We start from the raw sequence: 136856 nt of genomic DNA, 5'->3' as shown, positions 1-136856 counted from the left end.
TGCAGACACCATACTGCTGTCAGCAGACGGTGCAGTAGGACTGCTAACCATCGTCGTCATCTACCGCTTCCGCTGCAACTCTTCTCTCCTGCTCTCCTGGTGCCATGAATCCACCTCTCAGGTCCTCTCGTCGTTCTGTATAAACATCTATTCTCGTGGCATCTGTCGTCATCCTCCGCTTCCGCTGCAACTCTGCTCTCCTGCAGACGCCATACCACAGCAAGCATGGAGCCCGCTCAGCTCATCACTATTGTTGTGAGCATTGCAAACACCTCACGCATTATCTTGCAGTATGTGCAGAACCTGCAAAAGCAGGCGAGGAGGTGACAATAGCGTGATCACAGTAGTGATGAGGACATGGACACAGACTTCTCTCAAAGCCCGGGCCATCATGGTGGTAATGGGGCAGGTTCATGCCATGGAACGTCGATTCTGGGCCCGGGAAACAAGCATAGACTGGTGGGATCGCATAGTGTTGCAGATCTGGGATGATTCCCAGTGGCTGCAAAACTTTCACATGCGTAAGGGCACTTTCATGGAGCTTTGTGACTTGCTTTCCCCTTCCCTGAAGCACAAGAATACCAAGATGAGAGCAGCCCTCACAGTTGAGAAGCGAGTGGCGATAGCCCTCTGGAAGTTTGCAACACCAGACAGCTACCTGTCAGTTGGGAATCAATTTGGAGTGGGTAAATCTACTATGGGGGCTGCTGTGATCCAAGTACCCAAGGCAATCACTGAGCTGCTGCTATCAAGGGCAGTGACTCTTGGAAATGTGCAGGTCATAGTGGATGGCTTTGCTGCAACGGGGTTCCCTAACTGTGGTGGGGCGATAGATGGAACGCATATCCCTATCTTGGGACCGGACCACCTTGGCAGCCGGTACGTAAACCACAAGGCGTACTTTTCAGTGGTGCTGCAAGCAATGGTGGGTCACAAGGGATGTTTCACCAACATCAACGTGGGATGGCCGGGAAAGGTGCATGACACTCGCATTTTCAGGAACTCTGGTCTGTTTGAACAGCTGCAGGAAGGAACTTACTTCCCAGACCAGAAAATTACCATTGGGGATGTTGAAATGCCTTTAGTTATCCTTGGGGACCCAGCCTATCCCTTAATGCCATGGCTCATGAAGCCATACACAGGCACCCTAGACAGTAGTAAGAAGCAGTTCAACTATAGGCTGAGCAAGTGCATTTGGACATTTAAAAGCTCGCTGGCACAGTTTACTGACTAGGTTAGACCTCAGCGAAACCAATATTCCCATTGTTATTCCTGGTTGCTGTGTGCTCCACAATATCTGTGAGAGTAAGGGGGAGACGTTTATGGCGGGGTGGGAGGTTGAGTCAAATAGCCTGGCAGCCGATTACGCACAGCCAGACACCAGGGCGATTAGAAGAGCACAGCTGGGTGCCCTGCGCATCAGAGAAGCTTTGAAAACCAGTTTCATGACTGGCCAGGCTATGGTGTGACAGTTCTGTTTGTTTCTCCTTGATGAAAACCTGCCTCCTTGGTTGACTCTACTTCCCTGTAAGCCAACCGACCTCCCCCCTTCGATCACCGCTTTCAGAGGCAATAAAGTCATTATTGTTTCAAAATCATGCATTCTTTATTAATTCATCACACAAATAGGGGGAAAACTCAAAAGGTAGCCCAGGAGGGGTGGGTGAGGAGGGAAGCACCGGGTGAGGTGGTGGATGAGGGGAGGAGGGAAGGTCAAGGCCACTCTACAGTTCAAAACTTATTGAATGCCAGCCTTCTGTTGCTTGGGCAGTCCTCTGGGGTGGAGTGGCTGGGTGCCCGTAGCCTCCCCCCCCCCGGCGTTCTTGGGCATCTGGATGAGGAGGTTATGGAACTTGGGGAGGAGGACAGGCGGTTATACAGGGGCTGCAGCAACGGTGTGTGCTCCTGCTGCCTTTCCTGAAGCTCCACCAGACGCCTGAGCATGTCAGTTTGCTCCCCCATTAGACTCAGCATTGCATCCTGCCTCCTTTCATCGTGCTCCTCCCTCCTCTCATCGCGTTCATTTAATGCTTTCCTGGTCTCTGCCATTGTTTGCCTCCACGCATTCTGCGGAGCTCTTTCAGTGCGGGAGGACTGCATGAGCTCTGAGAACATTTCATCACGAGTGCATTTTTTTCGCCTTCTACTCTGTGCTAGCCTCTGGGACGGAGATGATAGGGGGAGCATAGAAACATTTGCAGCTGTGGGAGAAAAAAAAGGGAGAGTAGTATTTAAAAAGATACATTTTAGAGAACAAAGGGAAGACTATTTCACACTGAATCAAGCGATTCACATTACATAGCACATGTGCTTTTGGTACAAGGTCGCATTTTACCTCTTTATATTGAGTGCCTGCCAGTTTGGTATGAGACATCACACATGCTCGGCTGGGCAACAGAATTCAGCTTGCAGGTAGCCATGGTAAGGCAAAGGGTTTTGGCTTCTTCAACCTTCATAACATGTGGGAACGGTTTCAAACAGCAGCCCCCTCCTTTCCCATACCAAGCAAAGCCCGTTGGGTTGGCCATTTAAAAGGAGCGGCTGTGGTTTTAGGGTGAATGTGCAGCACAACCCAACCTCACCGCCCCCATTCTCTGGGATGATCGCTTCACACACACACCGCGTGGCTAGTATCACGGAAGATCCCTGTCAGCCAAATGCAAACAGCTCAGCATGAACAGGCCTCCCTGCACAGCCTGGCTAACAGCGGGGATGATTTCTTTTCAGCCAAAGGCAAAGCCCAGGAGGAACGGGCACCTCTGAATGTCCCCTTAAACAAATTTCCCGTGTTTGAACCAGGTGACCATGAAGGATATCAATGAATTCCTGAGGCTAACACAAAGAGATAAAGAATGGATGTTGCTTGAATGCCACCAAAGCCCAGGCCCATTCGCTGCAATACTTTGTTCTGCAATGATTCCAGACTACATGCTACTGGCTTGGCATGGTAAAAGTGTCCTACCATGGAGGACGGAATAAGGCTGATCTCCCCAGAAACCTTCTGAAACGGCTTTTAGAGTACCTCCAGGAGAGCTTCATGGAGATGTCCCTGGAGGATTTCTGCTCCATCTCAGACACGTTAACAGCCTTTTCCAGTAGCTATACTGGCCACAAACGCATCCCAAGTCTTCAGGGCAAATTAATCATAAACATGCTTGCTTTTAAACCCTGTATTATATTTACAAAGGTACACTCACCAGAGGTGCCTTCTCCGGCTTCATGGTCCAGGAGCCTGCCTTGGAAGGGTTAGGAGGGTAGTGGCTCCAGGGTGATGAAGAGTTCCTGGCTGCAAGGGATAAGGGATTCTCCGCTTGCCTGCTGTGCACTATCCTCAACCTCCTCCTCTTCCTCATCCACAAAATCCTCCTCCCTGTTGCGTGAGACTCCCCCCATGCAGGTGTCCACGGACAGTGGTGCAGTAATGGTAGGGGAGATCCCTAGAATTGCATTCAGCTCATCATAGAAGCAGCATGTATGGGGCTCTGACCTGGAGCAACCATTTGCATCCTTTGTTTTTTGGTAGGCTTGCCTCAGCTCCTTAACTTTCATGTGGCACTGCTGTGTGTCCCTGTTGTAGCCTCTGTCCATCATGCCCTTGGAGATTTTGGTAAATATATTGGCATTTCATCTTTTGGAACGGAGTTCTGCCTGCACGGATTCTTCTCCCCATACAGCAATCAGATCCAGTGTCTCCTGTTCGCTCCATGCTGGAGCTTGTTTGCGATTCTGGGACTGCATGGTCACCTGTGCTGATGAGCTCTGCATGGTCACCTGTGCTGATCAGCTCGCCACACTGGCCAAACAGGAAATGAAATTCAAAAGTTCCCGGGGCTTTTCCTGTCTACTTGGCCAGTGCATCTGAGTTGACAGTGTCTCCAGAGCAGTCACAATGGATCACTCTGGGATAGCTCCCGGAGGCCAATATCGGGGGAGGAATTGCGTCCACACTACCCCAAATTCGACCCAGCGAGGTCGATTTTAGCACTACTCCCCTCTCCGGGGAGGAGTACAGAAATCGATTTTAAGAGCCCTTTAAGTCAACAAAACAGGCTTGGTTGTGTGGATGGGTGAAGGGTTAAATCGACCTAACGCTGCTAAATTCGACCTAAACTCGTAGTGTAGACCAGGCTAAGTTTGCAGAGTAAAAACTGCTATGTTAACTGAAGGAAACAGCTCAGATTTTCAACAGAGGTTAGTGATTTTAAGTGTGCACATTAAACTACTTTGAGATACTTATTTGTTTAGTTGCAGGGCCCCCAAATGTGTCTGCTTTCAGCAACCAGCCTGCTACAGGCCTGCTTGTTCAATTCACAATATGTTCACTAATGTCCAATTCAGTACAGTACAACATCAGGAAAACAATTACCACTTCACGTTCCCATGAGCCTGCTTTTGTCACGCAATATATCTTCAACTTCCATCATTGACAGGCAGTTTGTAACCCAAGAAAATACATCATAAATAGTCACTTTAGTAAACCAGGGCACATTTACTTAGTAAATGTAATATCAGTTTTCAAAAGAAAGCAAAAAGAACAATGCTGACCATTAGGGTCATAAGAAGTCTAACTTCTACACCTGGTAAAATAATACAGCTATCATTGAGAGATAATCACTCAACACCTTGATGATAGTGGAAGCATGAGCAATAAGCACTATGAATTTATGAAGAATAAATCTTGTCACACAAACTTGTTTGCTCTTTTTTGACAGATTTATAAACATGATGGATGAAGGGAAGGCTGTAGATGTAATATACTAGGGTTTTGGAAAGGATTCACACTATTTCTCATGAAAACTGGCTTTACAGGAATACTATAACTGCCCCCACTGCAGGGTGTTGCAGTGGTACACCGGTCCCCTAAATGTCTGGCAGTGTGCTCCATGTCCCAGAGGCAAACGCTGTACGTGCATTAAGCACTAGGCTCTAGCCCGCCATGGGTCAACATTAACATTGGTCAGAGTCTGGGGAAGTAACAGGATTATTTTACTGGAGTTGACAGAAATAAATGGGCCAATTATTGTAGACACGTTAATCAACCCAGTGGTAGCTAACCCAGTCCTTGGCGCAACCCAGTAGTGGGGTATAGAAGTAACCAGTGGGTCCTGCAAACGACACATGGAATTGTGTCATGTATCCTACTTCCAAGTATCCTCCTGCTGCTACTAATAGTGCTCTGCCAGCAAACTATTTCGCTGCCCGCAAGCCAGCCTTCCTTACACTGTCAACTCCCAGACTGCTGCTTCTGTTTACACATGGCCTCGCTCTCTCTCTGGCCTTGTCTACACTACGGGGGGTAAGTCGACCTAAATTACGCAACTCCAGCTATGTGAATAATGTAGCTGGAGTCAATGTAACTTAGGTCGACTCATTGCAGTGTCTACGCGGCATTGGGTCAACGGGAGACACTCTTCTATCAACTAGACTCTTCACTAGATCCACTAAATCGACCACCAGTGCATCGATCCCCACAGCATCGATCCCCATAAGTGTAGACATGCCCTCTCTCTCTCTCTGACTGGCCCCTCTGAGCTCAGGAGGCTGTTACTTCCTTTTCCTATACTCTCTAAAGGCAGTATATTGAATGGAGTAACATAGTGCCATCTAATGGCTAGATCCCTAGTTCTGCCAGCGTAGGGGAGAGATACCCAGTAATGAACTAGCACTGCAGGTTCATTACAACTCCCTAATATACATTGAAAACTGGCTGAAAGACTGTAAACAAATGCACTGAGTTAGGAGAGGTATTTAATAGGGTACTGCAGGATTTGGTGGCAGGTCTGTTTGTTTGTTTGTTAACATCTTCATCAATAATCTGGAAGGGGGAGTAAATTGCATCAGGTCACTGACCTTTATAGATAACAGTAAATTGCAAAGAGCTGCAAATGATAGTGAGGACAGAGAAATTTTAAATGGGATTTAAAGAGTTTACTAAAATATACAGAAAATAACAAAATGAGAGTTAATATAGAATTATGCAAATTGATAAATCTAAAGACTAATAATCCAAAGCAGTTAGTTAATGCAAGGGAGTAACCTGGAAAGCAGTAATGCCAAAAGAGACCTAGGCGTGAAAGAGACAGCAGGCCAGACATGAGTTTGCAATATGATATGGCTGGGGGAAAAGGCCAAAGCAGTTTAGCTCTGTATATGGAAAGGTATCACAGCATGGAGTAGGAAGGTCAAAATCCTTTTCTTTGTGACCCTGGATTTAAGCATTCAACTGTGGTCACCATATTTTCAGAAGGACATTGACAAATGGAAGGAAATTCAAAGAGCCAAAAAAATAATCAGCAGGCTGGATGGATTGATTTATAAGGAAAATGTTAAAAAGTTAAATTCATATAACTACCCATTTACATATAGACCTTTCCCCTTTCTTAGCCCAGGCTCTGAGAATAAGAGAGTGGGCACCCAAGGGACTTACATTCTGCTCACTGAAAAGGAAGACACCTTTGCTTATTCCTTGTGCCAAAACATAGTCTTTACTCACGCTTATGTTTGAGCAAAATATCCTTGCACTCCTTGCTGAGCACTACACAGGAATTTGCAGGGTCCAAGCCAATAACTGTCTACAGATATTTCACGGGTGTGTAAACCAGGCATCAAGTGGAATTATTTAGGATGGGACTAGGGGATGTAAATTAGAAGTAAACAGTTAAATTAAAAGTAAAATTCAGATTGAATATCAAGAGAAATTTCCTGACAGTGAGATCCTTTATAGGCTGTGGAACAAGGGAAGCAGATAAAACCCCATCACTTTAGACGCAGAAAACTAGACTAGACAAAACATTAGGGGAAAAGCACAGACATGGAGATGGCTGGGCCTGGATGACTTAACAGGGATTTTTTTTTTTATCTCTGACTGATTATTGATACCCCTGTACAGGATACAGAGGTATCAATAATCAGGGGGTTGCAATACACTTTAAACATGCTGATCAATGCTTGGGTAGCAGAACAGTTAAAATACATTAGAGGGAGGTGTAATGACCGGGGCCTGGGCACTCAGAACAGAGGGTCAAAACCAGGGATAGGGATAGCTCAGTGGTTTGAGCACTGGCCTGCTAAACCCAGGGTTGTGAGTTCAATCCTTGAGGGGGCCATTTCAGAATCTGGGGTAAGAGTTGGGGATTGGTCCTGCTTTGCACAGGGGGTTGGACTAGATGACCTCCTGAGGTCCCTTCCAACCCTGATATTCCAGGATTCCTTGAGACAAAGCCAGCATCAGGTTCCAAGCCGAAGGTCAGAGCCAGAAGGAGGGGGAGAAGAATCAGGTGCCAAGCCAGGGACAACATCAAGTACTAAACCAGGGGTCAGAGCCAGAGACAAAGTCAGGGGTAAGGTGAAGAAGCAGGGGCCTGGAGGAGGGAAGGACAGCAAAGACTGGGAGTAGACAGGAGTATGGAATGAGAGGACAGGAACCAGGAGCAGGCAGGGAAGGAAGTCTCAGGAGTCTGGGAAGCAAGAGGGGTCCATACTAGCAGTCAGCCAAAGATTCCTCTAGCTGCTCAGACAACTTCCTGTTGTTACTTCCTGGTTTACTTCCTGTAGTACTCCTTAGCCAATTGGGAGTCTGAATGGTTCCCCCAGTTGGGAGCTTTGGAGGCGGGGCCCTCTGAAAGCTAAATGTTACTCAGGTGAGCTGTTGGGTGGCAGTCATGGCCCAAGTGCTACCTGAGGACCTGTGGATCTGGGTTCAAGGCCTGTGAGCCCTCACAGGAGGAGGGATAGACATATGTTGTATTCCCACACCATGAAGACACCAGAAGGAAATTCTCATAAATGAAGAGCTGCTGGTCATGTTAGCAGCCATACCCCCAGCGCCTCCACCCTCGCCAGCAGCCCTGCTGATCAACTTCTCCCCCTCCTGCCTGCTGCAGATCAGCTGTTCCGCAGCATGCAGGAGGCGCTGGAAGGGAGGAGGAGAAGTGGGGACGGGGAGAGGGTGGGGAAGAGATGTGGTGGGAATAGGTGGGGCAGGGGGCTTGGAGGAAGGGGTGGACTGAGGGCGGAGCTTGTCAAGCACCCTCCCAGGTAGAGAGGAAGTTGGAGCCTATGGCAGCCATATCCTCTTCTTTCTCCTAATAGGTCAAATAAGAAACAGCATGGGTTTTCCTGCTTGTTGTGCAATCTTTTCATGATTTGGGGCGAATATGGGGTAGGGAAGTTTAGGAAGAAGCTAAGGAGGGGTGATGAATATATAGTAGATAATCTGACACACATACACACATTTATTTAAGCACCTGTGGCACCCTCGGATACTTGAATAGGAGAAGTGTTCCAGCACATGCTTTGTCTTGTGTCTGATATCAGCGAATGAAAGGCCACAATTACCTTGACAACAGGACCATATTGTTGCTGCTCCCCCCGCCCTCCCCACACACCATTTGTATGCTCTGTGCAAAGTCCAGGAATAATCGCAGTCTCTGGGCTAATGCAGAAACTAGTCTCTCTCCGAGTCCCTGGGAGCACTCATCACCCCCAAATGGACTGGGAAGGGCAGGCAGAGTTTGGGTCAGGATACCTATGCTATAATTGGATTTAAATTCCTAAAGGACAGCAGTGCAACTCAATACCATATTGAGCATGGATTTGTGACTACTAGGCATGTGCTAGCCCCCAAACTGTTGTATAATATTTTTCCTTACAGATATATAACTTCTTGAGTCATAAGGTGCACTAGTCTAGGAGACATGGCTAAATATTTTAAAGATGTTTCCTATATAGTCAGTAAATTGCCGATTGAGCACCACTGGGGAGGGGGAAGGAGAGGGTTGGTGCAAACAGCCAATAAGCACAGTGGAGAGAGAAAGTGCAGAGAGACTAACATTAATGTGGATTAAGGTATAGTGTAAATTTAAATAAAGCACAATCGCTATTTCTGAATAACTCTCTATGTAGATACTCTTATTTGAAAATAAGAGTGCCTTGTTCCTGTTTAGCTTAATCCACTTTCAGAGTGGGTTAAACTAAACAGGAACAAGGCATGCTTATTCTGGAATAAGTGTCTAAACGCACAGAGTTATTCAGGATTAGAACTATTCCACGTGTAGACAATCAGGTCATAAATCCTCAAATATACTGATGCTGTCTAATATATGCCCTAGGTCACCTGAAGTAAAACACGAATTAGGATTCCAGTCAGGTAAAGAGTGCAGATTAGATCATTTATTACCTGCAGATGCCAGGACATTAAAACACTCAAGCATTTCCTCAGAAAGCAGTGAATGAGGCAGTTCCTTAATACAATTACCTCTGTATAATTGGAAACTAAATCAATGATGACTGTATGATTGGAATATTACTTTAAATAATTTCATTTTTATTACACTATTTTGTTGGTACATTCTACCACCAAATAGGTTATTCATTTTCCTGTTGATTTTGATTTGTGTGTGCATATTAAAAAAAAACACAAATTTTCAACCTTTCTAATTTTCTAGAGTACATTGTGCATTGCTGTAATTACTTAATCTGAATTATATTAAAACAAAAGATACTTGCTGCATAACTGTGTGGACAGCAGAGCTCCTCGGCAGCTAAGAGGCAAACAAGAACTTTCTCCCCATCTCTAGACTGCAATGTTATCAGGGGAGCCTTGCTCCTCCTTCCAGAGATGGGGAGGCTGCCAGTGGCCTCCTTCACCTTCTCCTGAAAACAGCAGTTTCAATGTTGTGCCTGGGTAGAAATACAAAAATGGTGAAAGTGAATACAGCAAATTTGACATGACTTGTTTTTTAAACTCAGCATGATTTTGTGCTTTGTGGAAGTCAGGGACAGTTCAATAACAGAGAAACAAACACCCTTTTACTTATTACAATGTTATCAAGTTAACTCCTTGGCAGCAGGAGCAGAATTTTTCTTGTATAATGTCCACTGCTGGCAAAAACTGCATGGAAAAGGCAGTTTAAAAGAATTACAAGCAAATTCTTTTCAAAACGAAAACTAGTCCATTGAGCAGAAGAGTTTGCTTGTGCCAGGGACAATCACAGCCGATGGATATAGCCATAGCACCAGTCATTTTCCAGTGTGAATACAGAAGGGGACAGTGCAGTGTTCCTCTTGTGGCTTCTAAAATTCTATCACAAAGCAGCTGAATTGTCCTCACAAATCCTTTTAGTGATTTCAAATATGCTAGCCTCAAGAAAGACAATTCTTGTCTTGAAGGGGTTTTAAAATCTAAGGTTTAAAGTACGCAACATTTAAATAAGAAAGAAATCCTGAGGGTCACAAATCCAAAAAATCCCAGTCCTGGTCCCTGGGCTACAAAGTGGGTGGGACCAGCTAGGAAGGGCCTGGGCCCAGGGCCTGTAAAAAATGGATTGTTTCTGACTCTGCTGGGCAGAATTTAAAGCTGCTCTCCCCGATGGAGAATGGCAGCAGCTACATGCTCCTGTGGGAGAGTAGGAATGGCCCACCATCATACTGATAGGTGTGAATAAAGTCCTACCTCTTTTCTGTTATAAAATTAGTGCCATCATGGTGCCACACTTTGTAAGAAATCCTGTCCTGTGCTAACAAATTAGGAGAAAGAGAGATCACATGGATATGCTTGCTCTCCCATTAATAGTAGAATACAGTTTTTCTCAAGAGGTTAAGAAAAGGAAGTACCTAGTGCATCTTGGCCTCATGAGGGCATGGTCTGTCAGCTATGGAGCACATCAAGCTACATTGTGGTCAGCAGCTCATTTGCCACATCTGTGTGATCCTGCCTTGACACAGCAAGGTGGCTTTTGTGTCATATATGTGGTTGGCCTCATTCTCCCAACCTCCTGTCTTGTCCAGATCCCTCAATTAAAGATAGAACTTTGCCTCATAGTGGAGTTTATATAAATCTTTTTACATTGAACCCCTTTCTCCCCACCAATATTTTCCCAGTGGTGTTATGGTGATCAATTTGAAAGTTAAGAGTTGTTAAAAATACAACATCAGTAAGCATTTCCAACACAAAATCACAGATCTCAAATTAACCAAGGGCAAAAGTGCTCAGTCAGTTCTCAGGCAAGACTCTCATTAACTTCAATTAGAGTTTTACCCCAGTAAGGATTTCAGAATCTCTCTCAAGCATCTTTCAGTAGCTTGAAAGAATTTTAAGCAAAGTTAATTTCTTCTATTATTTTTTTATTTGAAAATATACAAACTTGCAAGTCTTTTTTAGTTGTATGTTTTAAGCAGTAGGTGGCACTGGTGGTTTCTACCTTCACAATAATATTGTTTCTATATTGTAATAATTGTGAATGGTTACACAGGCCCTTTAGAAAACAGAGTTTCTCCAAAGCCCTCTTATGCTATAACTTTAACCCAGAAATATCCCAAAACAAATGTTTCCATTTTATAATTGCTAATCTTGTCTTTAAAAAATCAGTGACAATATCTGCAAACACATTCCAATCAACAGAATAAAGTATTTTATTTAAAACAATGCTGCTCAAATTGAAAAAAAAATCATTTTTTTAATTGAAACTCTACATGGTTGGGAAAGATTTAATGCCAGAACAAAAATATAGAGAATGACTAAAAGGAGACAATGGAGAAAATGTAATTTTTTAATATATTATGTATTTTTTATAAATACTTGATAAAAAAAACCCTGCATATGCTATCATACATTTAGTGGGCCTGATTCTTCCGTAGGGCATCAACTTACATGGCCCTTGTGCACATGCTCGTTAGTACACAAACACATCTGCTGCAAATTTTCTAGCAGTAACATCTATTTACTGATCTGCGTTTTTAGAAGCTCATCACTGTGGTATAAGAACTAGGTGTACAGCTCAAAAATGAATATCAGCATGTGTAGGTAATGGAATTTATACACGCAGATTGTATTAGCTACATGCATAGCTACGCATCGAAATGTGAGGGGTGGAAAAGTGCATGTACATTCGTGTGCATCAACAAAATTTAATATCTAGAAGTGGAGGCCAAAAGTCTTATATTCAGGCCCTGTATGTATCTGCCTCTATAGAGATATGTTATTTTATCACAAAAAAGGCTGAATGCTCCTCAAGGATTCTTTCTGGGATTGAAGAAGTATTGCGTAGAAACACTTTCTTTAAAAAGTTTTAATTTGAAGAACAGAAAAATGCTAAGGGTTAAGTAACAAGCAAATCAGTAGAACTTCATGTCAAAATGCCTCAGACTATTTAGTCTAATCAAATGAAAATAACAGCAATAATTTTAATAAAGTTATAGCTCACATTTCATACAGTTTCTTTCACTGAGAAAGATCCTAATATACTTTCCCATGGTATAGGGAGAATAGTGTAGTGTGATATGACAGTTAAATTAAAATGAGATTGGGATGGTTGCATTTCTTGTAAGTGGTGAAGGCCAAAGGGTTCCTGCGCTGAGGGTGTGAAGACAAGGAGAGGAAGAAAAAATAAATTAACAAGGAACACAAACTAAAATATATATTCAATGTTCCTTTATCTGGCCTGGCCAGAAAGTATGCTTCCGCTTTTATCCTTCCCACACTCGCCAAGCAAACTGTTTGCCATGGTATTTCTATACTGTGATACAATATATATACCCACTCTAATGGCTCATATTTGCTTCTTTTCACTATTTGTACAACTTTCCATTCGATGGATCATATGGAAAGGACATCTATGCAATTTTTCATGCACAGACACTTTGTGTTATTTGTTTTGTGCTAATGTTCCGTGTCTTCCTAGTGCTGTTCTTTTATGATACTGAAAAACTCAATAAATGGTATTCAATAAAACTATCATGTTCAAGGAGACAGTCTGGAACTAGGAGCACTTGGAATCAAAGGTTTTTTAACTACTGACAGGCCTTTTCCCTTTTTAAAGCTCTGTTTCTCCAGGGTTTCCAACATTCAATCTGGTTTCAGCGGCCAGTGGGGTCATTCTTGGATCAGAGCAAACTGGAATTGACCAGTGAAAGAAAAAAAAGTGACATAACTTTTTTGCTCCTGGTCCTCCATCACAATTGCTGTGGTGCTGTCATGCAATATTTCTCCTTGAAATCAAGGACATAGCATAACCAGAATGCTTTGTGTATTCTGCTCGAAAGCTTGTCTTTCTCACCACGTACAGTTGGTCCAATAAAAGATATACATTGTCTCACATACATTGTCTCTCTAATACCCTGGCACTGACACGGCTACCATAACACTGCATAGACATACCCAGTACATTCAGTGATAGAACATATGTATTCTCCTTATACATACCGAATATGTCCAGTGACACTGCAGCATGTTCTACCTGAATTACAAGAGCCGAGCAGGTGTATTCTAGATAAAGGTACCTGGTATATTTAACAAAGGAGAGTCATGTAATTAAGGCATTCTGATTATAGTTTGCATTCTTCAACTGGATGTATATAACTACATTGAAGGCTTTCTATTTTTGTAATAAACACATATCAGAGACATGCTAGTGAAAGAAACAAGGGAAACATGAAATTCTATTTTCTGGAGTGATTACAGTGACAAATGTGTGATGATGATGATAATGACAGGAGTGGTGTAAATACACCAAGCACTATAATATTAAAGAGACATAAGATCAAATTCCTGCAGTTTATATAAGCCTCATATTAAACAATGGGAATATTCAGGTTTGTGATGAGAAACTTTAAACTTTCCACTGGTGTGGCTCACCCTGGTTTTTCAAACCAGTGAAGCTGCATCAGTATACTGGGACAGCACATCTGTGTTAGACATTTGCACAGCTGCAAATCCTCCAGTTAGAAGAAGACCTTAGTTAATGCTTGTAAAGTACTTTGCAGACGAAATTAACTATATAAATGCTATATATAATTCACGTAGAATCTTATTTTAAAATATAAAATAGGATATTTTCAGTTGTTCCAGATTTAAATGACAAACAGGAAATTCAATCTCTTTTCTCTGTCCATGGTCTCAAATCTATAAACCTGACACTATGTACATTCGTTTGTATGTTTTGTCCCAACAGAGCAACATTCTTTATTAGACATGAGAGGATTAAATAACACAGTGACCTGTATCACTTAGAACAGGTATATGCACAGTAGTGAAGCCACATTTTCAGCAGTGGCAGAACAAGGATGGGTGATGGGTCATTAGTGGTGCCACCTTCAATTATATTTACTGGCTTTAAAAGGAACCACACATACACCTAAAGGCCGCCATTAGGTCCACCACCGTGTATGCATTATGGATACTGATCTTGAACTGTTATAACTTTCTAACAAATAACAATAGCTTGCATTCTTATAGTGACTTTCACCCCCAAAAGATCACAAATTTAACAAGATTTACTTTCACCCACTACTGAAATGCACAAACTTCTAGTGATACACATCAGCTGTTTAACAGAATACAGCAACATTTGAGGTCAAGAAGTGAAGAATACTGTCTCAGATTTAAATTTCAGGAGGAATTAAAGCAGGAAGAATGTAATTACCTTTGTTGGAAATTAGCCAGTGTACCAGGATTAATGCTCCTATTCTTCTGAAAAGTGCTGTGGGATCTTGAATTATCAAAAGTGGTCAGGACCTCATTTGAAAGATGGCACCTGTGCCAAAACAGCTTCCTGTGCTGGGGCACTGCTTTAGGACTAGTAACAGTGCTACCTACTAAATCTACAAATACTTTCAGAACTCTGGGGTTTCTCCTAGAGGCCTCTCTTCCAAGAACTGAACGTGCATAAACTGTGAGACCTGGTTGTACAACTGCAGGGCCAGCATAACAGAACATCTCCCAGGGTAATGTCCTCAAACCCAAAGCTATGGATTTAACTCAGACTGAGTTTACCTTTACCTTCCAATACCTTCTGTGAAAACAGGCAGCAAAATTGCACCATGCACACTTCTTCATGGACGTAGATCCATACATGCCTTGATGTACAGCTTCATATTGCAAGCTACAGCACTGTTCCACAGCTAAACAGCACAGGATTTCTAGGAGTAGGAATAAAATAACATTGTAAAGTAATAATCCTTTGGTGGGTTGCAAGGAACTAAGCAAAGTTACTTAGAGCTGTGGGGAAGGATCTAGGAGAGTCATTCGGAGCACTCCTCTCCTATGAGTGTCTCAGGAGTTCCCATGATGGTTACAAGTTTATTTTAAGAGTTTTGAGAAATGTGTTGGAATTTCTATAGATCCCTGCTCTCCTATTATCATGCCTGGTGCTTCCATGGCAGCTGCCATATTAGTTAACAACTGTGGGGTGAGATCTGGTGGGAGTGACAGATTCCTTTTCCTCTCCAATTCTATTAGATACTCCTGTGAGGGTTGCTAAATTAGCTCAGAGATGTGGGGACGGATCTGATGGGACATGGAAGGATCTAGTGGGGTGTGATGGTGAAGAGATCTGGTGGGATGGGTGGGGAAGGATCTAGTATGATCTGCTAAGGAGCTGATCAGTTGGGGTGTGGCAGGATCAGTTGGGAAGGTATCCAGTGAATCTGCTGGGTTGTGATATATTGGGATGGGGGAAATGGATCTGGTACATCGGAATCTGCTGAGATTAGGCAGGCAAGGATCTGTCAGATCTGGTGGAAATGGGATGAGTTAAGGTAAACTGGGAAAGGTTTGATAAATTGTGGCAGGATCTGGTAGGGATAGGTTTATAAAGGATCTGGATGGGGAAGCAATGTCGTAGACATGGAGAGGGACCTGGTGAGTTGAAATACGTTGAGGAGAGATATGTTGGAATGGGGAGGGATCTGGGAATCACTTGATGTTTGTGTCAGGGATGGGATCTGATGGGGGTGGGTGGTTCTGGGGAGAGATGTGAGAGGATGGGGGCCAGGTGTGTGTGTGTGTGTGGTAGTGATGGGAGGAGAGAGGAGGGGCCCGGACGCGCTGCTTTGTAGCAGTGCTCTGGGTGGAGAGGCAGGTTTAGGGCAGGGAGGGACTCGGACGGGGTCAGGGTGGTTTGTGACAGGGCAGGGATGTGAGGATGGGCGGGGCGCGGCCAGGCCGAGTCAGCATGGCCTGCCACCCCCGCGCTGCTCCGTGTGGCCGCTGTTGCCGGGATAAGGGCCGCCTCTCCGGCTCCCGCGCCCGTGAGTGGCTGGGGTGAAGGCAGGGCGGAACGGGAGGCGGCTCGCTGTCCCAGCCGCCCGCGTCCGGGGCCGCCCGCTTCACTCCCCCCAGCAGCGTCGGAGCGAGCAGCGGGACAGTGAGCGAGGGTCGCCGCGCCGGGGGTGGCTGTGCCCGCTGCCGCCACCATGATGGAGCTCGAGGTGTCGCCCGCCACGCAGGTGAGAGCCGGGGTGTGGACCCCGGGCCCCTTTGCCGGGAAGGAAATGCTCCCGGGCGGGAGTCCGGGGGTGCCGCTGGCGCGTGCCGCCTCAACGCAGCCCCCGCTGACCTGAACTGGGGGGCGGTCCCGGCCGGGTGGCGACACGCCGGGTCACGGGGGGCTGCTGGATGTCAGGCGAAGGGGGGTGGTGCAAGAGCGGCGGCCCCGCCCCTGCACACAGGGCCTGTCCGGTTTCCACCGGCTCCGGGAACGTGATGAGTCACTGGGGCCGGCTAGGGGGCAGGCTGGTGCCCGCTGGGTCCTGGGCAAGGCGGGCGGGCAGAGCACGGTACCTTCTGGGCCCAGGGCCAAGGGAGCAGCCTGGCGCGGAGTCCCCTGTGCTCCTGGGAAACTGGCGCGTCAGGGCGGTGGGCGCCCAAAACTAGCAGCCGCTTCTTATCTTGTGAGAGCTTGGAACTTACCCTTTTGTGACTCAGTTTCCTCATCTGCACCATGTTTCCCCTTGGAAGAGGCCTGAAATGTGGGTCAGGCAACGCCAGTAACAGCCACCTGTGGTGCCGACAAATCTTATACAGGGGCCGCCCCTCCGTGCAAGGAGCCGTGGGAGGGTCAAAAGTGGACCCTCCGCACCCTCCCATTTCTAGTCAGCCTCGCCTCCCAGAGATGTAGATCAGATCCTCTTGGTTTCCTGAAAAATCTATCGACTGAGGAAGCTAGGGTGAGATCAAAATGCCCTGTGAGTGAAAACAGGTTGCAGAGCTTTCAGTTCTAGCTATAAGGGATAGAAGCCATAGCAAGCATTATTTTCAAAGAAAGTTTCTTTACCCGCAACAGATTTAACTAAATCTAAAAGATTATTTCTTTTACTATGTCCTCACTTCCCCCAGCATGCACTGTAACAGCTGACTCCTTTCCAAATTTTACTACAGCCTTGAAAATCTTAACTACATCACTTTAGTACCTGGTAACATTCAGGATAGCTAGTATGGGTAAGAGAGATTGTAATGCTGATTCTGGGCAGTGGCCTTCCGAGATGCTGGAACTGGCTTGAAGTCGTTTCCATCATATACAGGGTTTACAGTTTGGTTCAATAGCTCTCAGCATCTCCATTACACAAATTGTTCCGGCACCCTGGTGGCCCTCAAGACTCCATGGATCTGTGTGATATTTAGTCTGCATAAAATATAAAACATATGTCATTGCACTTGAATTTCGAAGGCCCTGCATCTCTTATGCCTTATTTAGGTGAATTATCTTAGTGTGGGTGGCTTTTGGCTTTAGTTGAAAGTTGATTGTCGTCTGTCACAATTTCCCTAAACGGGCCCTTAGCGTGCGATCTTTAGTGCGCTGAGCCAGGAACAAGTTGGAGCTGTTGCACAATCATTTAGTTCCCCAGGGCTGTTATGTTTTTGGAATTAGCCTTTCAAGTGCAGCTTCAAAATGTGCAAACCAGCATATATAGTTCTGTGTTGCCTTAGCTAATTTAAAGGGTGGTGGGTATAATCTCTGTTGTGTTATCTGAACATAAGTTTTAAATATTGAAAATTGTCTTTCAACTATTTTATGCTAGCTTCTTTATCTCATGTTTGTGCATAAAATAAATGTAGAGTTGAGTAGTTTCACTCCATAACAAGTTTCTTCAGGGGCATAAAATGACATTCTGTTTCATAATATTGTGCTACCAAATGTATCAATTGTCTAAATGCAGAAAAAATTAATCGAAGTTATTTCACTCCTTTGTGGAAAACTAGTTTTTAAAGGGTGGAGAGAATAGTTGAAAAGTAAACCAATTTATTCTCCAGTTTCAGTTTACAGATGTCTTGTGTTCATTTTTTCCCCTCTTGTTTATAGGGAAACATGTGGAATAAATTCAGGAGTAAAAAGTGTGTATTCTAAATTTTATGTCCTGTGTTTAGGTTCATTCTAATCTTGGTCACGTGAACTGTGCTTGTACAAACATATAGATAACACAGTGGTGAGCATATATATATTTCTCAGGGGCTAGGTATCCTACACGCTTTCTTTAGGGCAGTGGTTCTCAACCAGGGATATGTGTACCTCCTGGGGGTACACAGAGGTCTTACAGCCCGGTACATCAACTCATCTAGATACAGTATTTGCCTAGTTTTACAACCGGCTACATGAAAAGCACGAAGTCAGTACAAACTAAAATTTCATACAATTACTTGTTCATATTGCTCTATATACAAAACACTGAAATGTAAGTACAAGATTTATATTCCAATTGATTTATAATGTAAAAATGAGAAAGTAAGCAATTTTTCAGTAATAGTGTGCTGTGACACATCTGTATTTTTATATCTGATTTTGTAGGCAAGTCTTTTTTAAGTGAGGTGAAACTTGTGGGTATGCAAGACAAATAAGACTCCTAAAAGGGGTACGGTAGTCTGGAAAGGTTGAGAGCCACTGTTTTAGGGGATAGCATCCATTCACAAAGTTTCAGCTACACCTTTATGCCACCTTAAAGACTAACAAATTTATTAGAGCATAAGCTCTCATGGGCTACCGCCCACTTCATCGGATTCATAGAATGGAACATATAGTAAGAGATATATACACGCACACACACATATACAGAGAAGGTGGAAGTTGCCATACAAACTGTAAGGCTAATTAATGAAGATGAGCTATTATCAGCAGGAGAAAAAAACTTTTGTAGTGATAATCAAGATGGCCCATTTAGACAGTTGACAAGAAGGTGTGAGGATACTTAACATAGGAAAATAGATTCAATACGTGTAATGACCCAGCCACGCCCAGTCCCTATTCAAACCCAAGATAATATTATCTAGTTTGCATATTAATTCAAGCTCAGCAGTTTCTCATTGGAGTCTGTTTTTGAAGCTTTTCTGTTGCAAAATTGCCACAGAATAGAGACTCTTACAGTTTGTATGGCAACTTCCGCCTTCTCTGTATGTATGTGTGTGTGTATATGTGTGTATGTATATATCTTCTTACTATATGTTCCATTCTATGCATCCGATGCAGTGGGCTGTAGCCCACGAAAGCTTATGCTCTAATAAATTTGTTAGCCTCTAAGGTGCCACAAGTACTCCTGTTCTTTTTGCGTATACGGACTAACACAGCTGCTACTCTGAAACCTTTATGCCAGTATCACACAAATCTACCTCCCCACTCTTGACCTGTCTCCTTCTATCCAACACTGCTTCTTTTCTCTCTGTTCATATCATTAAAAGTTCCACCTGAACAGGCCTTCATCATCTCTTAACTTCGCTACTACAATTGCCTTGTGTCTGGCCTCGTTCTTGGTTGACACCTATCAGTTCCTTGCAAAATGTTGCTGCTAAGGTCATTTTCTTGGCTTATTTTGACTGTCAGGCCCCCTCTGAATGCCTCCTGGTCCCACCTTCTGTACTGCATCAAATTCAAGTTTTTTTTTGTTCTCCTCTTTAAGGCCTTTAGCAACTATAGGGCTTGTCTACACTTACAGCAGTGCAGTGGCACAGCTACCTATGCCAATGGGAGAGCTTGTCCCATTGGCGTAGGACTCTACCTCCCCAAGAGGAGGTAGCTGTGTTGACAGGAGAAGCTCTCTGGTCAACATAACGCTGTCTACATCAGGAGTTAAATTGGTGTAACTATGTTGCTCCAGGAGTGGATTTTCCATAACCCTGAGCAACAGTTATATCGACGTAAGTTTGTAGTGTAGACCAGGGCTATGCCTCCCCCTACTTATCTACTCTTTTTTATCTTTTTTGCTCTGTCAGTAATGCTAGGTTTCATTGCCTGCTTGCCCACTTATATAAGTGACTTCATCCTTTGTTCCATGCAGCCCCTTAAACATGTAATACCTTTCCCGAGCTGGTCCGCAGACCCACAAATCCTCTCTTCCTGAACACCCACTCTTTGTTTAGCTATTCTAATACATTGTCATATTTTATGGTGTAATAAAACTAATGCTTAAATTTATTACATGGAAAATTCTAATCTTCTATAAAATATTTAAATTTATGACGAGGGATGGGGAAGGTATATTAAAACACTGTTAGTTTAACCCCTTGATTTCTGTGAGCCAGCAGAACCTGAGGTGTGGGCCCTCAAAGCAATATGCCCACTTGTTTGGGGAGGGACAGGGCAGATGTCCAAGCAGCCAGCAATCCCTGCTCCATAAAGGGTCTGACATAGCTCTAAAAAGTGAATGTGAGAGACCCAGGAGGGAATGGGACCAGGATGGAGCCCCAAATTAAATTTTAAGTTGCTTTCTTCTGATAAAAACCCCAGGAGAGGGAATGACAGAAGCCCTCTCTGCATGGTTCTTGGGGTAAATTTTACTTGTGTGTAGGAAGGTGAAAATGGCTTTTTTTTTCCTATTAAACACTAACAGGTGATTGATAATGCTTACTGTAGATAAGCGCTACTAGGATGATCTGAGCAATGGAAAACTTGTCTTATGAAAGGAGACTCAAGGAGCTTGGCTTCTTTAGCCTAACTAAAAGAAGGTTGAGGGGAGATATGATTGATCTCTATAAATATATCAGAGGGATAAATACCGGAGAGGAATTATTTAAGCTCAGTACCAATGTGGACACAAGAACAAATAGATATAAACTGGCCACCAGGAAGTTTAGACTTGAAATTAGACGAAGGTTTCTAACCATCAGAGGAGTGAAGTTTTGGAATAGCCTTCCAAGGGAAGCAGTGGGGGCAAAAGATCTATCTGGCTTTAAGATTAAACTCGATAAGTTTATGGAGGAGATGGTATGACGGGATAACATGATTTTGGTAATTAATTGATCTTTAAATATTCATGGTAAATGGGCCCAATGGCCTGTGATGGGATGTTAGATGGGGTGGGATCTGAGTTACTACAGAAAATTCTTTCCTGGATATCTGGCTGGTGAATCTTGCCCATATGCTCAGGGTTTAGCTGATCACCATATTTGGGGTCAGGAAGGAATTTTCCTCCAGGGCAGATTGGAAGAGGCCCTGGAGGTTTTTCGCCTTCCTCTGTAGCATGGGGCACGGGTCACTTGCTGGAGGATTCTCTGCTCCTTGAAGTCTTTAAACCACGATTTGAGGACTTCAATAGCTCAGACACAGGTGAGGTTTTTCACAGGAGTGGGTGGGTGAGATTCTGTGGCCTGCGTTGTGCAGGAGGTTAGACTAGGTTATCATAATGGTCCCTTCAGACCTTAGCATCTATGAATCTAAGAATACAATGAAATAAGTGTTAAGTGCTTCACTTCTGAAAGGTAAGATAAAGGAAGATTATAAGATTTGTGATGGGCCTCATTTAAAGGTCTTGTTGGATGACAGATAACATTGAATTAAATGGAGAGATAGTGGTGTATACCTCTTGTAGCTTTGTAAGGTATCCAGGTGAACTTAACAAATGTTACTGACTTGTAAGTTTTGAGCATCATGATGGGAAGAGTGGAAAATGAGTATCTTCCCAATATGATTAAAGTTGTGAGGAAGGGAGAGCTATGTAGTTAACAGTTTAGACTGGAGTGAGACCAATAGTAAAAACTGGTAAATTGGCTCATAAAATATTAGAGTATCTGCATAGGGGAATCTGTTAGGTTTTTTCCCCTGACAAAGTATCCTGAAAAATATGAATCTGCTGTCATGCTATCTGTAGTACAGAAAGTGTTTACCAAGTTTTTACTAAGCAAATTACTTGTTAAACTGTTGGATTTTAACTAAATTGCCAACTAAATGAATTTATTTCTGTCTCATATCTTCATGCTAGATCACCTTCCTATAAGTAGGGCCCTACCAAATTCGTGGTCCATTTTGGTCAATTTCACAGTCATAGGATTTTAAAAATAGTAAATTTCAAATTTAAATAGCTGAAATAATTAAATTTCACAGTGTTATAATTGTAGGGGTCCTGACCCGAAAAGGAGTTGGAGTGGGGAGAGGGTTTTGCAAGGTTATTATGCGGGGGTTGTGGTACTGCTACCTTTACTTCTGCACTCTGCTGGCAGCAGCTCTGCCTTCAAAGCTGGGCAGCTGGAGAGAGGCAGCTGCTGGCTGGGCCCAGCTCTGAAGACAGTGCCACCGCCAGCACAGTGCAGAAGTAAGGATGGCGTGGTATGGTATTGCCACCCTTACTTCTGTGCTGCTGTCTGCAGAGCTGGGCCTTTAGTCAGCAGCTGCCACTGTCTGGCCACCCAGCTCTTAAGGCAGCAGTGTAGAAGTAAGGGTGGAATGGTATGGTATTGTGTGCTGCCTTCAGAGCTGGGTGCCCAGCCAACTGCTGATGCTCTCTGGCCGCCCAGTTCTGAAAGCAGCGTCGATGTAAGGGTGGCAATACCATGACCCCCTAAAGTAACCTTGTAACCCCCTTGCAACTCCCTTTTGGGTCAGGATCACCAATTTGAGAAACGCTGGTCTCCCCCATGAAATCTGTATAGTATTGGGCAAAAGCACACAAAAGACCAGATTTCATGGCCCGTGACATGTTTTTCATGGCCGGGAATTTGGTAGGGCCTTACATATAAGAGAGGGACTTCAGGAGAAGACAAAAAAATATATCCTGCAGCCATTTATGACATTCATCAACAGATGCTAGTGAGCTCTCCTTCCTGGCCATCCAGTAGGATCGCTATGAGGGGAATCCAAGCTTCTGTGCTCTGGATCCCCACAGTGTTTCAGGCTCCTGAAATCCAAATGGAGTCCAGCCACTGCCCCAATATCTGGGTACCTGGGTGCACACTCAAGGTGCAGACCTTCTCTGGCACCCGCCTCCGAGTGTCAGAACCTGCTATCCAGCTACTGTGTTCCTCTGGACACAGTACTGGCCCTTCAGACTCCCCAGTATTTAAACACACCCTTCTGCCAGAATTTCACCCATAAGGTGTGAAGCTTCTGGTTTATAATTTAACACTCAGCAGCATGCAGCAGTTGTGAAGCAGTCTGTACACTCATTTTGTTCAGTCTTATATTTATGCTCTTTATATTTAATTATGAAAAGCACAAGAAAGTATAGATCATACCCAAAACAATAAAACATTCTAAATGCAATGTCCCTCGCTAGCTCACCCTTCCCTTGAAAGTCCTGGGGAGATTATCTGTGTTCGTTAGGCAGGATCCTTCACCCCTCTGCTTTCCTTGCCCCTGCAGCAGCCTCTGTCGTCATAATCTGGTGCAAAGTGGCTCTACCCCAGCTCCACAGCCTGCATCTGTGCTGGCCCTCAGAGCAAGGCCCTAGGGAGCTGGGGACTTGCTGTCTCAAACTGAGCCACTCAACTTCTTTCTTTCTCTTATCTCAGAAAGACCACTTCTACCCCTCTGACCCTTTTCTGCCCTTGCCATCCCCTTGCTTCCCTTTCAGTCACCCACTCCTTGACCATCATCCTCCCAACTGCCTCTTTTCTGTCATCTGCAGTGGCAGATGAGTGCCATGCCCAGCCTGTTACCATGGGGTGGGTGCTCCTGGCAGGCAGCTCTGATTCCCCGGTCAGCTCACTGTGTACTCTGTCCTTCATATTTGTTTGGAACAAAAGGGGAGCAGGAACTTATCACGTAAATGTGTTTTCCCATCCAATGCCTTCCCCTCCCTTGGCATGCCTGGGCTGCATTGTGATTATGGGGTTGCTCAGCAGTGCTGGGCTGTGCAGGCTATCCACACTGGTTTGTTATTGTAGGGTTACTTGTACTCAATGGTTTATTATTGTAGGGATGCTCAGGAGTGTTCAGTTCCTGGCAATTTTATTTTTCTTTAAATAGAGAAAAGAAAAGGATTAAAGCCTTTGATTTGGGGAAAAACTGACCCAGATTCCCAGGGGCAGTGGTTTTGGAGGAAAAGATGGAGAGACTCCATGCTGGTGCTATGTACAGAGGTGGATCCAGGCCCTGCCCAGGAGGCACAGAGCAGATCATGTGCAGAACACCCCAAATCCTCGAGCAGGTGCTACTATCTCCAAGAACTGGCTTGCTGGATGCTGTGCCCCTAAGCTGGTGCCCCTTAGAGGGAAAAGGCCTCATGTCCCATTCCCCATCTTGGGGCTGTATTGGATCTGATGTTCCCTAGTGTGGGAAGCCATTTGTCCCATTCTTTGTGCCTTCCCCTCTTCCCCCAACTTCACAGTAATGGGACAGTTCTATTTCTTCTCATTCTCTTGTGCTGGGTTTTTTTGTTCCAGAATGTTTGTGTCTGCAGCTCTGGGCTTCAGAGACTGCACATAGACATTTGGGGTGTTATGTGCTGATGAGCCTTCCCTTTCCCCCCACTGGGAGACTTAGGAGTGGCTTCTCATCAGCCCAGGGTCCTATTGTCATTGTTCAGTATTTGTGACTACTCTCCAAAACAATGTGCCAGGTGCTGGGGTGTGGGCCCTTCACTGCAGCTTTCCACAGATTCTCCTGACTGTCTGTTCTAGGAAAGGAGTCCAGAGGGAGGTGGGGTTGGGGAGGGAGTCCCATGCTGGTTCCAAATGGGCAGACACTGGTCTTGTTGCAAGTCAGCTCAGCCTGGTGCAGAAAGGCCTAGAGGAGACACCTGTTCTCTGTGTGCAAGTGTTATATATGTCTCTGTGTGTGTGTGTGTGTGAGAGGAAAGGTAAGCTCACGCATGGGTTGTTTTGCTGAAGGGGGGTTCCATATGGGGGTGTATGATTGGTTGGGGTTGTCTTTATGTGTGGGGAGGGGGAGAGTCTATAGGATTGTGTGTTCTGCCCTGTGAGCTCCTTTATAGACTTCTCCTCTCCTTCTTTTATTCTGCCCAAAACATACTCCTTTCAGACAGGAGGAGGAAGTTTCTTCTCCCAGGTAGAGCAAATCTATTGTCTCAAAGTGTTTTACTTTGAATAGATGATCATTGAGTGCTGATCATTCACCATAGACTCTGGCCTGGCAGAGACATGAAACAACCCTGGTAGCTCATAGGGGATTCATCATACATGACAGTAATTTCATGATACAGTTTCAGAAGTGGTACAGACAGAACCCCCATTTGTCACACTAACGGAGAACTTTTGAGTCAGTGAAAAAAGGCCTCACCGTTATCCCTTGACAGTGGAATTCTGCAGCTCTATGTCATGTGAGGATAAGTGTTAAAATCTGAATAAAGCCATCTCTCTAAGAATAAGGACAAAATTTAACAGAGGAGTAGAGGAGGAAAGAAAACACAATCTCTTTTAAAAAAAAAAAAAAAAAAAAAAAAAAAAAAATTGGTACCCAAACTTTAGAAAGCATCCATTAGTTGTGGGTGTCCCCATTTTAGTGTGCTCAACTTGAGACGTAGCTCTTGTCTACACTAAGAAAATTTACAAAGCAAACAAAAATTCACTCCTTCAGTGAAACCAGTAGAAGCTGTAGTGTAGACAAGGCTCCAAGAGTCTCTGATGTATTTAACTGTTTCTATGGGTCTAGGTATAATGGTGGTAAAATACCAGAATTTGCTGTAGGGTTGATAAAGCTCTAACTGCCACCATTTCAAATAGGCAGGTTTTTTTTTGTAAATATCTAAAATGTGCACACAGTCCTGTGTCCTGCTGAGAATCTACAATTACAATTGAAATGAGTAGAAGTGTGAGTGCTCAGCACCTCTTAAAATCTGGTCCTAAAGAACTCAAGTTTAGCACCTAAAGTTAGAGATGTTTGGCCTAAAATTTGAAAAATGTTTTCAAGAGACCAAACCGGGAGGAAAAGAAAACATTCAGTGTAGGCAGGGAGCAGCTGGATTATCTCACAGGCATGGAAGAACTACAGCCATTTTTATGGTACTGTGTGGGAGGTTTGTGTACATTTCCCACCAATGTTTCAGGGGGAAGAATAACTCTGGCTCCTTATCCCCACCTTTTCTGAAAAAGGGGGAAAGTTTACATTGGCTCTCAATCAACAATGGAATATTCCTTGCTCAACCATAAAGGCCAAAATATGTAACCAAAAATGAATGACTGATCAAAATAAAATACGTACAAACTGTACCATTTCCCATACCCAAAATCTGTTCTGTTCTTTTCTGTTGGGTCATTTCCCTTTAGAACTCACCAAAAACAGAGTATTTACTGTTTGGAAGATAGCGCTGCCATCGTGGTCCTGACCAAAATCAATTTAGTAAGCCAGGGCGGGGAAGGGTATTAATTTTCTTAAATTCCATGGAACCTCTGTGGAATAGATAGGACTACCTGGTTTGAGAAACACTAGAAATGGAAGAAGAAAATTCTAATCAACACCTTGATCTATCGGTCCTTCAGCCTTCATATAGATTGCACCGATCACAACACATCTTCCATTCTTCTCGTATCCTGGCCTTCTGTCTCCATATGCGGCCATGTCTTTTCACAATAAATTCTTCCCATCTCTTTGGAGATCGGCTGAGCGGTCGTTTCAGTTCCCATGGGTACCACTCGGTGACAGCTGCAGTCCATCAATTGTCAATGAGCCTCGCTATATGCCCGGCCCATTGCAGTTTACTATGCCTGCTCTCAGTGATGACATCCTGCACTCCACTCTGCTGTCTGATCACTTCACTGGGGACTCAGTCGCAGACTGAAATTCCCAGAATTCTTTTTTCCATCGCCCTCTCTGTGACAGACCGTTACTGCTCCTTTTGTCTTTGTCAGTGCCCATGTTTTGCTGCTGTACAACATTGCTGGCAGTACTGTTGAGTTGAAGAGGCTGGCGCATGTTGCCTTGTTGATTTTTTTTTTTCTTTCTTTTTTTCTTTTTTCCCCCCCTTGGAGGACATCCTTGATAGAAATGAATGCACACCAACATGCTTTCTTTCTTCGCGAGAGTTCACCTTCCTGATTGTGTGGCAGGTTAATTTCTTGGCCCAAATGGACATATTGCTCAACTTCTTCTATTTGTTCTCCCTTGATTGTTGTTTTGACTTTTGGCAAGGAATCAGACTGCCTAAATTTCGTTTTGAAGTGGTTAATTTTCAGTCTGACTTGGCTGCTTTTTGTGTTGAGTTCTCGCAGCATTTTCTGTAGTTTGATAGTATTTTCGGCGATCAACACACTATCATCTGTGAATTTGAGATGGTTTAACTGCTCTCCGTTGATGTTGATTTCACCCTTCCAATTCATCCACCTCATTACCATTTCGAGGAAGAGTTTTGGTGAAACTGTGTCTCCTTGTTTCACACCTTTCTTAACTGGGATGTGAAGGGGAGTATCAAATGAAGTTATATCTGTAGTCAAAATTTGCTTCGTTTAATAATTTGAAATAGTTTGTGTTGATGCCCTGCTTGAGCTTTCAACACTGCATTGATCTCTACGCTGTCGAATGCTTTTCCATAGTTGACTAAGGCAATATATAAAGGGAATTTGTATTCCCTTTAGCATACCAATAGCTGGTTTATAGTGGAAAATATGGTTCATTATGCTGAAATTCCTTCGAAAGCCTGCCTGCTCTCTCAGCTGCTGCTCATCCAGACTCTGTGAGAGTCATTTTATTATTATTTTGGTGAACAGCTTGTAGACATGTGAGAGTAGACATATTGGACGATAGTTCTTTAGATCTTCACAGTCGCCCTTCTTGTACAGCAGAATGGTATTGGATTCCTTCCAGCTAGATGGTATCTTCTACATTTCCAAGTAACGGCTAAACCTCTGAGCAAGGGTTTCCCAGAGGTCTTAGCTCCAGCTCTTATCATTTTGATTGTCAGTCCATCTTTACCTGGGGCTTTTCCTTCCTTCATTTGGTGAACTGCATGTCAAACTTCGCTGACAAGGACTGGGCGTACATGCTCATTGGTCTGTTGAAGTGTTGGTACTGGGACATTGAACTGTTTGTGTCTCAGATAAATGTAGAAATATTTGAAGACCCCTTCCATCCCTGTTCTGTCAATTACTGGTTTTCCATCCTTTTTCTTCAGTGTCATTATTGTTGACCTGTACAGTGTCAATTCCCTTTTGCATTTTTTTAAGGCTTCTGCGATCTTCAGCCATCTTTTAGAGCCTTTCATTTCTGTACTTCTCAAAGTCCTCCTTTAGTCTTCTTCCTATCAACTTGCAGAGGAGGGGTTTGTCTCCTCAAAGATTGTCTACTCAAGTTTGTCACCATCATTTTGCTTCATATTTCTCCGCTTCCCTAGCAAGTTCCTAGTTTCCTCCGAGATTCTTCCCTTCGCTCTTTTCGGTCTTTCTTCCTTGGTTAATTTCACACATTGCCTCACTTTATTAGTGACTTTTTATAATCCTCATCACAGTTATCTATAAGACTCCAGTCTTCCTTGGAAATGTTTGCTTTCAAGATTGCCTCGTCAAATATTTTTGGCCGCTGTCTCTGATTTGCCGTCTGTAACACTTGCTTCTCCACCTTTTTGTTGAAGTTCAGCCGTGCTCTGAGCAAGCGATGGTCACTACCGGTGTTAAATGATGGTGGTACTAAGATGTCTTGTACAATGCACCGCTTATCAATCAAAATATAGTCAATCGCATTCTTGTTCTTCGCATTGGGCACAATCCATGTCCACCTCCTCTCAACCTTCTTCTTAAACCAAGTGTTACCAATGAACATTTCTTTTGTCTCCACCAGAGTTGCCAGTCACTCTCCTCGTGGATTTCGTTTGCCAATGCCATACTTTCCAATGAACTTTTCACTTTCTTTCCTGCTTCCAACTCTGGCATTGAAATCTTCCCATCACGATTGTATATGTGGATTTTTGAGCGAGGGTTTCCTCGAACTCTTGATAGATTTCCTCCATGTTGGCATCTTTGCTTGTGGGAGCATAGAGCTGAATAATCTTGAAGATGCTGTTCTTGTTCAGTTGGAGGTGTAGCACTCGATGCACGATGACTTGAACTTGCAGGAGATGACTTTTGAAAACCATTCCTTGTTGATGATGAGGCAGATTCCTCCAACGGTTCTCACGGCTTCTCCTTTTCCTAACATGATGGTGTTTTTGTGTCTCCACTTAACTTCCATCTCCTTTCTTCGCCGTGTTTCACAGAGACCAAAGATGTCCGTCCCAAGCTGTCCTTGCCTTCTCCTCCATTTGATGGTTGATAGAATCGTCTCTCGTCAGTATCCTGCAGTTAGAGGGCAGTCCTTTTTCTGGCCCCTGAGATTCTTAACAGCCTCTCATCGACTGAACTCCCCACCAACGTCATAGAACAGATTGAGGCGTGCACGGGGAGTTGGGGCCCATTTATTCATGTTGTGTTTAGCCATTTTTTCATCCACCCACTGGCTATGCTGTTAGTGGTGCATTTACCTCCTCAACTTACATAGCACCCAGCCTCAAGACAGAGGACAGCTGTCCTCTCCCTGGGTTGGAAGTCTGACGCCTTAATACCGGGGCGGGCAAACTTTTTGCCCTGATGGCTGCATCAGGTTTCTAAAATTGTATGGAGAGTCGGTAGGGGTGGCTGTGCCTCCCCAAACAGCCAGGCATGGACCAGCCCCTGCTTCTTGCCCCCTGATGCCCCTTCCCCCCCCCCCCCGGACTCCTGCCCCATCCACCCCTCCTGCTCTCGGTCCCCTGACCGCCCCGGACCCTCCACCCCTAACTGCCCCCCGCCGCCCCATCCAACCCCCCATCCTTCCTGACTGCCTCCCCAGGACCCCTGCCCTATCCAACTCCGCCTCCTTCCTGACCGCCCCGGACCGCTCACCCCTAACTATCCCCTGCCCCATCCATCCCCCCCACTCCCTGTCCCCTGACTGCCACCCCATCCAACCCCTCCTCTCCTTCCTGACTGCCCCCCTGGGACCCCTGCCCCCATTCAACCCCCATTCCCCACCCTTTGACCGCCCCGACCCCTATCCACACCCCTGACCACCCCCCAAACTCCCCTGCCCTCTATCCCACCCCACCCACGACCCCCCCCCAGCACCGCTCCCTGCCCCCTTACCACGCTGCCTGGAGCACTGGTGGCTGGCAGTGCGGCTGCACCAGGACAGGCAGCCGTGCCATGCTGAGCACTGGGTCAGGCTGGGCTCTGCAGCCCCGCCGCCCAGAGTATTGCGCCGCATGGCGGTGTGGCTGTGGGGGACGAGGGACAGCCTCCTGGGCCAGGAGCTCAGGGGCCGGGCAGGACGGTCCCACAGGCCAGATGTGGCCCGTGGGCCGTAGTTTGTCCACTCTGCCTTAATAGCATGGTTGAACCTACTGAAGAATACGCTCCTCTATCCTCGCTGTCAGACAAGCCAGGGTAACTGCTGTGCCACGTTGAGGTAGGATTTTGCAGCAGCTAACGAACACGTGACATTTCATTTATCTACTTCCGAATTATACCATTGTTCTATTGATAATTACCAAACTTAATATTAACTTTGGTCCTTCAACAAGAAGCTGTAGAAGGTTCTCAAAAGCATCAAAAAAGTATTGATACGAGACTGTCTTAATAAAACAATGCCAGTCTGTGGATACAGAAACATGGTAAACTGACATACCTAAGAAGGAAATATGCATTTTCTTATTATAACGTCAGAGCTATGCATTTTTTTTAATAGAAAGGAAGGAAATAAAGATATTTCATTTTAACTACTCTGTAGCAAGATTGTTGCCTGTCTTGACTATAGAATGGCACCATAGAATGGTACCATACAATGCAATTTCTAATCAGTGTTATTTATTAACAAACATATTCACACATCTTTCTGCATCTGTATATTAAACCAAAGAAACTAGGGGTGTCAGGAAAGGTTTAGTTATGTAAAAATGACTTTGGGCTGGGTGAAGGTAGGGTTTTAATTTACTTTTGTATCTGCCACATTTGCTTTTTTTCCCTTTCTCTTTGAAATGATGCAAAGATAAGTTTAGTATTGTTAAACCACTGAGTATAAATGTGCCAGCTTGTGAAGGTGCGGTGTATTTACAATAATTGTATTGACTGAGGCTTAGTGGAGCACAAGTCTCAACAGTAACCCTGTTGGCATGAATTAAATATTAATCCCTTGCTGCTGTGTTTGAATTGCAACCAGCAAAAAGTCCTCCAAAGTCACCAGGTTAATCACCTACTTAAAGTTTGTTTTGGACTCAAAAAGCTTCACTTTCCAACCCTAAATAATGTATTTCTTTACTTCAACAGGTTCTTAAAAAAACAAACATTTTGTTTTAAAAATCTATTCCTTTTTTTTTTTGATAACTTTCTCTGTCAAACTTTAAAGATTGTGTATACAGAATGTGGCAAAAAGCAAATTTAGGTAAATGAAAGTCACAACAAATTGTACAGATTCTTTTTCTTTGTAGTAATCTAGTTTAACAGGTTTTGGAAAAAGTCCATCTACTGCTTATGCAACCTTTTTACTTAAAGCAAAAAGTCAGATAAGAGTAGTTGAAAACATGAAATTGTAAACTTGGCAATTTCAAAAGCGGACTGATTTACAGTAGAACTTTAATACTGATCAGCAGTAATCAACCTACTAGCTTAGTGAAACAAATGCGTAATAAGGCTAAGCAATTAAATCAACCAATAAGAAATGTAACCAATAGAACTATCAGTGGTATATAAATATATAACTACATTAAAACATGAAAGCCTCATCTGAAGATAAAATAAGCAAAGGAATTTGGAGTTAAAGTACTCAATGTGTTTTAATCTTTTTATACTTAGAGTTGGAGTTTGGACAGGAAAAAGCAATGGTAGCAACAGTCACTCCTTAATTGTTGGTAATATGTTTACTAACCATAAACTTAGGTATTGCTGAAGTCCTGAGAATAGTAGGTTACTATACACCAGGGATCGGCAACCTTTGGCACACGGTCCGTCAGGGAAATCTGCTGGCGGGCCGGGATGGTTTGTTTACCTGCAGCATCCGCAGGTTCGGCCGATCGCAGCTCCCACTGGCTGCGGTTCGCCGTCCCAGGCCAATGGGGCTGCGGGAAGCAGTGCGGGCCGAAGGATGTGCTGGCCGCCACTTCCCGCAGCCCCCATCGGCCTGGGACGGTGAACCACAGCCAGTGGGAGCTGCGATCGGCCAAACCTGCGGATGCTGCAGGTAAACAAACCGTCACGACCTGCCAGCGGATTTCCTTGACTGGCCGTGTGCCAAAGGTTGCCTATTCCTGCTGTACACAATATACTAGTGAAGCATGTGCAGTGAACACCTTAACTCTGGATTTTTTTAAAATTAAGTTTTTTAGAATTTTTATAAAGAGAAAAGTCAAACGAAAAAACATTAGAACAAGAGGAAAGTATGCATTCTGCAAAGGAGTGCACTGTTTTACTTTCAGCTTGTATCCTTGTGACCCAAGAGTACATGTTTTAAACAAAGCCCTTTCCAAACACGCAACTGTCTGAAGCCCTAACTAGGGCTGTGAATTTGGTTTATAAAGTTATTTGGATAACTGAGAAATCTGTCAGCAAATGTGGAGAAAAATGGTGGTGTAATTATGAACAGCTTTTGGAGATGAACAGTTGTTGTTTTTTTTTTATGAAGCTCTTCTGTTTATAGTCTCCAGCCATTTTGAATTCTTTCTAAAATATTTGCTCAGATTTTGTAACAGACATTTTATTGTAGCCCTAGCACCGATAATCCAAAACAGTGATTCAATACATGTTTTTATGTCTACATTGTATTTGGTTTTATGTTACATATTGTCTTACGTTCACTTCATAACAATTAACACAAAAATGATGATTTGATGCATCAGAGCCATAGTATGGAAATGTTAATAAGTGGGCCTCATAATAAAGGTTTAAAATAAGCTTATTTTTGGTAACAGTATAACTGCTCCCTCTCAATCAATTATTTTTTTTAATACCTAGCACAGATATTAATGTGACACTGAGTAAAATTCAGAGGTTATACGTAGGTTGGGGTAATTTATATGCTGCAGAGCCAGATGAAGATGCAAATTAGACTAATTGGTTCAGTGTAAAGTTAGCTGTGCAGTTGGAATGTATATTAAAGTTTTTTTAGAAATGTTACTGTGCAAATACAATAATGGCTATATCCCTTAGCAGTGTCCCTTTAAAAAGACCCTCCCCTTGACCAAACGTACAGTATTTGCTGCTTTATTTGAAAAAATGCCCCTGTGATAATAGGAGGCAAAATGCTAGTCCTCCAAAACAACTGAATCCTAGATCAGTAGCTGAATAGCCCTCCAACAAGAAATGCAACAGCCATGAGAGTATTGTGCTCTCCTGACTGACTTCATTCTTTTGAGTGGGCAGGGTATAAAAACTGATATGAAATCTACTTTCTGAAGTCCTCTGGGAGCAGGCCTTTTCTGAATGTCAGTCCCCTGATACCTCGCAGGCATGGGGAAGCAGGTAGAACAGTGCAATGAAATGATGGCCATGTACACACTGTCAGATATGGTAAATTAGTTTCCTGTGGTCATACACATAAAATTCTGGGATTTTAGCAGCGTTGCAACTTTTGCTTAGGAGACTAACCACATATACAATATTGTGAAGATCATGAGGTCTTTCTACACTGATTATATACCTTTTTAATTTCTGCTAAGTCCAGTTTTTAACTTGACATTCATCCGCATCAAACAACCACACCTGGTGCTATTTGGGAATATTGTCAGCAGTCTTAAAAGGGTCAGTACTGAAATAAGCTCTTTTGTCTTGATGTGGTCCCTTCAGGGAAGCCTGCACTTCCAACCATTTCTGTACCTGTGTTATAGACAGAGGACATCACTCTCCAAGACAAACTTTTTTTTTATGAGCAATAAAACTAAAGAGGCAGGATAAAGAAATATGAGTTGAATTTAATGGCATCCCAGTATCTCAGCCCCAGATGGTATACAGTCAGACTGTAAATGTCAGATTTCCAGGATTTAAAACTGGAACTGAAAATTAAATTTAAATAATTTCAAACCTTTTAAGGAAAGGCCTTTTTTGTTGCTGTATGACATTGAAAAAAGTTACCCACCTGCAGTTTTAAAATTAGTACTGTTTATTGTATTGGTATTGCATGCTATATTTTGTAAGTATGATATAATCCAGGCAGAGCCTCTTGCAAAACATGGTTTACATACTTGACAAGTTGACTGTGCTTGTGTGTTAATCTGTCAAGACATGTTTTTTAAAAAAATCAGTTTTGTTTTACTCTTGAGGGCTTGCCTATTTGCTGCATTTGAGATTAATATCCCATTATGATACTTTGAAAAAATCTTCACATAACTCATCTAAAGAAAAGTTGTTATGACTAAATGGAGCTATTCAGTATTTTCATGGCTGCTTGATCATAACAAGCTAAGAGGAAATTCCTTTTTATTTTTTTGAAATGCTTGTGACTAAGAGTGGTACTTGCCTGCTTGCCACTGCAATTAGAATGGAACAGTGATTGTGCTACTGGAATGGATGATGTTTGAAGTATTCTGCTCAAAACTTACAAGCAGCATGGCATCAAATGGTCAGGATTTTCTACCTGCCCCAGCTGCTTTTGGCATTCCACATCTCAATATGTTGGATCTTCAGTCCCTTTATCTTCTGGCAGTTTCCCAGAGTGATAGATACCCTGCTGGGCAAGATGCTTGGGGACACTGTCATAAAACAGGATATTCCAAATTAGGTTCAGTTGCACCTAAATCATCTCATGACTTCACATTAACAAGTGCTCTAATTTCTGCTTTGGGCCAGCTTGCAACATTTTCACAGGCTGGCTTCTTCAGAGCTGTGCTCCAAAAGCTGCTTTGTAACATAGTAATCTCGAAGAAGGAGTTGTGAGTTAGAGAGTTATGTGCATCATGATCTAAAGGTTGATGCAGCTCAGTTTCTACAAGTGGCAGGATTCTGGGAAAGCTTGGTCTCAGGCAAACTTAACCAGAGAGGCCACCCAAGGAGTGACTGGTATATTCTGAAACAGTGGTAAGTGGACTAATTGTTCCTTTGCAGCTAGTGCTTGTCGTCTACACTGATGTTGCACTGGTAGAGATTGACATAGTGGTGGATGATACGGTGGTTAGACTTCTTTAGAGCAAATGTAGTTTAGTCAGTGGTGTGATCATCTGTGGGTGCACTGTTTGAAATTCTGTATTGTCACGTATCTTAAAATCCATTATGGGGTCCATGCATTGCATGTTAAAATTGACTAGGGTAGATAAGGCCATAAGCAAAGTAACTCTGAATGCAGGAATTTAGAAGCTCTGCTCAGCTTCTGAGTTTGTTAGTCAAACGTCTTCAATTCAAGGAATTTCCACTGGTACTTTTAACATCTTTGAGCAAAATAGCTGTTTATACATCAGGCTATGCAGATTTTCAACAGGAATTCTGCAGAGGAATGGTTATGCACTCAGAAGTTAGTAAGAGGTTTAAATTTACAGCCTCAAGTGTTGCATCACTAGACAAATGCAGTATGCAGCAGAAACAAATGCACTTTTTTTTACTGAAAAGTATAAATTATCTTGATGCTGATGGTGATTTTTTTTTTAGATTCCAAAGTAGATTCCCATATCATCATTATCGTTAAGACTGAAAGCAGAAGTACTTTTAAAAATAATCTCATTACAGTGTTGTAACTTGAAAAAAGTTGTTTAAAAGTTAGGAAGTTCAGAATCAGAAACTTCTGACTGTTGGATTCTGAATTTCTAATTTGACCATTTGGGCTACAAACCTTGCATGTAGAAATAGTGTGTTCTTATGTTATGCCAGCATAAGACACATAACGACTGACATCTTTACAGAAAGGAACACACAGCAGTTTCTCTCTTGCTTTCTATAACCCTCTCAAATTCTATTTGGGAATATAATTTAAATGTAGGAACCTTGGGTCAGTTCCTCATCTGGTGTAAATTGGTATAGCTCAACTGAATTCATTGGAACTACACAGATGTACGCCAGATGAAGTTCTGGCCCCTTTCCATCTGTTGCATTAGGAACTTGGCCTTTCCAGTCCACACTGGGGAATCGTTGCTCCCCTTTTAGCAATTCTGGATGTCTACAGATAACCCTCTATATTTAGTTTGCTGGTAAAAGGAAAAATGGCAGCCATTTAAGTAATTAAGTTGTTGGTAGGAATCTCTAAATATAGTCCAGATCATTCTGTAAGATCTTTGTATTGTTTACATCAGAAACATAGAATTATTGTAAGTGCAAATAGATGTGGTACTCTGAAAAATAAGCTTTTAATAAATTGTGTGTGTTGTGGCAGAATATTAAAAAATCCTTATAACATGTGACCATACTTTAATATTAGACTCTAGCAGAGATCTATTTTAAAATATGTTTAAAGGATTACTAATCTTTTATAATGTGAATTCACTGTGTTGCCCAGAATATTTTAGCTCATATTTTTAATTACAACCTATTTTTAATCTAATTTTCCTACTATTCACTTTGGGACAAGGAGGTCAAGTAACTTGCCCAAGGGGACAAAATGATTCAGCCAGAATTAGAATTTGGGATCCTCCTTCTATTGTATTTTCCTGAAGCCATGACCTATATGTTAGAATTCTGTTCCTTTGCCTAACAAGTTGCTTCTAATTTTAGATGAGACTAAGTTAAATCTCTGCCTTCTTCCATAGTAACTTCCTTTGGAAAATTAACGCAAGTACTTATAGAAGTGATCTAGTAAATAAAAGGTTATCTTGTTGACTTGAGACATTCAGCACACAAACCGTAATTTGTCAGCAGATATTCAGGATAACTGTGCTGCTTCTGTTTTGTACATCAGTAAATTGCCATCCTTCAGCTCTTGAATAATATGCCCCAGCATTCACTGTGCTGTTGCTGTTGGTAACGTTGCCACACCTTTCAGGGAATGCAAGCCTTCTACCAAGGAAGCAAGATAAGTATGTTTTTCTCCTTCTTCTGTCCCCAAAGTGCTTTTTGTAAAGTTCTTTCGCTCTAACAGTGGTATCAACCTTAACACCACCACGAGAGTCATCCGGAGGTGGCAGCCAGCGCGGGTTATCTCACAGCCCCACCTGTATAACATAGCACACAGAGGGTGAGGCAGCAGAGGTAAGATCATTCAGGTGAACCACAGAGTAGGAAAGAGGTGGACAGAGCAAGGAGAACAAGCCAAGGGTGCTGTATCTGGGGTTAACCTTCTTTTATTTCCTGGATTTACCAGCCTAGCCTATTTATTCACCAAGCTCTGTGATGACAGAGAGCTTGACCCTTGTAGGGAAATAAAGAGTTCTTAGCTGAGCTAAGGGTGGTATTGATCAATTCCCAAAGGAATTCCATCTAACTTTCTTCAACCAAAGACAGTTGTTACGATAAGAGGTAGAGGGGAAAGGCTGTATAAAGTGGACTGTGGTTCTGAGCTACAACAAAAACCAGTTTTATCTTCAAATGCCATTCTTTCACTCTTAGAGCAAAAAAAGACTTGTCATCTCTGTCCTATAGCATACAGAATAACATTGAAAACTTACAAAGCTATGCAATACTGGTTTGGGGAAGAACTAGACTTTCTTAATCCTACAGGCAGCCTGTATTCTCTATCATAGTTCAACATTGAGTATGACCTCCCTTATAGAATGCACATTGGAGCATCTTATCGAACTGTAGCCAGCAGTTGTGGGAGATAACCGGTTGCAGCCCTAGAAAATGTTTAAAGTGTGCAGAAATGCCCTCTTACATTGTTTGTTTGGGGCATTCAGCCAGCATTTGATTTTGAGGTGGTACCTTAAAACAAAGCTGCAGGTCACCTTTAACATATCTATTGTATAAATATGTGGATTATAAATGTATGAGCAATCAGTTTCTGCTAAGATAACAGATACAGTTATTACATAAAACTAATAAATGTTTAACAGACACTGCATTGAGCCTGCATTGAGCACTCAATGGCCTTGGGTTTAGCCTCATGATTTCCTTACCTGTTTCAACAGTTTATTTCAGCAATGAGTATTTGTAAAACATCTTCTTGTAAATAGAACAGATCTACATCTTGGGGGGGTAAGAAAGATATAATGATATAATCTTATTCATATTTGCCAACCATTTTGTTTTGGCCAGCATAGCTCTATGGGGCCTGACTCATTCAATACTTCGGCCCCTTTTTCGGGGGAGGCAGGGTAGCAGAGCAGTCCCAGAATTACGAGTTGTTTTGTAGGAAGGGGTAGCAGTGTGAGAGCAGATAGCTTAGCTGTAGGAGGAGCTAGGAGGCAGAAAATCTCCCAGGCACACTGGGGAGTAGTAAGGGTGGCCGCAGGAGAGGAGCCTTGCAAAGAGGTAGGGGACAAAATCTGTTGAGGGGCAGCCTTTTTTTTTTTTTTGGTAGGGGTAAAGAATTGTTTGACTTCATTTGGTGAATGGTGTAAGAATAAGTTGTACTGGAACAATAGGGTAAAATCTTAGTAGGATGGACTCGTTCCTTCCTCATTCCAAGGTAATAAACTGAGTACTATGCCTTTAAGAACCTTTAAGAAGTGAGGACATAAAGACCCATCATTTTATAAAGTGCAGTTATGTGCAATAATGGGCCTATATTTTCCTGCACAGCTGCCATGATTGTGTGCACTGGTGAAGTATCTGCATTTGCACTATGACTTTTGACTTGTTGTCAACTATGTATCATTAATATTTGGTTCTTTTGTCTTGGTGGTTTTAACCGTATAATACCTCTGAGTGGGAGCGGGAACAGCAAAGATGGCAAAGGTTATGGTTACATAACTGTTTCCTTTCCAAATCCTTCTTTTCATCACTCATAGCTTTCTGAAACTTTCAATTTAGAGGCAGAAGATGTACACAATTGGTGTCATGAAAGACCTGATTAACTTTTGGAAAGTTTAATGATCAGTTTCTGACCATGAAAAGAATAAACAAAATATACTCTTTCCCTGTTATAGTGAAAAACGCTCTTGTGATTTCCACTTCTCCTGCTCCTCCCTTTAGTGTGGTTATATCAATGTCTGTAGGTATGAGGTTGAATTTTGGGATGGAAAAGAGCCATCAGTGAGAAGTGCCATTTCAATGAAAACAACTTTGCCAGATCAAAACATGACTGACTGGAGGAAAAAACTGCACGTCAAGCAAGTGTAGTAAGGATTTGATCCTGCTCCCATTTAAGTCAATGACTTCACTGGTGCAGGATTGAACTATGATTAATAATGCCAACATGGGGCTGGTGAAGTGACACTAAAGAAGGTTGGGCTATGTGTGATTGAATGGCTAACTTGCTCCATAGAGGGGTGTGTTTTGTGAGGTAAAACTGGTACAATGCCAAATACGTGCAGGATTGGGGCTCCCTGCTGCAGGCCTGCTAAGGTCTCTTGACTAAGGCATTCCAGAGGTGCCTATCCAAATAGCTCCATGCTGTGGATTTTTCTTTTTTCATAGAAAACAAAACTGTGATAAGAGCATATTAAGGCTGCATTGTTAAGGACTGCTATGAATGACAGTAAAGGTTGGTGCACAATCCTGAACTCTGCTCTTGTGCGTCTGCATTATGGGCTGGCTCAAATACACAAATGCACACTATTTCTCAAATACAATATCATACATTTTTTCTATAACCTTGGGTACTACAAATGCATACTTTCAAGTATTGCGTACTACTGTGTATTCCGGGCATTCATAAAGAAGACTCATGGATTATGAAAAGTACACAGTAAACTCTAAGTATGGTACAGGATAAGTATAACTGACTAATAATGAAAGTTTTCCCATCTGTTACAGCTATCTCTGTAGGTAACTGTGTCATCTGAATTGCACCTAAGGAAGGCTTCTATATACGTGCTTATCCTAGAAAATTCACTTTGTAGCTCATTGACTCATGTGGATTGCACCTAAGGAAAGCTGTGCTGTTGAGAAGAAAATGTGCAGCATCAACATGAGTGTCAACAAAATTAAGTATCCTGGGGAGATGTTCCGTGTGAATTTAAGATGATAAATGTTATGATGTACTAATTGAGAAATAATGCACGATCATGTCTTTTTTTAAAGCAGGGGTGCTGGAACTATTTTTATTATGGGGATGCTGAGAGACATTGACCCAAACCATAAACCCTGTAGACAATGGAAATTACTTCGAGCCAGGGTATGTGGCAGCACCCCTACTTCCAGCACCTATGGGTTTCAGATTGGGGTGAAAATAAGTGGTGGTTCGCCCTCCAGAGGTAACTTCCCATTTAAGCGATTGGCAACAATTCTCTTCTATTAATTCTATTACTTCAGGCTGTTTGAAGCCTCAGGATAACAGTGCATCATGTTACATTTAACATTTTGAAGGTTGTCTTTTTAACAATTAGGGATAGGGATTTTTTTAATTTATTTATTTATTTTTTAAATGGAACCTAAGTTTCTGGCGCACAGGTTGACAGCCACCAGGAAAAAGTGTCAACTTGCTAGGATGTTGAGAACTGTTTTAATCCTTCCCCGGATGTAAACTGAATATTGTAATGCATAAGTGGATAGAGTTAAGGCTGCCACAAACATAACTTTATCTTAAGCTCTCTTTTGCTCCTAGATTGGCTGTGTGTGTATATATGATGGGCTCTAGTGACCATGAACCTGCAGTAATGGTCCACCCAGTTAGGAAACACAGTAGAATTGGTTCACGTTGGAACTGGATTCAACTTTGTGGAATGGATTCCCATGCCTCAGAATGGGGGCTGATGGGATAAAATTCTGTGTGCTAGTGCAACATCTAGTAAACTGCATGGCTTATCTGACTTACGTAGAAGATATTTAACTTGTTCGGAGGTCAGTCATTTCAATGCTTTTCTAGTTAAAATTCCCCTATAGTACAAAAAACAAGGGATGAGAGAGAGTCTAGTGATAGATGCTGCTTTTACTACTAGAACACCCCACTTTCATCCCCTACGGCAAGGTATAACTGTAGCAACCATCTACTGTCTGTCTCTGACATGGACAACTATCACTGGAGAGGGATTAAATTGAGGCTCAAATAATATAAGTAGTAATTTTATACTAGATGGGTGTTTATTTAGACATAATTTTTTCATACATTTATTTAGAATCTCTGTAAGGGCAGATGTGTTCTTATGTTTGGGTCAAAACAGGAAAATTTGGATAATCCTGGTGAAACCACAATAGTGACAAATAGCCAGTTCTTTGTAGTTCATTAGATTCTTTATCTGGTTATACGTTCATCCATTTTACATCCAGTAAAACAAATCTAGAAGGACAAAAAGTGTTATGTAAACTGGCTGAACCATGCTTCCCAGATGACTGCACCATTATCATAAAAACCCTCCTACATAAATCAGTCTGTAGTTTGTGGCACTGTCCACACGTAGTACGTGCATGGCTAGGTATAGCAGGATAGTTAGAAGACATCATTTAACAGGTAATTATTTTCCAAGTAATGTAGATTCAGTGTCTAAAATGGATTGACATACAAACAAGTGCTTCTGTGTAGCTATGGTTGAGATAGCAGCAATTCTTTAGGTGCTGGTGAATTAAGATGTTTGTTTAATGGTGGTTGTCTGCTTTTTATGTACCTAAGGATGTAAATAAAGTTAGCATTTATTGAATTTAGTATAATGTAGGCTTGTACTGAATTTAACTTGGAAAGAAAACTGTATTAATACTTGCTTTCCTGAAGTACAGTAGGTCTCCCACTGAGATGGCTGCTATTCAAACACCTTTCAAAATGGAGCTGTGTATTGTATATAGTGATTAGACAGCAGTTACAAAAGGGAGCCACAACAGAACCGCTCGGTCCACTTGCTGTTGCAGCAGTGCAGATTTTTGTTGCTGTACCAAACATGTAAAAACTAATGAAGCCCAACCCACTCCTTAACAGATCCTTTTGCCTGACCCACCCAATTTCCTTAGGCAGCTTGTGTAATCTAGTGTAACTCTATATACACTAGTTCTATTAGCTAGTTGACAGAATCATGTTGTAATACTGCCAATAAAACACAGTATAGAAAAAACAAGACACTGTTTTGTTCAGCGGAAAGAGGGATTCTGAATTTGGCTTAAGTTTTTAAAAATGTATTTGAACGTTAGATTTGTTTGTGTATATGTGTACACATGTATATGTGCGTGTATATATGTATAATTTGACCAAAGATCTATATTTGACCAAAAGGAGGCTGGACTCAGTGTTGATATTGTTTGGAAATACTGTTAATTCACTAAGGCCTGCTCTAGATTTAAAATTTATACCAGCATAGCTATGCTGGTATAAGCCCTTGTGCATATATACTTATACTGGCATAAAAGCACTTTTGCTGGTATAGCTTAAGGCAGAAGCACTTGTATGCCAATATAAGATACAGCTACATTAGAAGGATTGTGGACAGGGCCCAATTCTTTTATGAAAACAGACCAGAGAAGGTTTTTTTGGACTAGTTACGGGGATATGAATAATTTTTGTGCATAGTGGGTGGATCTCAGATTAACCTGAATAAGCAATATAATTAAGATTTAAAGATGAAGTATGATCACCATCTCCTGCCTTATACTGAAACTCTAAGGAAGTGAAAATGTGTAGGACTGTATATAATTTGGTTACTGATAGCCCGGAAATCAACTTGGGACTCTGTGATTTAGGACAGTAGTTTCAAGAATTTGGGAGGCAGTGGTGACCAGCCAGGAGTAGGACACTTAACCTGGATTTGTTCAAGGGGGAAGTCCGCTTTTACTCACAGACTAAATCAAGACTCCCAATGGCTTCCTTTGGCCTAGCGGTTAAGGGGTAGAAAGGCGGAAGTTGACAGCATGACACAATTATGGCAATGAATGTCAAGACTGACCTTTGAAAAATCAGATAATTGCAATCACTGTTTATTCTACTAGTAAAGTAGGGGCATGTCAGCATCCTTCAAGGCGCAGAAATGAGAGGGGCTGATATTTTTTCCCCTCTGGATTGATTAGAAGGTGTTGTGGGAAGATAATTCTAGGAATTGTCGCTTTGCTTGGCTCTTTGAAATTCCATGCTATATGGTAGGACTTGGTAGAACAGAAGTCCATTTAAAAACTATTAGTAGATACAAATTCACTAAACTTATGAAGACAAATATTTAGAATGTGCTTGATAAGAATCATTATAGCAAAATGCCAAGGAATCTGCTCGAAAAATCTGGAGAAACTCAAATTTCCCTACATGTATGCATTAGCTTCACCAACTGTGTTTAATTCTTGTATGGTTCTCAGGAAGTGCAACAACTGGTATGAGAAATCAACCTTTTAAACTAGTATGTAACGCTGAGTAAGATGTCAGCGTCCAGAAATAATATTCACAAGCCAACCTCGTGACTTGGGGCAGATCCACAAAAGGGACTTTGGCATTACAACACTGAGCTTAACTTTAGGTGCCTTGCCACCTAATGGAATCCACAGCCCAAATTAGGCTCTTATACAATGGATGGGTATCAGAAGTTAGGTGGCTGGGCACATGCCCACTTGGAAATTTTTAGTGCCTAGGTGACTGTCAGTGGAAATGCAGATGTCTACAGGGTAGGCAGCAGCTGGTGGGGTGTGTTGGGGATCTGAATTTTGGACATGGGCACTTAAAGTGGCAGTTAGGTGCCTAAATCCCTCTGTGGATCTAACTCTTGGTGTTCTGAACAGCCTTAGCAGACAATAATGACGATCATATAATTACACTACTTTCTAGCAAAGAGTGCTAATGAGGCAATATACTCCGCTCCGGGCATGCAAGCAATTTTTAAGGAGCAACAATGAGATGGGAATTTGTATCTATTTTGCACACAAGAAAGATGGTGACTACAATGTAGTACTGTGTATAAAATATATCTGTGAGAAAGAGGAGAAAGGAAGCACCCTTTTTGTCCCTTTCTTGCTTACTGACTGTGGTTCTGTCTTGTGGTTGGCATTAGGTGTCTGCAGCTATTAGTACAAGAATGAAACTGGACCTGCACATCAGATTGCTTTATCATCCTAGAATGGCTATTCTTTGTGGTCAGTCTTATGCATTTTACATTCTTTAAGTTTTGGGAGACATGTCAGTAAAATGACAGCCAGCTAGTGGCTGGGCATGGCACAGCAGGCTCTCCTCTTGCCAAATGCTGCTCCAGCCACAACTTTCTCACAGTGACAGAAGGGGTTTTTCCATCACTGTGGTAAATCCATCTCCTCAAGAGGCAGTAGCTAGGCTGATGGAAGAATTCCTCCATTGACTTAGCTGCATCTACTACTCCTGGAGGAATTCTGCGCTACTGCACATGTGCAGAATGTATATCCCCCACAGATTTCTTTGCTTCCCCAGAGAAAAATGACTTTCTGACGGGGAAGCAAAGGAAAGCCATGAGAGCAGTCATGCGACCTTCCCCAGCAATATGTTTTAGGTGCCCAGGGCAGCTGGCAGAGAGGTAAATCACTGCGGGGTAGGGAACAGGACTGGGGAAGACCCTGTTGGTGGCTCCTACCCTGCACTGGGCTCAGCTGCTAGTCCTGGCTGGGCTGGGGAGGGCGGGACTTCCTCTTCCCCTGCATGGCATCCAGGGCCATGTCAGACCCACCCCCAGATTTCTCCCTGAGCTGCAGGAAGCTCTGCACACTCCTCCCTTCCTCCCTCGCTCCCTCCCTCCACACACACTTCCTGCACCCGTCTCTCTTCAGCTGCAGGGGAAGGGATCCCTGTACAGAGAGCTGCTCCCCCATCTGCCTGCCCATCCCCCATGTGTCCAGACCCCCTCATTCCCAGATCCTCCCATCAAGCCTCACCCGCCGCACTCTGAATCCCCCCCCAATGAGCCCCACTCCACCTGCATCACCCCAACAAGCCACCCCCCACACCCAGATTCCGACCCCAACCAGCTGCACCTGGATCCCCACCGCACTTGAGCCCCACTCTCCTAGCATCTGGACCCCACACCCAGACCCTCCTTCCAAGCTCTATCCTCCCCACACCCGGACCCCTTGCTTAGCCTCAACCACCTTCACCCCCCAGCAGAGTCCCATTACCGTTGCACTCAGAATCCCCCACCAAGCCCCTATGCATCCAGATCCGTACCTGGATCCCCCACTGATCCACCTGCACCCAGAATCCTCTCAACTGACACCTGGATCCCCACACTAGGATACTGCCTTCCCACACCTGGTGCACCTGCCATGGAGGGGCGAGGCACTGGGGTGTTTCTGGGGCAGGCCCAGTCCTTGTGCTGTGTCAGGGTTGTGTGCAGCCTCACTGCTGAGTCCGTGTTCTGTGGGGCGGAGGAGGAGCTGCACAGTGATCTCCCACTTTTGGGCAGCTACCGGTCTGTGCTCCCCAGTGCCATGCTGGAGCCTCCACATTTATTTGACAAATAAAATTTGTAGAATTTTGCAGAATTAAAATATTCTTAATTTTTTGGTGCAGAATGTTTAAATTTTTGGCACAGGATGCCCTCAGGAATAATCTACAGTGCGGGTTAGTGACCTAACTATGTTGCACAAGGTATGGAATTTTTCACAACCCTGAGCGATGTAGCTAGGTCAGCTAAGTTTTAGGTGTAGACGAGACCTCGGCCCTCCAGCCAGATCACTTTAAAGTCTCTTCCCCCTCTGGAGCAATGAAGCCCCACCAAAACCAGCCCCATGACCTTACATGTTTTAGTCTTTGAACTGCGGACCCTATGGTACTTAAACTAATGTCAGGACTTTCAAAAGACTTTATTCCCTTATATCAGGGGTTTTCATGCCACCTTCCCTGGTGGCAGCTAGGGAAACCCAGGCTCTCCCTCTTCTCTGGGTTCCAACCCAAGAACCTAATAGTGAGCAGGCAAGGTCTGTCTATTTAGACCCACCCCTTGCTGTCTCCCTGGGCTTTCTTCCACCTCAGCCTGTCAGCAGGCCTTTCTCCACATCTTCCTCAAGCCACTGTGTACCGGAATCCACAACCTCTGTAGGGTCACCCGTTTCAGATCAGGAGGTTGGAGGGATCCCTCTGGAGTCCTCTTAAAAAATCCCAGGTGAAGTTATAAAGTTACACCAAATTCTGCATTCCTGTGCTTGACCTTCCATTCCTCTCTTGAACACCTCCTGGGGTCTCTCAGGAAGTCCAGATCTTTTAATCAGGGCTCATCACTGGAGCATGCTCCATGTCTTTCCTGACCTTTTGCCAGAGCTTCTTCTGAAGAGAGGATCCCATGGTCTATTCTCCCTCAGGCTTCCTGAAGCCCCTCCTTTATAGTAGCTCTCCAGCTTCTCCCGAGCTGTGTCTCATCCTAAATTGATTTTAGCTCATCATCCAGAAGCACTAACTGAGTTCTCCAGCTCTCCTTAACCCTGTCCATCACACTGCCCTACCTCCTTTTGGGGTCTGTGTGAAATGTTGCTTGTTTCTAGTGCTTTTGTTGTCTTGTAAATATGGAAACCTATGAGGATCCCTCTCTCCATACTGTTGGGCATGATAGAGACTATTATAAACTAATGTATGTTGTTGTTGGGGAAGAGTATCCAATTGTGAGGAGCAAGTGAGTACAGTTCTCACACACACCTTGAATGAGTTGAAACTGTTCCAGGAAGATTAATTTCAGACAAAATATATTAATCATTCACTTTTTAAAATTGATATTCCTGGAGTAGTGATGTTGATAGGGAGGATTTTAGTGGAGTATTTCACCCAAAGGATAAAATCAACTAATCAATATGTCTTTCTCCTCCCATGCATATTTAGAATAGCCCAAGATAACATTCCTAGCAAATTTTATTTAACACTGGGCAATCCAGATAAGATAACTTTGTGTTTATAACAGAGCATACTGGTAACTGTGTATTTATATTAGAGCATACTGGTGTACAACAAGAGCTACAGTGTGTTGAATATAGTGATTATACTTATACAAATAGTATGAGCCTACGTTCACAGGTGCATGATGGTATCTGGGAGGTTCTAGATTCAGTGTATCAGATTATAACTGTTTTAGCTGGCACAAGCTTAACTAAGTGTCTAGATAACAGTGGTAAATTGACAAACTGTGGAATAAAAGATTTTTCTCTCCCAATGTCAAACTTAAGTTTGTTTCTAAACAAACATTGAAATGTGAAGGGATGAACCTATCTCCGCTCTCTGGACTGGGGATGAAGTATGTGTTGGGACCTGTGGCCAATATCGCAGCAGGAATAGCCACCTGGACAGAGAATGGAATTTACCTAATAGAGATAAAGAGGAACATCCTTTCTGTAAAACCAGGGGTGGTTCAGGCACACTGGGGGACCCCTCTCATGTAATATTTCAACCTCCCCCCCCCCCCCATGCTTAAAATTATTTTTTGAGAGGATGTACTGGCAGTGACAGACACAGTGAAGTCCAGAAGGAATAAAAGGTGATCCAGAAGCTTATGCAGGCAATGGTCAAAGGATGTTGATTCATCCTCAGTCAAATCATCTTCAGTAACTGGGTCATTAAGACAAGTATGACTGACAGAGAGGAGAGGCCTCTGACCTCCCAACCGACACCAATATCCCCACTTACCTGGTGTTATGTCTTGGCTCACAATGTGGGCCAGCAGCCAGGTCCATAATGGCTGGGCTGGGTTGGGGTTTGGCCTCCCTACTGTTCATGAGGCACAGCTTGCTCTACTTATTCTTCATGTGGTCTGGAATCGGATTACTTGAACTGCTATGCCCCCAAATCCATGCCTGTTTCATTGACTCTGCCACCTCTTCATTCTTCCAAAAATAAATTACTTCTGCTCTCCCAGTCAATTCTTGTGCCCAATTACATTTTTGTCATTTTTCACCACCATCAAACAATCCTCTTTCCCCCCACCTGCACTATTGCCAACACCAAATGTTTAAAAATCATGAGTCAGGCTCCCAAAAATTATGAGATGGTCTTAAAAATCAAGATTTTTTTTTTAAATGAACTTAACATTTTCTTTAGCTGCTTTCTGGGCCTTTGGGGCTGTCTGGGGTCATTTTTTCAACCTTTTCTCTGTAACCATGAGGGCTAGAAATGTGTTTTTAACAAAAGACGAGAATTTATCCTAATCATAAGATTCCAGGGTCTAAGTATTTTAAAAATAAAACCAAACAACCAAATATTGAGTCTTGTGATAAAATCATGAGACTTGACAGTGTGGCTCCCACAGTGCCCAAACAAATCAGTCCTGCCCTGCAAAATGTGGTGGGCTGGGGCTCAGCCACTGCTGTTGTTACCCCTCCTGTTCCCCTTTTCTGAATAAGCAAAAAGCTTCCAGCTCCTTCTCTTGCACTTGGCCCTGTGCTCTTCCTCCCGCCTAGTATGTGGAGTAGTAGCTCAGAACCTGCTCTGTTCCTCACTTCCCTTCCTCTCTTGTGAACACAGCTGCAGCTCTAGATGCTCCCTGTCCACTCCTCTCACTTCCTGAAAAACAACTAGCAATGCCTAAGCTGCTTTGCCCACTTCTCTCCCCTTATTTGAATGCTGCCAAAGCTGGGGCTGCTTTCCCTCTGCTGAATTCATAACCTCTGTAAACCATCCCTTCATCAGTTGCTCCAACCTTTACTTATTTGTGTGTATGTGAAATTTTATCTTGACTTTTTTTTTTTTTTCCCCACATGTGACATCCCATCATTCTTTGCTATATCGTTTCTATTAACATTCCATTTGGGATCTCTGTTGCTAAAGCTGTCCCAATTTGTGTAGGGTTCTTTGTCAAAGGATGTGACTCTACTTAAAATAACAGCATTAATGTGCCCTTTCAGAAGGGATTAGATAATAATGGTTTGTGAAAATTCCATTTGGGATGGTGGATTGTTTTCCAGGGTGACACTTATGCCATCAGATGTTTGAATTTTATCATCTCTACCTGTAAATGTCTTGTGCTCCAAAAATTGAATTAAAAACCCCAAATCCAACACAATGAGCAGTTTTTAAAATTACTGTTTTAACCACAAAAACCTGCTAGTCCATGAAAATAACAAATACAACATGGATATATATTTAGAATCCCTCTCCTTTGTTTACCCTATTGCAAATATGTTTGCTTAAAAGCAATAAGAGTTTATAGTCAAACTTTGCAATCCAGAGTTTCACATAAAATGTATAACAGACTACCCAGATGGCAAATGCTGATATGTAAATCTAAAACATGAAAATTTCCACTGGGGGCCAGATGGTGGCTTAATGTGAACTGTTTAACATTTTATGCTTATCTTATTAAAACTGCCTTTACAAGACCAAAGCTGTAGTAGTTAGCATTGTGGTTTGGAAAAGACTCTGGAACAGCCTATCACTAAATGAACAAAAAAGCAAACACTGAGCAGAAGGCAACATTTGCTGCATGGACCATGGGAGAGAAAAGCAGATCCATGTCTGATTGGAGAGGTGGTTCTTCCTCCATTTATAGATAGGTAAAGAAAAATCCCCCAAAATCATTGTTAGCCTAATTTTCAAAGGTACTGTGCGCACACCGCTCCATTTGAAGCATGAAATACTTGGACTATGATACTGAGGGATGTGACATACACATTCAATAACCTAATGCTTTGTATTTTCCATTAAAACACATTTTTTGAGGTGTGGAAATTTACTTTTTATATTTTTTTTAAAGACCTAATCCTGCACCCTTAAAATCAGTGGGAGTTTTGCCCTTGACTTCAATGAGAGCAGGATTGAACTATTAGCCTAAACTAGGGAAAAATATCCCTGATGGAAAAACTAGTTCAGATAACAGATTATTTTCCGAATACTGAGATGGCCCAGCTTCTTCCTTCGGCATTCCTCTTTTTAGCTTTTGCCCAAACAATTATTTCCTCTGATATGATGCAAGAGCTTACACAACTGAGGAGAGAACAAACGGCCACTTGTGAAGTAAGTCACATGGTGAACCACTAGAGCCCTTACAGTAAATGCCTTCTGTATTAAGGATGTGGTAAGCAGGGCTCTGAAAAGGAGCAGTGACGTGTGTGTACACGTATCATTTATAAATCTGATATGGAATTCTTAATGCATTTAATTTAGTTTGGACATTAGTGTGCACCTGCTGTTCCCATCAGCACTTCCACTTGAACCTTTCTGGCTTAACATATCTCACACACACGTTTGTAGAAAATATATGTTAATTAGAAAATAACTGATAAGAGTCAGATATGTATATTAAAATAGTATTAATCAAACCACTTCAGAGTAGACTGTTAAGGGTTTCCTATATTTTGACCTGATGCTTTGGAATAATGCCCAAAATTCTGTACATTTTGTTGAGTATTATTGCCATTATCAAGTTACTGGTTTACAATGTTAAAATACATATAGCATATTTAAATATCTTGCTAGTGGAAATTTGACATCTAAAATAATATCTTGAGTAGAACATGACCCTCCTCCAGGAACCAAATTTGCTTGAATTTTTACTAGTGTTAAAAAGTTTTATGACAGGTTTCAGAGTAACAGCCGTGTTAGTCTGTATTCGCAAAAAGAAAAGGAGTACTTGTGGCACCTTAGAGACTAACCAATTTATTTGAGCATAAGCTTTCGTGAGCTACAGCTCACTTCATCGTTCCAGTGAACTCCAAAGCCCTTTTCTTTTATAGACTACATAGAATTAATTGTCTGTTGAAACACCTCAAGCACTTTTTAGGATAGGTGCAGCTTGTGTAAGTAAAGTATTTTCCTAAAAAAAGCAGTCACCTCCCGAGGGGAACACAGCAACTGTGTAACAAAATATAGCAATGCTGCACAACAGTTTTAGATAGAGAGAATTCAGATGTGCAGAGTGTAACTAACAGTTTTGGAATGCAGTCAGGACACTGGGACTAACCACCCTCTTATGAAAAGTGGGAGATGCTTAGTGACCTCAGATGGTCAGCACTCTAACTTACTTGTCCAAAAGACAGCACAACTGAACCTCTATTATTATGATCCTGCATTCCTTCTAAATGATTCAGAAGAAGATCACTTACTGAGATGCCTAAACTGCTTCCTTGAGCAGCTGGAGTTTATTTGGAGGTCTCCCATTGGAGGTCTCCCACCCAAGTACTGATCCAGATCAGCACTGCTTATTTTGAGATTAGAAGCCCACAGCCTGAAGTGGCTTGACTGATGGCTTTAGGACAGTGGTTTTCAACTTGTGGTCCGTGGACCCCTGGGGGTCTGCAGACTATGTCTAAGAAGTCCATGAAAGGTGAAAATAAATATGAAAATAAAGTTTCAGATCCCAGAAAAGGCATTCTGTTTTTCTGATCAATCAAAACTATGTGAATACCCCCACCTACAGGTCAGAACCTGGAAGTGATGTTACCATAGAAGCCCACAGTTTAGCACCCTTTCTCATGCTGCCAAGCATGTGCAACATTTATAGCTGAATTCTGTTCAGTCACTTTTCAGTCTAAGACTTCTATGCTAGGGGACCGCGGACCACAGGTTGAATTTCCAAAGGGGTCCACACCTCTATTTGAAATGTTTTGGGGTCCTCAAATGAAGAAAAGTTGAAAACCACTACTTTAGGAGATGCATTTTCATATTTAAGCTATGGGTTTCTCCTCTAAAGAGAACAAAGTGTACCTCCCACATTCTCTTTTTCTGATCAGTTTTGTTGAAATTTAAACTGAAACTGATTAACAGTTCTGTAGTTCCAATGGCCTAGTCTGTTGGAGACCAGGGAGAAATAGAGCTCTGTTGATTTATCTCATTCCCACACATCATGAGAAATGTTTTGAGTCACAAATTGTCATGGTGCCTTGTAAATCAATAATTCAGAAACATGCCCTAAAATCCAGATCCTGCAGGTTTATCCAGAATATATTGCAAATGCTCTGACACTAAAAAGGAGTTTCAAATCTGCTACAAGAAAAGAGGATGAGCAGCTGGTAAACTACTGGCCCTTAATGAAGCCATACCATATTACAATATCTTCATTTACTGCACAATTTAGTTAGGTTTACCCTGCCAACCTGGAGAGACCAAACCAGGTCTACCAGGTTTACCCTGCCAATCTGGAGAGACTGTCTTGGACAGCCACTCTAATTTCAGCTTCTTCACTGCTGGCCATAAAGCAGAATTTAGTCTCTTACAGTTAGGTATATCAAAGACGTATGTAAATATGTAGTAATGCATATATTCTGTATTACAAGCAGGTATCCTAAATATACCAATTAATTAAAAAGAATCAGTTCCTTAATAATCGTTAGAAATCATAATTCCTTCTAACCCTAAGTATTGCTACTAATGGTACAGAGAAGATTTCAGTGAAGAAATCAAAGATTATTGAACTTATCTGTGGTTCAAAATGGACTTTCATTAAAATGTTGGCCTTAAACTTGTGCCCTAGTTGAAGCTAGTTTATAAAGTTAAGAAAAGTTATTGGTTTACTATTTTGGCAAGGTAAATTATCCCAAGTTCTGGGATTGCTATCTGAACTGGAACAATTTTGATTTAATTAAGTGAATGTTGGTGTAATATTACTGTTGTACTAACGTGATGCAAATGCTCAGGACTAAGCAGTGAGTTTGCATGTGTCTACTATTGAAGTGTAGTTTACTCTTTTTTTTTTTTTTTTTCCTGAAGCACACAGTTGCCTTATCTTTTCCATTCATAAATTAGTCTTTTTTTTATTATTATTATATCACAGGCATTAGCACTATATGTCCATAAACTATGTTCCATCATCTTAATTAATTTCTTGGTTGATGATCTCTTGGGATGTTTGATTTTGTTCACACTAAAATATACCCAAAATTTCAGCCTCTAAAAATTCTGAATATTTGAACACTAGAAAATGCATATTGATATAATTTTCATTAACTAAAAAGGGAAAGTATATAACCAAACAAAATTCATTGATCAAGTGGCATTTTCTAAATGGTGGAACTTACTTTAGTTATATCCTGAGACATCACAGAGTTGCACTTTCCAAATTAAATATGTATGGGGATTCTGACTTCAAAGGTAGTTGCCTCTTTATAAGCTCTCTCTATTAAGTGATGAGCCAGAACCACAATTGTCAGATTTGGCACCTATTGATTTATACAAACTGTGCTAATCCATCTCTGGAACACTTTTGGTATGGTTGACCTGGTTTAACCTTTAAACTACAAATCTGTAATAATTATTATTAATAATTGTGTGTTTAGTGAAAATTCCTCCAGGTACAATGGTAGTAAGATTGGTGACTTTGAAATTCTGTAGCCTCTAATGAATATTCATTTTTAATAGTATGAAGGAACAGAACTCTTTTTTTTTTTTTTAACTTATATTTTACAATATATAGATAGTGATTAATTGTCATTACTCAACATCTTACAATATATTTTTAGTCAACTTTGAAATTTTATGCAATACATACAGAAAGAATTCACCCAGCTGATATTAAGTCACATGTCTCTTAATTCTTCCTCTATCTTCATGCTTTCTAATAGCTAATTAAGTAGGAAGGATTTCTTTATGCCCTTCTGGCTGGCTGACAAATGACCACATCTCACAAATTGTATGCATTACAATAACCAACTGTAATGTGTTGATTATTGATGCGCTTTATGAGGAAACATTTTGTGTGTGTGTGTGTGCATGCACGCACATGTGCTTGCTACAATGAGAAACCAGCCTATTTACATTTTTTATATAAAACTGGGAGCTGTTTTAGAAAGAGAACAAAAACCATGCTTGGAATTAGAAATAAACATACATTTTGCTTACATGATTTGGTAGGCCTGAAAACCTCAGACAGTTACACAAGTTTAACTGTTTAGTACAGAATTACTATGCTTTAACATTTTAAACAAATTTTGGTGTAGAGGCGGCTGTCCTTTTAAAAAAAATTATCATCTTTCTTATCCACAGGACATGAACTTGATTGACATTCTTTGGAGGCAAGATATAGACCTTGGGGCAAGACGTGAAGTTTTTGATTTTAGTCAAAGACAGAAGGAATATGAACTCGAAAAGCAGAAGAAACTTGAAAAGGAGAGACAAGAACAGCTCCAAAAAGAGCAAGAAAAAGCTTTACTGGCTCAGCTGCAGCTGGATGAAGAAACAGGTGAATTTATTCCCATTCAGCCTGCCCAGCACATTGAGTCAGACAACACAGGCATGCCAACCAATTTTTCAAAGGTAAAAAACAGAAATTTTTTCTCTTATGCTGATATATATCATGTATATGTGTCTTCATTTTTCCTCCTTGTGAATAAGACGATAAAACTGCTGGTTACCTAAACTTAGTTTGTATTTGTAGAGGGAGGAATCTTCACAGTCATCCAAAAATAAATTTAATACATTTTTTCCATATCTTTCCTATGTAGACTACGCATATTTCAAAACCAGAAACAGATGCCTTGTCCTTTGATGACTGCATGCAGCTTTTGGCAGAAACATTCTCGTATGTAGATGATGATGAGGTAAAATATCAATCTAATGCTTAGTATAGTCGGGGGGGTTTTGCGGGGTGGGGGAGGCAATGATAACACATCTGCTCTTGCACAACTTTATTTTCAAGTTGTTTTTTTTACTTCTGTTATTATGATGAGTCTTTTAATGGAATATTCTCACATTATTGTACTATGTTAGGCAAAATACAGTGATTTATATGTATCTAATACTCTTTCAAGGGGACACGTGTGGATCTGTTATATGGGAATAATACAGAGAGCACCAAGAATGGCTTTTGCTTGATGCCTTACCAAGTTATGTAAATTTATAAAATTCCAGGTTTCTTCGGCTGCATTTCAAGTGTTGGTACCTGCTCATATAGATAGCGACGCAATCTTCATTACTTCTAATCAGACTCAGCCACCTGAATCATCAGTCCTTCAATCTTCTGTTGCTGAAGTAGATAATATGCAAAACATAGAGCAAGTTTGGGAAGAATTACTGTCCATTCCAGAACTACAGGTAAGGGTTAATGTAAGCAGCAGCTGAAAGAATGGCAGAGTATTCTGGGACAACGTCTCCAAAGAATTCAGAACAATAACAGTGCAGTCATTCTTAAGGAATGGTAACAAGCCCATCAGGCTAGTAGCTGCAGAGTTTTTGTAAATTAGTGTTTGCTTTAATAAGAAATACATTGAGCATCTAAAATATAATTAATCAAAAGCAGTGTAAGAGGGGAGACTTCAAGAGAAGAGGGTTATTTACCTAATACTGTATGAAAATTATATTCTGTCTTCCTGGCCATAATGTTTCTATTTTTACTGATACTTGAGCTGGCTCTGTGTTAAATACAGAAACCTGTTACTGCACTGTCATGTTTGAAATTTTACCTGCAGAAATGTGAGGAACCTCTAAATTATGGTTCCTACAGCAACCATTAGTCTATCCCCAGATACTACTCTAAAAGTATTTGTGGTATAATGTTTAACTTTTATATATACTGTAATATAATAATGTAAATAATATAAATACAAAACAGAATATTGCATATGTGGTGGGGGTTATAACTTGGCATTTCTTGATTGTCTTTGCAATTAGAAACTTTGAAGTTGCTTTTATTTAGATTTTGCATTTACCTTCCACCGTGGGAGAAAAAAGCTCTTAAAAGAATAGTATTGGTATATTCGAGACTAATTATGGCTGCTTGTTCTATGAAAACATTATTTGTATTTCAGTTGCAGTCAAACTCTGTTAGGTGCTGTACATGCAGTGAATATGTCAAGCTAAAAATCAATTTGCTCTTTTACTAATCTGAGCATTTCAGAGACTAGCTTATTTATTTAATCACCTCTGCTGTGTTTTTACTTGAACTTCACCCAAATTGGACTGTAAAATTAGACGAGTTTATTTTTCATTATTTATTTTAATGTTTTTCACAAGCACAAAGCTGCTGTTTTTTTGGATTGCAAACTGATCAAAGGAATGCTTAAAAAGACACTGTCAATGTGAAAGCAAGTCCATTTAACAAAACTTAGTGAGAAAGTAATATCAGGTACTACATCTGCTCTGACCCTATCTTCCTTTTGCTAATTTTTGTGTTTTTCACAATTAATTTTTCTGTGGTGGTTGGTTTTTTTTGGTGTGTTTTTTTGTTTTTGTTTTTGTTTTTGTTTTTTTCAATCTTCCCTGTTGTTTGTGTGAAAGACCCACACAACCAAAACAAGGAATTGAGTGACTATACAGGGGCAACAATGAAACTGACAATACAAAAAGTAAACCAAAAAAAGAAAAAACCCTTAAATGTCACTATTATAATTCTGAGTAGAAGTTGAACAAATTTTCTGGGAGAAGACAGAGATTTAAATTGAGGGTATCCCCTTTAAAGGATTAGTTTAATGAGTAAAGAAAAACCCAAAAGATCTTATAACTGGTAAATCCTAGTTTAGGTATGATTTTTATTTGTGATTAAACAATCCGTGTGTGGCCCTCTTTAAGAGGACCAGAATTATTTTTGTAATTGCCTAATTCTGAAAGGACAGAAGGCATGCTTTGATACCAGCTTCCTTCCATAAATGTTAAGATTGCTACCCTGTTGGAAAGAATGTTGTTTTTGTAGCCAATAAAGCCCATCAAAATAATAGTCTTCAACACTTACTTTTAGTTAAGCTGGTTAACATTAGTGTATGTGGGTTGAATTAATGTTTGTAAAGCCCCATGTTAGTACTGTTTATTACATAGTAAATTAAATTTCTCTGCACCAAACAGCTGCTTCATTGAGTACCACCTAAAAGTTCAAAGATCTCGTAAAAATCTTTTCCATAGTTTGACATTTAAAGGATAGTTGTTTGCTAATATCATTCAGTAAATCGTATGCTGTGACTTTAAGTTGCTATATTAATGTTAAATCTATTTGTATTATAGTGCTGCTTAAGGTGTATTCAGATTCGGCAGCACCAGGATCCATATTGGCAATTTACCAGAGCAGGAGGGATGCATCTAGCTTCCACATAATGGGAGCATATTGCAGCAAGTCTTTTCTTTGGTTTATTGGTATGATTTTGGGACACTACAGGTGCCAGAATGCTATATTATCTACCTGGTGACTCTGCTGAGAACAAAAAGATTCATCCTCTGCTAGGACTTGCAGTCCCCAGAGACTGACCCTTTGTAATAAAATAAGCACAGCAGTGGGCAGTGCTATGACCACCCAAGTTATATAGCAATGCTTTAATGGCCATTTTATGTGTACTGTGTATTGATCTCAGAAGGGCAATATTAAATTTGTGGATATAGATATCAAAATATTTTGTGAATTTATTATTGATAAACTTCTCTTTGTAACATTTCTTCATATAGTGTCTTAACATTGAAAATGATAACCTGGCTGAAGTAACCACTATTGCAAACCCAGAAACCAAGCCATCAGAGATTCACAGTAACTTCTACAACTCATCATCCATTACTGTTAATTGCAATTCAGATTTCCTCAACACTTTTGAGGATTCCTTTTCTAGCATCCTACCACCAGAAGACCTCAGTCAGCTGGGACTGGACTCTTTAGATACCACTTCATGTTTAAGCTCCAACTTTTCTGAGGATTTCTACTCCACCTTCGTTGATCCAAAGGTGAATGGTGACACAGCAGCACCACATGTTGTCAGTGAGTCATTTGCTGAAATTCCATATGAACCTATTGATATTTCTGATTTCTCACTGTGTAAAGCTTTTAATGGTGACCATCAAGGAAATGCACCAGAATGTAATGATTCTGACTCTGGTATTTCATTGAACGCACATTCCAGTACTGCATCACCTGAACATTCTGTTGAATCATCTGTCTTTGGAGATACAGCTTTTGGATACAGTGATTCTGAAATGGAAGAAATGGAGAGTGCTCCTGGAAGTCTGCAACAGAGCAATGCTCAAATGTATTCATTGCAGTTCCATGATCCAGTCTCTCCTTCTCTGGGGCCAAGCACTAAAAAGTCTGATCTGCAATGTGTAAATACACCAAAGAGAGAACTACCTGCCAGTCCAGGCCACCCCAAAGCTCCATTTACAAGAGATAAACCTTCACGCTACCCTGAAGCTCATTTCACAAGAGATGAGCAAAGAGCAAAAGCTCTGCATATCCCTTTCTCTGTAGAAAAAATCATCAACCTTCCTGTGGATGACTTCAATGAAATGATGTCTAAGGAGCAGTTCAATGAGGCCCAGCTTGCACTTATTCGAGATATACGCAGGAGAGGCAAGAATAAAGTGGCTGCTCAAAACTGCCGTAAAAGGAAACTGGAAAACATAGTGGAACTGGAGCAAGACTTGGGTCATTTAAAGGATGAAAAAGAGAAATTGCTTAAAGAAAAAGGAGAGAATGACAAAAGCATCCGTCTAATGAAAAAGCAGCTTACCAACTTGTATCTTGAGGTCTTCAGCATGCTACATGATGAAAATGGAAAGCCTTACTCTCCCAGTGAATACTCACTGCAGCAGACAAAAGATGGCAGCATCTTCCTTGTTCCTAAAAGCAAGAAGCCAGAGACTAAATTTTGACAGGCAAGGAAGCTAACTGGCTTTGACAGAGCTGGTATTTTTATTCTAATAGCTTTTACTGTGATGTGAAATGCAGAATTGTTATATTTTAAAGTGATTCTATGCAAATATATATCTAAAGTCAATAACTACTATATTAAATACACAAGTTAAAAAACTCTAATGCATATGTATGCAAAATGTGTAATCTCATTTTTCTAACAGTCAATATTTCCTTCTTTATAGCACCACTTTGGCTAATTTCTGTATGAGTGTAAATATTTAAAGACATCTTATTTATATACTGTTCTATCTCATCTGTTATATTCATAGATTTATATGAAATAAATATATATATATGATTTTAGCTGGCTAAATACAATTGGTCTTGCAACAGATTGTATGACTTCAGACATTTTTATAAATATAAATTGAATAATGTTTGCCACTTTTCTTATATATTTTTATTTGCTTTACATTTTAAATAAAAGCTTTACTTTAGTATACAAGTTGATACTTAATAAAGTATATTATTTTGATTTGTCTTAATAATTTGTGAAATCTTTTTTTTTTAACTGCACATCATTCATGTTTACTTCCCCTAAATAGGTTATTCCCTAACTTACAAACTTTCACTTTTTTTACAAAGATGAGCCATCATATAAACAAGCTATATAATGATTAACTTGAAATGCCGTATACAACATTGTCAGCATTACGAAGGCCAGGTCTACACTACAGACCTATATTTGTATAACTGCTTTGCTCAGGGGCATGAAAAATCCACACCCCCTGAGCAACATAATTATACCGACCGAAACACACATCCTCCCACCCGACACACACACACAAACACACACACCCCCGTGTAGAGAGCGCTATGTTGGTAGAAGAGCTGCTCCTGCCGACATACCTACCACCTCTTGGGGTGGTGGATTAACTACACTGACAAGAGAAGTCGGCAGTGCAGCCTGCACCAGTGCAACGTTTTATGTGTTAACTTGACTTACACTTCATATAAATTTTAACTACTTTTTAAAGAAGTACTGTCACCCTTAATGTAAAAATCTCAAGTCTAACACTAATGCAAAGTGCAAAAAAAATAAACAAAAAGCTAGGCTTAATGAAACTAGTCTGGTTAGTTTCACTTTCTAGTTCTGATGCTGTAGCACAAAACTGCAGTGTTTGTTTCACTATTGTAGAGAAATGTCAAGAGGCCAATGTGCTTGTTAAATTCCACCCTCTACAAACACTCATTCATATTAGATATTGTTTATTCTTTCCTGCCCATCCTCCCCACCATTATGGACTCACCCTTATTCTCTCCCTGTATCACACGGATACCATTTTTAAAAACTAAGCTTAGTGCATTTAAACTGCAGAAGTGCTGTCAAGGCTAATTCCCCACTCTGGCACTTCACATACAGAAGGTGAGGACCTGCAAGGATTCTAAAAATTAATACTGGCCACTCCAGGTTTGTATTAAACTCCCAAGGTTACAGCTTTTCTCTGACCTGGGATTGGTAGATGCTGTTACCACCCAAGTGCAGAACCCCTTTGGGAGCCCAGGACAGCGCACTTGGGAATTCCTTCCCGTGGGGTATCCTCAAGCCCTTTCACCACCACCCCCATGCCCGGGAAGAGCTGCGGGGGGGGAGAATCAGCTGTTGCCACCAGCTAATTAAACAGCGTGCACAAACCTCTTAAGACACACACATCCAATTCTCTTCTTAAAAAAGGTAAATTTTATTAATTTAAAAAAAAAGAAAGAAAATACATCTGGGAACTCAGGCTACTGCTAGATTTTAAAAGAGCAACCACAAGAATTAAGCACTAGGAATAGCTTTCTTGAGGTCCAGCTTAAAGGTTACAAGCAAAAGAAAAACATCTAGGGTTAGCCTAGAGGAATCTACAAGCCATAACTAATAAAAGGGATAAACCTAATTGCGCCTTCCTATATATTTCCTGATCTACTTACATATCTGGGATTTTAAATGAGTAGTTTCTAGGTATGATGCTGATGATTTTTCAAAGCTGGCCCAAGCTTCTTATAGCATAATTGCCTCTCCTAGGGTGACCAGATGTCCCAGTTTTATAGGGACAGTCCTGATTTTTGGGACTTTTTCTTATATAGGCTCCTATTGCCCCCACCCCCTGTCCCGATTTTTCACATTTGCTGTCTGGTCACCCTAGCCTCTCCCTGGGAGAACAACACAGATAGACAAAAAGGGAGTCTTGTTTCAAATTTTAAAAGTTCTAGCTTTTTTGGCCAGGTGCCCACTCACTTCCTTTTACCTATGTACAGCAGTGAGACTTCTTAACCCTTACAGGTAGAGCAATTAGAGATCAGCTATTAAGAGGGATTTTATAGCTGCTGGCTGGCTGGGTGTCCATTAAAGGGAGCTATCCCTCTCCCCCCCCTTTGTTTATCACAAGCACTGTTCCCTCTAAGCTGTGCATGTGTGCATGCACACACAGATCCTAAACCCTGCGCACACAGCAAAACAGCATGCAAACAAAAATTTGCACAGAAGTACAACAATGTGCACAGAAGAAATTTTTTGCGCACACGGCCTGTCAAAAATTAGAGGGAACACTGATGGCAACTGTCCTTTAAAATTTAGCTTAAACTTTTTCTTTAAAAATCAACATTCCATGTTTACACCATTATTTTGTCCTTTGAGCATTACTTATTAAACAAATTATTGTAATTATAAGTATTTTTAATCCATTTAATTAAAACTTTGTCTACATTACAAAGTTTTCAGTCCAGAAATTCTGTAAGATTTACAATGCTTGTTCAATTACTATGTTGTACATTTCCTGACTCTTCAGTCGATAAACATCATTTGTCACTGCTGTTAATTCATAACATCATAGAAAACTGTAGCACGCTGATCACTTGCATTACAGCTGCCAAATGCGTTCACTACTTGGGACTTATTGCTCTATTAAATAGAGAGCACTGTAGAATTTGAAAGTATGACTTACAGAAAAATAAAGAATTGGGGCAAATAAGGAATATTGTTTAATTATACACCAATGCTTACGGATGGGACTCAGATCACAGTGGTAAATATACAAAATACATCATCTGAATTTTGAAACACATCTATACTATTCCTTTACAGTGACAACTGTTCAGACCTGTACTTATATGTTATCAGTTATTCTGCATCTTTGGGAGGGAAAATCCATTTTTTATTTAGTCTGATTGTAAAGTGGTGCTGGTGCATTAACCTTTTGAAGATAATCTTTGCACAGATTCAGGTTTTTAACTATACTTGAGTCACATGTCATACTAAACATTTGTCATTCAGCACTTTTCATAAAATGCAAAATACCAACTTGTTGTTGTTGGCACCATAATCTAAATCCTCATGAAGTCAACTTCTTTATGGATTTTGTGATTGTTTTTAGTGTTCCAGACTCCTTTTATATATAGATACCAAAAAAGTGAAAGGCCAGGGGGATGCTGTTGCATAACCTCATGGTCTCTTTCTTGTGGTTTAGCACAAGTTGGCAGAGTCCTTGGAATGATGATAGTGACACAAGCTCAATAATAACAGAACACACATATATTACTGGAAGAGTGTACAGTGACAGCTCTCCTCTTGCTGCTGATGTTACTCACTCCACCTTGCAGTGTTACTTCCAATCCTATGTCCCCTCAGAGGTTGTCTATGGGTGTAAACCCCCTCCCACACACACACACAGACTGAGCTAGCATAGTAACCCAGAACACAAACCATTATTGCTAACGTCAAGCAATCAAAAATAATGAGACTGGCCAAAAAATCCTGAGTGCTCTTTAAACAAAGACTGCTGTGGGTTTGTGTGTGTGTGTGCGTTCGCTCTCCCAGATTCATTCGGTAAGGTGATTTTGGGCCCCAATGCAGGAGCTCCCACAGCTACATCTGCCCATCTCTTGACCAGCAATTAATCCTGTGGCCCCATCTCCAACCCACATCTATCTCCTAGTCAACCCATCAGCCCACCTCCTACAACTACCTTGACCACTCTGCCATCCGTTCAGCCCCCCAGCCTCACCTCTGCTTCTACTAGGTTTTTTACACGCACCCCAGGCCTGGGGGTCGGCAGTGGGGCCTCCTCTCCCACAACCAGGCAAGGGGGCCAGCTTCTAGGGCTGCCCCTGTGCAGGCCAGGTTCTGTGGGGAGAGGAGCAGAGGAACTCTCCTGTTGCTCACAGGAAAGGAGCGGGAGCGGAGGACGCCTTACCCCCGCCAGAGAAGGCTTCAGGTTGCTAAGGGGGGAGGGGGAGAGTAAGCCCGTGCACTCTTCTTGCCGCAGTTCTGATTGGCTGCTTGGTGCCAGGAGTAGGGCAAGCGGGGCAGCCAGCCAACTGGGGGCGGTGGGGCTGCCGCCAACCCCCAGCTCCCTGGCAGACTGGGCTCCGGCTGTGTTACCAGCTCTCGCAATTTTCGCTGTTCTGGGTTTTTCTTTTCCGTCCCACGAACACATGATGACAGGTGACAACTCATTAATTTTCCCTTATTCAAAATGGCCACCATCTCCTATTATTGTCAATGGGGTGAAGCCACCAAAATGGCTGCCCTTCTTTAAAAAAAGGAAATCAGCTGTTGCCACCAGCTAATTAAACAACCTGTGCACAAACCTCTTAAGACACAGAAATCCAGTTCTCTTCTTTAAAAAGGTAAATGGCTGCCTTTCATAAAGTTGGCTTCCACCTCCCACCCATTTTCAGAAAGATTGAACCTGTCCCACAGGTAAAGCGGGTGCCACGCTATGGTTCAAGGGGCCTAGAGAGGACAATAGGGGCTGTGAGGAGCAGCAGAGGCACTGTGAAAGGTGAAGGGGGAGCAGGAGGTAGTTTTAGGGGTTGCAGGGGTTTAGGAGAAGTGTGTGTGCAGTTTGGGGAAAGGGCAGGGAAGTGTTGCTTCTTGCAAAATATTAAACCAATCCCATGTTGTTTTTACGGTGACATCGTTGTTTATATGAATGATTGATATGTTTAAAGTTATTTTATATGTGTATCTGTAACTCATCAACCCTAAAAAGTAATGAAAGTTCTGTGTGAGAGTGTGAATCATGATGCATTAATTAGGTCAGTGGTTCTCAAACTATCTCCCATCCAGTTCTTCTTTTATTAAAGGAAAAAAACTCAGAGGGGGGAGAGTTAAGACAGTAACAGGAAATGGAATTCCCCTATCTTAAGGTTCAGGAGAAGGTAAATGGAGTTTATAACTGACCAACCAGGCTACAGTGACGAGACAGCAAGTATGAAAAATCGAGATAGGGAGTGGGGGGGTAATAGGCGCCTATATAAGACAAAGCCCCAAATATCGGGACTGTCCCTAAAAAATCAGGACATCTGGTCACCCTAAACCAGGCAGAGGTGTGGATTTCTGTGTGCATTAAAGGTTGACTTTCCAATCTAAAAATATCGCACACATTGGCAGAAGAATAGACGGTAGAGTCACCATATCTGAACATTCAAAAAAGAGGACACTCCACAGGGGGAGTATTTGCTCATGTGCCCCTGGCCCTGCCCCAACTCCACCCCTTCTCCACCCCCATTCCAACCCCTTCCCCAAAGTCCGTGCCCCAATTCTGCCCCCTCCCTGCCCCATTGGACCCCTTCTCCAAATCCCCGCCCCAGCCCCGCCTCCTCTCCTGAGCGCGCCTTGTTTCCCCTCCTCCCCCCCCCGACTTCCAGCCATGCGAAACAGCTGTTTCGTGGTGCAAGCGCTGGGAGCTAGGGGGGAAAAGCGGGCACTCTCTTGAGTGATCAGCATTCACTTTCTTTCTCAAATGATCAGCATTCACTCTCTTTCGTGAATGATCAATTCTTCTTTGGGGAAAAATAATAATGGCAAAATCCTGGATGTTTTTAGATATTTAAAAATTCCTCCTGGACGGCGATTTAAGAACCAAAAAGCCGGACATGTTCGGGAAAATACGGACGTATGGTAACCCTAATAGATGGGAGTTAAAAAGTCAACAGAAAAGAGTAAATAACATGGTTTGATTTTTTTTTAATAATCTGATGATTTTTGATTGCTTGAAGTTGGCAATACGGCCTCAGACAAAGTAAACTTGGGATAGTTGGCAACATTGTAAAACTTTATTCTTGGTGAATACTATGATTGGGCACTATAGAAAATCTCAAGATAGAATGCGAAGGACTGACACGTTCAGGATATAATATCAAGCACTGAGGCAGCCTGTATCTATTTAAAGTATACGCTCCTTGGACCTAGGCATTTTCTGTATGTTTGTAAAGCATTGAGCACACTTTTTACGTTTCATAAATAACAAAAGGTGAGAGTCTTTAGGAGATACAGCACAGAAATAGTGTAATTTCCCTCCCCCCAAAAAAACAAAAACAAAGAATCCTAGGCTGTGACGGTGATTTTAGGACACCTTTGTGCCCTCTTGATTCTAGGCTGCTCCCAGGGCTGGAGTGGCGCAGGTGTAACTTAAACAGCCACAGGGTCCTAAGTAATGGTAGCCATCCCAGGCTGCCCCAATAGGCCAGAGAGCTGTCTGTAATCTCCATAGTGCTGTTGGCCATGCCTCTATCCCAGCACACCTTCTACACCAGGGGTTCTCAACCTTTTTCTTTCTGAGGCCCCCCAACATGCTATAAAAATTCCATAGCCCACCAGTGCCATAACAACTGTTTTTCTGCATATCAAGTAGATTCAAAGCCAGGGTCAGTGCTGAGGGTAACAAGATGGGCAATTGCCCAAGGCCCTATACCATAGGCGGCCCCGTGAAGTTAAGTTTCTTGCGCTTTGCCTTTCAGTCCTGGGTGGTGGGGTTCGGGCTTCAGCTTTTTGCCCTGGGCCCCGAGTCTAATGCCGGCCTTGCTCTCTGGTTTATCTTGGTGGACCCCCTGAAATATGCTCATGGCCCCTTAGGGGTCCCCAGACCACTGGTTGCGAACCACTGTTCTACACAGCAGCTTGCAAGGTGTCCATGAAAGGCAGCCTTATGGCTCGCTCTTCAGTGCCCGTTCTGGGAGAATCTTCCCCTGTCTGGAACTGGAGATTTTAGGGCCCTTTGTGCTATGTCTAGGGTGATCAGATGTTCTGATTTTATAGGGACAGTCCTGATTTTTGGGTCTTTTTCTTATATAGCCTCCTATTATCCCCCACCTGCTGTCCCGATTTTTCATATTTGCTGTCTGGTCACCCTAGCTACGTCAGCTTTTACTTGGCTTAAAAGAGCCAGAGCAGGAGTGAGGATCTCAGTGTTCATGTCTTTCAGACAAGTTATTCATTGAATAGGACCAAAGTCAAGCATGCAAAAATCATAAATCAGCTCTTCCCTTCCCCCTCCACCCCCAAATTACAGGACTTTTAATAATACATTTTGGGTTAATTTTACTTGCCTTCTGGTTTCTGAGCTGTTGGAATACATTCAAGTTACATTTTCAAACTTTTCTCTGCAACCATGAGGACTAGAAACTTACTTTATTCATGTTTCAGAGTAACAGCCGTGTTAGTCTGTATTCGCAAAAAGAAAAGGAGTACTTGTGGCACATTAGAGACTAACCAATTTATTTGAGCATAAGCTTTCGTGAGCTACAGCTCACTTCGTCAGAACTGTGCTGAAAAGAACCACCAAATATCATGAGACTTGACAACACTGTTCATAAGCTTAGCATAACTTGGTCCATGGGTCAGGACTGTGAGAACCATACATTGTTATGGTTGTTGAGAAAACAGTAAGTGCACCTCAAGCTTCAGCTTTTGGTATGTAAACCATATTAGGAGCAGTTTTCTTATGGGACAGCTGATTCCCTTATGACAACTGAGATTGATGCAATCAGAGCTGTGGCCCTAAGAGAACCCTTAGGGCAAGAACTGGGGCTTCCACCCCCAGAATAACCCCTCTCTGCTGCAGGATATGGTACATTCTTTAAAGCACCACTGGATGATTCACTATTCAATTTCTGATTTAAAGGCCAGAAGGGACCACTATAATCATGAAGTCTGACCTCCTGCATAACACAGGCCAAAGAACATCACTCCATAACTCCAGCAGTGGAGGGAATTATTCTTCTCTCCCATGTAAGTGAACACTGTCAAGCCCAATAGCTCTTGTATTTGTATTACATAGGTTTGCAGTCTTGCCCAGTCTCTCTGTGGCATGATGCTGCCTTGTTTAATGTATGGGTTTTACTTGTGATAAGGGGCCCAGGTGCCTTTGGACATGTGTTGTGGAGAAAGTAAAATAAAGGTATATATTTTCCCCTCAAGCTATACAGCTGTTTGGGGGAGTAAGGCCAGTGGGTATGTTCACATGATTTTTTTTTACCTTAAGACAAACCTATTGTGGCTCCAGGTGTGGAAGAACAAGGTCTGTATGCATCATATCCCTCCCTCCCCCCCCCGTCCACTGTGAGCAAATGGGGCAGAGTGGGTACGCCACAGAGCTGGCTGGGGGGTAGAGTGTGCCCTGAAAAGGGCTATACTAAAGTACTCCCTGCCCTGAAGTAAGAGGGGAGCAGGGATGTAGTTTTACTGGGCCACATGCCCTGGATTGCTCCCTACACCACTTCCAAGGGTTATCCTCAGATACAAAGAAGCATGAGGGGAATCAAAGAATTCAGGAAGTCCTGGGTTGAGAGGTCAGTGACCAGAGAAATGTGTTGATTATAGGTGGAGGTATGCAGATTTCCTTGATTTGATTACCTGCTGCAGCTGATCAATTTGCCTGCATTTCCATCATGTCTCCAGTATGTCTGGTGCAGAGAGAATAATACAAGCCCTGCCTGTGCTGTGTGGAGTCTTTTTTATATCCTAGCAAGTAATGAGTCATTTTTGGAAGCATGGTGGGGATAGCACAAGGAAGCTTATTTCTGGTCTATGTGTGTTTAGGGGTGCCATCAGTTCCACTCACAGTTTGGGACAGCCTCTTTCCAGCTTGCGAATGAGGTGTTTCTGCTGCTAAAGGGTGGCTTAAATGTTATTCCCACAAAGTTACCTGTCGGGACTACGGCCTCATTGATCTGCAGGAAACATTTCTGCTGCACTTCCAAGTGGGGTAGTGGTGCAGCAACCGAGGACATAGCACAGTAGTTTTCAACCTCTGGTCCGTGAACCTCTGGGGATCCACAGACTATGTCTAAGGGAGTCCGCAAAAACTAATTATGAAAATAAAGTTTCAGATCCTAGAAAAGGCATTTTGTTTTTCTGATCAATCAGAACTACGTGAATACTCCCACCTACAGGTCAAAACCCAGGTCAAAACTGTCATTACCATAGAAGCCCATAGTTTAGTGCCGTTTCTCATGCTGTATCAAATGCCAGGCCAAGCATGGGCGCAACATTTATAGTCCTTGCTTGTGGCCTCACTCCCCTTCAGAACAGTGGGGGGAGGAGGGAGGGCTAGTTTGAAAGGACAACTCTTTGAATAAGTTATCTGCTAGCCTTGCTGAGGCGTAAACTTAATCCTAAAATTTCTTCAGCGGTAGCTTGTTCCCAAGATTTAGCAAAGATGCCAGCCTTGGTCTGACACTTCTAGGGTTGCTTAGGAGAAAAAAAAAGGAGGTTGCTAGAACCCCACCCTCAGAAAATAGGACCTCTCTCCTCTGTCTGTGGAGAAGGGGGCCTGCCCTTCCCTTCACCCCAGAGTTCCCCCTCCCCCCAAACAGGGAGAAGGGATGAATTGACCCTAGGAAAGCTACCCTCCTATGCTACCTAGGGCCCTTAATTACCCTAGCTAGGCTCAAACCTGGATCTCCTTTCTGCTGTCATATTCCCTCTCCAGATTCTCCTCCACTGCAGAGAGCAGTGAGGGTCTGACAAGTGGAAAGCCAGATTGTCAGGGGGTTTGAAGTGCTGGATTCACCGCTCAAGACACAGGCTGCACATTGTGTTCTGCCTCCTGTGGACCTTCCTAGCACTGTCTAGATCAGGGGTGTCCAACCTGTGGCTCCGAAGCCACATACGGCTCCATGTAGAGGCACCAACCCCAGGGCTGGAGCTACAGATGCCAACTTTCCAATGTGCTCACTGCTCAACCCCTGGCTCTGCTCCCACTCCACCCCTTCCCGCCCCCTCTCCATAGCATGCTGTGCCCTCGCTCCTCTCCCTTCCCCCCCAGAGGTGCGGGGAGGGAGGGGAAGGTGCTGATGGGCAGGGCTGCCGGTGGGTGGGAGGCCTTGGGAGCGGGGGGGGGGGGGGGGGAGAGAAAGGAAGCTGACAGTATTACTTCTGGCTCTTTGGCAACAATACATTGGTAAATTCTAGCTCCTTCTCCAGCTCAGGTTGGCCACTCCTACTCTAGATACTAAAGAGTGCATTAACATAGCACAGCAGGATCTGGGGGGGGAGAGGGTGGTAGAGCACAACATACAGCCTGTGGCTTGGGTGGTGAATCCAGCAGCATCCCAACCCACTCAAAGTTGCTGCAGTTTGCCTCCTCAGGCCCTCACTACAGTCTAAAACTGTCATCCCCTGCAGCTGCAGTGCTGATTACTATATTCACTATACCTGAGTGGTAGTGAGACATATAAATGTATGTACACAAAACCAGACAGAGCGGTCAGACTAATGGTCCATCTAGCCCTGTATCCTGTCTGAGTGTGGCCTATGCCAGGTGCTTCAGAGGCAAAGAAAAGAACATGCAACTGAGTGATCCACTCTATCATCCACTCCCAGCTTCTGGCAATCAGCAGTTAGGGACACCAAGATCACCTTTTTTTTTTGAACCTCATAGTTTTGGCCTTCACAACATCGCTGGCTACGAGTTCCACAGGTTGACTGTCCATGGTGTGAAGTACTTCCCTTTGTTTTATACCTACTGTCCAAGTTCATTGGGTGACCCCTGGTTTTTGTTATGTGAAGGAGTAAAGAACATTTCCTCATTCACTTTCTCCATACCAGTCCTGATTTTACAGGCCTTGCAAAGTTAGTAGACGAAAGCCTGAATTAGTAATTTTATGTTTAAAAAAAAAATTGTGGAAAATTGAGGGTTGGTATGTCTGAGTGTAGTTAATTAAACGATAGGGAGAAAGTTTAAGGGTTTACAGCATAGATAACTGAATTAAAAATAGGTTCTTAAAGAAATTTAGTGTTGTCAGAACTCATCTTGAATTATTTAAACTATTAGAAAGTTCTATAAGGATGGGGGAAATATGCTGTGACTTCCCAGACATAAGATGTTAAACTAATGCTTTACAGTGCTAGAGTTCTTTTGCATATGATTGACACCTCCATAACGAATAACTTGTTTTAACTTTTACCTTGAATTTTATTTGATCCTTCTCTTACCCCTAACAGTATGGGGTGGGGTGCACAAGTAGCACACCAAGTTTGTCCCTTTGTACTGCCACTGCCTACATTTCTTCAGCATAAACAGGGAATGCATATACTATGATGGAGGTTGGAATAGTGATCATACTATGGTGAACGCAGTAAGCTATTATCAGATGATTTAGCCTGGTAGAAGCAGAACAGCACTGCCTTCTGAAATAGTTGACTAGTAGTGTCTTTATGAAGCATTGTTCTAGCACTGTTGTTCCCAGCATGTTAGAGGCAAAAAGATATTACCTCACCTATCTTGTATTGGACCAATTGCTACTGGAGAGAGCTTCTGAGCTTACACAGAGCTCTTGTTCAGGTCTGGGAAATATACTTGCACTGTGTCAGCTAAATGCAAGGTGAAACAGATTAAGCGTAAGTAGGTAACAATTCAAGGGACCACTCAAGATGAAGCAGCCAGTTAACCCCTCTCCAGTTATTGGTGGTGGGAGTTAAGGGTTACAGACAGTAGTAAGATAAATCAAGTGTCTGTTCAGTCCATGCTGTTTAGTGTCTAGCAGAGTAATGAATTTAAGCTCTCAGGCTCATAGGTGGAAGGTGTTGTGCAGGTTTCCTTTGAGGATGGAGGACTGACAAATCAAATATAGAATGACTGGTTTGTGCAAAAGCATTCACTCACAGGTGATATGCTGTGGTTGTCATGTTTGAGAGTTTATTCAAGAATATAGCGCTTGTCTCATTTCACCCATAGTAGTCCCTGTTAGAATGTGCACCACCTACTTATGCTAAACAGTCTGTTCAATCTTGTCTTTTAGCTGTGACAGTACCTTTTCACAGACCTGAAGAGCTCTGGGTAGCTCAAAAGCTTCTCTCTCTCCAACAGTTTTGTCCAGTAAGATATTACTCACACACCTCTCTTTCTAATATCCTGGGACTAACATGGCTACAACACCTCTGCATACAAAAGGAAAAGGCACTTTACCTGGAAGACATTCTCCTGGGTGCATTTTAGAAGCCCAATGCAAACAGAGATATGAGAAGTCACAAAAGACTTAGAATAGAAAGTGTTAGGCAACTAAAACAATTAAGGACCATTTTATAAATGGTAAAGTTGATTAACTTGTAACTCTAGTTGCTTCCAGTGCTACATTCACCCAAAATTCGTTATAAACACTACTAAATTAGTATTTTTCTGAAGAAACAAAAACAGCTTCAGATATGGAATCTGTACTTTAAGAGTTTAAGGATATTTGACGTAGTATTTACTACTACATAAACTGTGCTAGTTACAACTGTAACTACACCAAGAGAGCGTACTATTCCTGTGTAGGCTGCTTTGAGGGACCATAACATATATGTTCATTCTCTCAGCACTTAAGCCCTCACATCTATCAAAGCTCTCTGAACTTGTGCAGAAGAGATGGTCCTTCCTCACTTCCCACAAAGTTACAATTTTACCCAGAGCTGCTTGGCACTGGACCAGCATTTAAATGGGGGTAATTATTCTCCCCTCCCCAAGTATGGTCATCATTTGTCCTATTATCAATTGGCTAGCACAGTGGTTCTCAAACTTGTGTACTGGTGACCCTTTTCACATAGCAAGTGCGACCCCCCCCCTTATAATTTTTAAAAATATATATTTAACACTATTACAAATACTGGAGGCAAAGAGGGGTTTCGGGTGGAGGCTGACAGCTCGCAACCTCCCACATAATAACCTCATGACCCTCTAAGGGGTCACGACCCACAGTTTGAGAACCCTAGGGCTAACAGATGGTTATGCCAAAACGTGGTAGAGGAGCGGGGAGAATCACATGCTCAATCCAGGGAAGAAATCTGGGGGGAGGGTTTCTAGCAAGTTAGGTTTAACACAAGACCTTAACAAGTCCTACCTCATCTCTCCTAAAAAACATTAAGAGCTGAGCTCAGAGAGCCACAAAACCGCCACATGTACAGCTTTCCAGTTTAAAGGGTAATTTCAGCACACATGAAAATACTAGATAGCCTAAGAACACAAAGCTCTTTCTTCCCAAGGTGGGAGTCTGGGGAATACAAGTTACAAGGGCAGTGGCAGTGCAAGTTTTCCTATGCAACCTTGCCAGTGTTACACAACACTGACCTACTATATTCTCAAATCTCCATGCAGATTCAATTCATTTCCTGGTCAACTCCTCCAGTTCCAAGTGTTGCGAACGCTGGACTAGGAACTTTATTGAATTAAGACCACACATTTCATTCAAGTCAACTAGCATTAGAAGGGTTGCTTCTGGCCACAGGCATCCTTTTAATGGCTCTAAATCCAATTACTTAGTCTTCTACAGTACTATAGGAAGACTCAACAAAAGATCTTACTGACACACTAGATGCTCGAAAAAGAGAACTTAATTTTTTTAATAAAAAGTCATGACAATTTACAGTTCATTCTTCTACAGAAAATGAGAAATATTTTAATACATATATATGCATTGACAATACTTTGATATACATAGTTAACATTTATGGATATTCTTTTCTAAACCTTGTTTGAATGCAAGCTGTAAAGTTTCACTACATTACCACCCTTTAAGCCTTTATCTGACATTTTAATTATAGATTTAATTTCTGTTTTCAAATCTTGTGACATTATCCTCTATGGAAGGGTCATTTTTCTTCTACGATGGATAGACTTGCACCACTGAGTTCAGGAAAAAGTTATCTTAGAGGTACAGGAGTCAACCTGCAGCATCCACAGTAGAAAAAGAATCAGATACATTAGAAAGTTAGCATACCCCAGACTGTCTTGGTATCACTACCATATTTTTAAGCATATTTTAAAAATACAAGTGTTGATAAATGGGATCAGATTGATATTTAAAGGAATACTCCAGACTGTACAATGAATAAAACAACATTTAAAGTGTCTTAAACATATAGCCAAGAGACAGTAAGCCAAGGCATTGGGACATTCTGATTCAGGGAAGGACTACAATCTTTCCCTCCAACCATTAAAGTACTGGAAACCAGACTGTTTCAAAGTTGTACTATAAGATAACCAGTTTAATTAAAAACTTTCAGACTGATTTCCAAAGTTTCTAGCGGCAAACCAAATTTCAGTCTCTCTATATCAAACTGGGTCCCTGTTGGGAAACAGGACAGTCCACACACACAGAATGGAGGGGACATTTAAAAATATATACACATATTGAAGAGTTTTCATACTTTTAAGTATTTAATGAAATTTCCCATTACAGTTGCAATGTAGGAAAAAATGCCTTGTAACTCTTTATCCTGGATAGGAAGGACAGAAAATTAAGATTTATTCTATTATAAACTGATTTTATCTAGCAAATTTCACACTCTTGGTATCCTAAAGTACTTTACAAAGCAACCAATTAGAAACTGGTATGGCAGTTACTTTGTTCACAAGCACGGCAGCTATTGCTAATTCAGCAACTGCACCAAGTAACTTGGTTCCAATATCTGAAGCGGATCCCAGTCTGGAGAAAGGAAAGTGCTGGTCATGAAAACAGGACAATCCTCACTCTTTAAAGTGCCTATATAAATATTACCTGGAAGTTCAGATATTCAGGTATACCATCTGTCCAACTTTTCTTTAAGGTAATTTGTTCATCTCCTTGTCTGATGCAACTAAAAACAAACAATTGGAAGACAAAAAGAAAAGGAGTACTTGTGGCACCTTAGAGACTAACCAATTTATTTGAGCATGAGCTTTCGTGAGCTACGTTTAGTCTCTAAGGTGCCACAAGTACTCCTTTTCTTTTTGCGAATACAGACTAACACGGCTGTTACTCTGAAATTGGAAGACAGTAAGCAGAAGTAAATTCGTTCAATATTTTATATATCCATATTGAGACGCTAAATTTCAAAAACTCTGATATCCAAGCTTTACACTTAAAATATTAAGAAGACCTCCAAAGCACGTAAATCTACAGAAATGACTGATGTTTTGTAGCTATTTTCTGGAGTCATCGGAAGAACCACCAATATATCAATCTTACAACTGAACTAAATACTTTCCTGGAATTGTATACCTAGATACCCCATATGTTCTTAGCACCTGAAGGTGTTATAGGCAGGCTGCAGCAAATCAATGGATGATCTAATCTAGAAAAAAGAAAAGGAGTACTTGTGGCACCTTAGAGACTAACAAATTTATTTGAGCATAAGCTTTCGTGAGCTACAGCTCACTTCATCGGATGCATGCATTGAAAGCTTATGCTCGAATAAATCTGTTAGTCTCTAAGGTGCCACAAGTACTCCTTTTCTTTTTGCGGATACAGACTAACACGGCTGCTATTCTGAAACTAATCTAGAAAGTGACCCTTTGTTTATCATGTGCATTCAGAAGAGATTCCTCTTAGCCAGGGTTGGGAAGGTTACAGCAGGCAGGCAAAAGCAGTTTTCAACCTCTGGCTAAGAAAGCATGCACCTGGTAACCAGCAACAAGGGTATCTAGTAACTCTAACTATGACAGGTATTGAGAACCTTCTGCCTCAGTACACAAAGCTACCTTTTCAACCTTGGCTCAACCTAGGGTGGGGGAAAATAGTGCATAATTATAAATTAAATGAATGACAATTAAGTGAAATTTTCATGGTGTTTACAAACATGCCATCTAAAATAAGTTTGACTGTAGAAAAAAATCTTTAATAGAGTTATCAAATGAGTCAATGAAAACTAAAAAATTTAACAATGATTCACTGTGTTTTCAAAGGTTGGATTTCTGGGTGCTCAGAGGCAGGTGCTGACAGGACTCAACTGGTGGGATTCTAGCACTAATCAAAATCCATATATGAACACTTAACAACTAAAACTGTTTAAGTGAAATGTGTTCATTTGAATTTTTCATGTTAGTGCAATTTAAGCAGACAATACCGGCTGCGTTGTACTTGAACTCTGACTGTTCACTCAAAGTCTTAAAATATCGACTAGTTTTTACTTTTACTTTATCTGACTGAAAAGTTTAAATAAAAACAGGTCCTAGACTCCAGTGTAAAAAAGGGCTACAACAGAAACATTCCCCACCATGACAGCTTCAGATCTAGAGAGATGAACACAGGAAAAAAACAAAAAACAAAAAAAAACCCAACCCAGCAAGCAAGTGTCCAAGAGCCAAGGACTGGTGTGCAAATTAGAGAGAACAAGTTATTTTATTGTTCTGTCCCCAAATAAATAAAAGCATTGTTTTGAGCTAAAATCCACTTTAAGTGATCCCTACTTGTTATAGGACAGTCTAAGGAAAAAACTGCCAGAGCCAGAAAAATGAGACTGAACCTACATATCCTGATGTGTCATTTTCTTTGCTAATTACTAATGCCGTTAATGAGCCTAGACTTTTGCAAAGGGTTAGATCATTGTTCTCGTTAATAGGAGGAATGCTTTCATCTGCATTACTCTACAGTCACCATGTTAAAGACTATTTTGAATGGTGGTCAAAAGGTTGTTTAGAAGCTCTCTTAACAGCGGGAAGACTTTTGTCCACTGCTCAATTACTGATCCACATATTATTGCAAGACAGTTGAGAAATGAATTATACAGAACTGCTTTCAACCCCCCCAAAAATATCTTTAATTCTGAGAAGTGGTTTGTTCCTTCTGATCCAGCTCATACCATCTGTTTCTACTTTGCTTGCTTAAGGCAGACGCTAGATTATAACAAAACAGTATTCTGAAATTTGGAGGCTCATGTCCACAAACAAAAAACTTAAAAAGGCAGCAAATGCTGTGATTTGCTAATATACTTCTTTCTCCGATCTAGGAAAAAAGCTCATTCAAGTTAATAAAAAGGAGAGAGGGGAGGGGGAAAAAAAAAAAAATCTATGTCAGGGAGCGAGTTAAAGGGTCATGATCAGATGCTTATTGCACATAACAAGTCTTACCTAGTCAGAAACCTTTGAACTGAAGAGGATATGCAAGACATTCCTCATTTTGTCAAGCAGCAGCTTCTCATTCAACCTGCAATGTAAAGAAATTACTCTTACCTTGTTTAAAAAAACCACTACTATTCTAATTCATGAAAAATTTTTAAAGGCAAACCTTACCTATCTCATTGCCCTTCCTTTCAGGTCTAAATGCTAGACCTATTGATTTTGTGTCAACTCAAGTGGCTATCACTCAAGGAGGCTCCAAAAGGTGAAGAACTCTTGCTAGACTTTCTTCGATATTTCAGCAGATTTAACTAGCCTTTGGAAAGCTGCTCACTATCAGCACAGTATCTTATGCCTTCACTTCTCTGGAAGTTGAAGCTGCTGCTGCTGCCGCTGCCTTGTCATTCTTTAATTATGCTGACTTGTCCATACTCAATAGGCTGCTGAAGTCCTGTCTGAGTCCTTTGATCCATACTTTGCTAAGAAGTACATCCTAGGTTCTTAAAGCTGGTTAATCACTGTCTCACAGCTTACACTTTTCCATATTGCATACCACAACTAAGCTACCCCACCCACTTAGGAACAGTTCACTTGCAGACTTCAACTGTTTAAAGTTGCAAATGAGTCTTGTTTATAATCAATCTTGAAACTAATGTAGTAAGTGTTACAGGGCAACTACAGAGGCCTTGTTAAAAAGAACACTGTCAAGACTTTACCTCAACCCATCCTAATTCTTTTCCTACAATCAGATGCAGATCCAAGTCTACCCAAACTCCTTGTTAGCAAGAATTTGCACATGTAAGTCAAGGAGTGATCTAAAATGTTGTGTGACTGTAGAACTCACCCACAATTTTGAAAGTATCCAGATCAGATGCCAGATTTGATGTATCTTTTAAGTTTGGCCATTCTCTACAAGCTCCTTGGAGGTGATTTAAATCTAAGTGCTACCTTTTCAACTCCCATCTCAATGCATGCCATTTTACTATAGTCTGGATTCATGCAGATACTGGACCACTGGGGGTTTTTTAAAACTACAGATAAAAATTTTAGAACATTCCCACAGGAAAAAAACCTGAGCAGAGGAGAAAAATCCAGTTTGGTGCCTACCAACCTTGACAGTGTTCCTTGTTTCTTTAGTATTCTGAAATTTGAACACACTCCCATAACAATGTTTGGCAACATTGTTTAATAATTTTGATTTCTTCTACAACCTCTTAAATAGTAACTTATTGTAGTTTGACTGGTGGTAACTTAAGCCATTTCATAAAATCTTTGAAGATGGATTCCTGTGCTGGAATTGCATTTACCTTATACTGCACATTGACTCAGAGGTGAAACAGGTGAGAGCAATTCGAGCATCACATACTGTCAAATGTCTGGGGTTTTTCTTCTACTGACTGTATCCCTACTCTTCTGGGCCTGTATGACAGAAAGCACTGCTCTGGCAGAGTTGAGAGAAAAGTCAAATCAAGTAGAGGAAAGGATGACCAGTGCCTGAATTTGGGGTTCAGAGTAAGGCATTAAGCATACTTGCTAGGGCTATATACCACAATCTCAGAAATAGCAGACTGAAAGGGACCTTCAGAGGTCATCAACTTCATTTCCTTGTGCTGAGGCAGGACCAAGTAAACCTAGACAATCCTTGATAGGTTTTTGTCAAACATGTTCTTAAAAGGCTTCTAAATGATGCGGATTTTCCAGAGCCTCTTTTGGAAACCTATTCCAGAACTCAACTATTGTTATTGTTAAACAGGATTTCCTAATAACCAACCTAAATCTCCCTTGCTGCAGATTAAGCCCATTACTGCTTGTCCTACCTTCAGTACATATTGAGAACAATTTATTACCATCCTTTTTGTAAAAACCCTTAATATTGCTGAAGACTTATCAGGTCCCCCTTCAATGTTCTTTTCCAAGACTAAGTATGCCCAGTGTTTTTAGCCTTTCCTCATATGTCAGGTTTTCTAAGCCTTTTATTTGTTGCTCTCCTCTTAATTCTCCAATTTATCCACATCTTTCTTCAAGTGTGGCACCCAGAACTAGACACAAAATGCTCTAGCTGAGGCCTTACCAGTGCCAAGCAAAGAGGAGTAATAAACACCATCCTTCTCTCCCCTCCCATATCCTACATGGAGACACTCCTGTTAATACTCCCCAGAATGATATTAGCCCTTTTTGCAAATGCATTATTGTTGACTCATTTGTGATCCACTACAACCCCCAGATCGTTTTCAGCATTACTGTCACCTATCCAGTTATTCTGCTTGTATTCCACTTTAATACACCACCACCACCCATATCTGAATTGATTATGGGCATCTCTGAAGCAAACTGACACTGGTATCAAATCTAGCCCAAACAATGGAACTAAAGATTTCCTGCCACTAAAATATGACCGAGTTTATTTTCAAATAACCCTAAATCCCTTACTTGAACCCATATCGTCAGAAGTAAATTACTTGAACTATGACAGTTTGCCCATCATCATGAGGCTTTTTAATGAATTACCTGAGACTGTCAGGGATTATACCTGTGCTACTCTTTGCTCCAAGTCAGAAGGATGTGTCCAGAAAAAATGCCTAGGGTGTATACAAGGAAGCATATAGCCATTAAATTGTTTTACAACATATACCTATTCTCTCACTACAACAGCAAGTTCAAATGAAATAGTTAATTCAAGAGAAAGACATCATGGCTGCTCTCTTCAAAGCACAATTTCATCCACAAAAATATCTAACTTCATACCCTAGGGTAATAGGCACTTGAGTTTCACCCTTTTGAGCTTTACAAGAATTTGAAAAAGGTAAAAGCAAGTCCATCTCCTCTTCACCCAGAACTTGAACAAGAGACTGCAGATATCCCCTACATATCTCAAAATGAGACTGGAGGCAGTTTGAATGTAGCTAAAGAGAGTCTTGTTAAAATATTTATCATGCCTTATTTTCTTGCAGAGCCAACACTAAGTAATACAGAACTACAAATTAAAAAATATGCACAAACCAAAAAGTAATTTGAAATTTTCATTTGAAAGTAAGCTTAATTCTATCATTCACAAACACTAGTTTAAATAACTCAATCCTAATACATCTAAACAAAACTATTATGCAACATATGTTCTCTATTTGCATATATATATATATAACTCATGTCAATGTGAGTTATATATACATTGAGACTAGACCCCTTAAGACTGCAAATCAGCAGGTGTTTCTACAGTTAAAGTTAACACAAAATGGTAATTGAGAAATGCATCCATCTTCTCTATTAACAAGAAACACCCTAAACTACATTTTTTTATTTTTGTTAAAGTCTGAACTAAAATGTGGAAAAACTGAACTACACAAATATTGAAAAGTTAAAAATTCCTTAATTGTTTTTTATTCCTGGTACCACTACCACGATTTACAGGGCAATATACCTGATGTAATGAAAGAAAAAAAAAAAAAAAAGAAAGACAAAGCTACAACAGATAGAAGACCTCAGGAATGTACATCTAATTGACACTACATTGCATTAATCAATAGCTGCACTTTTTTTGCAAACTGTGGCTATGGCAGTCCTGAACAAGAAGGGTTTTTCTGTTTAAGCTGCAGTAACTTTTCTGACTATGGATCATCGTTCCTTCTGTGGCAGATTTTACAGTTCCTCTAATGCATTTGGGACGACTGTCTCAAAGTAACCTGCAGCTTTCCTGACAACTCCTCGCTCTCTCTCTCCTGCTAAGAACTGTAGCCTGTTGAATACAGGATAAGAAAATTATTACTCAGTGAACAGCTGTATATTCTTCATCATTGTCGTCATCTATATATATATATATATATACACACATATATATTATACCCACCCTTTTTCTGGTTCAGTTTAGAATCTTCGGCCACCATAGCCACCACTGCCACCTCCAGATCCATAACCACCTACGAGTAACATATATATATGTATTTACGTAAAATTTCTTTGCAAGCGTTCAAAATTTTTTGCTCAAAGGAGTTATATTTACCACCATAGGGACTGCCTGAGCTTCTGCCACCAAAACTGCCACCTCCTTTCATGGGTCCATAGTTTGACTGCTGTTGTCCACTATAATTGCCAAAATCGTTATAGTTTCCACTGCCACCATAGTTACCTGAAACAAATTTTATTTATTTTTAATCATCCCAAATTTACCATCTAAGGCAGCTTCAAACACAAAAACCTGAAGAACCCCTCCAATTGGCCTCTGGTTGTATACTTAAGCTACAAAAGTGAAAGACAAACTCAAAACTGGTATTGTTAATGTAGCCCTCAACATAGAAGTTCTCTCCCCTCCCCACCAACAAAAGAAAAAATGTGAAACATCCATTTCTTACTTCCCCCTAAATCAGATGTGGTCTTAACTTTCTTATGAGGGAGAGCAATGTGGACAAGTTAGTGTTTATAATTGAGTTTTACACAATTCTGGTCGTATGGTTTTCCACAGCCTCACATTAACCCATGCCAGTCCAACTTTCAACACCATCTTGGGGAAGAGAACATGTACTACACCTCGCCTTTGACCAAGCGTCCACATCACTGTGTCACTCCTATTTCTAACTCCATTAAGGCAGAATATAAGTTTTTCTACTGAGGCACCCTAACCATAATTACCAAAATTAATTACCTTTCACCTGTAATTCAGCATCTCTTTAAGGCAGAACTTGTAGTAGGAACCCACAAATACTGCTATATTAGTTGCCGAAAAGAATAGGTAGATGAAGGTTCTACAGTTAGAGATAACCGTTAAACAAGATGAACCCCTTTCAAGTCCTTGAAAGCTGCTAACTAGCTACCAACCAGACCTGGAAGAGAAGTTATCCATGAAGACTGAAGAGAGCTTGGATTTTTTCTTTATAGAAAAAAACCTCCTCTATCACCTCAGGCCCCACTCCTCAGTCTAGATCCAAAAAGGCCAGTTAACCATTAATGGCTTGGTTAGCCACCTACTTAACAAAAACACTATCTGGTTTAACTACTGCAATGCCTTTGTGGGGGGCTCTTAAGTCAGTTTAGGAGTGGCTGAACTAATATGACCGAGTTTAGCTAAATTTATGTTAGCCATTCCTTCACTGATTTAAGAAAGTTTCTGCCAAAGAGGCTCCACCGGCTTAACTAAATCAACTGAAAAGCCAACTTGTTAATCAGTGAGCTAATCCTATTAATCACTGCAATGCCTGAGAGTATAAAAGCCCCATAAACCCTGTCAACATGAGCAAAAAAATTTCCAATCAAGCCGGATAAGCTCATAAGATATAAAATACCTATATAGACAATTGTAATGTGTTTGGAAGAGTTTCCAATCAAGTTGATTGAAATTAGTGGAAAGACATTTTTGTTGTTGATAGGGTCTTAGTTACCTTTCAAAAGAGACTCATCCTTTGGCCAGGTCTACACAGCCCCCAGGGCAGGCCACAGGAGTGAGTTGTGGCATGCATTGCCAGGAGTATATGAATGTGAACTAGGTAGCTTTTATGCTCATGCTAGCAAGGTCTACACAGGGCATTTACAGCACAATGGTTTAGTGCATACTGCAACTCACACCCCCACAGACAAGCCCTAGGTGGGCTTTGTGGGTATAGCTATAGGGGTATATTACAATGGCAGAGTGCTCTTAGTATAAGTTCAGCTTGTACCTTCACAACTGCTTTTGCTGGCATATCTTATTCCAGATACCAAGGGATGTATGCTACATTTGGAAAAAAAAGTTTTTCCAGTGTACCGGCATCCCACAGTAAGGATTTTTACCAGCACAGCTATGTTGATGAGGGATCACTCTCCTGACCAATACAGCTATACTAGCAAAAACGTGTACTGTAGACCTGGTCTTTGTTCCAATACACAATTATACAACCAAAAACACTGAGTGTCCTCATTGAAAGCTGCATCTATAGACATTGGTGATAGTTCAACTTTTCAAAAATGCCCCTCCCTCCTTAGCCATTCATAACACACAGGGTCTTGTTAGCAAAGCAACCTTTTGCTAATAATTAAGCTGTATGTAATCCCTTTATTAACTTATATTGGTGGTTTGAGGCTAATAAGCTTAATTGTCAAAAATAGCTTACATGTCAAGATACGACAGTGGTAGTGACTAATTTCCTGACTTTTACAGTCTAATTAGTAATTTTGCATTCATTTCTTAATGAAAGAAAATGCAATAAACTGGAATACTTAGTGTTAGTATTTAAATGTCTTATACAGACTTTGATGTTCAAACCTTGTGGAGGATGGAGAAAGGGAAGTTTCATATCTTAACTTACTGGCCAAAATAGCAGTACACTGCAGGTTATGAAAGATGAAACTGAATACCTTCATGCCACGTTATACAGAATTTTGATATATTAAGTTGGGCATAGTCCTGGGAACGCTCTACTCCTCCTCGCTCAAGATATTAGACGAAAGTCTCTCCTCTATCTGCTTCCCCCCCTCACAAATTATGGTCATTGCTCTTTATAAGAATTCCTGAGCAATGGAAGACTGTACAATTAAGTATAAACATAAGGAAAATTCTCTTACCCCCTCTGTAATACCCTTATGTTGATTATATTTGGGGCCAAAGCCTAACCTCTGTCATTTCTAGAAGTGTTACTATATGCCATAATTTGAGGTTCTATAGAGTTTAGATTTATGAGCTACATTTTAAAGATCTGCAACTACTACTTACCGCCACCAAAATTTCCTCCTTCATTGTAACCATCGTATCCACCTCCTCCTCCACCACCACCACTGCCACCATATCCACCACCTGGGTTTCCGTATCCTGGTCCTCCTCCACCACCACCACCATAACCCCCTCTACTACTGTAACCAGGGCCACCTCCATAGTTCCCACCTAAAAAAGAAAGACTAGTCAGTGTACCACAAATTTAAGCGTTGATTTATGTAGAAAGAGTAAGTGTGCTGCAACTGAAATGCTATGTTTTCTTCAGCTACAAGAACATTCTTTGATAAATTAATAGCTAGATAAGTCACAACACATTAGTTCATATGTCTGTACCAAAAGCAATAAAGTACCTTTAATTATATTTGCATCACTGCCATATGTTCTTGATTTATTTATTTTTATAAACAAACAAAAGTAAACAAACAAAACAAACAAACAAACACTGAAAAAGATTCAAATAATATACTGCATAAGGGACCAATCCTGCAAACATTTCTTTGGGGAGTAACTTTACACACAAGAGTAGACCAGTGATCTCAATGTGACTACTTCACATGTGTTTGCAAGATCAGGTCTAAAATAGAACAGTGGACTACTTCCTCTATTGTTTTCAGAGGCAGAAGTGCCACTTGTCCATCAGCGAGATGTGTAACTTCTAGAAGTTCTGTCCAGACATGGGTTTGGAGGCTTATCCAAACCCAAGTCAGCAAAGATTACAAGTTTATGAAAACTTTTACATATGAACCTCAGATATTAAGTCAACTTCCAGGTAATCTTGTCATATCTGATACTTGAGGTTTCATGCAATAGCAGGCATAGGGACTGGAAAAAAAGTTAACTTTCATTTAACCGTTTTCACTCAATGCATATTTGACTATCATTTACTTAAATGTAGATGTGTTTAAGGCTCAGTTTGCACTTGGATCAGTTTCATTTTAACCAACTTGCTCATCTCTAGGTAAAATGAAATTGCGCCGGAAAAACAAACAACAAAGGAAGTCATTCAACTCATGCTGCACAATATCCAAGTAAACAATCACTGCCAAAATAATCTCATTTTCCAAGTCGAAAGCCAGTTCTGATCAAGTGGTATTAGGATATGCTTACCATCGCCAAATCCATTATATCCATCACCACTTCCAAAGCTTCCACTTCTCCCACCACCACCGCCACCACCATAGCCTCCTGGACCAAAGAAAAGAGGTTTTCATGAACAAATACAAGTCTGGTTGAGCCAACATCTCATTTTGATGAAATATGAAAGAGACTCAATCATCTACCTCTGCCACCAAAGTTTCCTCCTCGGCTGAAATTTCCACCACCACCACCACCACCTCCTCCTCCTCCAAAACTTCCACGACCCATGAAGTTGCCTGAGCCACTCCCACGACCTACAAGACATTTTACATATAGTAAATGAAATGCCAACTAATTACGTAAAAATATCCCATTACGCACCACCCCAAACTCACCTCTCTGTGAGCTAGCAGTCTGCATCTCTTGCTTAGAAAGTGCTTTTTTCACTTCACAATTATGTCCATTTATAGTATGATATTTCTGAACTAAAAAATAAACAAATTTTGAAATAGTTTCTCGTTTTCACTGTCCACTAGAACATGAGCTATACAAAGCTTAAATAAAAGCATAAGCACAGGTTAAAAGCAAAGATTATACTGCATGCAATACATTTCTTGTAGTGTGCTTTCAGTCAACTACTTGCTTACTAATAACACATTCCATGCATGGTTCAGGGCTATGTAAAATCAGAGTTATACTATTTCAAGTAATTTCACATTCTATAACAGTCACATACCAACAATTTTATCAACTGTATCATGATCATCAAAAGTTACAAAAGCAAATCCTCTTTTCTTTCCACTCTGCCTATCTTCCATGACTTCTATGGTTTCAATCTTGCCATATTTTTCAAAGTAGTCTCTTAAATTATACTCTTCTGTATCTTCTTTAATTCCACCAACAAATATTTTCTTTACTGTTAAGTGTGCTCCAGGCTTTACAGAATCCTAGAAGGCCAGAAATTATATTTAGTACTTTATATTTCTCAGGACTTGATATACTCAGTACAAATTAAATGGATTAACTTACTTCTCTAGAAACTGCTCTCTTGGGCTCAACCACACGCCCATCAACTTTATGTGGTCGAGCACTCATTGCAGCATCTACCTCTTCCACACAGGAGTATGTCACAAAGCCAAAGCCTCTGGAACGTTTTGTTTGTGGGTCTCTCATCACCTACAAGAGCATAAGAGACATAGTATCACCTTACTACATTTAGATATTTACATTGTTTCAGAAACATTTTTTGAATTATGACAACTTACCACACAGTCTGTGAGCGTGCCCCATTTTTCAAAATGTTCTCTTAAGCTATCATCTGTTGTTTCAAAGCTCAGGCCTCCAATGAACAGTTTTCTCAACTGTTCTGGCTCCTTTGGGTCATGGCCCTGCAAAAACAAGACATTCTCTCATAAAGCCACACCAAACACTTATGTCCTGTAAAGTTAAGTTTGGTAGCATTACTAACAATTCTTCTGAGTTTTTCTTCATAATATAAATATTTACATAAAATTATTTTTGTTCACAACAATAAAAAAATGTTTAATATTTGGTGAAGAACAGCTGTAAGTAATTTCGGTTGTTAACTTCTTTAGTGATCTGTGGTTTTGTTTAGAAGGCTAGAATTCTGGTTCTGAATTTTAATATTAACAAGTTTGGTCCTACCTAGAGCTAGATACAAGAGTATCAAACAGTTTATTTTTAAAGTGTATCCAAGTATCTTATGGCATGTTAATGCTATTTGATCTGCAAGTTTCAGGAACTATACCCCATGGATTTCATTATAAGTGAACCACCCCTATATACTGACAAATAGCTTCTACAGGGTTAAAAATAAAGCAAGACACCCCAAGCCAAAAGGCACTGTGAAGAAACTGAACACCAGAGTCTCAGTGGTCTGAGAACATGCTGTTTTGCTAGATTTAAGTGACCAGTGATTTTGGGAGCCCAACTTGACATACTATAAAGGGGCCCAAATTTTCAGAGGATGGGATCTTTCAAAATAAGCAACCAAAAACTAAGATATAAAAATCAGTCACTTTTTGAGCATCTTGGCCCCTGTACAGAGGCAAATAAAGTTGTAAAAGCTTTATTATAGCAAGATTCAAATTTCTCCTTTGCCAACCTTTCTGACTAGACAGCAAGAATTCCAACCACCACCAGCCATTAGCTAGGTTAGGCTGAAAGTATAACAAAAAGCACTGTGGCCCACACCTTGTCCAAGAGCGAAACAAGGTCTTGTCTACATGGCAGAGTTGCACTGATTTACCTGAAGCTGTTATTTTAAAAACAGATTTAGTTAAACTGCTGCAAAAAGCTGCATGAACATGTGAAGACAGCTCTTAAAATGTGACTCTTATACAACACCAAAGTGCTGCCCAATATTAGCAAAGCAACTACAAGTATTTTTAAAGAACATTTAGGTCATGTTAGAACATGTTCTATGACTTATTTTTGTAGATCAAATTTAAGACATTTTTGGAAATTTGAATTAAGTGTAAGCTTACTTTAGGTCTTCATTCAACAAACATTTTTTTAAAAAGCCACATTGTAAAGTATCTTGAAACACTAAGTCTCACAACAGTGCTGTGTGAAAAATTGGCCCCAAGATGCTTTCTTGAGCTGTGCCCATCAAACAAGGTTAAAGCTGGAGGAACATCTACTGGAAAACAAAAGTAAGGAAAAGCTTGTTTCTAGTTTAGTTGAGCTAAATTTTAATGTAAGCTATTAAAATTAAATGCAGTTTAGTTTTCCAGAGCACAGCTTCTCAGGGCATTCTTTAACAGTACATTTTCCATTTTGTTTTTAAGTTTAAAGATGTAAGGGGTTCTCTCCTTCCTATTAGTTTCAAGCGACTTACAAGCAATGAAGGAGATAACTGACAAAGTACTGACAATGTACAACATTTTTTGGCAAACTTCCCAATTATTGTAACCACAGGTTTTACTAAACTACACAGTAGGTTAAAAATTAAGAGTGTTTTTCAAGTTGATACCATCTCTCAGTCTACTGGGCAACTCATACAACAGCTCATGTGGAAAAAGCAGAAGAATACTTTAATGTTTCATGAAAGCATAGTCACAAAATAAGAAATAGGAAACACCCCAGAGTGGAGTGCTGTCACAAGGCCCTGTGCACAATTAAAGCCCTACAGTGGGGATATGCATGAGGGACCCCATTGCATTTGCTCCCAACAGGCTAATGTGGGGCAGATACAGGGCAAGCTGAAGGACAGCTGATTGTAGATACAACTATATGGATCAAGTAACCCTGGCCTCAGACAGATGTGATCTGCCACTCCAATCTGCAAGTAGAGCATTCTAGTCCTCCTCTCAGGTTAGGGAAGGTCATTTGGCTTTTTTCAGAAAAAATGTTTTTCCCTTTGAGTGAATGCAATTTGGCAACTTTGAAGGACAACATATTTGTAAGTTACTTGTTCAGGAGTGCTTAGCAAACAAATGCTTAAGAGTGAATTTTGTACCACTTCTGGGAAATATTCAATTAAGTGGGTTCCAAACTATAGTGCAAAGACCTATGGCTGGTGGTTCATGAAGAGCTGGCTCTCATTTTCAGTTGAGAAACTGTATAGGTAGCAAAAGCATTCCCCCCCCCCCCCCATTAGTTTTATATTTTAAACTGACTTAGTTACTATACAAATACTATGTAATGGTTAAGTGGAGAGGGGAGGGTTTCAGGGGTCCTGTGACTGCAAGTGGGAGACATGGTTCTTGAAATACTTTAAATGGTCCAGACTCTGAAAATATCTGAGTACCTTTACTTCAAATACTTTAGTTACATCTGTATTTAAAATTTTTAAAGGTTCAAGTTTAGTCATAGTGTAATTACTGCTTGATACTAACTGCAATATAGTGTAATCAGCAGCATTCATAATTTTACATGAAGACTCAGTATTTAACCTACAACATGTTTTTACATTAGCTAGCTTTGTTTTTGATTGTATATGTACACACTCCTTTCCCTGCTGTGCCTGTCTGCTTTAGTCTTAGCAGGCACTGAATTTATAGAAGTAAAGGTCTTGAATATTTCAAACTTGCCTGCTCAGATTAATGGAGCAAAAGGAAGTGTGAAGAAAAGCTATCTCAACATGAATTTTGTTTGGCAGTTCAGCATGCTAACAGAAACTGAGCTGGGTTCCTCCTTTGTTAAAAGGGACCTGCAAAAAGAAAAAGTGGACCTGGGTCCCTTTTGTTCTTTGACATGTAGCAGATCTGCCATTTTAATATAAATATACAAATAAGAGAAATTCAGGTCTTAGCTTATGCTCCAGGAACATGACTGGAGAACTGAAAAGAGTCATTCTTGGTGGAAGGGGAATTCTGCTGTCACATTCTCCCCCTGGTTGGTGCACACACTGCAGTCTTTCCTTGGGATTTCACTGTGTTCTCACTGGGCAAGAAGGAATAGATCTTGGTGTATTAATTTCTCCCTGAGGCAGGAGGTATTTTGCTGGGTACTGCACTCTCCTCATGGTGATTTTTTTTGGCATGAGAGTTCTGAAAGGGGGATGCTTCTATTTTAGAGAAGCTGTCCAGAAAGTTTTTTTTTTCTTTCCCCTGTGAGTTTGTCGCTTGCGAAGCAGGGGTACCTTGTTAAGGATTTCATTCACTATGGGGACGGATGGCTGGGGTTTTCTGGATGTTAGTTTCCTGGGGGTGGGATCGGCATTGTCCCTCAAGCGTGTGTGGAATGGACTGTAGTGTTAGTCTCCAAGACTGAAGATTATGCTGAATATTACACTTCTCCTGTCAGCTACGTTCAGCCTGTTCTCTTCCCGAGCAGATGGTTACAATGAAAAGGAAACGCAGCCCCTTACATAGGAGAAGGGTAACCTCCCCCAAGCCCACACTGCGGGCCTGCGCGCCATTTCGCGGCGCCGAGACGCCTATGCAGGGGGCGCATTCCGGAACAAGAAGCGGCCAGTCTGTGCTGCGACCCGGCACAGGCAGCACGCTCCGCCGCCAGCCTCCCTCCTCCCTCCCGGCAGTCTAGGTCAGTTGCCACGCTCCCTCCGCGCGGCGCTAACGCGGCGGCGGTTACCTCCATTTTGTGACCGGACACAAGTCGCCGCGTTCACCCTCGCCTCAATATGGAGCAGAGAGGAAAGAGGGATCACGTGATAGGGGAAAGGCGGGCTTGAAACCAGCGCGCGCACCCAGCTGTCGCTTACTGGCAAGGGGAGGAGAGCGAGGGCGAGGGCTGTTCCTCTTTCTCCGTCTCCAACGCCCTGACGGTGTCTCCTCTGGGAGCAGCGTCTCTGGCCCCATATGCGAGACCAACGTTTTCTGTTTGGTGCCCCCAGGATCGTTGTACTAAGCAGCCACAACAAGCGCGCATGAGGAAGGGGCGAAATACAAGACACAGCCGGGCGCGAACGCTGTGTCTTCCTTAAGTCTCTGTACTTCCCTTGCACAGGCACCCCCAGATCGTAGCATTTCCACCTACATATGGAGACCGCTGCCAAAACCCCCTCTGCAAGCCCGCACAGCACTCCATAAGAATCCTACTTTGTCTGGAGACGCTGCAAGCTCGCCACTGAAGACTAAAAAGCACTTAAATGCAACATCAAATTAACTTTTGGGAAGCAGCTCAACACCAGTTCATTTGTTTCATATTTATAGCACAACAGCTTCTGAGGAACACCCTTCTAGATTACAGTGTTTTCCCAGATTATTTACAGGTGCTGTTTTCACAGCCCCAGATATCAGTATCCTTTATCAACAGGAAAAAAGGCATGCAGATAGGAATTGTGGAGAAGCTTGTGTTGGCACTGTCAGTGTATATAAACTGATCTGCAGGGACCCCCAACCCTAGCTAAGAATAAGATATGGCAGCACAATCTTCAAGCCTATTCAACCGCTAAGTATTTTCAGAGTCCAAAAGTAAGACTGACAGTTAGTGACAGTGTTTGGTGGACACACTTGTCCTCTGGAAAACTGGCTGCAGATTTGTCATGGCATTTTTAATCAAGAAAATCAGCACAATCATGGTAAATTTAGTAAAAGCCATAGGTTATGATTTTTTATAAGATAGTTTAACATAATACCTTAAAATCATAGGCCAGCATCTACAGCCTTTCCTCTGTTGTGTTCTCCTCCTCACCCTGCTGAGGGGGCACTGAGATCCACAACAGTATCATTATCCTCTACACAGCAACTCTAATCTTGGCCCAATGAGGAAGGGGATGGAGGCTGAAGAGCAAGCCTGCCCTAGATTCATACCAGTGGCAGCTCCTACATCCTGTAGAACTTAGCCTGGCTCCCTGCTCTGGATATTGCAATCTACTGCATGGAATCACATCAGCACTCAGGTTTGGCCTGGTCACCCCTCAGTCGTGGTGGCACTGCAACTCTGTGCACATGTTGCAAAGCCCTGAATGGAGAACCAGGCCCAACCCCATAGGAACCAGCTACTGAGGGGTGAATGTGGGGCAGGCTTGCTCTGACATACCCCCATCCTCAGGGCCTCCCCTCTTCACCAGGCTGGCAGGCCAACCCACCTAGAGCCTTCCTGCATGGCAGTCAGAGAAACCACATCCATAACATTTTCACCACCATGAAATCTGCAGCCCTAAAATGACCATTAAACTCATTTTGTGCTTGTGGGTTCAGAAGCTGAGTGACTGATGTTACTTTTTTGCATCTTTGGATAAAATGTAATAGTTATGGCATTGTTTTTAAAAGGTTTAATGACCGCTTTTGGTACAAAATATCGTTATGCACAACTACAAAATGGGGAACAAATGGCAAGGTGGTAGTACCACTGAAAAGCATCTGGGGGGGTATAATAGATCAAATTGAATGAGACAGTATGAAGAAGTTTAAAAGGGCTCGTATTCTTGGGTGTATTAACAGGAGTGTTGTACATAAGACAAAGGAAGTAACTTTTCAACTGTAATTGGCACTGGTGAGGCTTCAGCTGGAGTACTGGGTCCAGTTCTGGGTGCCACACTTTAGAAAAGATGCAGGTAAATTGGAGTGAGTCCAAAGGAGAGGAACAGAAGTGATAAAAGGTTTAGAAAGCCTGACCTACAAGGAAAGGTTACAAAACCTAGGCATTTTTAGTTCCGAGAAAAGACTGAGGGACCTGATAGGGAAGCTGTCACTTCCACGAGGTATAGTCTCACTTCCATTCTCAGAGGTTGTAAGGAATGTTGTTCATTTTAGTTACAGATAGCCTGTCTTGCCTCCCATTGAGAGCAATGGAAGGAATTCTGAACAAGATCAAGAATTCATTCATTTACTGCTGATGCTCCTGTGATCATAAACAGTAAAGCAGAAAACACCTCAATCAATAGTGAAAATTGGCAACTTTGAGGACATTTGTAAGATAAATTTTGTTATAGTAACTGTATAGAAGTATAGATTTTATCTTGTTCTCAGAGTCTATCCTGTAGAAGTAATAAACTACACATAACATTTTAGTAAACAAGTTTGTTGTTCAGACCTTGTTTTGTTTCGGTTTTTGTAATGCAAGAGATAGGAGTGTCTGAACAAGTGGTTAATAGAGCCCACCAGGCATGAATGGTGTAGTGTTGTTATATACCTGGCATAGAAACATTCATACAGACAGACAAGACTCATCTACCCACACAGGAGAACCAGAATGAATTTAAGAAATAAAGGAAACACTACCTGTGAAGATCTTCTTCCTTTCCTCTTGTAGTCTTCAATATCTCTCTCCTCTTTGATCCCAGACATTTTGGAAGGATGCACTAACTCAATTGCTCCTTTTAACCTAGGTAACAAGCAGTGAGTCAGTATTTACCTCTGTGGGTCTTTCTTCCCCATATGTAAAGAAGCAGGCCTTTCCATGGGCTGGAACAAAAGAGTGGCTTTACTAAGGGGGACAGGGTATGCCAGTGGGGTAAAGCTCTATAAAAAAAAATAGTAGAACAAGTTATGAGCCAGGAGATGGAAGCTTAGAGGAAGAGTGCTACAACAGGATGTTTGTGTTTAACCTTTAGGTTATTTTTAAGATAGTTACTCTAATTGCTAGTTAGGGAAGTGAGGTCTGAAAACATGTTTCAGAGCTGATTTATAAAACACCATGAAATCTGACATGATAGCTATACAACAGCAGATATCCACCTTACTACATAAAATTTTATTTCTCGTCTTAGATTCTGTTCCTGATATCCTTTAAAGGAGTGGTGGGCAACCTGCAGCCCATCAGGGTAAACCGCAGGTTGCCCACCATTGCTTTAAAGCCTCCAATGTTTAACAAATATTGTTTGTTAACAGGATGATTTCCCTGCTTTACTGGGTATGTTTCCCCTTGTGTTCTACTCACTGAGCAAGTAGCCTACAAGACTGGAGCACTATAACATGGGAAAAACCATTGCCATAACAGCAGATATTGCTCTAATGCTTTACTTTAGACATTAATGCAACAATCCTCTAATGCCACTGTGGGTTTCTGCTAGTTCAGAAAGTCCAAAATAGTGATCAGTTGACCACTAGTGATCTGTATGTAGAGTACAACTGGTCACATGGTTTTGCCTCATCTTTGTTTCCCATTGTAAGTTTCATTAAAGCTAAAAACCTACATTTCTAATACCTGTCTTGTAAACAACTGCTTACAGTTACCAAGGGCACATGCAGTCACAAATAAGGGAGGTAGTCAACAAAACAATCTTCAAAATTGAAAAGCGTCTGAGCACACGTGCTAAATCAGCAGTTCTCAAACTGTGGGTCGGGACCCCATTTTAATGGGGTCGCCAGGGATGGCGTTAGACTTGCTGAGGCCCAGGGCTGAAGCTGAAACCTGAGGCCCACTACCCAGGGCTGAAGCCAAAACCCAAAGGCTTCAGCCTCGGATAGTGGGGCTCAGGTTACAGGCCCCCACCCCCCCCCGGGGCTAAAACCCTTGGGCTTCGGCTTTGCTTCCCCCATTTCCCCTGCAGCGGGGCTTGGGCAGGCTCAGGCTTCTGTCCCTCCTTGTGAAGTCATGTAGTAATTTTTCTTGTCAGAATGGGGTCACGGTGCAATGAATTTTGAGAACCCCTGTACTAGATTATTGTCCTTTAACAAGTGAAGGACAGCATGTCCCCTCTGCTCCCTGGCTATTTCAGTTAACACTGAAATTTAGTCCCCCAATTTCCTCTACACTTTTAAATTAATAGCTGGAAACAACTGCACACAGATTTAGTCAACATCTAAACTTTTTAGTCACCATACGAAATTTACAATATAATCTACTCAGCAGAGAAATATTCTGGTAAATGTATTCCAACGTGGGAGTAAAGTATAAGCTGAAAAACACAAGGGCATTTTTTCTCTGCCCTGGTGATAATTCAGTCAGTTTACTAAATTTAGCTTTTATATACCGTCTTTTACAGGATATATAAAAATTAGTGATTTCAGTGTACATTTTTTATTTCAGGCACTAAAAAATATCCTGGAAAAGGCAGAGACCCCAGTTAGTAAGAGTCAGATGTACAGTTCTTCAGAGGGCAAGTAGTATCATAATCTAAAATTATCCCATATAACAAAGTATGCAAAATATTTTGTTACTAATAAGAACCCCCAATAAGGGAAAAATAGTTTTAATATTGTATGTTGGTTTTAGATTTAATTCTAACAATACAGTTAACTGACTCAGCGAAATATAGCAATGTAGAATCTAGTAAATCAGGAGCAATTTTATGGATTATTCCAACAATGGTATTTGAAAAATGTAATTAGTAAACCAAGTAACTGCTTGACCATCACATGTGCAAGTTACCAAACAGAACTATTTGCTTTTTAGGTAGGCAGTCTGCACATTTAATGCATGCAATAGATAAAAGTTTTGATTCTACATTAAATGAGAATGAACATTTATCCTGTAAACTAAAAAAAAAAAAAGACAAGATTTAGATAAAACTTTAATTTGACCAGATTTTAATCAAAATTTAAATGCTGTGATTTAAAACAATCCACCCTGTTTAGAAGCAAAAACTTTTATAGGAGCATTTATGAAGTACCATCAGAGCATCTCTGTTGTCCTCGAACGTGGTCTACCTCATTGGTAAGTTTTGTGCAGCTTCATACATGTCATTTCAGAGGTAAAAGTCACCAATTTCTCTCTCAAGATTCCTTACAGCAGATGTTGGAGAAAATAGGAGTCTATTCCCTATACACTTCAGAAGCAAGGAATTATAGGTAGCTGCAGGTGGTGGAACCAGGAATTGGAGGCAGTCAGGGGCTGCCAAAGGGGAGCGTGTGTGGGTTTTCACGCATGCTAGCACAGGCCTGGGGGAGTTGTTAGAGGTGTGGGAGGAGATTCCCCAATCTGTTCCCCATTTTAGACCTCTATTGTGCCTTTTTAAAGTTCTAATTCCCCTCAATTTCTTATCAGCAGCTGTTGTCACCGACAGCTAGGCTCAATGCAGGCCAGCACTAGCAGGAGGGGTAGAGAGGTTGCCTGAAATCTGGTGCCACAATGAACACAGGAGACCAGAAGGAGATACTACTGTCTGCTTAGAGGCCAGCTGAATGCATGAGATATCAACTGGGATGCAGACAGGCCTGATGGGCTTGCGATCATGCATGACATTTGGCAGTGCTATGTCTACAATGTGTTTCACACAAAGTTAGGGCACTGCATTTAAACACAGCTGGAGTTAAGCCAATTCTGACAAGGATAATATATTGCAAATATATCTGAAGATTCCTTTAAAACAGTTTCATAAACAGAATTAAAACTGGGCTAGAAACAATGTAAATGGTTTACACTGTTGCAGATAACCCGTTCCCAATATAAGCAGCATTATCTCTGGTGAAGAGCAGGAAAATATCTGATTAGGAACACCATGGATTTTCAAGCTTTATTAATCATGATCCACACTGTTAAATATCAGTAGGACAGTTCCCCTGCCATATGCAAACTGTGCAACATCCCTGAGGCAACTAAAACAATTGCTTACATGGAAAGTTATTCTGACCTGTTATACTACGGTCTGGAGTTTCCTCTGCCTCTTATGCAGTAGCAGTTACTAATGGAGGCAGCCAGGTTCTCCCTTTCTTCTAGTTGCTTTTACACGCTTCAGGCCTGGATACCTGAGAAACGGAGTGGTGGAATCTTGCTGTGAGTTTCTACTGGGAAGGAATACCCACATCCCTCCCCAATGGATTGCAGAGAAAGTAACAGCTGTGCAATAGTTCTCTCCCACAGTTGCGGCATTACGAGATCTTCCATGGGTGGTGGTAGGATTTGCTTTGTATCTTATTCTCAGTGTGGGCCAGATCCAAAAATCTATTGAAGTCAATAGGACTCTGACTGACTTCAGTGGGCTTTGGATCAAATTCCGTGAGGGAGACTCTTCCCAGAGTCGTGGCAGCTGCATGTTGGTTGTTTTGGTGGGTGGGACAGACTTTGGCTTTAGACGTTAGTCCCTCCGTGGCGACAGTGAGGATTGTGCTGCTGTGGGTGCAACTGCAAGACTCTTCTGGGGGTGTGGAGGTGTCACGTATACCAGCCTCTCCCCCAGGAGGTGCAGTGAGAAGGATGGCATTTTGCGGTTCTCTACCGGGTTGGGGGGGGGGGGGGGGGAGAATGGAAGTAGGATGGCATTTTGCAGCTGTGGATTGCGGGGTGTTTATCGCTCCCCACCCCCCGTCTTAAGCTGGAACAGCCGCTTTCTCGGGTGCCGACTGGAGACTGTTTGTCGCTGCCGGGAGAGGGGGCAATGCTGGAAATTACGCCCCTCCCTTGGGTGCGCATGTTGGGTATTTTACTGGAGGGCCAGGGCTCACTCTCCACCCCCACCCTCCCGGCGGTAAGGATATTACGAGCATTACTGTTTCCTGGCCGGGCCCATAGTGTCAATCTCCCTCCCTCCCCCACCCCCGGAGAGTAGAAAGCTCAGAGGGCGGCAAAATGGCGGCTGCAGCCCCATTGCTTGAGGAGCTGGAGCATGAAGCGCAGCCCTCCCCCCGCCCCCGGTCAGTGCGCCATTTCACAGCGCCGAGGCGGCTGGGCCGGGGGAAGAACAGGGGGGAGGGGAGCGTTTTGCCACCAGCCCGCCCAACACACCCAGCTGCCTGCGCTCCCGTCCCAAATCCACCCGCATGGAGCCCCGCCGCGAAAGCAGCGCGGCGGGAGGCGGCTTCACTACCCCTCCCTCGTGTCTGGCCAGACAGCAGCCCCGATCCCTTCACGCAGCGCTAACGCGGTGGCGGCCATTACCTCCATTTTGTGACCAGACTCGTTTCCTTCAGTTTCAAATTCAATATGGAGCCGAAAGGGAGAGGAGAAGAGGGGTCACGTGAGAAAAGGGGAGGCTGGCTCGAGACAGCGCGTGCGCAGACTTGGGCAGCGCTTTCGCGCGCAGTGGCAGGGCCGCCTCCTGCCGTCCTCCCCTTCCCGCCAGGAAACCGGAGGCGGCGGCGGGGGTCCTCAGGGCGATCCCGACCCGTGACGGGGGAAGAAAGCTGCGAACAAGAGTGCTGTATGAAACAGCCACAGCTGGGAGAGGGGGAGGATACACATCCAAGATGCAGCGTGGGGAGGGGCGGGGAAACGAATGTTCCCTCGGCCAGGCACGCCGCGCCTCCTGAACGCCATGTCCTGACTCTGGTATCCACCTAGGGCGGCGGCACAAAAATCCAAACCCCTTGCCTCAGGGAATATCCCTGTAAGAGCCTGGAAAGCAGCCTGGGGGGCTTGAGTTGCACATGCAATGTACTATCAACAATCACCCTTAAGTACATATACGCAAAAATGAGGGCCTCCCCCGACCTGATTGAAGGACTCTACCCACCTCTGTCTGGGAGCTCTGTCCCACTGCTGCTCTACGTCCAGCGAGCCTGCCTCTCCCCGCCCCCTCCAAGTTTCCCAGTCTCTCTTCCCTGCCCTTCCAGATTCCAAGGCCCTCCCTTCTCAGCCCTTCCAATAGTGGTCACCACAGCCTTTCTTCCGGCTATATCGGACCATTCAAAGAAGCAGCCATTTTCCCTGACAGCCAACTGCCTTCATTACCCGCTGGAACAAATGGGGGTGAGCCATCTTCTCTAAGGGCAGCCATACTTTCACCCTCAAAATCCTACACAATTCAGCTGAGGGTAATGTGGGCTCACTTCCATCAAGCAAAATGGAAAATAGCAGCAGTTTTGAGGAAAGGCAAAGAAAGATACGCAACATTGTAGCCAGTAAACAGCATTAGCTAAAGAGAACTACCCACCCTTCAAACGCTGAATATTATGAAAGTTGGTAACTTAGCGAGATAAAACAGTGTTCTAGAGTTTAAACAAAAACAAGAACAGGATTGCCACCCTCAAGAGGTCAAAAGTCACGAGACAAACCTCTAAAGAGGAAAGATTGGCCCAGAAAAATCAGTTTTTTAATCAGTATTTTAAAGGTCTTTGATTTCTTAACTCCCCCTTTATTCCTCCGCCAATGTGTGATAATGTCAGAATGACAAGTCAACCAGTAATACACACAAAATGCAATCCTCTCCCTGGATGCTCAGATGGAGACTCCACTTACTCTCCACACCCCTTGAGATAAGGGTCTTCACCCAACAGAAACACCTCCTTGTCTCTTGCTGCCCTGGGACTTTTCCACCTGTGACACACCACCCCCTGCTTCCCCAGGACTTCTCCTCTGCCCAGGCTGAGTAGCATCACATCGCTGCTTCCCCTCACCCCAGGTCCCTCTGCCTGCTTTAGGATCGTACGTGTAGGCAGGGCAGGTCTGTAATATCCTCAATTGCAAGGCACTCACACAGGACTTTGCCAGTATGCCATTGCCCAGCCCTGAAAAAAAGTCACAGCTCAGAGAAACTTCTCACATGACAGCAGTGCTCCTCCTGCAAGTACCCAAAAAAAATGCCCTAACTCATGATCAGTTTGCAAGAGTTGGCATAACTGTCTTCTCCATGTTGCTCAGAGGGGCCTCCCCTTCCCAACCACTACCTAGGGTAGGAGTGCTGCTGCCATTCTTTCCCCCATCACTTTACTCTGCACCCCCTCAGCCCCATGCAACCTGTAGATCCACCTGCTGCTCTACCTTATTCTCCCCCATTCACAGTGTTTCTGCTGCTCCTCATGGTCCCTGTGTGCTGTCTACCTCCCTAAACCACAGAACAGCAGCCATTTTGCCTGCAGAGATGGCTTCAATCTCACTGAAAACAGTGGGAGAGGGCTGCCAACTTTCTAATGGGCAGCCTCACTACCATATGCAGAGGAACTGAAGGAAAACAGTGGCCATCTTGGTGGCTTCAGATCCATTAATAGTAGTTGGTGGCCATTTTGAATAAGGGGAAATTGATGCATTGGCACTATTCAGCATGTTTTCATGAGACATTAAAAATACCACAAAATCACTATAGTCACGATAAAATCATGAGACATAGCAATATTGGAAAAGCCTTGCCTCCTGTCTCAAAATAGTAATTTTTCAGAAGTCTATACTGCAAAAGTAATCTTAGATTAGCACTAAATTGTGCACAAATGTGGTCAAGATTTTTCAGGAGTGATTTTGCATGCCTTAGTTTTTGTATATTCAACTGGATATACTGTAAACAGCTTTCACTTGCAGGAATTATTGAGCACCTACACTTTCAAAGTCAGGTCATGTTAAGGTGTCCCAAGTTGAGCACTAAAAATAAAGGCAATAGTTTCAATCTGCAGTCACCTCTGAAAGTTTTAGCTCCAGTATTATAACATGCAAGCTTATCACTAATTAGGCCTGGTTTCTCCTGATTTTGTTATCACACACATGTGTAGGGGACTAGAAGAAGTGGACTAACAAACTGTCAAGTAACCGAGTAAATGGGACTGGGAAGTACTCAAAGTTGTTTGTTACATATAGCATAGAAGAAGGACACAAACTGAATAATTATAAATATAGGTAGGCAATTCTTTCTGTCTCTCTGGAGAGGGACACTAGAATAAGCATAAAAGCCCCCAAAACTATTCAACCTGTAAAAGTCTTCTTCCTTTCTTCTTACATAGTCTTGAATATCTTTGTCCTCTTTGATTGTAGTAATAGCCATTTCAGGAGGATACACTAACTCAAATACACCTTTTAGCCAAAATAATAGGTAGAACAAATCAGTATTTATCCATTTGTAGGCTTGCCTTTCTTCCTCCTATGTATGGTCACAAGACCAGTTTATTGGGTGGAGTAAGTCAATAGGTGTGGTTTTACTGAAGGGGGTGCAGGTGGGGGAAGGCTCTACACAATTTGAGCAGAAACAGTATACAGAAAGTTATGAGTAAATAAGCAGAAATGTAGAGGAAAATAGCTACAAGTGTGTTAGCTACTATTATTCCAAGGTTGTATTTAACTATTGTTTTGTATTTAAACTTTCTTTTTGATAAACACATTGTGATTGTTATAGTTATACAAACAAAGTTTGGGGGAAAAGGTCTCCATAGTCTCCAGCACAGTATCTAATGACTCTTCTTTCTATAGATCGAGCATCTTAAATCTATAGTACTCAGAAGATTGCTACTCTTTTAGATTCAGGCCAGATGGTCTAGTTCACTCCAGTTGCTGCAAAGGGGTTAGAAAATTACTGGATTTCATCAACCAAGCATTCCACCAAGTTGGGACAGAGATGGTATATCCTTGGCCCTGGTGTATGGAGTGTACGGGAGATGGGAGGGGATGTGATCAGATTGCTATTGTGCTCTGGCTATTCTCAGTTAGTGGGGAGATGGCTTCTTAGTGGCCATTACCAAAAATCCAAAGCTGGCCCTTAATATCTGATATTTAAACAAACTTCTCTGCATTTAACTAGCTTTGTTTTCAAATAAAATAATTCCCCTAAATTTGGCTTTTGTTTTACTCATGCTCTGTTTCCAACAGAATTAGGTACTATGGGCAACAAAGCTAATTAATGATCATTGTAGCAAGTGTTGACCAAAACTTTTTTTAAACTAAAAAAAATAGCAAAAAGTCTGCTATTGGTTTTTTGCTAGGATTGCCTTACAGCAGTCAAAGAGTGACATGGTTCGACTCTTTAGTATTCCTTCAACTGCAAAAGCCAAGAAGTTATTGAGGTCTCAAGATGTACTCTTTTTATTTATATTTAAACTTAAGACTAGAAACAGTAGTACTCTGACTTAGGCTATATCTGTGGAATTTAACTTTGCAGTCATGCAGTAAATAAAATACAATTGATAACAGTGTAATATACAGTGAATACTTTATTGGAAAGGAGTAATAATACTCATAAGGAGAGAACGTAAAGGTAAAATAATAAACTCTGATCCATCTATGACAATGTGGGAGAAAGGTGATGGTTTCTCCGGGACTAATAATGTGGTTCATATAATATCAATACGTTTGGTTTAACAAAATATTAAACACGAGTAAACAGTTATATAGAAATATTCTGTTCATTAACACAAAACATAGTAGACAGGGTAATCTTCCTATTAGTTCCTTTAAAGATTTTTTTCTATAATCATCTTTTTGTGTAATGATGTTTTCAGATATTATTGTAAAAATCTCAGTCCCAAGAAAGTAGGTTTAATTTGCATGTATCACCTGCAGTTATCACAATAATTTTAGAAGCGTAAATCGTTTCAAATAATGTTCAGTAGTATTGGAACTCTGTTTTCCTCTGATTTGATCTTGTTACCAATCCACAGGCAGATCAAGTTTGAGTTCAATAGTCCTAATTCACAGTCACCATGAACTTCATGAAGTCCTTTGCACAAACGTAAAGTGGTAGTAAAATGCTACTAACTTAGAATGGTAGCATTTTACACACATTTTACACTCACTTTGCATTGGTCAAGAACTACATAAAGTGCAGGGCAATGGTGAATTGTGGCTGATGATTTCACATTGCACAGGTTCACATTAGTTTACCGGAACTGGATGTAGGACTAAGTATCAGCATAGATGAAATAACAGAGATTCAGGACAATCTTCCTCTTGTAAAACTGGGATATAATGGTATAAACAAAAAATGATAATGGGACCATTCTGAATAACTAAGGAACTACAGAATATAATTTACTAATTTTGCCAGTGAGTTACAGGAGTTTATAGCATTTTTGTTAGCTAGATAGCATGCCCCAGGGATTCTCAAACTGTTTAATCATATCTCCTGGACATATCCCTTTCCATTTGTGATCACACAACATTGTTTACATGGAAATGTAATGTAGTTATTTTTATCCATTCTGCTGGTGGCTCTACTTTCCTCTTTCCCTATAATGTGTCATATTAAGTAGCAGCAGCTACCAGTGGAGGCAACTAAGATGTCTCCTTTTTTTCCAGCTGCTTTTGCAGATATTCAGGCTCCCCTTCACAATGGCAAATCTGATAGACAGTAGTTTGTACTTTTAAAAAGCATGTGGTTTAAAAAGTGCTGTATGGTTCACGAAAGTCAAGATGAGTTTGCAAGGCAGTAGGCTGCTCAGTATACAGTACTTTCCCTGGATTTATAAGAATATTGTATATTTAAATATGGATGCTACTGCAGAAGCTTGAACTATTATATATAATCTGAAATTTCTTTATTTAGGACCCATCATTCTGACCTCTATATATGATTTTATTACCCAACTTTTACTGAGCAAACACAGGAACATACACAGTATGTAAATGTATTTAAATTCTGTTAGTCATAGTTATATTCATTTTTATCCAGTGTAGACTGCAAACATTCACTTCACTCAATTAATGTTAAAATGTCTAAAGCCAAAATAACAATAGGTGTCAGGATGAAAAATCTGAACAAGCTATAAATTTATTGTTTTAAACATTGTTTGGTTTAAATAAGTTTTTATCTATTCTATTTAAAAGTCTCTCTCTGTGTGTATATAATGTATATACATGCACACAATAACAAAAGGAACCCAACAAATAACTCCGAACACCTTTTCCCCATGAAATTATGACTGCTCTAGTCTGTCTGTTGTCTTAGACTTGCATTGTATGACTTCTGTCCCCGAAAGAGGCACATCTGGTTGCTGTGACTCTCATGGGCTATAACAGTGAAAAAAGAATATTAAATAGTCAGCAGGTAGCTCAACTAAAAGCACTTTTAAACAGCTTTTTTCCCTTGGAGATGCTGTATATTTGGTTTTCATTCAGGGTCAGGAGAGAGATTTTTTCTATAAGCAGCATACTGTATAAAAGTGTTTATATTTTGTAAAGATTTTGCACACACACTCTGCAATTAGTCTTTACCATATGGAAAAATAATCTACATCTTGGATTACTGTGAGTTGGATACAATTTTGTAGACAATTCAAATCTCTTTAACATGCTAAACACTAATCAAATCTGAACATATTTATGGTTTAGGTTTTGTGGTTTTAGCTCAATCTTATTCCCTTTTTTCCTTTCATACTGTTTTGATGGCATTTTTCTCTTTTTGAATTGTATTATTGAACAAATGGTTTTCTTGAATAAAAGAGATCCCCTCTGACAAAAAATGAGGGGGAAATTGTTTACCAGGCATGTTTTTCCAAGGCCTATTCAGACTTACCAAATAATGAATAAGACCTCCAAAAATCAGGCAAAGGCAGCTTCCTGAGGTGTCAGCGTAATGTGTGAATGTGAACAAAGTTGCATTCCAGTGGCTGGATCACAGGATAGGCTGGCTCAGAGAATAAAGGACCTAATATTACCAGTTAACCCATTTCCCAGGCTAGGATTTAAAGAGATAATGTTAGAATGTGTTAGCAAACACATTTGAAAAATCTAATGTAGGCAAGGCAGTGTATGTGTTTAAAAATCTGAACTGGTTGAATTACCCTAGACTTTAAAAATAGCAGCCGTGTTAGTCTGTATCGCAAAAAGAAAAGGAGTACTTGTGGCACCTTAGAGACTAACAAATTTATTTGAGCATAAGCTTTCGTGAGCTACAGCTCACTTCATCAGATGCATTCAGTGGAAAATACAGTGGGGAGATTTATATACATAGAGAACATGAAACAATGGGTGTTACCATACATACTGTAACGAGAGTGATCAGGTAAGGTGAGCTATTACCAGCGGGAGAGCTGGGGGGAATAAACCTTTTTTAATGATCATCAAGGTGGGCCATTTCCAGCAGTTGACAAGAACATCTGAGGAACAGTGTGGGGGGAGGGGAATAAACATGGGGAAATAGTTTTACTTTGTGTAATGACCCATCCACTCCCAGTCTTTATTCAAGCCTAAGTTAATTGTATCCAGTTTGCAAATTAATTCCAATTCAGCAGTCTCTCTTTGGAGTCTGTTTTTGAAGGTTTTTTGTTGCAGAATTGCCACTTTTAGGTCTGTAATCGAGTGACCAAAGAGATTGAAGTGTTCTCCGACTGGTTTTTGAATGTTATAATTCTTGACAGCTGATTTGTGTCCATTTATTCTTTTACGTAGAGACTGTCCAGTTTGACCAATGTACATGGCAGAGGGGCATTGCTGGCACATGATGGCATATATCACATTGGTAGATGTGCAGGTGAACGAGCCTCTGATAGTGTGGCTGATGTGATTAGGCCCTATGATGGTGTCCCCTGAATAGATATGTGGACACAGTTGGCAACGGGCTTTGTTACAAGGATAGGTTCCTGGGTTAGTGGTTCTGTTGTGTGGTGCGTGGTTGCTGGTGAGTATTTGCTTCAGGTTGGGGGGCTGTCTGTAAGCAAGGACTGGCCTGTCTCCCAAAATCTGTGAGAGTGATGGGTCGTCCTTCAGGATAGATTGTAGATCCTTGATGATGCGTTGGAGAGGTTGAGTTGGGGGCTGAAGGTGATGGCTAGTGGCGTTCTGTTATTTTCTTTATTTGGCCTGTCTTGTAGTAGGTAACTTCTGGGTACTCTTCTCGCTCTGTCAATCTGTTTCTTCACTTCAGCAGGTGGGTATTGTTGTAAGAATGCTTGATAGAGATCTTGTAGGTGTTTGTCTCAGTCTGAGGGGTTGGAGCAAATGCGGTTGTATCGAAGAGCTTGGCTGTAGACAATGGATCGTGTGGCGTGGTCTGGATGAAAGCTGGAGGCATGTAGGTAGGCATAGCGGTCAGTAGGTTTCCGGTATAGGGTGGTGTTTATGTGACCATCGCTTATTAGCACAGTAGTGTCCAGGAAGTGGATCTCTTGTGTGGACTGGTACAGGCTGAGGTTGATGGTTGATGGTCAATAAACTTGACCAGCTTAACGATAATGGGCAAAACTTGAGGCAGTGTGCTTTGTGTATGCTTTTCAAATGTGTTAATGTCAGCTAACACATCACCTTTAAATCTTAGGGCAAGGCTACAGTACAAAATTAAATCAACCTAACTTATGTCGATGTACAGCCACCACAGTAATTACATTGCTTTTGCATGTCCACACTACGCTTCTGGTGTTGCTGGCATGTGAGCTAACCAGGAGTGCTTGCACCAATTTAATTGTCAGTGTGGGGCATTGTGGGATGGCTTCTGGAATGCAGCAACAGTCAATGTAAGCAGTGTAGTGTCTACACTGACACTGTGTCAACCTAACTGCATTGACCTAAGTGCTAGCCTCTCGCGGAGGTGGAGTTATTAAGTCAGTGAAGTGGTCGATTTACATCGGTGGGAACTACATTTTAGTGTAGACACTTACAGAGTTAAGTCAACATAAGCTGCCTTATAGCAATCTAACTCTGTGGTATAGACCAGGCCGGTAGCCTGAACAAGGACAAAGAGATTGGGTGTGTTTTGTCAGGAGAAAAAGGTGAGTTTTTTCAATCTTGTTAGCTCAATTGAGTTAGCTTACCACTATTGAAAACCCTGTTAAGATGCAGGCTAACGTGTTGAAGGTAATACTAATGAATGCACTTAGATTCAGCCCTGCTCAAATATATATATAAAGAAATCATCACAATATGGAAAGAGGCAAAGAATAAATATAAGATTTTTTGACACAGATCTAACTAATGTGGGTGTCCTCTCCACAGGAGAGAAAAGATCCTAAGATATCAAGCAAATGATCCATGAATGGGAAAGAGAAATTCACAGAAGTAATATTACCAAACGCGAAAACAAACCCAGGACATGAGCTTTACGGCAATTCAGGTAAGACATTTTCTGCTCCTTAAATCAAAGTGTTCAGAGTAATATTTTATTTTATGAATAAGCCTTAATATTTTAGATGATTATTAATTCCCCATAAATGATTAACAGCTTGGAAGACATTAATAAGAAATAATTGTATTATTAGGTAAATACTAAACATTACAGGCTATAGTGTATTACTTGGGGCGATCTGCAACTGAATTTCCTGATTGTCTACATATCTGTGCATGTGAGGAGGGTAGAGGAAATAAATCTTGTTCCTTCACTGACTGCAATGCAGATCTGGCTTGGGAGGGGTTTTCAGATCTGTACAGCTCAAACACATGGTTAGCATTCAACCAATAGTTAGCCTTCCATCTGGGACTGGATTAAAATGTGTGGGATTGATTCAAAATGTTTTTTTTCCCTCACTGCTAAATATGGAAAAGTCTCATTTTTATTTTCTAATCTGAATTTACACACTCTCCTGACTCTGAGTACATTATATAAAGCACAGTTGTGAGTACTCTTCCAGCATAAACAATAGCTCCCTAAAAATTGTTTCATGAAGGATTATCCCAGAGTTTTTCAAAAATATCATATTACATTCAAATAAGCAATTCCTACTCTGCACTTATTCTCCCACTTATGTTTACTGTTCCCAGTGGCTAGGATCCTGCTTTATGATTGTAGGATGCCTTATCTTTTTGTTTTCCATGTTCTGTTCACAAATGGTGCTTCATTTTAAAAAATGTCTGAAATTTTTAAAAGGTGATCTCAAATTGATTTTACATACAATATTTCCTCGTCTATTCTTGCTGAGGGAAACTTCTTGTCTTTTGAGACTTTCAGAGTACTTATCTGAGGAACATGGGTACAGTTTCTTTTCATATATAGCACAAAACATATGTCAATAGAGATGTGTCTATCACAAGGTGCCAAAATGAATTTGTTGATTCCTCCAGGGGAGTGTCTCACATCCACATTTTATACTAATGTTTGCAATGAGACTTTCACCTTAAGACATATCTTAGAAAAATACGACATCTGTCTAGTGATCCCACTTTTGGGTAAGCAGCTGTATATCATTCATTTCTCCCTATAAACCGGAAGAACATTTTTATTTAGGAATAAATAGTTCTAAATACAAACACAATTCCCCCTTTTATATGAAATGGTCTTAATTTAAGATTGTGTCAGGACCATAGGTGACTTCCACATGTTTTCTTCTAAGTACCCCTCTCGCTTAATTTTTTTTCTGGACTACACCTGCAGCTCCAAAGTGAAAGCTGTGCATCTAGCATAAAACCATAGAGAACGGCAGAGCCCCATTAACACATTGTAGCTATTTTAATTGCTTATTTGAGATGTATGTGTAAAATCAACTGGGAGGATTTAACCTAAAACAAGATGTCTGTGTAGGTGTTAGTGAACAACAGCAGCAGCTAATTTCTAGGGCCAAATTTACTTTTAAACGCCTGAAAAACAGGGACATATTTTCTGAGACAGCAAATCATATTAAAAGATAAAACCATTTGTGTGGCACTAATATGTTCAGATTTCACCACAGTAATGACAGTGTACACCTGCTTACCAAATATTGTAGGTCACATTGCAACAGGCACAGTTGGAAACTGCTGAATATACTAGAAATATTTATGGCAATATATAACCTGATGACATTTCGTGCCTTCAGGACACAGTTGATTTGAGTTCTCCTGGTTTCCTTGACCATATAATTAATCATTTTCCATATATTAATATGAAAGATAGTAATGTAAGCAGTTTACACAAACAAAAATCTAAGATAAGGTCAACTGTATAATACATAAAAATGGAATAATATTTTGAGACAGTAATTAATTTTTTAACAAGTGATTTCACATAACTGAAACAGCATTCACATTGGAAATGTTGTCTTTTTTTTTTTTTATGAGAAAACTATTTCAAGTAAACAGTACTTAGCAGGATTAGATAGAAGAAGCAGACAAATGTGGACTTTTGTGAAATATCCATTTGATCTCCTCTGGGTCCTGTTGAGAAGTTGAACTATCTAGAAGTTTTCATAATGTAAGGCTTTGCCCACACCAGAGCTTGTATCAATGCTTGCAAAAACACTGATGCTCAAACACAGATGAAATGTGGTTTGCAACCTGTGACCAGGGTCCCAGTGGGAGCCAGCTGTGATCACTCAATTAGGGTGAACTGCAAAGAATGAGACAGACAATCCCCAAGAAGCTGGTGGATATTCCAATACTTAGATTCACCAAGCCAGCATAAAACAGCTTCTTTTATACCTTACTGGTTACTCAGAAGTTCAAACAACACAGTTTCCTTAAAGTGATCCAGCCTCAGGCCTCCATCCAGGTACCCATGTCAAATATGATGAAGATTTCTGAAAATCTTATTTCATCATATAAAAGAAAAGGTTCTACCAATCCCAAAGGATCGGACACATTACCTCCCAGGTTATTGACTCTTCCAGATCTTACCCAAATACACGCATACAGCCAATTCTTATTAACTAAACTAAAATTTATTACAAAACAAAAGAGAGAGAGTATGGTTAAAAGATCAATATACATACAGACATGAGTTCAGTTCTTAAGATTCAGATTCATAGCAGAGATGGTGATCTTTGTAGTTGCAAAGAGTTATTTCAGAAATAGTTCACAGGTTATAGTCCAGTGTCATTGTAGGGTGTTCCAGTTTAGGACTGGGATCTCAGTCCTTATGGCCTAAGCTTCCCCTGTATGAAGCCTTAGGCGGATCTGAGATGAACAGGATCAGGACCCAAGGATCTTTTGTACAATTTCATGTCCTTTTTGACAAGTTGGAGTTCTTCCGGGAACAAAAGGTAATTAGCATGACTTTGAAGGAGGTCCATCACCAGTACTTAGCTATATGAATTAACATAAGGCAATTTGCTTGTTCCTCCACCATTCACAGGTGACTTGCTATACATTTAAAAGAGAGATGAATACAGAGAGATCCTGTATTTACAATTCATTTATATGCTAGTATGTTCTTTTGATTGAATTATCAGACTACAGCATAGACAAGGACTCTTGATTACATTGTCCACCCCCTATCCATATATATGTATTTACACAAAAACACAAACGTTATCTACCCACATGTTTTTAAGGGTTGTTTAATTTGCAGGATGTTTAACCCTTTCTGGCCATGTGTCACACAATCACACTCAACATGGTGTCCCTCTAACCTATACTTACTATATGTCAAGGGAACTGGTTACAATACTCTTGTCCCCAATGTGATTGAAACACTCTGATGATTTTGTAGTGTTGGTGGAATCTAACTCTTTTTTAACAATGTCCTCAAAACATAAAAAATTCCTGGATAAAGTCTTTAAAAGTCATAGGATCAAATCCTCAGCTGATGTAAGCTCCTGAGACCTTGATGGAGCTGTGTCAACTTACACCAACTGAGGCCTTGTCTACACGGGAGGGTGGGGGGGGTTAGTTCATACTAAGTTGACGCACACTAGTTGGTGTGTTAAGTACTTCAGAGTCTGTGCTCCAGCCCGAACCGCAATGCTTATACTGCTGTTTTTAATGCTGTAGAGTGAGCCTCAGATGCCTGAATCTGTAGACCAATTTGGCATAGGGAGATCAACTGTTAGGGGCATTGTCATACAGGTGTGTGATGCTGTGCATTAAGGTAGTGCACCAAGTTATAAAGCTTGTAATGCTCAGGAGATTATCGATGGTTTTGCACACATAGAGTTCCCAAACTGTATTGGGAGCAATTGATGGGACCCAGGTGCCTATTGTTTGCCCCTCTCACCAGGGCTCAAGAGTTTATAAACAGAAAGGGGTATTTCTTCCTGGTGCTCCAATGCCTGATTGAGCACCGTCGAAGGTGCATAAACATAAATGGTAGTCTGCAAAGGTCCCATGATGCTAGGATCTTTTGGAACTCAGCTCTGTTTGCCTTTATGAATAAAGGAAGCTGCCTCCAGGTGACTGTGGCCATTAATGGTACGGCGGTTGCTCCCATTATGCTGGGAGGGTTCTTCCTGGCTAAAGATTATCCTCTGCTTCCCTGGTGAATGAAGCCATTCTCAGGCCACTTGGACAGAAGAAAGGAACTCTTTAACTATTGCCCTGATGTAATATTCCAAGCTGACCAGTGGGAAGCACAAGTTCAGCCAGTCCTGATCATGACTGTAGTGTGTATAGTGGCTAATAGCGGGACTCGGGAGAGAGCTATTACTGTTAGCCAATTGTGGATGATTCTTACACTTGCAATATCACTAGCTACTCACCTGCTGCCAGCTCTCTTTTTACCCTTTTGTTTGGTTCAGTGACCCTTTGTCAGCAATTTCTACTTTAACCTATGGATTGCATCATGGTTTTAACAAATATATATGTGCTTACATTTGTGTATTGTTTTTTTTTTTAATCCCTTTCTGCACTGGGGCATTAATGTTTGCTAGTTACAAACAGTCAGTTATCAATAATTGGAACAGTGCTTGATGTGAATTTTCAAATACTGCTGTGGCAAGAGATGGTAGAAATGTTTTGATTTAAAAAGTGTTGTAAAAAAGTCTTTTTTAAAACAGAAATTTGTGTAACGTTTTATTTTTTTGAAATTTTAATTTTTTTATGAACTCCAAAACCAAAAGAAGTTGGTTCTCATATTTTTGCATTTCAATTTTTCCTTTTTTTCCCATTCCCTTCCACTCTTTTTTTCAGTGTCAAAAGGGGAAAGTAGTAAAAAGGGAAAGACAGAAGAGAAAAAACTCCAAACTGACAGTGTTCCAATCAAAACATTTTGAATAAATTTATGAACCCCTGGATTTTTAATTTTTTGCAAAAACACTCTTTATCATTTTTGACCACCTCTAGCTGCTGCTATTTGGTGTGCTAGTGTGAACAGAGCCTAAGGGCTTGTCTTCACTACCGTGCTACATGGGTGCAGCGGTGTTTGGCTGTCTCTGCCCCCAGGAGGCTATTCATTAGCTGAGGGTTGCTGGAGGGTAGTGTGAGCACTCGAGCCATGCCTCCTTCTCAGAGGAAGGCCTCTAGCATGCCGCGCATGCTGGGGGCTGTCTGGAGGGTGACATAAGACATGGCTATGCTGGAGTAGTGCAAAGACACTAGGGTGGGATTCAGGACTGAAGACACAGTATATAGATACCATTACTTAGTAACTAAACTCCCATCTACACTAAAACATGGTTAAAACACAGTTTTGTTGTATGGTACTGAGGGGACTGGGCCATGTTTTAAGCCAAATAATGTCTACACTGTCTAGAAAAGCCAAATTCACTCCCTTCTTGGGGTTCTGCTTTGTTGGTATTTAAATAATTGAACATAAACCTCAAGCCTAAATTTTCTCCCCAAATCTAACTGTTCCTGCGGACTTCCCTGTTCCTGTTCCTACATCCCTCTGACCAGAACGTAGTGCTTGCACCCTGGGTTTGTTTAGAAGCCCTGAATACCTGTGTAGGATTGTAGATCCTGCTACCTTGTTACAATTTCTAAATTGTGCTACAACCCTTCAAAGTCACAGACTGTAGCACGGTTTGGGAACATGGATACATCATAGTTTGTTCCCATCTATGCTGCAAAACAGGCATGTGTTTTTAACTGGGGATGGAGGTCAGGTGGGGGAACTGTTTTGTAAATGGGTATTCTCCAGAATAAACATGGTGTGAGAAACAAGGTGGGTTAGGTATTATCTTTTATTGGACCAACTTCGGTTGGTGAAAGGGACAAGCTTTCAAGCCACAAAGAGCTGTTCTTAAGTCTGGGAAGATACTCCAAGTGTCACAGCTAAACGTTTTGAGAACACAGATTCGATATGTTTCCTATCACTTTTGAGAAAAATCTACACACATATAATGAATTTGAGAGAATATATCTGTGTGCTTTTTATAGTATTGAGTGCGGGGAAAGAATCATTTTTTTTTGCCTAAGAGTGTCACATACAGCTACAGGCAGGTGACTAAGTTTACCATAAATGAAAAACAGTATTCCCTGGTTTATTTTTTAAGGTGCTTTTTTCCCCTTCTGTAATGTGCGTGCTACTGAGACGTAGAGCTGAAAGTTAAAGCCAAAATGCAGCTTGTTACGACACGTGGTCTCAGTCAGAGTATTGCCCTGGCAGTTATTGTTCAACAGGGAGACTTTGGTCTGAAAAGAAGGTCAATGTGAGTGATCTGAAGAAGAAAAATCAGTTATTAATGAGTAAGAATGCCCTTATTTCTGATTCTCAAGTTCTCCTACTTTTGCTATTGAGCCAAGCACTGCAGATTAGTAGGAGAAAATATTTTTGTTTTTGTTGATATAGTAAAAAAGTTGTTGGAGAATTGTGCGGTGGAAGATATAGAAAGAAAAAAAATCTTTTTCGTACAAGTGGTGGGTGGATACTGACTGTGGAGGCCATGTCTACTCTACCATTTTTGTCTGCAAAACTTATGTTGCTCAGGGATGTGAAAAAAGCACACCCCTGAGCGACATAAATTATGCTGGCAGAAGTGATAGTGTGCACAGTGCTATGTCGGTGGAAGAGCTTCTCCCACCGACATAGCTACCGCCACTTGTTGGGGGTGATTTAATAATGTTGACAGAAGAGCTCTCTCCCATGGGCATAGAGTGACTACATGAGAGATCTTAAAGCGGCGCAGTACAGCTGTGCTGTTGTAAGCTCTCTAGTGTGGACATAGCCGCAGACTCCCTTGGGCTGCCTTTGATCATACTTATATATGGAAGAAACTGGGAATAACTCCACCTAAGTCAATTGAGTGTAAAACTGGGCTACATGACATAGAATCTCAGTCATTCCTGCATTTTGTCAAGTTGTGTTTTACATAATAGTCTAAAATTTTCCTGCTGCATTTAACCTTGTTTTACTAGATGTTGGCCCACGTCACAAAATTCAGATTCAGATCTGAATTTTCCTGAAGTTTGGAGTTATTTGGATTCAAGGTTTGCATTCTGGTCCTTCACTAATTGCTGTCCATTGCTTTGTTTGTTTGATAAGTGAAACCAGTATAGTCCTTTTATATAATGTCCTTTTTATAATATTCCTTTATCTGTAAATGGTTGTCATGTCTCCTATCACTCTTCGTCTCTTTTTTTTCCCAGTTCTCAAAACTTTTCTTCATACATTTTATTTTCATACCTTTTTAATTTTAATTTTTCACCTCTGAGCCCTCTCCATCTTTTTTTAAATGTGGTGACTTGCACAGCACAAAACAAACTTACTTACATGTTAAAAATAAACAATACTCACAAGAAAAATCTGTTTTATTTCTAAGTAATACAATGTCAGTATTCTGCTTTCTGAGGCCCTAATCCTGCAATTGCATCTGTATGGGAGAACAAATTGGAGAAGCAGGGCCCAAGTTAGTCCTGTTCTTCTCTATCATTAAAATAAATGTATCCCCTCTCCCAGAACTCCTGAAAGGTAATGCTACTTTAAATTTTGCAAGAGAGATTGTGAGATTGTTAGTAGAATTAATTAGTTCTATTATAAAGTAAAATATATGAGCCAGAGGCCCAGGTCTGCATTTTGAAATATACTATAAATACAAAGTATGCAATGAAAATCAGAATGTATATAGCATCCTTTTTTTAGTACCCATACCTTATACTTTGGTTGCCTTTTGTTTCCCTAGTCAACTAGTGATCAAAGAATCTGATGGTCCTAAATACTGGCTGCAATGCTATGGTCCATCTGCCTTCTACCTAACCCTATTAAAAGAAGTGGCACTCCTATGCAGGCTTATGGACTGCTCTGATAAGAGTCTGTTTACGACATGTAATATTTGAATGCCTTTCTGGAAACTGGAAATCAGATCCAGATGAACTGATTAGGCGAAATAGTTTTGTAGTCTCAGTTTTAATCCCTTGTATATTTTAGCAAACATCACAAATACACCAAGTAGTTAGCATGTTTATTGATGCCTGGGATTGGAAACATCAGGAGGTTGGCAGAGCTAAAGGGAGGAGTTTATACAGCAGCACTAATATCAATGTCTTGGAACTGAACTACAAAATTAAGATTTGGGTTCATATTATCAGCCCCATCCCCACAAACTTCAGGAGTGGTTAGATGCAAAGATGTGGTTTGGGTCCATCTCTAGTCTTAATATGCATCAGCACTAAGAAAAGGGCTCCTGAATCTATGAGGAAAAAAATATACATTGAAGTTCATTAAATAAAAAAGTATACATTTGACAAGTAAGTCTATGCTTGTGACATAGAAACTGTGTTTTACTGCAGAGAATTGCTTTTTGCACAAAATAAAGAGGTGAAAATTGTCAGTTTTGTGAAACCTGATTTTGCTTTGTAAGTGCCTTCCCAACCGCTCTCCATATAAATACTGAGAAGCTTGGCATAAAGAACGTAGCCTGGGGCATACCCCATAAAACTTACAGTGCAATTAAATGAGCAATTTCTATTGGAAATAAAAGGGGTACGTTGAGAAGAATATGAATTAAACCAAGCAAGAATGGAGTCAGACAACCCAACATAGTACTCAAGGCTCTTCAAAAGATCCCTGGGGTCAGCAGTACCAAATGCAGCTGACAGGTCAAGGCCAATCAGTAAAGAAAGATAACTGCAGTTTGCAGTGAAAAGCAGGTCATTCCAAATTTTGATTAATGTAGTCTCAGTGCTGTGGCGTCCACTCAAATGGGTTAGCAAAATAAAGACAGATAGCAGTGGATTAATTCTAGCACTTCTTTATCGTACTGCAACCATTACAAGCTTCTCTACTGCAATCACTGTAACTAGTGTTTCTCCAATTTATGACCCTTTGTCTCACATTGCCATCTGTCCTGAATTTTGTGGAATTGCCTCGGTTACATGGGACTATTCTATTGAGCGTGTGCAGGACCATCAAAGTAACCCAAAATAACTTCGGGACAGTGCAACACCAGCATGCTCTGTTGTGACATTATGATGTGTTGATGCCATGACAGAACATATAGCAATGAATGGCAACTGTAGCACCCTAGAAAGGGGCTGTAACTTATTGTTTATTGACAGGGTTTTGTTAGACAAAGCTCAGTCTCAAAATCTGTTGTATTAACTTTAGTTGCAGAAACAATACAGTGCCAGGATAACCTGTAACAAACAACATTTAGGCATTTGTAAACGCCAGATGTATTTAAGAAATGTTGATATTAAACATCTTGTGAAAAGATATGTGCTCTCACCCCCACACAATCTTTTTTTTCATAATGGAGAGGTGGCCATTGCTGTTTCTTTGTGCTCTTCTGTTTTTAAAAGAAATTAGACAACAAAGTGTTCACATTCACAACCCTGGCCAATGCAGGATTGAAACCTGCTTAGAAAAAACTGCCACATTGGCCAAGAATGCAAGTGGAGCGACCTTAGAGAGATTTAAAACATCGAAAGAAAATATGTTTTGGCAGTGTTCCTCTTATTACTCTTCAGGATTTTTTCTGAAAAGCAACAGTTTTTAATTAGAGGAAGGAAAAAATGTGGCACCAATTTTAATAGTTGCTGACATTTTATTCAATAACCCCCAGTTCTGCCACATATATCCTTCCAAATCCATAACCTAGGAGAAATGGTGGTCTCAGTCAAGACCACAGACTTTATGAAGTCTCACTCCATTAGCACAGATAAATGCTGTGCCTGTGTGTAACCTCTTCAGTGACAGAAGTGCTTAATGCAACTGCTGTTTTTGCTCCTCTTTTTGCTCTGGTAGTGAAACAAGGTGCTGTGGTGCTGTCTTACGGCTAGATTCTGATACCCTTACCAACATGGAGTAGTGCCGTACTCTGTAATGGCCCCATTGATTTCAAGGGTATTGGGAACAGAGAGTACCTTGTAGTGCTGTATACAGACTATTTTAAGAGTTATATTCCTCACATCCAGAAAATGGTTTAGGACAAAAAAATCATGTAACAGGTGTACTTTCTCAGATTAAAACTGCTATCTTCTGTCTCATTGAATATCACCCCTCCCACAAATACATTGTGCATTTGGGATTTCCTGTTGTCTCAGTGGTGTGAGCTTTTCTGTGGGGAGAGAGAGGAGACCTGTTCAACCGTTGTGGGGAAAAAGGGGTATTGGCTAGATATTACACAGAATCTGTAATGTGGATGACATTGCTAGTCAAGGTGCAAAACAGTCTCTCTCTGGCTCTGTGGAAGATAGCTGAAAAAGTGAGTACAGCAGCACAGCCACATGTTGCACAAACTTTCCTGATAATCCCCCCATGGAGCCATCATGGCCAGAGGGACCTGGCTCCAATGAAGCTGTGCTGCTAGGGCTCAAAGGTAAATCACTGGGGGACAGAAGAGCCATTGTAACTGCACAAGTCCTCTGTGCGTGCCCCACGTTTGAGTGACTTTTCTGTTGTGTGGATGTGGGAAACTGGATTATTCTTAGTAACAATTTCCTCACAGTGTTAAACCTCCTTGGGGCTTTTCACACAGGAGGGCACGTTCAGCCTCCAGATTTGCTTTACTTCTGCTCAGTTAGTCCCAGGGTACTGATATCTGTATTACACATACATTTTTATTTAGTTTTATTTTTCACATAAACAAGTATAAAGCTAATGGACAATTTGTGATGGCTGCCATGTATTTGCTTGCCATCTCTTCTAAAGACATTCTGAAAGAGTCAGAACAGAGCACAGCAATGCAGATTTTAGGAGTGTCAGGGCTACTCCAATCCCAGAGCAGAAACTTAGGCTCTTGGGGCATCATGTACAGGCAGTGATTAGGAGAGGGAAACCAGCAAAAGAGACCTACTGTGTGAGTTTTATTAGCAGGTCCAGTAAAGAAGCTTCCTTAGGAGTGAACCTGATGTGCCCTGTGAGGTTATTTGGGACTGGAAAGTCTGGTAAAGTGGCAACTGATTTGGATTTATACCCCTCATAACCCAACATGGTGACCTGTACACTTTCTCATCTGGGGGCAGGGGGCAAATCAGACCCTTACATCTATGCACAGAACCATTTACTTCTGTTTAATAAAAATGAGCTCAGAGTCCATTAACTTTATACATTTATTTTTTCAGCAAATGACTTAGTCATCATGGAGAATACTACCTTCAGACTCATTTTAGTTTATGACCCCAAATATTTCTCATTTGCTTTGAATAATTGTTTTCTGTTGAAAATTATGTGGCTGGGTGGTTAATTAGTAAAATATACAATGGGCTACATCGCCACATTTTTAAAGCTATGGTGCCAGCTAGTGGTGAAAGATGATATACAGATAGTGTCTCAGACTTGTCATTTATGTAAGTGTACAGTATATTTTTATGTGCATCATGATAATGTGACATTACATTTTATTTGTCAGTTATCACTGCATTGTGACTGAAAAAAAATAAAATCAGACAGCTGCCATCATTTTCCAATTGGGGATTGTTTATTTGAAACCTTCTTGCCATTATTGATGGAGAGATTGCATTAGACCGTTTGCCAATCTTTAGTCTCTGGTTTCTTGTTTGTGGACATCACTAGCTATCTAGTCTGGACCTGTAACTACTGTAGCATTTGATCAAAAATACTACATTTCTTAATAATGTGGTATATTTTAATATTGTGTTTTTTTCAAAAAAATTCAGTTGAGAGTATTTCTTTCCTGAGTGTACCTATGCTATCTCTGTTATTGATTCACTTATGAACACTAAGAAGGAGAGCTATAACGTGGCTAATAAAGTGTAAAACTCTTCAATGACTATTTTTTTTGATTCATCACGTGAAAATAAAAGTCCAGTTTTTATAAGCATTTAAGATAAAATTCAGCTAATTTCTTATGTACATCAAACATTTGTATTCAAATCATCATGTAAGTGAATAGAAAGAAGTAAAATTTGCAGGGAAATTGAAAATAATCATTGGCCATTTTTTCTAGTTTAATTAAGCAATAACTGATCTTAGTGGGGGTGTGGAAGGTTCTTGGATACTAATAAATAAAATTCAAAGCTGAGGCATTTCTTTCATTAAATAGTGGGACCTATTTATAACTCTATTACTTACTGCTAAAATCAATTATTATTACTAATACTCTACAAGTAATTTATAACTAAAAGCACACTGAAGGTTATAAAGGAGAACTTTTCTTTTTAAATGTCACATGTACCCATGAAGGTCACCTATTGTGAATAAGGATACCCTAGATGAACACACTTGCAATAATGTTTTGTGAAGATAGATCTAATGTTCGTGACATCTGCAAGCAGAAAGCAGAACTGTCACAATCTTACTGGCAGTCTAATGTGCGTGACTGCACTAGTGTGAAAATACATTGTTATATCTAATGCCATTGAATTAAAAAAAACAATGATTTTTGTTGAGGGTTTACATCAACTGATGCAAACTCACAGGCATATTATTTAAAAGGATAGTTGAGCTAAAAGTTATATGGAAGAAAAATCTTTGTCTGTTACTGAAAGCAAATTAGATTATATTAATTGTGAAGGCATTTCAGACAACCAGTGTGCTTTTCACTATGTGTGCTGTTTGTTCACTTTTTGTATTTCATTCTGCTTGAACTAGACTGAAAAGAAAAGATTCTCTGATTCTTCAGTCATTCCATGCATAGCACTCATTATGAAGTCAATGGGAATTTTGTGTATAGAAGGCCTTCTGGCAAAAAAAGCTGATTTATTATTTACAAAGAAGAATTGCTACATTTGAGTTCCTGATGGCTAAATATCCTATCCTTCATTCGGAATGTTGTCGATGGAGCCCTCCACAGATCTCTCCCTTAGAAGATGTTGTGACTCAGTATGGGAATTTTCCACATCTGTTAGGAAACTGCTACAGATGGTTCAACTCATTAGCTGACAGAACTCCTAGTGAACATCATCGAAGAGTACTGGGACCTCACTTGGACTAAATGTTAAGCTTGCCTCCTGTTCAGTGCCATTACATTTTCTCTAAAATAAGATTCTTAACCAATTCTATTGGACCCAGGATACACTTTTAAATGCAGCCAGACTGCAATCCTGTTTTATACAATTGGCAAATGTGACTAAGTTAAACAGCACCGGTTGTCGTTGTACAAGCCTCTATCTAAGGACTGTGCCTCAAGCATTGTAGTAGCTTGTAATATCTTTTAAATCTTTATTGCATCTGCTATTATTGCATCTCTCAAATGATGATATAATGAACTTAATTTTTTTGCTGTTTTAATTTTTTCTATTTTGTACTATCTTAGCTTGCAAGTAAACATTTTTTTCTTCACCATTTTTGTGCTTCTTCCTTTGGCAAACACTGATGCAGTGTTTCCCCCCTCACCTCCATCCAACTTCATGTTTGTCATGAAGTTGCTCCATGTTTGTATGTCAGCATCATCCATATCAGAACAATTATGGCAAGTTTGTTACTTTACTTCTGCAGCGGAGCCTGTAGGAGGACCTCACAGTTTGCTATTTTATGCTTCTCACAGGTTTAGGGCCAAATTTTCAGCCTCTAATTTTGAATACTAACATTTTGAGTATACAGTTAATGAATTTGCAGGCACAAACAGGTGGTATTGCATTTGTATGGACAAATGAAGTAATGGTAGAAATTGATTCATGAATAATTTTATGCTTGAAAAATGAGCTTTGATCCTGCAAAGTCTTACAATGGACTTAACTTTATGGACTGTGAGTAGTCTCATTGACTTGCACTGGACCCTAGAGATAAAAAAGGTGTTTCCGTATACCATGTTTTTTAAAAAATATGCATTTTAATGACAGGTTAGAATGGCTTCACACTTTGCAAGGTCAATCACTATACACATTACACATATACCACCTGTCGGGTGAAATGGCTTTAAAAAGACGGTTCTGGTCTATCAGGTAAATATTGGATACTTGGAGATGTGTATATATGTTAAATATACCATGCAAAATATCCTACATGGTTGCATATTTAACCATAGAGACTCATAGAGCAGAATTACTCCGATATCATTCTTATTTCATAGGTAAATAACCCACATTTTGTGCCTGATCCTGAAGTCAACTGGAGTTTTGCCTACATCAGGGTTGGACCTTGAAAGATTTTGTGTGTGTTTAAACAATGCAGTGAATTAAGTATTATCCTGAAATCTGGCTATTATGTTTGTCTGTTAAACTTTATTTAAATGTGGGTTTTTTTTGTATTTAGCAGTATGACACTATGTGGTTGGTTAAGCCAGGCTGGGTTGATTATCACTAAAGTGTTATTTATTTCTATTTTATTAAGCCCCTTTTTACATTCATGTTACTGGTTAATTTATACTTTTATTTCATGCACTAGTTGGCTTTACTGATTAATATGCCCCATGGCATTCAATAAAGCCAGGCAGAGGAGGAAATAAGAGTGGTATTAATTTCTAACATTGCTATAAATTTGCCTTAATAAAACTAGCTCAATAACACTGCAGTAGTAATACAATGGATGCCTCCAAATTGTTAGCAAAGACACAATTGAAAGAGTAACACATTTTTTCCTGAATTTAACATTGCTCTGGTACCTTTGTACGGGTGAAATTAGATTTTATCTATTACAATGTTAACTCCTCCTTTTACATGGTCCTCTAAGAACTGGTAAATATTAAAGTCACAAATGATTATTTTAATTCACTTCATTGGTTCTAAAGGTGCTTATATATTCTTTGGATTATGTGATCTTTTAAAAGTGGATAACTATTCACGACTTCTGCTTATCTAGTCCTGCAAGTTCACATATGCAGAAGATATTTGCTTTGGCATCTGAGCACAGTCATTCCCAGAACTGAAGATGCTCTAAACACTGACTTGATTAAGATGGCCAAATACTGTAGTTCGTGGCTTTTACAACCAAGTGTGACTGAGACAGTTTCAAGTGTGTTCCATATTTACAACACTAGAGCAGCCTAAGAACTGAATATGTTTCTCAATGGATATCGCTTGAAACACGAATCCCATCCAGTCTACTTCAGAGTAACCCTAGAGAGATCTCTCACATATCTTAACCACCTGAGAAAAACTGACTGGTTAAGATACCTTAGTCACATATCAACCTTCTAAGCAAATTGGCTAGCATTTCATGGGGAGAAAATGTTCAAAAATCTCTGATCAACCAGTTTAGCCCTCTATTACTCTGCAGCATGATGCTGTGCTCTGGTCTAGTTTCAATCATCTCATGTTAAGCTGGTTGACACACAACTATATTCAACTATGCAAATAGTAACTTGGATGATTAGACCCACACCAGTACCATGGCTTCCTGTGTTAAGCAACATCACTCCTCCACACATCCATCATGAGAATTCTACAACCAGAATGGTTGAGAATATCAGGCAAAGCAGAGCCTACCACAATAGACCTCTTGGACCACCCAAGAGTGCACCTGTTGCCAAAGTGCCCATTATGGGGCCATTTACCCCGCCCAGATTTCTCTGTGGCATTGATATGGTGTTAAGAATAGTCTGCAGCTGATGTCAGAAAACAGTCTCTTATAATTGACCGGACTGTGTGTGTACCCAGCTTTGATTTGCCAAGCCGGGCTCTTCTAAACAGATTTCAAATGGGACAGGATCAGTGTACAGCCACCCTTCACGCGTGGGGCCAATAAGGGGATCCCACATGTGGCTGTGGCCAAAGGCAGACAATGTCACCCATCATTGATGACTGCCCTCTGACCAGATTTAATGGTGGTCTGAGAGCTCTGCACTGATTGGTAAATTGGCTTGGCAAGCTCCACATCCAATAAGAAGATTCATGATGGCTGTTATCTCATCTGGCCATCAAAATTAGCTTTTAAAGTATCAGAAAGCATAAAAGATTCTGGAATGAGAGGCAAACAAAAGAAAAGTGGATTAATTGATTTTCTTTTGAGTAGTAAAATAATTACTGTTGATTTACATTTTGCAATTGATTTACATATTCCATTGCAGGAGAGGGGAATTCTTGAGAAAGTAAGACAACTAAGGACTCCCGAGTGGTAGAACACATTGGTTTGGTCTAATAACTGACCATTATTATGTAATTTGTCCCCTATATTTCATGTTGGTCCTATGATTATGATACCTAGGGTGTTATCATCACCTTACAAAAATATGTAGTTGTGTCAAACTTTTTGCCCACTCCATGCCCTACTTTGGCAAATTTCTATTGATATCATTGGAAGTTTTGACTGAGTAAATGCTTCACGATCCAGCCCTTATTTGTCCTACAGAACATAGTTTAAGCATTGTAGTTTGGCAACAGAAGTCAACATAAAAACATGAACAAAAATGTTTCATATATATATATAAATGAAAGTGTGTGTGTGTGTGTGTGTATGTTTATATCTATACCTTGCAAGATCTGGCCCTTAACAAATCACTGAACACATTATACAGAGCACCTGTGGGGAGAAAATGTGGCCTATGTTTAAAGGTTTAAAATAAATATATGTAAAATGTAACTTATTTTTACACTCAGAATGCTATCAAACAATGCTGTCATTTTAGTATATGTATTTGTTTGGTAGAATGTAGCGTATTGTCCAATGTTAGGCCCTGAACCTACAGTCAGATTTGCATAGGTCAAGGATCTGTCTATATGGATCCAATGGCAGGGTAAAGGCTTTATACATCTGTGTATAAAGCAATTAATTTTTCTAAATGGTGTCAGAAATTATAAAATAAATAACATTGCCTTATTTATTTAACATATAAATTATATGTCCAGAAATAAAGATATATCATTGAGTTTGCTTATATAGCACTGATATATTTTAATTATATTAAATAACTTAATTCAAGTGTTTTATAACCTTTTAATCATAGTCATTGAAGTTAGAAATGGAAATGACCTCTTTGATAATCTAGCCCACCTCCATGTCAATTCAGGTGTAACCCCTACACTACATTCTGTAATATTTTGTCCAGTCTACTCTTTTCTTGAAGGCTTCCAATTTTTCAGCTATATTTTCAACTTCCAATTTTCAATCCAAAATTAAATCTTTTTGTTTTGATCCAAGATATTAGCCAGTAATATGAATAGTAACATTCACTGTTACATTAGATATAATCCTTCATGCTTCAGCATGTATGCCAACCACTAACTGCCTGAGGTTGGGAAAAAACTTAACTATGGATGGCTTATTGCAGAATTGTACTTCATGGGTTGTCTTGCACCTTCCTGTGAAGCACCTTGTATATACTACTATAGGAGACAGGATGTTTGATTAACTAGACCATTGACCTGATCCAGTTTGGCAATTACTTTGTTTCTGAGAAGTGCTCAGCACCTGCATCACTTATTAATATGATGATTGATGCAGACTATTAGCACTCCTCAGCTATCATAGACATAAGCAGGAATTTTAGGATCAGGCCCATAATTTGTATTTGAGGTGGGTATATATAAAATAATCTAACTATGGGGCCACTTACCCTGCCCAGATTTCTCTGTGGTATTGATATGGTGTTAAGAATAGTCTGCAGCTGATGTCAGAAAACAGTCTCTTATAATTGACCGGACTGTGTGTGTCCCCAGCTTTGATTTGCCAAGCCGGGCCCTTCTAAACAGATTTCAAATGGGACAGGATCAGTGTGCAGCCACCCTTCACACCTGGGGCCAATAAGGGGATCCCACATGTGGCTGGACACTTTACAGGACACTTCAGCTTCTAGGCATGAACACAGGCAACAGTAATGTTAATAGTGGAAAAAGAGAGTGCACAGTTGTAATTCTCACACTATTTACTCAAATGCAAGAGTATTGCAAACATCAATTTTCTTGTGTTAAAGCACACCCATGCAGCGTAAGCAGCAGTGTTTGCAAGATGAGCGAGGGATGAGGGTGCAGGGAAATATGTTTGGGTAGTTAAGCATAATATTGACAATTAAATATGGAAAGATCTCCTTAGTTAATAGCGTCTAGGAAAAAAAGACATATAGGGATGCAAGTAAAACAACAAGGGTTAAGGCAACATCTTTTCATTTTCAGGGTTGGAAAGGGTTTTTCCCAAAAGCCAGCTATTTTAAAAGGACATACATAAAGAAAAGCAATTAAAGAATGGTGGGGAGGAGGGAGGCTAAACTACCCTGCCCCTGGTATTCCACTTATCTTAATATTGATGTTGAAACAAGAAGATTAATTTTTCCACTGAATGCATCCGATGAAGTGAGCTGTAGCTCACGAAAGCTTATGCTCAAATAAATTTGTTAGTCTCTAAGGTGCCACAAGTACTCCTTTTCTTTTTAAGAAGATTAATGTTGTTTCAACTTTTCTCTTACTTGGTCTATTACCAGTAAAGACTGTTAATTTTTCTTTGTACATCCATATAAGGCAACTGTGCTTGTTTAGAAGGAACAGTGGTTTTCTTTCTTTCTTTCTTTCTTTCTTTCTTTCTTTCTTTCTTTCTTTCTCCCTCAAAGGAAATATTTACCATTTTTTCCATTCTTTCCCTTCACAGAGTTTTCCTCCCCATCCTATATATTTATATGAAATTAAAGGTGTTGTCTTTATTTATAGCTTGGCAATAAATATAATTTATTTCTATACCTTTTTTCTTTATGGCTCAGTCCTGAAAAAGGAATTGCAGTCAAAACATTGTTGCTAAGTTTTATATTTTCAGTCATGCATTTAAGTCACTTTTGTTGCAGAAGGAATAGATCACTTTACAGATGACATTTTCTGGGAACCAAAACTTAAAATGTAAAAACAATGTAGCCAAAACCCGTCCATAACTGCTAAAAGAACACACATTGAATACAATAAAGCCAAACAGTCATAAATGTCTCATTAAAATATTTTCTGGACATCAAAAGTAAATCCCCCCTATGATTGATGCTGTTGAAAGGCTGCATATTACATAATCTGGGATTTTGCACTGATAATGTTCATTACATGTCTGAATCAATCTTTATTGGGCTTTCCTTGAGAGGAAAAAAATTATAAATGAAAACTTCAGTTAGTACAAATAATGAATAATGTCTTCAATGTCAATGAATTGTAGAGCTATATGTGGAAAGAACACTTGATGATTATCATTGCCCTATTCTGTTGAGTGTCCGACTTTATACCAAGACGTCCTGACAATGTATTTTAAGGACATGGAAACAAACTTAATTAAGTGTGCAATGGAATAACTCCACAGTGCAAGGTTTTTTATTTTTTTGAATGTTGGCTAGACGATTTATATTTCCGAGCCACAGGGTGGCGCCATTACCCACTGCTCCGTATTCCGAATACTCGCTCCGCCCCCCACCCTTCCTCTGCACTTCGAGAAGCTGCTGATTTTCCATGCATGAGGCGAGGCAGCTCAATGGATCAATATGATTGATGTGCAATAAACCCTAAGATCTGTTAAAATATGCAATAAGTTTGACGTTATGCGATACAATTATGGTAATATGATCACTGGGCAAGGATCATTATGGGATCATTGCACTGAAAAGGGGATTGCTCTCTGCCTGCAATGCAGCTTCCCCCAGCCCAACAATTTGCATTCAACTGCAACATCCTGAATCTTTGCAGCGTATTATTGCGCTGGAACTCTAGTGCAAAAAAGTGCATGCAAATAGTCAGATTCTTGTTTGGGAGTGAGGGGAGATGATATGATTTGCATGGAGCCATAATTCTTTTCCTCATGTACGTTTACATATTTGTTTTAAATCCTGCTTGAAAGGCAGGTGAAGGGAAATATTTTGCCCCATAAATTGTGGAAAATTAATCTCAGCTGATGGCTCCTGTAGGACGCAGGGATGGTACGCAGTTTAAATGAAACCCTGTGCGGGCTGGAGCAGAGGATAAGTTTGGGAATATTTTTCTTCCTGTCTGCCTGGAGTTTATGGACCCTTGAACTGGAGGCACAGCTCAAGAAAGACGAGTTTTATTCCGGCGCCTGTCACATCAACCTTGCCTCTTACGCGTGATAATAATAATACCCCCCGCCCTGACATCAACGTGTGGGGAAGATAGCAGACAAAAGGATCGCGCTGCCAATAAAGGTTAAATAACAAATGAAAATCCATGGGATCAGATTATTTCCAACCACCTCCCTAGTCCCCTCTGCCTACCCCAGTTAAATAAACGTTGTCTTTCAGATCCGAGCTAAAAACAAAGGCCAGTTTTGTTGTGTGTGTGTTTTTTTTAAACAGACATTTGCAGAAATCCTTGCCCTCTTTTGGCCGCACTAGCAGCGGCTTTATTGGAGGCGCCTGGGAGCGCGTGGATGTGGTTTGCCGCAATTCAGCGCAGGTACAAAACTCCACTCTTAACTGCGCAGTGCAGGCACCCATTGTTAATTGCAAAGGTGGACAGCCTTTTTAATTAAAAATCAGTGGGTCTGATTTTATTGGGCCTTGCTTAGGTTGATGCAAGAGAACCACACATTTTCTTTCTTTGTATTTAATTAACGTTTTGGTGAAATAAATAACTGGCACTTAGGTGTGTGTTCAGTAGAGTGCTGAGAGATTAGTACAGATTAGTTGTGAATAATTCTCAGTGCTGGAATTTCTGTGCTCTCTATAATACAGTTTGTAGAAAGTTATTGAAAGCGCTCTCATTTTGCAGAATAGGGACCACTTGTGGCAGTGGCACTGCTGCACCTACCACCTTCACCAGCTCCCCTCCCCAAAAATCCACCAACCTTTGAGAGTAGGACCTTAAAGTTTGCTCTAATACCCTGTCCCTACCCATCACATTTTGTTGGTTTAGGGAGGGTACAGGGCTTTGTGTCTTCAGCACTACATCTGAGGTGATACTGCTCCTTTTCATGATTATTTTTATCATATTTTTGTTAGAGAAAATAAATAGGAAAAAAAAGTTTCTCTACACAACTACACTAGGCAGTTGCTACAAAAAGCAGGTTTTCTTGAAAACTGGAATATGCTCTTCTAAACTGCAGCAAAAAGGACTATTTCTGGCATTGATTACTTGGATGGGGGGAGGGAGAAGGGAGTAAGATGGGAGTGACAGAAGGGGTAGCTGAGAAATACATTACTGTAAATAATATAAATCTCTAGGAGCAATACACTTTTCACCTCTGGGTGCCACTGTTCAACTGTTTCTTGTTCAGTGACCATCTGTCTGGAAGTCCAGCATTTACCAGAGAAATATTCCTGAAAGAAGCTATTAAAGAGACATTTCCTATATCTCTGATTATCTGAGATACAGTTTTTCAACATATGGATGTTAGTTATGCACTGTTCTGATATATCTATTTACATACTAAAAGATGAACTAGTAAACTGAGGAAGATTCATGTTTGCCCTATTTAATGAACAGAGTAGTCTGATTCTTTGAATCTTCTCTTCACTTTTTGGCTAGAGGTTGAAATTTAGGTGTTATGTACTCTGATATAAATTTGTGTGCATATTTATTAAATTGTTAAATTTATTCTCATATTCCAGTTGATCTAAATTCTGTTAGAATGCCAGCATTAATTTGCTTTATTGCTCACAAACTAGTTAATCTAAAAATCTATTGACTGATATCATCCCTTTCCCACTACTGTGGAACTGTTAATATTCAGAGCAAAATTAATTGCATTCTGTGTATCCAGCTGTTCCACCAAATTAATTATACTGTTTCTTCTATAAACTGTGCCAGGCCAGAACACATTGTTGAATTGCACTGGACCACATCTCAGAATTGTGCTGTGACTTATTCTAGCCAAGCAGACATCTCCTCTAAACAGTAGAAGGCAAGCAGTTTAACTCCTTCTCTGCTACAGGGCTGCATGTTTTGGCACCAGTTTTTAAAGAACATCCATTGAGATCAATAGCGTGCAAGGTCACACCTGGTATGTCCTACTGCACTGGAGAGGACCACTACAAACTACCTTGGCCTGCGGCTTTTTCAACCCATTTTTTCAACCCATTTGTCACTTTAAGCCAACAATCCTGTTAAGATTTGCCTATATATACAAACTCACAATAGTTTTATGATAGCCTTTATAAATAAGCACACACTCGGTATAATAATATCTTCATAATATATGTCCTGTGCTGGAGAGCTCTGTTCTTCCCTTTTATGGGATGAAACTGGTGATCTAATATGTCTTTCATTCTTAAGTACTAAACTCTATGCTAAATTCTATACATGTATTTTTTTCCCCAGTGTCAGAGGAAAAATTCAGAATGAAACATCTGTTAAAAATTAACTTAGTCCCAGATCTGTACATTTTTCTATCTAGTTACATTTGGAAAATCCTAAATAAAGAATATTTTGAAAGAAAAGAATTTAACTTTATCCTGGGAACATGCAGTTCAGGTTTTGAAAGGGGAAACATGTAATAAAGTCTGTTTTAAATGAAACTGGTAAGGCAGTAAAATACGTAAGTGGAAACTTTGAGGAAACTGGCAATGAGAAACTGGAAATCAAGCAGTAATTTAAGTTTCACTCCACCACCCTTTGCATGTGTGAGTACAAAGGAGAGACTGGGCATGAGTGTGAGTCAGAGCCCTCCTCTCAGGAACCAGAGGGACAGAGATTCCCAGCATCTGTTTCCTTAACTATCACCCAGAGGATACTGGTGGTAAATCACAGTGAGTAAAAATAGAATCAGAAGACTAGCTCAAAACAAATGAGATACTGTATTATGCAGTATATTTAATAATGTATCTGTATGTATCACTCTCTTGCTCAACCTTTATCAATTTACAAACTCTATGTGTCAAATCCATTTTATGTTCAAGCAGATTGTTGTTATTAAAACTGCAAATGTGGACACTTAGGATTTCCCAAAGAGAACAGTCTGCCAAATCTGTTTAATAGCTAGCAGAGTTAAAGAACTCATATCTTTTAAACAAGTATACGGAAAGAGTTTATTTAGACATGGAAAGCCAGATCCTTTGGTAGTATAAATCATTATGCTGATTTGCATCAACCGTGATTCTGGCCCAGAGATTCCATTGAAAGAGTGAATTTGGAGTCATTATGTTTTACATGGCCCACTGATGTACAGAAAATTCCCAAGCCATCAGTACAGGATAAATCGGAATACAGATACTCACTTGCCTTGCAGGGCTGTAGGGTGGTTTAATTAAATTGCTGTGGGTGCAAAGAATTATCATCATCCATCAGAGTTTTCAGTGTGTACATAGGTACAAAATGTTTTAAATAATATTTTACTCACTTATTAAACTCCTGACATTTTACAAAAATGTTAAAGGCTATCTTTCTGAACAGGATTCTCCTGTTCTTCAGCACACAGAACTGGATGAGTTACTGTAAGCAGTATTGTAATTAGCAATGGTTCATTCCTGAATATAAAGGAATAATGCTTCTGGGGCCTTTCGATGAAAAGCTCAAGTGTTTATATTAGAAACAGGCATGTATGTTTAAATAAACTAAATTAGATATTTCTTGGACCTGGTTGCATTTATAATATTTTATTAAATTATAGTTGCAGATTTTCAACAAATACAGCAGCTTTAATAAATGAGATTAAGTGGGAAAAGTTAACAGTATGTAATGGAATTGATCCACTAAATTAGTATTGACACCTTAGTGGCTACCTTTAAACATACATTATTATCAGGAGAGAATGTAACCTATCTGCTTGTCTTTAATATGTTGTTTCTGCATATTTCAAGGATACACTTTTTGTCTTGTTTATTCATCATGAAAAGTCTTGGCATTACTGCATTAATTTAGTTTTGTTTCCAATTCAAGATGTTTTAGGAAAAGCCAATTCTTCTAAAGAAATCTTTTATAATTCATTTATATAGTATTTAGATAGGTCTAAAAAGACTCTTGGTGTTGATTAATGTGTTTTGTTAGAACAGTTACACTTTGCTGACAAAAACATAATATTCAGAGAGTAGAACTTGCACTGAGGATCAGAGGCAGCCCATCTCTCAGTATTATTATGTACAGTGAATGTGATTTAAATCAGTAGGTACTGATAGTGAAGTGGCAGAACAGAAATATGCTGCCATATTGAGATTCAGATTTAGATTTATTCAAATTTGCTTTAATCCCAGAGAAATTTTGAGTTTGAGAGTCTCACAATTCAGAGTCTCAATCTTCAAAATCTGAAATTAATACAGGCTTTGTTCAGATTCTGAAAAATAATTGCTTTAATGTGTATTTCAAAATTTTGAAAATTACTTTTATTTAATTTACAACTAACAATCAACAACTTATTATTTTGCTTTCATAATTATTTGTATCTTAACTATGCAGTTGTGCACAATCCAGTCTTTTTAATTGATCAGAATAATCTTCTTGAAGTACTTTTCTTTGACATTTATATAATTTAGAATCTTAGTCTCATGGGACAAAGTCTAAGTTTTAATGGAATATTTCTTTTACATTTGTCTATGTAAATACATTTGAATTATTATTATTTAATATTCATATTTATGCTCATATCATAGGATCAGGGAGCAATTCTATATAGATTCTGATCTTGCTCTCATCACAGTAGTATTTCTACTGTACAGTACTTACCATTATACCACATATGTATATACACAAATATATATACATATATATAAATATACACATATATAATACAAATGATGATGTGGGATCCCTGCCTTGAAGAAGTGAATCCCACTTTCATTTTATTATGAGGTAAACCCATCAATGTCATAGAATCATAGAATATCAGGGTTGGAAGGGACCTCAGGAGGTCATCTAGTCCAACCCCCTGCTCAAAGCAGGACCAATCCCCAATTAAATCATCCCAGCCAGGGCTTTGTCAAGCCTGACCTTAAAAACTTCTAAGGAAGGAGATTCTACCACCTCCCTAAGTAACACATTCCAGTGTTTCACCACTCTCCTAGTGAAAAAGTTTTTCCTAATATCCAACCTAAACCTCCCCCACTGCAACTTGAGACCATTACTCCTTGTCCTATCCTCTTCTACCACTGAGAATAGTCTAGAACCATCCTCTCTGGAACCACCTCTCAGGTAGATGAAAGCAGCTATCAAATCCCCCCTCATTCTTCTCTTCTGCAGACTAAACAATCCCAGTTCCCTCAGCCTCTCCTCATAAGTCATGTGTTCCAGACCCCTAATCATTTTTGTTGCCCTTCGCTGGACTCTCTCCAATTTATCCACATCCTTCTTGTAGTGTGGGGCCCAAAACTGGACACAGTACTCCAGATGAGGCCTCACCAATGTCGAATAGAGGGGAACGATCACGTCCCTCGATCTGCTCGCTATGCCCCTACTTATACATCCCAAAATGCCATTGGCCTTCTTGGCAACAAGGGCACACTGCTGACTCATATCCAGCTTCTCGTCCACTGTCACCCCTAGGTCCTTTTCCGCAGAACTGCTGCCTGGCCATTCGGTCCCTAGTCTGTAGCTGTGCATTGGGTTCTTCCGTCCTAAGTGCAGGACCCTGCACTTATCCTTATTGAACCTCATCAGATTTCTTTTGGCCCAATCCTCCAATTTGTCTAGGTCCCTCTGTATCCTATCCCTGCCCTCCAGCGTATCTACCACTCCTCCTAGTTTAGTATCATCCGCAAATTTGCTGAGAGTGCAATCCACACCATCCTCCAGATCATTTATGAAGATATTGAACAAAACCGGCCCCAGGACCGACCCCTGGGGCACTCCACTTGACACTGGCTGCCAACTAGACATGGAGCCATTGATCACTACCCGTTGAGCCCGACAATCTAGCCAACTTTCTACCCACCTTATAGTGCATTCATCCAGCCCATACTTTTTTAACTTGCTGACAAGAATACTGTCAGCACTTTACTGCCCCCTGTTTGACCCCATCTAGTTTACCTGGCAAGAAAGCTAAAGTGCTTTGTTTTCATGTTTTTTTTTCCCTTGAGATAGCTCACATGTCAGTCATGCTGAGGTAAAAAACCAAATCCTCATATAGCAGTGAAGACAAGACCTTAGTTGTTTAAGGGCAGTTATAACTTGTGCTGGTATTTTCCTGTGTTTTCCACAGCTGTGTGGAACCCCATTTTGGTATGTTTGCTGCCTGTCTGTATTGTACCACTTTTAGGTGTTTATCCATCTAAAATGATTTTGATGCTTCTTTTGATACTGCCTTGTGACATTCTTCTGCACAAAACCCCCTGACATCTGTCATTTCTGTGGCAAGAGGGAGACCCTGGTGTACATCTACAGAGGATGCGTCAGAGTGCAGCCCATCTTCTGGCTCTTCCAGAACCTCTTACTGAGTTTCTGGTTAAACTTTCCCCCACATCTCCTGATCTACGCACACCCCAACCTTGGCCCCACAAAGTCACGGGATCTCCCCATCAACTTCCTCCTGGCACTGGCCAAGATAGAAGCTGAAAGGGGTCGGGGTGCCCTGCAATTGTGGGGCCTATTTCTTGTCTCTTGTCTGCTCACATCTCTCGGGAGAGTTCCTTTGGGCAGTGTCCACTGACTCCTTAAATGCCTGTGAGGAGCGGTGGGCGCTGTCTCAGATTCTCTACTCGGTGTCCCTTTCTGGTTCCTTGATTTTCAACCTTTGACCTCACCCCTGTTCCTGTTTTTTCTTTGTTGTCCCCCAGTAATCAATTGGAGCTTGGACTTAATTGTTCCTCTCCCTTAATTGTGGGGGAGGGCACTTAGTTATGGGCAAGCCTAGACTTGCGGGCACCAGTACTTCAAAGAGTACACAGCTTCCAACTTCACAGACAACAGCCTCCTTCACTACATAAACCCCCCAAGCCTGACTCCTGTCCCCTCTGCATTCAAATCAGGCAGCTTCTTCCTCCTCATTGCCTGGGTCCAGCAGGAGATGGAGGGAGAGGGATGGAGTAGGGGAACATTAAGAGCACAGGAGAGACATGTTCCCTGCCCTCATTTCCAGTACCTGCCACCTGGGCTGCCAGCAGCCCAGAGTTGAAATTTCAGGGAAAGTTGTGCTCAGCCCCAGGCTGGAGTCTGCTCAGTGTGGATTGACTCCTCAAAGGTTTTAGCTTTGAATGCCACCCCGCCACCTCCAGGTGTGGGGAAACTTGATGGGACCACTGATGATTGGCACAGTCTCATTAGAAGGGGGAAGGAGCGCACAGCCTGGGGGAATCCGGGGTGGCCCCTCATCCTCCAAAGGCTCTATCCACATCTATCTTTTGGAGGATGAGGAGAGCTATTGGTCCCTCGCTCTCCCATTTCATTAATTTAAACCCTATTACCCTCCCTCTTATAACTGTAGTTTCAGAGCTGCGCTTCGCAGATGCTGCAGGTCTTGCCTGATTGAGGTCAGGAAGGAATTTTTTCTTCCCATTGGGGCCAAATTGCCAGAGCCCTGATGGGATTTTTGCCTGCCTTGCAGCATCGTGGAGGCACAGGTAGGTCAAATAGGAGTAGGAGTTAGTGATTAGTGGGAGTGCTTGGTAGGTATGTTAGTTCATTGCAACTTGAGGCCAGTTTTCAGTGCAGTTAAAAGACTAAAAGGTCTGGTTCCCACATGTAAAAGATCATTCTGGGACTTTGCTGATGGGCCTTTTACAAATAGGATAGGAGGACACTTTGTGGCCTTCATGCACCAAGGTCCCTTCCATTTCTGTCCTCCTTGCAGGGGCAGGGGCAAAAGGAGTCAGAAGAGTGAGCTGAATCTTAGGGTAGGTTGAGGAGAGCCTACCCCAACCTATGGGTTATAATTAGAGCCCAATCTGTGATCCACAAATAATGGTCCGTTGATATCCGCAGATTTGCAGGGCTCTAGTTATAATATGTTACAGGAAGCTCTGTAACCCCCATACTGGAACCACTTAAAATGCCTGGTATGTCACCAGGCATTTTAAAATCCATCACTATATCTGTCTTTATTTGCTGATGTGTCCAGCTCAAGGGCTAGCAAGTCTCTGGGCATGTGTGAACTGCTATTATTTTTTCCCCCAAAGACTTATAACTAGGTGTGCTTATAACTTGGCCAAATGTGGGCAGATTTTCATGGGGAGGCAAAAAGCATTCTCCTGATACAAAGGCTATTCCCCTTTCTCTAAAGTATGAGGCCCTTATTGATTCTCAAAGAAGATTTCTAACATGGACAAATCATATTTCTGCCCAGCCTTGTTCATGGAAATGTCTGAACTGTGTAGGCAGATACTGGCATGGAGAACTTGAAAAACCTTACTTTGCTGTTGAAGGTCAATAGCTGCAGTAAATAAAATTCACTCAGATGTGTGGCTTGTGTGCCACATTGTGTCATCTTGGCTGCCTATGAATCTACATATGAGACTTGTTCAGTGCTAATGATATGAATGATGGTGGTACTTTGGCACAGTCTGTAGTTATTATTCCTAGTTGGCTTCTCATTAACTGGTCTTCTGTTTGCATATACGAACTATACACATCTATTTATTTCAGGCAAGAATGGACAGAATGGGAGAAAATGTTTTTACCCACGACTTAATTTGAAAAAAGGCACTGGGGTAAAATCGAGTTATTTTTATCAGGTATTAATAGGAACTAGAAGAAGTTACATAAATGTATCTAGCAGCAGCCTTTTATAGACTTATGGCCAAATCCAGTCATGGTGGAAGCGGGTGCAACTATGTTGGCTTCTCCCATTTACACTGTGGTTGGATTTGGGCCATTCAATTCGTTGGGTTTGCACAGGGTGTAAGTCAGTATTGAATTTGGGCCATGTTGTTTATTAGATGTTTGAGTATGAAGAAAATACTGTATTATAGAATACATATTAACATTTAAAATTATACAGTGTTTCCAATGAGTTTTTCTCTGGTATCCTGTTCCATGAAATGTTAGTATTATGCAATGAATGTACCATATGCATTCTTTTTTTATCAGGGCTTAAAGAGCTCACAGGGTATGTCTACAAACTCCTGTGTCTGGCCTGTGTCAGCTGACATGGGCTCCTGGGGCTTAGGCTGCAAAGCTGTAAAATTGCAGGGTAGACATTTGTGCTTGGGCTGGAGTCTGAGCTCTGGGACCCTTCCCCACTGCAGAGTCCCAGAGCTTGGGCCCCAAGCCTGAACATCCACCATGCAATTTTAAAGCCTCATGAGCCTGAGTCAGTTGACATGGGCCATGGGTGTCTCATTGCAGGGCAGACATAGAGTTCTTTGATAACATGAAAACTGGGTTGTACCTGCTCCCCAAAGGATACTGAAAACTACACCTGCTTTAAGTTCTGCTTCCACAGGATTGCCGTGAATTTGAAGGAAGGATGACCCCTGAGACTGTTGAGTTCACAGGTAGCTGGGCCCAGTCCTGTTTCTCATTCACACCCCTGAATTCAAATGATAGAAGCCGAACATTTTTTGCTATCTTACACTATTTACATAGTATATTTTTTAAAGATAAAAATATAACGTTTCCAGCAAATGCACTTAGGGCTTTTCTTCACATACCGTGCTGCAGCGGTGCAGCTGTAGTGCGTTAGTGAAGATGCTAGTATGCTGATGGGAGAGCTCTTCCCGTCAGTGTCGTTAATCCATCTCCCCGAGAAATGGTAATTATGTCAACAGGATAGTGCTGTCTACCTGGGAGGTTAGTTTGCTATAAATACATCACTCAGGGGTGTGGATTTTTTACACCCCTGAATGACATAGTTATACTGATATAAATCTGTAGTATAGATATGGTCTTCATGTATATTTGCCAAAAGGTGAAGCTTCCTTCCTTGATTATGGTTAACAGAAATCAGTTGTTTAAGTGACACAACAAATTAGATTATCCAGTCCTTCCTTTCTGTCTGCAAGCTCATGTGCCTCTGGTCAAATGGGTTTATTGTAGGTTAAGAGGGAACTTTTTCAGGGAACCGCTTGCTAAGATATTGGTAGCTTATCACTGCATATATCTGAGGTTATTACTGAGCCTTTAAAGTCAAATAGGATTCTGGAATAGAATACACACTTCTTTGTACCAGGTTCTTGAAGTAGAGAAATATTAATGTTCTTATATGCATTCATGTACTGTCCATCAATATAACTGAAAGCAGAATCTAGCCAGCGGTATCCAGGAATCGTTATTTCAAAAAAATCATTTCACCAATATCAATGTTTTTAATTAAAAGCTACAGAAGATCTTTATGAATAAGTAGCATTTTTTCTTTTGTTGGTTTATTTTTTAAATGTAAATTGTCAACAACTGTGATAGAAAATTGGTTGTGTCCTGGAAGTTAACACTCAATTATCCAACAGTAAGATTTTTTTCTAGTAAATTAAAGCTTTGTTACCCATGGATTAATATTCGGAATCATCTCAATGAAATACCTGTGTTTTAATTTTTAATTGTCGGTGTCAAAAAAAGGGGTAAAAACTACACGATTGCAAATGGGTTTGGATTAGAATTTAACGAGAAAGCTGTTATATTAGATAACTCCAATGACTCCTGGGAGCCAATATCATTTTCAAAACATAATAACTTTTGGGGGGAAAAAGTGTGTGAAAAAAAAAGTCAAGTGGTGCATATTTATACACAGGAAAATCATTTTCAATTGAAGACTAGTCTCTCGAGATTACTACACTTATTTGACTTCCACAGCAAAACAATTTGCTGCTTAAATCCTGTACCATTTCATAGCTTACTATTCTAGTGTTCATACTGTCCTAGCATTGCACCGTTATCAGTTAAGATGCTAATTATTTCCCCTTTGACTGTGTGATCTGATTCTGATGATGTTAAAGCAAACTTAAGTGATTAAACATATAATTATTAGACAATTGACGTCATCAAGTGGCAAGGTTCACTTTTTCCTGGTGTCCGTTCATTTACAGTGCTATTGTTAAAGTATAGTAAAAACCCTTTTGTGTCGTGACTTTAAATGATATCTTTATTATAAATGCTGCACACACTTATTCCTTTCAGGAAGCAAAGGGGAAGAAAAGCAACACTATATGTTATGAATATGGCATTTTACACACTGGCTTAACCTTTAGCAGATGAAAAATACAAGGTCAAAAGGTGGTTATGTTGGAAAATATTCACCTGGATTGCTGTATTGATTTGTTTTTTAAAGAAAAGCCAATAGTATATACTTATGAAATACATTCATTAGCCCTAATGGTGTGTTTCTAACACTGGTGTTATATTGGTTTATTCCCTTTTTTCAAAAGAGTTTACAGAAGAGTTCTACAAATGTTACATTTGTAGATGATGATATTCTTTTTTTCTCTAACATAAATTATTTGCGTGATATCAGATGAAGATGTAATATTACCATATGCTAATGAAGATAATACCTTACATTTCTGTTGCACCTCTCAACCCAAAGAGCTAGATGTCAAATTGCTCTGTTTACTGTCCTTGAACTGTGTGCAGAACTGCCACTGAAGTCACTATATTAATACATCCCTGAAACAGACACACCTTTGGGGACTACACAGAGGGTCTCATTCTCTTTTACACTAAGGCCCCTTTACACAGCTCTGGCAGTGTAAAGAGGCCTCAAAGAGAGTACAAATTATATTTACATCCAATTTGGGGCTAACAGAGCCTTTGTATAAATGAGAGCCAGGCCCAGTATCCATCTGACATTGGAAACACTACATAAGATTTTGTAAGAGGGATAAAACCAAATGTATATAAATAAAATTACAAAGAAGCTCATGAAATACTCTGTTGCAATCTGACCAGTTAGCATTCCTACTCTTGTGAAAATTGTCAGAAGTAATTTAGGGCCTGATTCAGCACCCATGGATATCAATGGGAGTTTTTCCCTTGACTTCAACAGGCTTTGGACCAGGCTGTTACTGAATAAAAGTATTCAGGACTTTAGTTTTATGACTGAACCAAGAGATGGCATCTCCACTAGCACAGTGCTCCCCTAATGCCATGCTGAAGCATTGTTTCAGTACTGGCTCTGGAAGAAAGGCACCACATACTGAATCACCAAGACCACTTCCTGCACATTTTTAATTTTACGGGAATAAAGAAGGTAGTCATAGGATACTGAAAACAATGGGGTCACAAACTCAGTTGGTAGAGGGATGGCAATGGTAGATGTGGCTTTAAATATGGTTACAGCAAAACCATGTACTCCTTCCTCAGGAAAACAAACTACAGAACTTGGGAATAAACAAAGTGTTATTGTGTCATGAGGATTTTTTTGCCACTGTGACCTATAAATGTGTCTATGCTACTAGAACACATTAAGAACTGGCTGAATAATTCATAACAAAGACCCTGATTCTGCAAACTCTTATGCACAAACTTAACTTCATACATATAAGTAGTTCGACTGAAATCAGTTGTGTGTACATACATGTTTTATTTGATGAATTTTGTCATTGTTCATGAATTGTTTGTATACAGATCATGATTTTCTTGAATTTATTATTTATACAGATTACTAACCAAATTCTACTTGTTTGAAGCAGTTGTGGGAAATCAGTTAAATTTGTAATTAAAGTTGTTTGACTGGATACACAAGCTATGCTTCTGGTCCTTGACTGGATGACTGTAGATCTTAGAATCAGATTTGTGGTGCAAATGAATTAACCTGAAATGTGCTTTCCTTGAATATTAACTTAAAATGTGTGAATATTTGTTAAAAAATGCACAAAAGCAAGTTAATTTTTAGAAACATTTTATGTCTTGTTTGAGGTCCATCTCATCTGGGGCTGAATTCTTTACCAGAGTAAGAATTGTGTGCATTAATTCCAATCCAATTGGAGAAGCTGAATTAGGCTGGCACAAGAGTTTAGCACTAGGAACAGATTAGTGGGCTATTCTGCTTCAATGTTTGTTAAAGACACACAATCAAGGAGTTCATGCATCGAACTGTAGTTTTATTGACAATAAAAAATGTTCACAAAAGCTGATCTGAATATAAAATTGGTTAAAACCTGAATCCAAATCTTTCCTGAATTTCAGGAGAAAGTTTTTTGGATATGAATCCCTGTATGTGAATCCTCCTCTCTGGTTTTAGATATAGCAGG

General features: G+C 40.8%; 2 protein-coding genes and 2 long non-coding RNA genes across 13 annotated transcripts; 3 read left to right on the top strand and 1 right to left on the bottom strand.

The window, feature by feature from the left end:
• Positions 1-15808: 15808 nt before the first annotated feature.
• NFE2L2 (nuclear factor, erythroid 2 like 2) lies at positions 15809-58799 on the top strand. Of its 3 annotated transcripts, XM_037912075.2 has the most exons (6): positions 15941-16224; positions 39698-39867; positions 53697-53966; positions 54155-54250; positions 54561-54743; positions 57078-58799. In XM_037912075.2, the coding sequence occupies exons 3-6, from the start codon at positions 53700-53702 to the stop codon at positions 58269-58271; spliced, it is 1740 nt and encodes a 579-aa protein (XP_037768003.1). In that variant the 5' UTR covers positions 15941-16224; positions 39698-39867; positions 53697-53699; the 3' UTR covers positions 58272-58799. The 3 variants fall into 3 exon arrangements, with proteins under 3 accessions (XP_037768002.1, XP_037768003.1, XP_027678756.1); XM_037912074.2 differs by lacking the exon at positions 39698-39867 and having other exon boundaries at positions 15809-16224; XM_027822955.3 differs by lacking the exons at positions 15941-16224; positions 39698-39867 and adding an exon at positions 36924-37033.
• A 3822-nt stretch (positions 58800-62621) lies between these two features.
• On the top strand, positions 62622-67345 carry LOC122462235. Its single transcript, XR_006284669.1, has 3 exons — positions 62622-62740; positions 66204-66310; positions 66902-67345. It is a non-coding gene; the product is annotated as an uncharacterized LOC122462235 (long non-coding RNA).
• A 4527-nt stretch (positions 67346-71872) lies between these two features.
• HNRNPA3 (heterogeneous nuclear ribonucleoprotein A3) lies at positions 71873-98140 on the bottom strand. 8 transcript variants are annotated; one of them, XM_043524745.1, is made up of 15 exons: positions 98052-98140; positions 90780-90882; positions 84393-84515; positions 84157-84303; positions 83864-84074; positions 83523-83612; positions 83331-83441; positions 83158-83235; positions 82051-82218; positions 79372-79497; positions 79219-79288; positions 75549-79107; positions 75387-75462; positions 73057-73135; positions 71873-72224 (listed from the first exon to the last, which is right to left on the bottom strand). In XM_043524745.1, the coding sequence occupies exons 1-11, from the start codon at positions 98123-98125 to the stop codon at positions 79236-79238; spliced, it is 1284 nt and encodes a 427-aa protein (XP_043380680.1). In that variant the 5' UTR covers positions 98126-98140; the 3' UTR covers positions 71873-72224; positions 73057-73135; positions 75387-75462; positions 75549-79107; positions 79219-79235. The 8 variants fall into 8 exon arrangements, with proteins under 8 accessions (XP_043380680.1, XP_043380678.1, XP_043380679.1 ...); XM_043524743.1 differs by having other exon boundaries at positions 75387-79107; XM_043524744.1 differs by lacking the exon at positions 75549-79107.
• Positions 94152-117476, top strand: LOC122462237. The gene is made up of 3 exons (XR_006284670.1): positions 94152-94215; positions 103999-104116; positions 116618-117476. It is a non-coding gene; the product is annotated as an uncharacterized LOC122462237 (long non-coding RNA).
• Positions 117477-136856: the final 19380 nt, after the last annotated feature.

This window comes from Chelonia mydas, chromosome 11 (genome assembly GCF_015237465.2).
Source record: "Chelonia mydas isolate rCheMyd1 chromosome 11, rCheMyd1.pri.v2, whole genome shotgun sequence".
NCBI classification, from domain to species: Eukaryota; Metazoa; Chordata; order Testudines; family Cheloniidae; genus Chelonia; species Chelonia mydas.
Note: the sequence above shows the minus strand (reverse complement) of the source record. Positions and strands in the feature narration are given on the sequence as shown.

What these genes read in the sequence shown, in the direction of transcription:
- NFE2L2 (XM_037912074.2), top strand. Translation starts at nt 16,192, where the DNA reads ATGATGGAGCTCGAGGTGTCGCCCGCCACGCAG. An exon ending in TGCCAACCAATTTTTCAAAG is followed by an intron (nt 53,967 to 54,154) that starts GTAAAAAACAGA and finishes TTTCCTATGTAG; the next exon opens with ACTACGCATATTTCAAAACC. An exon ending in CGTATGTAGATGATGATGAG is followed by an intron (nt 54,251 to 54,560) that starts GTAAAATATCAA and finishes ATAAAATTCCAG; the next exon opens with GTTTCTTCGGCTGCATTTCA.
- HNRNPA3 (XM_043524743.1), bottom strand. Translation starts at nt 98,125, where the DNA reads ATGGCTATTACTACAATCAAAGAGGACAAAGATATTCAAGACTATGTA. An exon ending in AAGGAAGAAGATCTTCACAG is followed by an intron (nt 84,516 to 90,779) that starts GTAGTGTTTCCT and finishes TTGTTTTTGCAG; the next exon opens with GGCCATGACCCAAAGGAGCC. An exon ending in GACTGCTAGCTCACAGAGAG is followed by an intron (nt 83,442 to 83,522) that starts GTGAGTTTGGGG and finishes AATGTCTTGTAG; the next exon opens with GTCGTGGGAGTGGCTCAGGC.